Raw genomic sequence first — 144179 nt, forward strand, 5'->3', positions numbered from 1 at the left:
TAAGGGGGCGGGGACCGAAGGGGTGGATAAGGGGCAAGGGGTCCCGGGGGGGCAGTCAGGGGACAGGGAGCTGGTGGAGTCCTGGGGGGCGGTTGGGGTGGGGGGGGGTCTCGGGAGGGGGGGGTCAGGGGACAAGGAGCGGGGGGGGTTGGATGGGTCGGGGGTTCTGAGGGGGGTAGTCGGGGGGGGCTGGAAGTGGGAGGGGGGCAGATAGGGGACAGGCTGTTTGGGGAGACACAGTCTTCCCTACCCGGCCCTCCATACAAATTCAGAACTCCCCGATGTGGCCCTCAGGCCAAAAAGTTTGCCCGCCCCCGTTGTAGACATTGCCTCAGTATCAGCACTATGCCATTATATTTTCCCATACTTATTAGAGGAAACAGCTTGAATACAGAGGTTAATTGCCAATAGGTATTTAGTTATCTAAAGCGACTAGCAAGTTTTGAGGCCCACAATTGTGACTCTAATGTGCCGAACACTTTGTTTTGGTGCAATGGGTAAAATTACTAAAAGTGACTAGAGGGTAGATTTAGGCACCTAAAGACTTTTTAAAAGATCTGGCCCTTAGGAGCCTAAATTTCATTGCCTTTCAGTGAGACTTTGGCTGGGCCTGGGTGGCGTGTATAAAAGGCCAGGGGAGGTTAAGCCTCCCTAAAAACAGCTGGCTATGCATGGGGTGAAATGCCACGGATACGGCATGGGTCACCCCTCCGGAGGCGCGCTGGCCTGCCGCCGCCTTTGGAGTGTTGGATGTGAGGTTCCATAGAAGTGGAGGGGGTCATCGGCACGCAGACTGTGGTCCCTTCCATGCGCCGCACCACCCCCACTCTACCTCATCCCCCGAGGCCCCACCCACAGTCTGCCTCTTCTCCCCACCCCCACTCAGCCTCGTCTCCCAAGGCCAAACTGCCACCGAAGACCCGGAGCGGAAGAAGCTCCGGGTCTTCGCTCCGGGTGTGTTCGGCGGCACTGAAGGACCTACCGCCGAAGACCCGCCGAAAACTCTCATGGGGGCCCCTGAAAACTCTGGTGGGGGCCCCTGCGGGGCCTGGGCAAATTGCCCCACTTGTCCCCCCTCCCGGCAGCCCTGCACACAACTGGGTGATTGGACAACAAAATGGCAGATGCCAGTCAATGTTGATGTGTGCACAGTAACGCGCATTGGAAAAAATAATCCCAATAATGCATACAAAATGATGGGTTCTAAATTAGCTGTCAAGGAAGAGCCCTTGGCGGCATTGTGGCTAGCTCGCCGAAAACATCTGCTCAGTTTGCAGTGGCAGCCAAAAAAAACTAACAGCATGTTAAGAACCATTAGGAAAGGCAAAGATAATGAGACAGAAAATATAATAATCTCACTACATTCATGGTACGCTCACATCTTGAGTACTATGTGCAGTTCTGGTCACCCCCTGTGAGTTTGATAGACCGGAAGGCAGCTCTTCTCAAGGCTGTAGGCATAGCTGAGCACTGACAAATTCATAGCTGGAGACTGGACTGGACCAACTCACCTGTATGTTAGTGTTGTTCAAAATAGGGATTAGACTTGTAAGGATGTGTTTCGGACGTATAAAATACTTGCAAGCTGTTGCATGCATTAATCTTACGTGTAATGGCTGTATCCTATGCTATAAGGTAATATTACTCCTGAGGGCATTCTGCGCCAAAAAATTAAAAATTATGCGCACAATATTTTAAAATTCTGCAAGTTTTATTTGTCAATAAATAAATACAGAGGCTCCAACATGGCAGCGGGGAGCACAGGGGAGCACAGGCCACTGGCTGCACAAAGTTGGGAGATCACCCTGCAGCCCCCGCACTCTGAGGGGGACAGACTCAGCGGTGAGGCTGCACTCAACCCTGACACAGCACAAGGCCTGGGCCTGCCCCAGAAACACCCTGCGGTCCTGCCCCTCTGCGCCAGGTGCACCAGATGTGGGGCAGGCAGGCTCAACCAGGCAGGATCCAAGTGTGGAGGGATCCAGGGGCGCAGTGAGAGGATTCTGTGGGACAATTTGGGTGCAGGCAGCTCAGTGGGGGGTCTAGCTCTGGATACACAGAGGCTCATCGGTCATGTTTGCTTTTCAGACTGGACTGTCTCAGTCTGGACTCCCCTCTTGCCTTCCCTTCAGGTGGCTTTAGCAGTCTTTCTTCTTGGGCAGACAGGCCAGGGAGAGGAGGAGCCTTGTTTGCCTTCCTCCCCACCCTTATATAAGATTTACATAAGGCGGGAAACCTGTTTCCCAAACTTGACCCCCCCCCCCCTTCCCTTTCAGTGGAGAGTTACAAGAAGTCCCAGATAATATTTAGTATCAGGTGACAAGACCACCTGACCTAGTAGTGTCACAGTTACGTCCCCGGATGCCTCTCAGGAGGGAGAGAGATTAACGTCTTCATGGTCTTGTTGTTCCTTCCTGATGGCCCATCAAATCTGATGGCCTATTGTCTGGTGGGTGTCTTCCCAATACACACCCAGTTGTAACTGTTACATAGTCCATATTCCTAACTTTAGATACTAAGTTAGCCAGTCTGAATCCAAATATGCTCTTCCCCTTCCTCGATAGGTGGATCCCATCTCTGCTTAGCAGTCCTTCTTCCCAGAACAGCATGCTATGGTCAAGGAAGTTGAAGCCCTCCTGGTGACACCATCCTCTCAGCCAGACATTCACCTCCAGGATGCATCTCTCTCTGCCTGCCCGAGAATACCCTTTGCCCATTCCCAGGGTGACAAACAGCAGGAGCATTCCAGATGATTGCAACTGTCATGACAGGGTATAAGGGGAGAGGTGAATGTCTCAGGTCACTTAGCTGATAACCAACACCTTGAACTGCACTCAGATATCAGTGCAGAGTACGGAGCACAGGCTTGTCTACTCATGCTCTCCCAACCAATTCAAAATGCAGTCAGTTGCACTGCATTCTGCACTATCTGAAACCTCCACGTGGTCCCCAGAAATCTCCATGTGTAGATGAACAATGGAAGCCTCCTGGCGAGATCTGCAAGTTTACTATTCACTACCTCTTATTCATGGACAATTTAAGGTGCAAGTAATCATGCAGAAACTATGTTGCCTGGCAGGATTGTGGATCTCCTAGAGCCAGCCTGCATGAGGCTGGTGTGTTGAAATTGCTGCCAGATGGTGAGATATCAAGAGTGGGAAAGAGTTAAAAGCAATAGCAAACTAAAAGTATCTAAATGATTCGGCACTATTGTAATAGTTTGCAAAGTTGCCTGACATTGAAGAAATTAATGATCAGGAATGAAGCTGGAAATGCAAAGGAAAAGAACGAAACACAGGCCTGGTGGAGCATTATTTTAATGCCAGGTTTGAGATTCAGATGCCAGAATGGGTTAGTTAATCTAAAATTAAAACAAAACAAAAATCAGGACCATATTGGACTGTGTCTTGCATCATCCATGTGTTACAGGATCCAAAATGGGAGACTCTGAAATGTATGACCCCTCTCTAGTGATATGGGAGTGATTTTTGCAGCAACTTGATAGAGTGTGGCAAGGTGATGAAAGAGAAAACAAATCTGTATAAATGCCAACAAATCGAATGCTCCACCCTTCCATAGTGCTTTGCATCTTCAGAACACTGCACAGATATTAGCGTAGAAGCTGGTTTCCTGCATATGTTTTGCTGCAGGGACATTGGTTTGTGTTGTGCTCCTTAATTTTGCTATGGCAATGCTATTTTTTTATCTTATTGCCCTTGTAGTCTCTAAGCAAAGAACGGATTAGTTAAAAGGGAAATGAGAGTCTATTATTGCAGCCTGGGAACCAACTGAGAGGGGAAACTGAGAAAGTATCAAATATAGAGAGATTCCAATTGTTTGAGCTGCTTGAAGAGCACTAATTCGGGTGGGCTAATCGGGTATTTATTAAATTGGGAGCTGCCTTTTGAGTTCCTAAGCTCCATAGGAAAGAAACTCCCAAGATCTTCAGGAGCTTGAACTCCCCCCTAGCTCATTTAAAGCTTGTGTATTGGGGAGATAGGAGTATGTCAGACAGTAAGATTTCAGGATCCTGTGGTACTCCCTAGTCCTATAGACTGTAAATCCAAAACCACCCCACCTCATCCCATCGCTTGGTGCATATTATAATTTATGTAGACTGTGTAGCACCGAGAGGCCCCAGGGCCCCAATGGATAAACACAGTACAAGGTTAACTATATTAGTAATAGTTACTATTTATATAGCTAGACACTTTACCGGACAAATATAAAGACACAGGGCCAGATTCTCAGCTGGTGTAATGAAGCTAGGCTGGTTTATACCAGCTGAGAACCTGGCTCACAGTCTCTGCCCTGAAGAGCCTACAGTTGTATTTGCATGACAGAGTGAAATAATCCATACTCGGGGTGTGGGAGGAATGACAACGATCGCAGCAATACGATCAGGCGGTTACTCAGTGTACATCTCCCGGTAGCTGAACACCACTCTGGCTGCTCCTTTATGTACAAAAATCTTGTGGGAGATGAGAGCAGCCATATTTTCCCTTTCGGTTCCCCTTGCTACCGGTATAATATTACCCATTATGTGTTTTCTATCTGTCACAGAAACCTGCTTAAACCTCCGTGGCAGCCCCCTGTGGGGAAGCCTCGCTTATTTGCTGGTCTTCATTACCGTGGCTGTGTGCAATACAGAGATTTCACATTCAGCACATGTAAAAAACACTGGGATAGGCCAAGGCCAGAGGTCTGTTTGCAGACCACACTGCAGGAGTGTGCAGCTGTTAGCATCTGTACTGGCAGCCACCCAGAACCCCATGGAGTTCAGTGGAACTGTGCCCAGGAACTGCCTCCAGCAGATGCTGGTGCAGGATCAAGGCCATAGGCCCTTTGCTTGACTAACCTCTGTGCATTTCACACTAATACTGCAAGTCCCTGTAGCTCCTCCAAGGCAAAGTATCCCAAAGCAGTTGACATACTATCACTTTGTCCTAGCTATTAGCCAGGATGGGCAGGGATGGTGTCCCTAGCCTCTGTTTGCCAGGAGCTGGGAATGGGCGACAGGGGATGGATCACTTGGCGATTACCTGTTCTATTCATTCCCTATGAAGCACCTGGCATTGGCCACTGTCGGAAGACAGGATACTGGTCTAGATGGACCTTTGGTCTGACCCACTATGGCTGTTCTCTAGGGGAAATTCTCTTTGCCTTCCCCCACTCCTCTATCAAAAAAGCCACGTGTGTTTGTACAAAGGAGTTTTTCTCCCTCTCATTTGCTCTTCGTCACAAGGGTAAATGCCACTAGCCCACTTGCACTCCTGTTCAAATTTCATCAAGCAGGATATTTTGAAGCCAAGTGGGCACATGGACCAATATGTGTCCCAAAATTTAATAGAAAAGCAAAACATTGGGGGCGCAAAATTATCTGAAATGGAATGGGGATATTTTTCAAGCAAGTTTTTATTGGGGGCGGGGAGGTAGAAGAGGAGAATCCTTATTTTTGCAAAGCTCCTGTAGAGAGACTTCCATAGCAGCATACCCCTCCCCCCTCTTCTCCTGTCTGTACAATAGCGCCTAGATGCTCGGGTGATAAGCGCATCAGGAGTGTGTAGTGTAGACAAGACCCACTGCTACTAATGTCTCTTTTCATGAGCATCCACACGCTGATCATGAGAAAACAGTTTGTCTTGATTTCAGCTCACTTTCCATCAGAAGTATTAACAACGAGCCAGGGAATGGGCTACCAATTGTATTACTACACTACATGTTTCTTGGATATGCTCTACTTCAAATGTATATTGAAGGAAGAATGCAGCTGCTTTAAAAATAGCAATCTTCACCATCTTTTGTTCTGGTGCAGCAAACACCCTCTTAGGTTTTATCTTCAATGCCAAAAATGGTGTTTTTAGAGCAGTGTAACTAAGGTACTTTAGCTAATCTGCTGTAAAACCCTAGTGGAGATAAGGCCCTGTAGTTTTACTTGGAGTGGCTAGGCCAGATCAGCACTGTACTCCCACCCATTGGTTGACTTTGCTTAGCTACCTCACAGTAAAACTACAGGGCCTTATCTCCACTAGGATTTTATAGCAAGCTAGCAATTCCCACCTGTGCATCCCCATCCCGTCCCTGTTCCCCCCTCCCCCCTTTTTAGTAGTAAAGCCAAAAGGCACAGACACAAATAGAGAAAGCAGGAGCTGACTTTCTAGCCTGATTTTTTGTACCAGCCTTTGGCGAATCACACAAACTCAGGCTCTGATTTGGATACAATTAAGGAGCAACTCAACTGAAGCTAATGGAATTTAACTTGAGTGGGAGTGAGATGAGAATCCGGCCCTTGGTCTTTAGGATTCCAGTCTATCCATGGTGCATTTAAATAGATTCCTAAAACATTTGCAAACGAATCCCACTGTTTGACAAGGGGCTGTCTCGGGACTGGCTTGCTCATCTGTAGAACCATGATTCTGTGGCAAAGAAAAATTCAATTTTTGCAGGAAACTGCCTAATGCAATAGGCAGCTGTACTATGCAGCTGTAAATGTGAAGCCTGTTTACTGTAGGCTTTTCAAATATTAAAAATTCAGAAGCTACTGTATTCCTCACAGAAATAACCTTGGGGGACACACTATTTTAAAGCAGTCTTCACGAAATGAGGATTAAATCAGTCAGAATCTTTTATTGTTTCTAACAAAGGAGAATGCATTTAATATTTGTACTGAATTCATGCTTATTAACGATTAATATTAAATACATCAATTATGTTGAGCTTTTCAGGACCTGAAGAAGAGCTCTGTGTAACTCAAAAGCTTGACCAACAGAAGTTGGTCCAATAAAAGATATTACCTCCTCCCCCTTGCCTCACTAATTTTTTTAGACAGTATATTTTGTCTTCCTATTAGAAAATTTACTGTGATTTGCTAATGATCTTATATCATTATTTTCTTCTTGATTACAGACTTGCATTTAGCAATATGGAAGCCCTTTTTTTCTCAGAGAAAGCTGAAAGCCCTTTATAAAATTATGCTCTGCACACAGCTCTTGTCATCCAGCACTGAAATGAAGCCACCTTTGCAGTGAAAGGCATTCATTGTTTAATTGTGAGCAGCAACGCTACACAACAGTTTGGCACAGAATGAGAATACCTTTGGATATGTATTTCTCAGGCACCTGTAGCTAAACATTCTACTCCAGTCAGGGGTGAAAGTAAGTTAAAGGACTTACCAGTACGCCGGAGTCCTGAGCAGGGGCGTGGCCTCAACTGGCAGAGGCGGGGCCTTTAAATCAAGATTTAAAGGTCCCAGGGCTCCGGCTGGGAGCCCTGGGGCCTTTAAATCACCCCCAGAGCAACCAGCTGCAGAGGCGGCTGGGAGCCCCGGGTCTCAGGGGCGATTTAAAGGGCCCGGGGCTCCAGCTGCTGCAGCGGAGCTCTGGGCCCTTTAAATCGCCGACGGAGCCCTGCCGCTTCTAGCCCAGGGCTCCGGCAGCGGGGCTCGGGAGGCGATTTAAAAGGCCCGGGGCTCCGGCCACTGCAATCGCCAGCCTGGGAAAGCCGGTCTGGACTGGTACACTGTACCGGGCCGTACTAGCTTACTTTCACCTCTGACTCCAGTCGAAATTTAGTTGGGCATAATGTGATTACCTAAACTAGAATCTGGTGATACCAGAATTAACACACATCCTCTTACAAAACGTACCTTTGAATCTTGTGACAGTAAATGGTCAGGCCTTCAATTTTATACCGTATTTGAAAAACAGCACCTGCAACAGTGTAATACCACAGCATAACTCTGAGGAAGTGTCACTTACTGAATTGCTAACACCACTTTCTGCAGAAGCCAGGTTCTCAACTGTTCTAGCTTCCCCTCAGTAGCCTCACCAAATTCACATACCAAACCACCAGTGTTAAAAATATATCCCTCTAAACAATGATAGGGTTGGGGGAGGAGGGGGAATGAGGAGGTAGAGAGCTTCATGTATTAATACACAATTTAATACATTTGTGAGGCACTGATGCATGAACAGGTGTAGTGATCGATAGATCTGCATCTTATCTCACAGTGGCTTCATAGGAACAGTGAGCAGGCAGAACAACAACATGAGCATCATGACATAGGACTTATAGCCCCACCTAATTTCCATTTTATTCATCAGTGCATCAGACACATTAACTCCACTTTCAGTTCTTTGCCTCTTTTGCTGCAGACTTGCTGGCTCCTGACACCCATTAATGCTCCATTTACACTAATGGGACGTCAGACCACACCTGTTTCATTCTGGGCAGATCTAGTACAGGCCATACCTAGAATTCTTGGTAGCACGTTACCAACACTGAATCTATTCAGTTCCAATCTCTCCTCTCTCCCAGCTCCACACCTTCTGGGAAATGATTTTAACACCAGGCACAAAAAAGGGGATTTGGTATTTTATATCACATTTCCCCCATGTGCAAGAAGAGATTCCTGAGCGACCCTTCCCTTTGTGAGTAACTTGAGGCATTTTGACAAAGCACATACCCATATTCAAGGTGATCTCCAGCGCTGTTACCTCACAGTACATCCGGCAGCCCTTTTTTGCAATTAAACTTGCCTACCCCTGGTTTAGAATGTCATCCAGCACAATGACAATGAAGCACATTTTTGGGGACCAGTCTAGTATAGGCACTGCTTTCCCTCATTCCCCAGTGTGTGTCAGGAGAGCAGCTCATACCTTTGAAAACCTCCTTAGCGACCATGGCCAAGATTTTCAAAAGTGACGAATGGCCAATTTTTTAGTGCCCAACTTGAGACCTGAAGGGTGCTTGATTTTCAGAGGGCTGGGGCTCAGCACTTTAAAACACTACCTGGAGACACCTGAAAGGGGCCTGATGTTCTGAAAGAACTAATGTCTGCACTACCCCATCGCAAGATATTTTTCTCATTTGTTTTTTTTACAGCGCAAAAATATGAAGAATCCTCGCAAGATCACGTAATGCCAATTTGCTCAGAAAATAGTATTGACCTAATTTGTCCTGAATGTAACAATAATGATAAAAAAACATGCAAAACCCATTCCTTTCTTTAATCTAATGTTTCATCAACAACTGTCAGCACTGCAGAGTTAAGGTTGAATGAGAGAACGGTCTCATATTACATATTGTATCATTTGCCAAATAATTTAGTAGCTCTCAAGGTTTTCTACAGGTCACGGTATCCAACACCCTGGAATTTCTTACGCAACCACACCTAGGTGTCGTGCAGTAATACCGTATAATAGAGTCTGCATCTGAGCTGATGAATTGTCACACAAATTATTTATAATGGGATGAGTACACTAGGTAGCACAAGACTGGGAAGCTCTGGGATTTTGAAATCCTCATAATACATTGTACTATAGTAGCTGGTGCATATAAATCAGGAAACTAGTGACAGGGGACACAGAAGGCCTGCAGAGGTGATGGGTGGAGGGGGCTGAAAAAGCATCAGGATGATGCAAGAAGGGGAGAAAATGATGCTGGGGAAGGAGAGGGAAGGTACTTCAGGGAGAGCTAGAGGGGAATAGAGAGCATGCTCAGGCAGCCAGTAAAATCTGGGAATGGGACAAAATCCCAGTTTGAATGTAGCTGGGCAGAATCCCATCAAACTGCAGCAATCTTGCAAAACTTGCAGAGCTGGTGGGAAAGGCTGACATTTTGGAATTAGTTCTGAACCAAGACGGAAAGTTGAAAGATTGAAAAATTCCACTGAATGAAAAATTCTGAAAAGTTTTGAAATGAAAAATGTTTTATTTCAAAAAGTCACCTCAAATTTTCATTTTTCCAACTGAAAAAAATGTTCTGGAGATGGACATTTTCCACGGGAAAGATTGTGAGGCAGAAATTTTTTGACTCGCTCTATGAAGGTCTCTCTCTCTCTTTGATGATCTCTAAGGTCTGATTGGCCTTACAGAGAAGAAGAAATCTGGGAACAGAAAGGGAAGGAAATGTGCAATGGCAGAACAAAGAAAAAGACAATAAGAGGAAAGAATGGATGGGACACACACACACCAGTCTGATATTTGTCAGATCCTAATAAAATAATTTTGGTTACCTGATCCTTACAAAATTATTTTGTGATATTTGACTAAACACATAACCAACATATTTTAAAAATCACACAAAAGAGAGGGAATTCAAAAATAGTCCTCTTCACTAGCATAATTCTGCTTAGTTACACAGTATAGATTTTTAGTGTGTGCAATTTGCCTGAGCTATGGCTGCTGTGAGAACTGTAACTTTGTATCTCTCAATGTTCAGTTATAATTACAAGGAAAAATGTCATTAATGCAACAGTGGTTTACAATTCAAATGCTGCAGCATTCTAGTGCATGAGAACTTGACCATGAAATAGACTAGAAACAGACTATAAAACAAGTATGAAACTGTTTAGTTATTTGTTTTTTCACTTGACTTGGACAGTTATTGCAGAGTGAAAATTACTGATAATAAACCTAATCTAAGATGTGATTTGTAACATCGGTGAGAATTCTTTTTGTTTGTTAAATGATTTTAAAAAGAAAAATTTTAATTAAAAAACCCAAGTTCTTTCCTCTCTTACAATCTTCACTTATTAAAACTGGAAGAATTGCAAACCTCATTTTGTTTACTTGTTACCGTTCATGTGGTTTACTTTTAGCATTTCTTCCAGCGTGAACAAGGAAAAGCAGACAGATCGGTTTTAGTTAGTTTTCCTTTCAGCGTGACAGGGGAATGTTTGTTTTTCTAAGAAGTTCAAATTGAATTCCCTTAAAAAAAAAAAAAAAAAAAAAATCATGGAAACATTTCTCAGTCTCAGGTTTGGTAAAAGGTCACGTTATGCCAAATTTCATCCCGCAGTATCTCTGATTGGGTATTGAAAGCGGCTCTCTTTCCCAATTTATTTTTACAGTGAAGGTGCATACTAACACCTAATTGCTGCTATCTTGGATCCTGCTTCCACAAACTTTGTCTATTCAACTAAACACTTATGGACATGTTTAACTTTAGGCACACACTAAAGTCCCCATTGTACTTCAGCATGTGCTTTATAAACATGGGTCTAGGAAAGCTTTGCATATTATGTCATTGATGCCAGACATTGTTTCAGTGGCACATACCTCGCTGAAATGTACTTCTGGCTTCACAAATCCTCTGTATACTGGAAAGGAACTTGACATAGTATTTTTGGTCCAATAAAAAAGGCTGCATTACTTAGCTGCAGGATTGTTGGGGGACTGGATGGCACAGCACACTGGTAATAGGACATAGAGCCTCACACCATTATGTTAATAAACAATACTAGTAACACTAAGCACTGATACAGTGCTTTTTAGGTACAGAGAGAAGCAGGAACTCACACAGCGAGTCAATGGCAGAAGCCAGAGATAAAACCCAAGTTTCCTGACTTCTAGTACCTGATGCTTTATCTACCAGCCAACTCTAAGTCCAGCCTAGGCCAGTGGTGACTTGGAGCTATCAGCTCTTCAGTGGACTGTGTGAAATCACCGTGTCATAGTCCCAGTCTAGTTTACTTTGGGGAAGGGTTCCCAAGGACCATCAACGTAGTGGGCACTAAAATACACTTGTTTGCTGGCTAATCTCAGCAGAGACGCCAAGGATGGAAGGACAGTGGGGACTAGGTCACCTCCCCTCCCCTAGATGAGGAGATGTAAGGAAAGGCAGGAAAGCTTTCAGTATTCTTGTCCTGACTATATTCATCACATGCACAACTATGGAACAGTAACTTGTACCACTGGTTAAAATAAGACAGTTATTGACAAGAAAAGTAGTCTTTTATTTCAATGAATATTTCTTGGCATTAGGCAGATATTAAATAACACTGAATTGCACAAGACTATTAACATATTGACAGCAAAAGAATGGCGAGCATAGCAAAGTTTAGAACAGCAGCGTGAGTCACATCACCTCATGTCACTCAAAAGCCAGTTAATGCTGCAACCACCACTAAGTGGGACTCCACCGAGAAATACAAAATGAGGATTATTCCTTTTATTCTTTTGTTAATACAGTAAACGCTGGAACGGTCAACAGTAAAAATGAACAAATATTTGCATTCAGTAATTAAACAGAGTGAAATAGCCACAAATTGCTAGTCATGCATTTTCTTTAACAGCAATTTGCTAATGCATAAATATCTCAAAAACAATCTTCAAGATTTGAATAAATCACGGACAAGAAGAAATTAAGCTTGAATTCTACTTTATGCATAAATACCTGACCTACATATTAAAATTTTACTTCACCATATATATATTAAAAGAAAGTAGACAATTAGATAAGTGCAAGCAATTTTCCTCAAAAGCACAGACAATTTGGAACCATGCCCAGAAAAGCTTTTCTCTTCTTCTTTCTACTCCATTCAGTTCACATTTTGCTTCAAAAATGATGACCTACCATCTGCTATGTTGGATAAAAATTCTATCTAGTATCTTCTTAGGGCTACTAGAATGTCATCATTCTTACTGACTAAAAGATGGGATCTCTCACCAGAAATTTGAACTCTTTGTATCTGCATGTAAACATACCTTTCAATTACATTAACCGTGTAGAGTGAGTGGTAACATTGGAGGGGAGGAAGAGGGAGAAAAACAGAACTGCAAAAGGAACATTGCACTCATGTTAGTGAGAGGAGTGAGGCAGTCCTCACTCGGATACACGCACGTGCGCGCACACACACACACACACACACAATCTGGCAATGGAATCTTATCCACTAGCAAGTTGAGGAATGATTGAGAAGGCATCCATTTGCGAGCAAAGCTTGAACAACAAGCCAGCAGTTTCTTTGCAAACTGTCCAGAGTTTAATTAGAACTGACTTGCACTGCTTGGATCACATTGTAACAATCGCACAATAGAGGGATCACTCTTGGCACCTTTAATAAACTCTTCCAGGGACAGTTTACCTTGAAAGGAGAAAACAAAAACAAGTCACTTGCATTGCAAGATCAAACAGAGCTTAAAAATAAAACCTTCACAGAAAGCTTAAAAATACACATATCCTACGGCAAGTGGATTCAGGGTGAAACTGGCTGCAGTGCAGGGGAACCAGGCACTCCCTTCCTCCTCAAACCGGGATGCGCTGTTTTTTCAAGTAAACAAATCTAATATTTTACTTTACATTTGACATTAAACAGGGACATTATCAAGTTAAAACAATCGTACTAATAATGCCACCTTAGATCAACAATTTAAGCAGAGAACTGGCTTAATACAAAACTGGAGTACAAACATTCATTCAAGATACACACAAACTAGTCTAGAAATAATGCTTCAATCAAGGGTGAGATTTTAAACCACACAGAACCCAGGATATTTGCACCATATGCACTGATAGGCGATCATGTAACAGTGTCCCTAACACTGGGCAACGTGATGTAGTTTATTCTACATTTGTTAATTATTGCTATGGTCAGTTGTGCTGTGGTACAAGAAACAGGCCTTGAGTGATGCTGAAGCGATGCCCTGTTTGCTGAGCTGGGCAAAACCTTTGCAATCAGACCCCTACGAATTAGTTTTTCAGGCTTTGTTACAAACCTGAAACTTGGGCCAACTTCAACAATTTGGGCTGCTTTATGGGGTTAGGGTTGAAAACCATGAAAAAAATCTGTGGCTATGACTGGCTTCTAAAACCTGAAACTCACAAAGGTGTGAATGCCCATTAATCAAAACGACCAGAGTTTGCACCGCTTGTAATTATTTGTTAGCCATCATTGCTGAAAAGTCTAGAACTGTTCTCGTATAACAGTTTCACTCTGGGACCACACCTACAAGCCCTGGGCTGGTGGAACTTCCACTGAGCTCAGTACAAGTGCTGCCTACAGAGGCTTTCAGGATCGCCTTCATTAACTGTAATTTGAACAACAGTATTGAAATAGAATTATATTTTTCTGATCAATATTTTGCATCTGATGCATGTGCAATGGTATTCTCTTGTATAGTATGTCACACACCCACAGATGAAGAGAAATAAGCAACAAAACATTTATGAGAAATGAAATGGATCTTTCTAGGATGATTTCACTGGGCCCGATGATTCCCCCCTTGAGTCAATGTAACCTCGGGTGACTGAAGCATGCTGAATTCCTGAAATGCCTTCTGGCTTTTATAATCTCGAGGTTTATTACAAGCTGGCAAAGTTTAGAACAGTCCTGAATTCAATGAACCTACTTACATATCTAAAGTTGTAGGTCTGGGATAGTTATTAGTAGATGCTAATGACCTAAATACTCTGTAAAAGAAGTTTCTTATACGTGTAATTTGTTTAATCAGCAGGTTTTATACTTTTTAATAAAAATATTTGCTACTGGGATTGTCTATTACACAAAATATTTTGGCAGTTATGTCCATTTACATTACATCTGTATGAAATATTTCATACATTATATACCACAATATTCCACCGCAATTCTTACCCATTTAAATTGCCCCCCATTATAGAAATAACCACCACATATTTTTATTTTGCCAGGAGAAAATAAACTCTTTGGAGAACAGCGTGGCACATATTGCATAATCTTATGTGATCACTTATACCGAAGTCCCAATCATACTGCACATGTATTAGGAAGTAGAATTTTAGCTTAGATCCTCAGCTGAGATTTTAAACCCACGTACAATGAACATACTCAAACAGAAACATTCCACTGTGAGAACCACCTCATCACGTTTCAGTTCCACCCCTTAGGTTATATTCTCTAACATTTAGCACTGCTTTTAGCTCATATTGCTTTTTTTTGTTTTTAATTGCTCCTTTCATGTGTTTAGTTACATACTCCAGAGTACGGTATTATTTACAATTTTTCTTCCTACACTCCTCATTCCCAGAGTATCAGAGCATCTCAATGAATTACAGATGCATCTGTTCTCACTGTTCTTACACTCTATTTTTACTGTGTTTTTTTTTTTTTTTTTAAAAGACTAACATATATTTTATTGTTCCAAATGGAAGCTTCCTACCACAGATTCAGATTTTGCATTTGACTTTTGCTCATTATCCCTTTTGCTACAAGTGTAAGGCCATGGGAGGGAGCAGATGTGTAACAACATTTGTTTTTATTAAAAATATTAGAGAAAATGTATATAGAGATGGTCTCAGCCATCCAAGGACTGGATTCAATGGTCAAGCGCCAGTATTAGCTCACCTGACCAAGGTATGTCATGTGCCAGGAGAGCAGAGATATGCAAGGGCCCAAAGCAAGACAAGGCACTTATATACTGGGCAAGCTGTTTTATGTTAAAACACTGGCATTTCTGAGAAGAATTTTTGCTAGTCAAAGTTTTCACAAAACTTCACACAAGTTGATTTTGTTTGTGTGCAACACTCCAGGACAAAGTACAGTACAAAGCAAAATCTGGCAGCATTGCCCCACGGCACAGCAGACAATGAGAAGCCATTCAAGTCCTATCAATGAAGCACACACACACAAGGTGCTATTCTCCTCTCTCTCTCGTCTGGAAATGCAGGAGGGACAGCTAGAGGGGTTGAAATGTAAGCACTGCTCCATTACACCTCTCAGTATGTACATTGTATTACTTAGCAATACATTACTTACAGGAGTGACACTTTGCTAGTTATGGAATTGCTTTAATGAAACTCTCTCTATATTCCAGGTTTTGCCACATTGCCCTATCACGTATCTCTGCATGCCACATGTCACAGAAGGACTACTTTACATGTTTTAGTTTTGTATCCCTCCACACGTAGAGCCAAAGAGTGAAATCCTGGCCCCATTGAAGTCAATGGAAAAACTCCTGTGGATCTCAGCAAAGCCAGGATTTTACCCCAGGGCTCTATCTACTGTCAGTTCAACAGAACATGACTCAGAGGGAGCCATAAAAATCTCTAAGGGTATGTCTACACTACCCGCTGGATCGGCGGGCAGTGATCGATCCAGTGGGGATCGATTTATCACGTCTAGTCTAGACACGATAAATCAACCCCCGAGCCCTCTCCTGTGAAGACACCACGGTAAGTCGATCTAAGTACGTCGACTTCAGCTACGTGAATAACGTAGGTGAAGTTGCGTAACTTAGATCGATTCCCCCCTAGTGTAGACCAGGGCTAAGACAGAACAGCTTTTTACACCAAAGAGTCATAACTTTAAAAGTCGGATATCTCAGGCCTTTTCAGGGCTAGAAGCAACTGCTGGGTCCCACAGAGAAACTGAACACCTCTCCTTTTCCAATAGGCAAAAGCTTCTGTGTCTACTCCGTTGCACCCTGAAATATCAGATTTTAAACTCTTGAAGGGCATGTCTGCACAGCAAAAGCTGCAAGTGAGTGAGCCTACACGAGCTAACGTGAGTCCAGCTAGCACGAGTAACAAAAGCAATGAAGACAGTGCAGCATGGGCTTCAGCCTGGGTAGCACAAGCCTGGTGGCACAGACCCTGTACGTACTTTGCTTGCCAGCTTGCTCCGAAGCCAGCACTGTGCTGTCTTCACTGCTATTGTTAGCCATCCTAGCTGGATTCAAGCTAGCTTGGGTAGGCTAGCCTGTGTACTACCTTTGCTATGCAGATATACCCTAAGAGCTGTCGCAGACCCAAGACTGAAGGCTGCCCATCTTGGGCCTCTAACCAAGGTAGTTTACAGGGAAAATTTCACAACTGATGGGACAAGGTGGAAACATTTCCTTGGCAGGGTGATGGGGGAAAACAATTGATTCTACTTCCCAGTTTCAGTCTGGGGAGATGAGTTAGTGGGCAGCGGGGGTGGCTAAAGGTGTCTGGTAAATTAATTTATCACATGGTTACACAAACTGCAATATTGGTATTGCCTCCAAACGTGGTATATATTGCAATGAAGCGATCTCTTGATGTAACAAAAACAAACCTGCAGCCGGAAGCAGCTTTTGGGGCGGGGGAGTGAGAATCAGCAGCGCCAGGACCACAGAGGCAAAGGTTGCAAGTTTGATAACTCTCTGCGTTAGACACATCATCCCAACAGCATCCCCCACAGCTCCCTACTCTCACTGCCCACTGTTGTATTCATGGGCCATCAAAGCTTTTCTATGCAAACCATAGATCTAAGTTCTGGGTTTGGATAATGCGGCATTAGAAAGTGCAGTTCAGGGCCAGATTTTCAGAGGCACAATTTTGCAAGCACAAACCCCTGCCTTTCAAAAAAATCTGGACCTACATGATCACTTCTACAGCTGAATGGAGCTAGAAAAATCTAAAGATGCATAAAGCAGGAATATAAGACTGCAGGGCTGAGAAAAGAATGGAGGTACAAAGCTGAGGCCAAATCTTGCTCTCCTCATGCATGCGAGTAGCCTCACAGGAGGGAATTGTAAGGAGAGCCAGACTTTGTCCCTAGTTTGTACCTTCCCAGTTGAAGGCACTGAAGCACGAGCTGAAGGCACTGAAACTACAGAAGTTTCAGAGGAGCCTTTTCACACAAAAAGATAATGACACGGTGGAACAGATTGCCAGAGACAGCAGCAGGAGATGAAACTGAATAGGAAAAAAAGAGTGGGGGGAAGAGAGAGACAGTAAAGTGGCTAGCAGCTTTGCCTCCCCTCTAAGTAGGCAGATGCATCTATTCAGGCTGCCACTCTCCCAACAATTACAGTGGGCCATAGTCCGAGATGCCTGGGTCACTGAATACAATTTTAAGCATAGCTCTGACTTGGTTCTACTGGCAAGGACTACTTAGATGGATGACATAAGATCGCTCTATGCAACTAGGATGTTTGCAGAAGCAGTTACTCAGGTACTGCCCTGTAAAACAGTGCATGAGATTGATTTGGGCACAGGCCCTCATAGGAGCAGGGTGATTTTTGCAAAGGGAAAAATGAGGGCACTCCGGTCACGGAGCTGGCACAGGGAACAAGCTGGACAGGCATAGGAGAAGTGAGCAGGCCGCATTTGGAGACGCAGCAAGGGAGAAGAGGGTCCTCAATCTTCTCTTCGCCTCTCCTCAGGCAAGAACCCCCTCCCCCACACTACCTGCCATCCTCTCCTCTTGCAGTATACAAGCTGGGGGGGGAAGCACACTACTGGCCCCCAGCAGCCCCTTATTCTTCTCTACCAGTCCCCTCCTCATTCACTGTATTTGCCACCCTGTATTTGTGTTCTCTCTCTGGCTTCATACTCCTCCTCCCGTTTCTATTCTTTGTTCTATTTCCCTCTGCTCATTTTCTCCCTTGCTCATTCTACAATCTAGTTCCTCCCTGCCTCTGTTACCATTTTGCCATCACTCTGCCCCACTCACACTCTGCCTTTTCTTTTGCCCTCCAGAGCGAGGCTCCCATTTGCCTTTCCTGTGCCATACCACAATTTGTTACCCATCAACAGTGCAAAGGCAAGGTGGAGAAGCAGGGCTGCCCTCAGTGTTCTACAGACCGATGGCCATGCAGCTGAGCTGCCTGGAGTCCAACAGGGTAGGGTGCCTGATTCCACGGGTGGAGGGCAGATAAGGTTTGAGAAAAGATTTCACACACAGGTGTGTATGGAGGAAGAGATCAGAGGGCAGGGCAGTGTAGCAACATCCAGCAGACCAAGCCTGGGGACAGATCTTACTTCTGATGCACATGCACTTAGCTTGCTGCCAATTTCACTAGCTTGGTTTGTCAGCAGATAGACTGTCTGAAAGGGTGAGTGTTGCAAATAAAGGGCCACACCTTTTTACAAAAAAGGTCAGTACAAGTCTGGAAAATAGGGACCTTGTTGGTTTCTACAAACACAAAGGCTCATTCTCCTTTATTTTATTTGGTTACAGACAACAGACACTCAGATGTTCCTGTGACTGACACCACTGTGAGATGACAGACAGAACTGAAGCCTCCCTGAAAGCAATTTTTTCTTTTAATTAAAAGTTAAGTGTTATCAGTATGGTATCAGACAATGCATGTTTATTTTTAAGACCTAATTAAGGACTTCTGGTGGAAATCATACCATCATTGTTTGTGTCCATCTGTCTGAAGATTTTGTCTGTTCGTTTCTCCGGAGTGGACTCATCTTCTGGCATTTTCATTACAGATGACACCATTTTGTAGATTGCCTAAATATATAAAAAATAATAATGAAAAAAAGCTATAAAGCATCAGGACTGAGGAAAGGAACTTAAGCCTTCAGCAATAAACAAAGGCAGATGACCTTGGCAGACAGCTGAAAACCCCTATAAACCAAAACAAATAAAAGGAATTACAAACTTGATCTGCTTTTTCCAGCATTTATTTCTGATTTAGAAAATCAACACAACTGCTATGTTAGTCAATCTAGTAGCCAAGTCAGTATTTAAGTTAACACACTAAAATACAAGAGCTAAAATACACAGGAAAAAAGTTCCCACATGTAATTTTCCTTCCTTCCATTTGAGTCTGGGGAGTGGTCTCATTACTTCAGGATGGCTTTTAATGCACCTGCATAGGCACTTACTGCTCTTCAATAATTATTTGTGTACAGTGGGCTGGGAGGTAGCTACATTTCCATGCTATGGAAAGGCGATGGACTGACTAAATTGAATACCTATTATCCATTGAACTCATGAGGTACAGCATGGGCAAGACAAACTCCCCTGCCAATTTAATTTCTCCCCAGCGTGTTCTAGAGGAACCATTTCTTGGGGGAGAAAAGTTGTTCACTCTCCAGCTAAATTCTGTTCCTGGCAACACTTGCTGAAGCACTCAGAGAGGTTAACTATGATGGTGGCTTGGACACCTGTCCAGTAGGACCCGGCCTGAGAGCACCAAGAGGCCTTTCACTTTAAAAGCACGGGAGGGCTCAAACCACAGAATTTGAACTTCAGAGTATATTACATTCATATCTGGAATTATGGTTCAATCCATTATAATCCTTGGGGCTGTTTGCAAAATTTGAGTCCAGATCTGGAATCGATTTTGAACACCTCAAATGGAGGGGGTGGGAGGAGGTTTGGAGGAAGTAGGAGGCAGACAAGGTGACTGGGGTTTTGGTTCAGGCCCATTTCTCCTCAGAGCCTCTACACATTTGTAATTTGTGGGTAGAATTATTTTCTGCAGTGCCATTTGGAATGACAGTGCGAAGAACTGCATCAGGAACATGCTCCAGCACCTATGCACTGGCTGCAACTCCTTTGAAGTACCAGCAGCTAGCAGAACGGCTGTTAGGGTGCACCTCTATCTAGACCTGAAGTCTCTAGCTCAGCAGGCAAGTGGTTCCAGCAATATTAATTCAAACGGTAATTTTTTCAAAAGGTAAGTTTTACAAAACAAGACCATTCCTCACCTGCACAATTTCAAGCATTTCGCCATGACTGATATATCCATTGCCATCAAGATCATACATGCTAAATGCCCATTTCAGCTTCTGTTCGAGCTTTCCCCGAGAAGTGACGCTCAGCGCAATGATAAATTCCCTAAAGTCAATCGTCCCATCGCCGTTGGTATCAAAAGTGCGGAACACGTGCTCTGCAAACTTCGATGCATCACCATAGGGGAAAAAATTTGCATATATCTTTTTGAATTCCTCAACAGTCAAATGACCCGTGGGGCAATCTTTTAGGAAGCCTTTGTACCACTCCTGAAGCTCATGGTCTGTGAATTCTGTATTCTCCCGGAGATCCTGGAGTACCTCAGGTCGCAGCTTACTGTTCTGCTTCCCCATTCTGTTCTTGGTTAGGATCTAACAGCTGTAAAACAAAAGAGCAAGCACGTCACCTTCTGTGCCACGACTGAACTCCAATTGATATGTACGCTCATGGACTGTAAACAAGTAATGCAGTGGAAAGATGGGTATTGATATGTGGACATCCAAGAAGTACAAACATATCAACTGATGAAGCCACCCCACAGAGAGTACTTCTGCACTGCAGAGAGCACTGGGCTGTTAAATATAAGCATCTGCATACAGCTTTAAACAAGAAAGTGCTTATCTATTTCATTAACCTTCTCTGTCAAAGAAATATCTGATTTCACTCTCTCCTCCCCTTTTTCCAAGCTCTCCCAGTTGCTGATGCTGCCCGTGGGGGGGGCAGGGGGGGGAGGGGGGGGCAAGGGAGGGTTGGGGGATGGAGAAGAGAAAAAATGGGTGGTTTGGGGTGACCCTGTGCATACCTCCTTGCTCAGTCATGTTCCTCTCCCCACAGCTCTACCCCAGCTTACCCTGCTACATAGCTTGGGACCCTTGAGTCCAGCTTGCAATGTGCTTTTCCAGCCTTTGACCACACAGCCCTGCACAGGCTGACATGCTGCTATTACTGGGTTGGGCCAGGGTCCAGCACGGGAAGCAATGGGGAGAAAACTCTTGAAAAATGTCCATATTTAAAGATTGAAAATCTTCCCGTTAGAAATCAAAGACACAAAGGGCAGTTACAGTGAGCGTTCAGTGCCTAAGTCAATAGGAGTTGAAAGCGCCTGTCTCCTCCTAGTGCCTTTGAAAATCCCCTCCTAAAGCAGTACTTTCCCCCTTTACTGCTACCATCAATCAGTATCAAAGGCTCCTGCCCTGGATCTGCAGCAGAGACATTCAGCAGAGCTGGAGCCAAGTCAAGGCCCTTCAGAATGCTTTGCATTGCTTGAGCCCAGTGTTCAAACAGCATAAGCAGGATGGAACAACAGAGGGAGGTGGGAAGGGACAAAGGACAGAAGTGCTGCAGGGAGATCTGGACTGAAAGCAGGCCCCACATTTAACGGGATCAACCCAGAAGACCTTTTCCTCCCTTCTCCCAACAGAGTTGCGGCAGCACGAGCAGCCGGGTCACCTAAGGAGAAGGAAAGGCATAAGTGATTCAGCTCTTTTAAACACATTTTAATTCACAATGTTCCTAGGAACCTATACAATGAGATTTTAAAAACAAAATACTTTCTGGGTTTGCAATCTGGCTGAAGCGATTGCAATGGCCTGACATATGCATATGATGGGAGAATGACAAGGGTCTGGCTCCCTGTTGAGTCAATCAGATTGCAGCTATTATACATGCTTATTCAATGATAGTGCTCAAAATGTAACATTCCCAACCTGGGCAAAAAGGCATCTCAATAATCTCATGGTTATATCAGGTGTTCAAGAAGGGTCAGAGTGCAACAGACATCCTCAGCCCATTAGACAGGAGGGAGCCTTAGTGCTATGATGGCTTTGGTCACTTGTTTATTTCAGTACTTTGTAGACATTTGGAGCAAGCTGAAGGTGTTCACCCATATCAGATAAGAGCCCGTGATGACATTAATGATCTGGAGAATGGGATGGATTGCACCCTCAGCAAGTTCACAGATGACACTAAGCTGGGGGGAGAGGTAGATATGCTGGAGGGCAGGGATAGGGTACAGAGTGACCTAGACCAGAGGTTCTCAAATTGTGGTCCGCAAATCCGCGAGCTCCATTCAGGTGGGTCCGTGGATAGTTCCCTCTAAGGTGCGCACGTGGGCAGCCGCACACAAGAGAATGAAGGGCCACCCACCTAATTAGTGGAGCCGCGCAAGCGTGGCTCCACTAATTACATGGGTGGACCCTGGAGAAGATGCACATGTAAGGTGAGGTGGTGGCCTTGGGGAGAATAAGGGGTAGGTGGGAGGGGGCAGTGGGGTGAGATGGGGTGGGGGGAATTTGGGACATGCAGGGCTGCGGTAGCCAGAGACAGAGGCGATTTTCCCCAGCTCCAGGGCTGCGGCTGCCGGGGAGAGACCCCCCTCCTTCCCAGTCCCAGCTCAGGGGCTGCCACAGCGGGGGAGAGAGGGCACATCCATCACATTAGAAAGGTAAGACTACTGATATTAAAATATGAGTTGTGTGCTTTTATTTGTAGAATAAAAAAAGATTATTATTATTATTAAGTTTTTTTATATAGCGCTTTTATCAGAAGTGCTTTACAATAGTTAGCTAATAGTACAAACAACATTTGGAAAGATCATTAAGTGGTCCGCTGAGCTCCTCAGTAATTTTCAAGTGGTCCGTGAAAAAAAAAGTTTGAGAACCACTGACCTAGATAAATTGGAGGATTGGGCTAGAAGAAATCTGATGAGGTTCAACAAGGAAATTGCAGAGTCCTGCACTTAGGACGGAAGAATCCCATGCACTGCTACAGGCTGGGGACTGACTGGCTAAGCGGCAGTTCCGCAGAAAAGGATCTGAGGATTACAGTGGATGAGAAGCTGGATATGAATCAGCAGTGTGCCCTTGTTGCCAAGAAGGCTAACGGCATATTGGCTGCATTAGTAGGAGCATTGCCGGCAGACCGAGGGAAGTAATTATTCCCCTCTATTCGGCACTGGTGAGGCCACATCTGGAGTATTGCGTGGTTTTGGGCCCCTCACTACAGGAAGGATGTGGACAAATTGGAGAGAGTCCAGCAGAGGGCAACGAAAATGATTAGGAGGTTGGGGCACATGACTTATGAGGAGAGGTTGAGGGAACTGGGCTTATTTAGTCTGCAGAAAAGAAGAGTGAGGGGGGATTTGATAGCAGCCTTCAACTACCTGAAGGGGGGTTCCAAAGAGGATGGAGCCAGGGGCGGCGAGTTGTATGGGCCCGTGGGCTCCAGCAAAATCAGGGCCTGGGGGGCCAGGCTCCACCAATGTTCGGAGCCGGGTCTTTCCCTTGGCCCCTCCTGCCGCCCCCGTGTGCTCCCCCGGCCCTTCCTGCCGCCCCCGTGTGCCTCCCCCGGAGTGTCCCTCGGCCCCGCCTGCCACCCCCGAACGCCTCCCCTGGAGCATCCCTGCCTGCCCTGGGCAGTAGGCAGCTGCTCCCTGCAGCTCCACACTGCGCTCCCTCAGCTGGCTACAAGAGAGCAGCACCGGGGGCAGGCTAAGGCGGGTGCTGTGCCTGCAGAGGGAGGAGGCGCATGCCAGTGTCCCCCCCCCAACAGGCGACTCCAAGGTGGGGGGCTTATCCTGGCTAGACCTCCTGAGCAGCAGCCAGGGCCGGCTCCAGGCACCAGCCCACCAAGCTGGTGCTTGGGGCGGCACCTGGAGGGGGGCGGCACGGTGCTCCGGCCCGAGAGCGGGGCCGCGACTGGGCTCGCCGCCCTCCCCCCGGCGGTGTCTCTGGCCGCCGGGGAGAGCGGAGCCCCGGCACGGCTCGCCGCCCTCCCCCCGGCGCTGCCTCTGGCCGCCGCGGACAGCGGAGCCCCGGCGCAGCCTCTGGCCGCCGCGGAGAGCGGAGCCCCGGCCGGGCTCGCTGCCCTCCCCTGGGGGGCGGGGGTGGCGGGAGGCTTTTTTGCCTGGGGCGGCAAAAAAGCCAGAGCCGGCCCTGGCAGCATGCCGGGGAGGGCCCCACTCCCCTGGAGCTCACTGCTGCCGGTGGGGAGAGGGCTGGGGGGAGTTGTCCTCTCTGGCCCCCCACCCCAGCCCCGGGGCAGCCTGCCTGCTGCACCCCAAACTCTTCATTCCCAGCCCAGTCCAACGCCCACACCCAGCACCCAAACCCCCTCCCACACCCAGCACCCCAAGCCCCGCCATACCCCAACCCCATGTCCCAGCCCAGAGCCTGCACCCAACCTCCCTCCCAGAGCCTTCACCCCTTCCACACCCGAACTCTCTCCCAGAGCCTGCATCCCAAGCCCCCTCCTGCACCCAAACTCCCGCCCAGAGCCTGCACCCTACACCTCCTCCTGCACCCCAACCCCCTGCCTGAGCCCAGAGCCTGCACCCAAAGTCTGTCCCAGAGCCCGCACTCCTCCTGCACCCAAGCTTCTTCCCAGAGCCTGCACCCCACACCCCCTCCTGCACCCAAACTCCATCCCAGAGCCTTGGGCAGGGAGGGGTGGGACTTGGACCCGTTCTGGGCACCAGCAAAAATTATACAAACCTGCCACCCCTGCATGGAGCTAGGCTGTTCTCAGTGGTGGCAGATGACAGAACAAGGAGCAATGGTCAAGTTGCAGTGGGGGAGGTCTAGGTTGGATATTAGGAAAAACTATTTCACTAGGAGGGTGGTGAAGCACTGGAATGGGCTACCTAGGGAGGTGGTGGAATATCTATCCTTAGGTTTTTACGGCCCGGCTTGACAAAGCCCTGACTGGGATGAGTTAGTTGGGGTTGGTCCTGCTTTGAGCAGGGGGTTGGACTAGATGACCTCCTGAGGTCTCTTCCAACCCTAATCTTCTATGATCCTCTGTTTCTTTGAAAGGTGCTCAATACACTCTTATAAAAACAGTCGGTAACAAACGTTTTCCCCTCTTACCATCCTCAGCCTCTCGGTTACCCAGCAATATCAACCACTAACTGAGAAGACAGAGGAGCTCAAGGTTAGCAAACACACACTTAGCTACATACCACGGAGACCGTCAACCTGCTGACTAAGGGCTAGTCTACACTAGAAGCGCTGTAGCGCATCTGGTGAAGATGCTCTATGCCGACGGTCTATACCAGCGGTTCTCAAACTTTTGTAGTGATGACCCCTTTCATACAGCAAGCCTCTGAGTGCAACCCCCCCCCCTTATAAATTAAAAACATTTTAAAAATATTTAACACTATTATAAATGCTGGAGGTGAAGCGGGGTTTGGGGTGGAGGCTGACAGCTCGTGACCCCCCCCCAGGTCATAACCTCGTGACCCTCTGAGGGGTCCCGACCCCCAGTTTGAGAACCTCTGGTCTATACTGTGAGAGGCTGTAGCTATGTCAGCAGGAGAAGCTCTCCTGCCAACATAGCGCTGTTGGGGTTATTAGGCATATATATATATGAACCAAAGTTCTTCCATGTTTAAACTCTGTCCTTCCATGTTTAACTCTAATCGGCCTCAAAAGCCAAGGACAGGAATTGGAATGTGTAAATAGCCAGTTACCAATTACGACCTTGCTCATAACCAGGTCCCAAGCAATAATGATGAGGTTTGCATGTTTCTAGCTGGAGAAGGGGTAGTAAACTAAGGGTAAACAGAACCAAATGACTGTTTAGAGGAATGTTACTAACAAGCTAGATTTATAGCCCTAGAATGATTTAACGGCTTAAATGTATGAACATGCCTTCAGTAGAGCGGGGAGGGGGAGTAGAGGGGGGGTGGTAGAGGGGGAGAGAAGGGGGGGCTTAGTTGTAAGGTATAAGAAGAGAGAAGCTGTTTTTTACTGATATGCTCGATTTGAGACTTGCCTGTCTCCTTGCACCACTTTGAGATCTCAAATAAACTTTGATTGTTTCTCCACCCCAGTATGTTTATTGGCACGAAGCATGCCGGGCAACAAACCCCGCTGTTGCTGTCCTCGGGCCTCTGTGCCTGCAACAGCGCAGTCCACACCGGCGCAGAGGTCGGTGTAACTTACATCGCTCAGGGGTGTGGCTTATTCAGCCCCCTGAGTGACATATGTTATACCGACATAATCTGTACTTTAGACAAACCTTAATACTGCCAGCTCTTTATTATGACAAAGGAGGTTCTTCGTTTGCAGCAACATCAGCTTTTGCAAATCGAAGTTCTGTGCAATGTTATGCCTCTCATTTGTATAGACATTGGTAAGAGTTCAAGAACATGCATTAACATGCAAAAACCTACCAGAATCTCTCACATTGCTACATTAAAAAGGTTTGTACACTCGTGAATCAATTTACTCTTAGCTTAAATTAAGGACCTAATTCTACGTTGCTTTGTATAGTCATTTACACCACTAAGTGAGTGCAAAGTGCATGTAGTGACTACGAGCAGACCAGGTCATGCATTGTGTGTGTGCAGTACTGTGCCCTACCTACATTGAGAAACAAGACAAGCAGAACACCAAGACGTGACACGACAAATGCAGTGAGATAAGACATCTGATAACGAGTAAGCACTTTGCAGGCAGCAAAAGCTCAGTTCATGCACCAAAACCTAAAAAATGTGAAGGGTCACCAAAAATAACTGCAATACTTCAGAGGATTATCAATAACTGAATTCAACTGCATTTTATTTGTATTCCATTTACCTTCCACACAGCCTAAGCAATACAAAATCCACATCCTGCTCTGCGGCTTACTGCTTCGAAACAAAAACCAACCAGCTGCTCATTAATAAAACACACCAGGTTCAACGGAAAACTCTGCTGTTATCATTAGCTGCTTCTGTTTTGTCGGAAACCACAAACATTCCAGCTCACTAGCATTATTTCTAGTCACTCAGTCACAAAGTTTGCTCTGTTCCTTTGACACATCCCCAACTTGCTTCCAAAATGCTGAAACTAAACTGGCAGACACTAAAGCAGCAGCCATTTAGAGACACAGGGCAGCTCTCTAGCTAACTGCAAGTTTGCAGCTACCAGTACTTCCTCTCCATCTGTATTTCAAACCCACTCTGCTCCACATATTCATACTCAAATGAGTCTGTATGCACAGGGCAGGGAACACAACCATACTTTCTACTCTGCTGCATTTTAAGGGGTGGTCAGGCTTCTGCAGAGAAGGGCGGATTAGAGTGAAGAAAATCAGTCCAGTTTAGGAAGCAAATTATTTTAATGTAATGCTTCTGGCCCTGTATGAACCTTTCCCCCCTTCCCTTTTCCCTTCTAGAGGCCTCATCACCTGCTAAGAGTTACTATCTCCTGGTCAAAAGCTACTGAAGTCTGTGGGAGCCTTTCCATTGAGTTCAACAAGCTCTGAATCAGATCATAGGGCAACAGCAGCAGCATCTGGGAGAGCAGCAGAGGCTGTTTAAGGGCAGAAACCAGGAATAACCTCAGATACATGGGGGAAATGCAGGCATGATCACCACTTCTTCACTCCCCACCCCAAAAACTGGTGGCTCAAGGAGGTGGTTGGGTAGGCAGATCTCAGTATTTTTCCCTTCCTCCTGCATCCCCATCAACTCTGAGAGTGACAGGCAGCTGGCCATGGGAGGGGAGGGAAAGAAAGGGAGATCTTGTAGCCTGGGAAGCCAGGGGACCATCCCCCCACTGAATCGAATGTTGGCTACAAGGGCTGGGGAAGGGGAGACTGGAGAGCTGTGTGGGAGCTCAGATAGCAGGCCATTGCATAACAAGCAATGGGAACCTTCATTTCTCTAGAGCCCCCCCAAACTTCTTGACAACTGTTAAAACATGGCATTTCCACCATCCTCCAAAGGCTGTCCAATCTTACTCTCTTCCCAGGGTTTCTTTCATTATTAACTTAAACAGTGACTGAAAACCTCAGCCTGAGCTTGGCTATTTTCCTAATGTTTTTCTCCCTGTAGATTCTCTGTTGCCTGCCCCTCATTCTCATCCATGCTACAGAGATTCAAAACCTCTCTATACACCACGGTTGGAACTTACATGACACACCTGCTCTGGCTGCCAAGGTGAGTCAGCAACACAACTCTCCACCTTTATGCAGGTGTCAAACACCTGACACCCTGTGTTTCAACAACCCTGTGTTCAGAGGCAAGTGATGTTCACTGAATTAGTTCGGCCCTACAGCATGGCATCTACTGGGTAACATGGAAGGGACCGAAACTGTGAGAAACCTGTGGAGAGTGGTATCGGCAGGAAGAGGAAAGGTAGCATTCTCCCACCATTGACACGGTAGTTGTTTCTAACCCTTCTGTGGTGAACTCTGTGCAGTGTGGACAGGGATGTGTGGCTAGCTTTAGGAGAGAGTTGACTGGGATCAGCCACTGCTCTGTGAAGAATCCTCCACCTGAAACTGACTGATCTTTGGACACAAATTTCTTCACACATTTCTGTGAATATGAACAAAATCACTCTCTGTGGTTTTTATACCCCGGGGTAGGCAACCTGCGGCACGCATGCCGACGGCGACACGCAAGCTGATTTTCAGTGGCACTCACACTGCCCGGGTCCTGGCCATCAGCCTGGGGGGCTCTGCATTTTAATTTAATTTTAAATGAAGCTTCTTAAATATTTTAAAAACCTTATTTACTTTACATACAACAATAGTTTAGTTCTATATTACAGACTTATAGAAAGTGACCTTCTAAAAACATTAAAATGTATTACTGGCACGTGAAACCTTAAATTAGAGTGAATAAATGAAAACTCGGCACACCACTTCTGAAAGGTTGCCGACCCCGTTATACCCCAATGATCAGTGCGGCAAGGAGGCTGTGGAATCAGGATCCAGGCATGCAAATAACCAGAGATTTATGACTGGTCTGTGGTAATTAGAAACTCCAAAGTTATCCTCACAAGGTGACCACAAACACACTATTAGTAGGGGATCAATTTAAGAGCTCTTTGGGGCAGGGACTGTAATTTACTACATGTTTGTGTTTTGCCTAGTGCAAGGGGTCTTGACCTGGTGGATGCCTCTAGTTGCTACTGCAATATAAATGCTAAACTAATAATAAAGGCTGTGTTGATTCCATGTACTGGAATATCACTACTTCCTTATGTGAGGAGAAGAGAGATTTATTGCAATTAGAATGAAATTCATTTGATATTAACTTCAAAAGCTCTATACTCCAATAGGCCTTTGCATTCAACAAATTATAGGTTACCTTAGGTGACTTCAAACCCATCTTTTAGTTCAGATTTTTTTTAGAAAAGTAACATGCAATGCATTAAATGCAATTATTCTTCAGTGTCTGAGCTTTTCAAATGGATTCTTAATGTGCCAAACCCAAATATAAACCTGCAGTTGTGTAACCAATTTGTTAAGAGTAATTAAGTAAGTGACATTAATGTTAATTTATTAAAGCACATCCAAAGAAATAGCTCTTAGATAAGACTTGTGTTTCAGGTAGCTCCTGCAAAATGAAATGCCCAAATATCTCATTAATCATGACAAGAAACCCTGCTGCTGGCATCCAACTGACATTTCATTCAATTGCTCTAAAACTCTTTCATCAAATCAGATTCCCGAGGCTCACTAGCTGTTTTAGCCTTAGAAACACTTGGGAGGATAGTCAGTAATGGAAATCACAGGTAGTGGGCTCTCAAAGAGGAAAGTTTAAGTCAGTCTTATGATTAGTCTCTCTTTTGCCACATGATTTATACATTTCAGATAATATACTGGATAATATCAGAGGGGTAGCCGTGTTAGTCTGGATCTGTAAAGAGCGACAAAGAGTCCTGCGGCACCTTATAGACTAACAGATGTATTGGAGCATAAGTTTTTGTGGATGAATACTCACTTCATCAGATGCATGAAGTGGAAATTTCCAGAGGCAGGTATAAACATGGAGGCAAGAATCAGTCTAGAGATAACGAGGTTAGTTCAATCAGGAAGGATGAGGCCCTCTTCTAGCAGTTGAGGTGTGAACACCAAGGGAGGAGAAAATGCTTTTGTAGTTGGCTAGCCATTCACAGTCTTTGTTTAATCCTGAGCTGATGGTGTCAAATTTGCAAATGAACTGAAGCTCAGCAGTTTCTCTTTGAAGTCTGGTCCTGAAGTTGTTTTGCTGCAGGATGGCTACCTTTAAATCTGCTATTGTGTGTCCAGGGAGATTGAAGTGTTCTCCTACAGGTTTTTGTATATTGCCATTCCTAATATCTGATATATACAAATTTCCACTACATGCATCTGACGAAGCGAGTATTCACTCACGAAAGCTTATGCTCCAATACATCTGTTAGTCTATGGTGCCACAGGACTCATACTGGAGAATATACACAAGCATTGGCTAAAATACGCTGCTGATGAAAATACTTCCAGGTTTGAGAAAGGTGACGGTGGTATGAGGAAGAAGATTAAAGACTCCTGGAGCCCTTCACCCACCTATGAGCACTGGTTTCATCTTGCTATGCTTCACAGGACATTGTACTGCTGTTCTGGTTGACTCACCCAGAATTTGGGGACCTTACTTAAAAGGCATTTAGCTCTTAGCATTTGCATGTACAATGTGTTAAAAGAGGTAGATTTAGACTGACGATAGATCCTTTGCTGGCAGATCAGTTAAGAAACCACCAGTCTGTCCCTCAAAATAAATTTCTTCATCACCTCCAAACTAACCACTGAGAAAGTGGCCAACCTTCCGTCCTGGCAAGGTGTAGGAGAAAAGCTGTTGGTTTAGTAACAAATGTACTATTGAAAAGAGATAGCAAGACAAAGCCACCAAGAACAGCAATACTCTAAAGAAATTAAAGGAGGCTTTAAAAATTTCATCAAGGGATTTGTAATGTTGTAGAGCAAATGAAAAATAGGAAAGCTCAGCTTTTGATAGAGATTTAAATCAGAGGTACAGGAAAGTAAACAGGCAGCTCCATAATGGATTTTGCATCTACTATAAAGGGAACTTCCTGGGGGAGTGAATAGGCTTGGAGATTCAACGACCTTCCCCTAATTTCTCACTCTAGAAGTAGTCACTCCATATCAGGGATGAGACATAATATAACGGTGCTGTAAGGGAAGACAGCATGCATCATAGCCAGTCCTATGCCTATTTTGCTTGATAAACAGAGGTCTTAGTTTTCAGGGTGATCACCTGCAATTTTCATAAGCATGGAATTCCTGACAGTAACAAAAGAAGAGAAAAGTAAAAAGGAATGCATTATAGATGCATAGACAAGAACTTGAAGATGTAACAGACCCTTAGGCTTTGGAATGTACAATTTACCAGAAAGACAAAATGTTATAGCAGATGATTCACTGTGTAGGGCCCAGGAAGGGAAAAAACAATGAAAAAGGATTTTTGTTCAAGTCTCGTGCCCGGAGTTTTGGTAAATGTTAGCTGTATATTTAATCATACTCCCTCTACCCCCTAAAACAACGCCCCTGCTGTAATGAGGTCTAGAAGTATAGCCAAGTTAGAAATTAAAATGCAGAGAATAAATGGATTAAGTTGTTCTAAATTTCCTTCTCATATAGAATCACCAGAATGTAGTCAATGATCCTACAACAAAATCCTAAGGAAGAGTGAATCTGGATTTTTAACCACCGAAGATGAAGACTCACTAGAAAGTAAGTGCAGGATACAATAGCGAACAACCATATCCACACATTTCAAATGGCTTGAAGTATCTAGCCAGTAGCCAGAAATACCAGTTACTGCTAAATTAGAAGACTGGGTGTTGGCATCACTAGAAAAATTTCAGGTACTAATGACAAAGTTCCATTCACTTTTAGATTTTCAACTCTAAATTGAGCATTGCTTATTGCAGGTAAAATCTCTCTCCGCATGCACAAGCCAAGAGACTGACTACTTTCATTTCAGCCCTTTGGAAGACAAACTCTTTGAACTGAATTCCTGGTAAGATGTGTTAGTGAATCAGTTAAAAAAGCCTGGGGAAGACAAACTCCTTAGAATCATAGAATATCAGGGTTGGAAGGGACCTCAGGAGGTCATCTAGTCCAACCCCCTGCTCAAAGCAGGACCAATTCCCAACTAAATCATCCCAGCCAGGGCTTTGTCAAGCCGGGCCTTAAAAACCTCCAAGGAAGGAGATTCCACCACCTCCCTAGATAAAGCATTCCAGTGCTTCACCACCCTCCTAGTGAAATAGTGTTTCCTAATATCCAACCTAGACCTCCCCCACTGCAACTTGAGACCATTACTCCTTGTTCTGTCAACTGCCACCACTGAGAACAGCCGAGCTCCATCCTCTTTGGAACCCCCCCTCAGGTAGTTGAAAGCAGCTATCAAATCCCCCCTCATTCTTCTCTTCTGGAGACTAAACAATCCCAGTTCCCTCAGCCTCTCCTCATAAGTCATGTGCTCCAGACCCCTAATCATTTTTGTTGCCCTCCGCTGGACTCTTTCCAATATTTCCACATCCTTCTTGTAGTGTGGGGCCCAAAACTGGACACAGTACTCCAGATGAGGCCTCACCAATGTCGCATAAAGGGGAACGATCACGTCCCTCGATCTGCTGGCAATGCCCCTACTTATACAGCCCAAAATGCCATTAGCCTTCTTGGCAACAAGAGCACACTGTTGACTCATATCCAGCTTCTCGTCCACTGTGACCCCTAGGTCCTTTTCTGCAGAACTGCTACCTAGCCATTCGGTCCCTAGTCTGTAGCAGTGCACAGGATTCTTCCGTCCTAAGTGCAGGACTCTGCACTTGTCCTTGTTGAACCTCATCAGGTTTCTTTTGGCCCAATCCTCCAATTTGTCTAGGTCCCTCTGTATCTGATCCCTACCCTCCAGCGTATCTACCACGCTTCCCAGTTTAGTGTCATCTGCAAACTTGCTGAGAGTGCAGTCCACACCATCCTCCAGATCATTAATAAAGATATTAAACAAAACCGGCCCCAGGACCGACCCTTGGGGCACTCCGCTTGAAACCGGCTGCCAACTAGACATGGAGCCATTGATCACTACCCGTTGAGCCAGACGATCTAGCCAGCTTTCTATCCACCTTACAGTCCATTCATCCAGCCCATACTTCTTTAACTTGGCGGCAAGAATACTGTGGGAGACCGTATCAAAAGCTTTGCTAAAGTCAAGGAATAACACATCCACTGCTTTCCCCTCATCCACAGAGCCAGTTATCTCCTCATAGAAGGCAATTAGGTTAGTCAGGCACGACTTGCCCTTGGTGAATCCATGCTGACTGTTCCTGATCACTTTCCTCTCCTCTAAGTGTTTCATAATTGATTCCTTGAGGACCTGCTCTATGATTTTTCCAGGGACTGAGGTGAGGCTGACTGGCCTGTAGTTCCCCGGATCCTCCTTCTTCCCTTTTTTAAAGATGGGCACTACATTAGCCTTTTTCCAGTCATCCAGGACCTCCCCCGATCGCCATGAGTTTTCAAAGATGATGGCCAATGGCTCCGCAATCACATCCGCCAACTCCTTTAGCACCCTCAGATGCAGCGCATCTGGCCCCATGGATTTGTGCTCATCCAGTTTTTCTAAATAGTCCCGAACCACTTCTTTCTCCACGGAGGGCTGGTCACCTCCTCCCCATACTGTGCTGCCCAGTCCAGCAGTCTGGGAGCTGACCTTGTTTGTGAAGACAGAAGAAAAAAAAGCATTGAGTACATTAGCTTTTTCCACATCCTCTGTCACTAGGTTGCCTCCCTCATTCAGTAAGGGGCCCACACTTTCCTTGACTTTCTTCTTGTTGCTAACATACCTGAAGAAACCCTTCTTGTTACTCTTAACATCTCTTGCTAGCTGCTCCAAGTGCGATTTGGCCTTCCTGATTTCACTCTTGCATGCCTGAGCGATATTTTTATACTCCTCCCTGGTCATTTGTCCAATCTTCCACTTCTTGTAAGCTTCTTTTTTGTGTTTAAGGTCAGCAAAGATTTCACTGTTAAGCCAAGCTGGACGCCTGCCATATTTACTATTCTTTCTACACGTCGGGATGGTTTGTTCCTGCAACCACAATAAGGATTCTTTAAAATACAGCCAACTCTCCTGGACCCCTTTGCCCTTCATGTTATTCTCCCAGGGGATCCTGCCCATCTGTTTCCTGAGGGAGTCAAAGTCTGCTTTTCTGAAGTCCAGGGTCCGTATTCTGCTGCTCTCCTTTCTTCCTTGTGTCAGGATCCTGAACTCGACCATCTCATGGTCACTGCCTCCCAGGTTCCCATCCACTTTTGCTTCCCCTACTAATTCTTCCCTGTTTGTGAGCAGCAGGTCAAGAAAAGCTCTGCCCCTAGTTGGTTCCTCCAGCACTTGCACCAGGAAATTGTCCCCTACACTTTCCAAAAACTTCCTGGATTGTCTGTGCACCGCTGTATTGCTCTCCCAGCAGATATCAGGGTGATTAAAGTCTCCCATGAGAACCAGGGCCTGCGATCTAGCAACTTCTGTTAGTTGCTGGAAGAACGCCTCGTCCACCTCATCCCCCTGGTCTGGTGGTCTATAGCAGACTCCGACCTCGACATCACCCTTGTTGCTCGCACTTCTCAACTTTATCCAGAGACTCTCAGGTTTTTCTGCAGTTTCATACCGGAGCTCTGAGCAGTCATACTCCTCTCTTACATACAATGCAACTCCCCCACCTTTTCTGCCCTGCCTGTCCTTCCTGAACAGTTTATATCCATCCATGACAGTACTCCAGTCATGTGAGTTATCCCACCAAGTCTCTGTTATTCCAATCGCATCATAGTTCCCTGACTTTGCCAGGACTTCCAGTTCTCCCTGCTTGTTTCCCAGGCTTCTTGCATTTGTGTATAGGCACTTAAGATAACTCATCGATCGTCCCTCTTTCTCAGTATGAGACAGGAGTCCTCCCCTCTTGCGCTCTCCTGCTCTTGCTTCCTCCCAGGATCCCATTTCCCCACTTACCTCAGGGCTTTGGTCTCCTTCCCCCGGTGAACCTAGTTTAAAGCCCTCCTCACTAGGTTAGCCAGCCTGCTTGCGAAGATGCTCTTCCCTCTCTTCGTTAGGTAGAGCCTAGCACTGCTCCTTCTTGGAATACCATCCCATGGTCGAAGAATCCAAAGCCTTCTCTCCGACACCACCTGCGTAGCCATTCGTTGACTTCCACGATTCGACGGTCTCTACCCAGGCCTTTTCCTTGCACAGGGAGGATGGACGAGAACACCACTTGCGCCTCAAACTCCTTTATCCTTCTTCCCAGAGCCACGTAGTCTGCAGTGATCCGCTCAAGGTCATTCTTGGCAGTATCATTGGTTCCCACATGGAGAAGCAGGAAGGGGTAGCGATCCGAGGGCTTGATGAGTCTCGGCAGTCTCTCCGTCACATCGTGTATCCTAGCTCCTTGCAAGCAGCAGACCTCTCGGTTTTCCCGGTCGGGGCGGCAGATAGATGACTCAGTCCCCCTGAGGAGGGAGTCCCCGACCACCACCACCCTCCTCCTCCTCTTGGGAGTGGTGGTTGTGGAACCCTCATCCCTAGGACAGTGCATCTTTTGCCTTCCAATCGGTGGAGTCTCCTTCTGCTCCCTTCCTTCAGATATGTCATCAGATATGTCACTTCCTTGTGGTATTTCCTTGCCTCCTTGAGTGTTGATTTAGTGTTCATAAAAAGAGGAAAATGTATGAAATACCTCCGTGTATGTGTGTGTCTACAGTATTCTTCATCAGGGAAGGACTGCACACAGAGAGATGTAATAAATAATCGTTGTATATGAGAGCATTAGTTTTGCAGGGGGGAAAAAATCTAGCATCATTCCAATCTCACTGAGCTACAAAGAGAGTAAAATCATGTATAAAAACCATTAAGGTCTCGAAATAGGTTGCATTGTGCCTTTGGGACCCCAGCAACACTCAGCAAATGGACAACATGAGCCTGGAATATTGTTATATGAGATTTTGGAAGGCAAGAGATGCTCCTATGTCAATAGATATCTTTTTAGAAACAGTTAAAATGTCAGTCCAAGCATCTGATGCACTTCTCTTGAAACTGCAATGGTACTTTAGGTGGGCACAGGCCCGCCGACAGCAATTCCAGGCCCCAGGGCAGAACAGTTAATGCCCCCTCCCCCTAGAAAGGAATGGCTGAGATTTATGGCACTATAACACATTAGAACCCATGTCAGTTGTGCCGTTGTTTGATCTACTTAACTTTTTTTTCCAGTTACAGCACCAGTATTAAACAAATTGTGAGCCTATATATAAGATGTAGAATGTGATATTTTGAATTATATATTTAAATTAAATAAACACATTATGGAATGAAATTAATTAATATATAAAACATTTAAAGAATCACGAAGTAAGAAAACACCTAAAGTATTAAGTAGGCTAATTAAACACCTAATCATGATTCATGTGTAATCTAAAGACAAGGAAAAAACTGATATACAAGATGTAACTGAATATGACCAAAGTTAAAATATACAATACTTGCGCTGCTGGTGCTGTGGGACATCAACACCCAGAGCAATGAGGAGACAGCAGGCCTCGTGTGCAACATCTACCGGGAGATCTCCGAGGCGGCGGTGGCTAGGGGCAAAGGCCGAGGGAAAACCTGTGCCTCATTCCCTGGCTGAGCGGTGGTGGTGGCCCCTCAGCCTGCGCTCGTGATAGCGGCTCGCCAGCCAGTGCTAGCTGCAGCGAATGGAGGGGCTAGTCCCGGCTGCCTCTCAGCAAATTTAGGGCGACTCAATTGGGTGGCTGAACTTGCTGGCTTGTGTCTGGTGAGGAGCTGCAGCCCTGGGGGAGGAAAGCGCAGAGGGAGCTTGTTCCTTTTTAAAGTCTCCCTGACCTCAGCCCCACAGCCAGAGAGCCAGCACGGCAGGCACGGCGGCCTCCGAGCAGCCAGAGGAGGCAGCAAGCGCCGCGGTTCCCAGGCTGCTGTTGCTTATGCTCTGCCAGACCAGCAGGGTCCAGCAGCGCTTCGGCAAACTGTTACTGTCACAATGAGTGACGGCGCTCTGTACAGAGCAGCAGCAGCAGGAAACCGGATTTCTATCTTAATTTTTATTAAAAACATATGTATCTATCCCATCCGCCCAGGCCCTTTTAAATCACCGGGCCCCTGAGCAAGTGACCCCTTTGTCCCCCCGTCGGCAGGTCTGGTCGGGGAAGAGACAAGAGGACTTGACCTGCTGTGGTCTTGTGGACAACACAGAAAGGCTGTGTTTGGGAATAATCTCAGGATTGCTGATCCTAAGGCTAGCAGAAGATGGGAGCAGCAGCAAGTTTATGCTCACTGCCTTCACAGCATGCTTTGTTGACCCCCAGGTCGGAGAGATTTGCAATACCTCTGTGCATTTGAGAAGAGAATGAATATAGGTAATTAGAGAAAAAGACAGAATCTCGGGCAAAATTTTACCCTCTCCATGAGAGGCTGCCACTGCATTACAATCCAGGCATGAGCAGGGACCAGCACAACTCCTTCCTACCATGTTCCTGCTGGGAAGTCTTGCTATGAGAGCACAAGACATGTCACCTCCAAGTGAAAAAAGCCTGGCTATTTATTTCAGGCCAACAAGAGGCACCAAATAAATGAAAAGTTTTCTTTTCTGTAGTTTGTTCTTTTATTTAATCCCTTATGTAAGGACTGTCCTTGGGTGAGTAACTGCTAAGAAAAAAATGGCTTTCAGCTGCTAAGTATCTGCACCGGGGTGAAACTAACTTAAAGGACTTACCGGTACTCCGGAGTCTTAGGAGAGGGCAGGGCCTTAACCGGAAGAGGCAGGGCCTTTAAATCCCCGGGCACCTTAAATCAGGATTTAAAGGGCTCGGGGCTGGGGCTGTGGTAGCAGCAGCCGGGAGCCCCGGGCCCTTTAAATCACCGCCAGAGCCCCGCCGCTGCTACCCCAGGGCTCCAGCAGCGGGGCTCGGGTGGCGATTTAAAGGGTCCCGGAGGGTAGCGGCAGCGGGAGCCCCGAGCCCTTTAAATCGCCACCCAAGCCGCGCTGCTGGAGCCCCGGGGTAGCAGCGGCAGCCGGGGGCTCTGGTGATGATTTAAAGGGCCCGGGGCGGTAGCGGCTACCGGAGCCCCGGACCCTTTAAATCGTCCCCGGAGCCCTGCTGCCAGAGCTCTGGGGATGCGGCGGCAGGTCTCCGACGTCTATTTTAAGGGCTGGGGCGGTAGCGGCTGCCGCAGCCCCGGACCCTTTAAATAGCCGCTGGACCCCTGCCGCCGCTACCCCAGGGCTCCGGGGACGATTTAAAGGGCCCAGGGCGGTAGCTGCGGCAAGCGCCCTGGGCCCTTTAAATCGCCGCCCGAGCCCTGCCACCGCTTCCCCAGGGCTCCGGCAGCAGGGCTCTGGTGGCAGTTTAAAGGGCCCGGGGCTCCAGCCGCTGCTGGGAGCCCCAGGCCCTTTAAATTGCCACCAGGGGAAGCCGATCTGCCCTGGTACGGTGCACCGGCTCTTGCCGGTACACCGTACCGTGGCGTACCGGCTTACTTTCACCTCTGATCTGCACTGTCACGTTTTTGTAAGACATCCACAGGAAAACACACATCTGTTTTGTACTTTTTATACCAGAATTAATAGAAAGTTTCTTCCCCCTAAAACAAACAAACAAAGCTTTGTGCAATAAATCACTGGCCTACTACACATATATCACAGCTGTCAGCGGGAACAGAGCCTTGGATCTTTAGCACCAACAATTACCACTTATGCTCAAGGACTAACTTATCTGTCAACAGATGACAGTCTCTGTATGAACCAGCAGGTAGAGAGAGACAGGATCAAACTTTATCCAGCATATTCCATTTGTACATCATATGAATTAACAAATATACACTAGTCTAAGGAGACTAAGCCTTGTCCCATTCTAGGCTTCGTTAGCAGCTTGCCAGGACCCAAGAACTGCACTTCATTTGCTTGAAATGGAGCAGAATGCCCTCAATACAAAATGCAGCTCAGATTTTGGCCTCCTATGATTTAATCAGGGCAGCCTTCCACTCTTCAGAGAAGAAGCAATGCAGACTGGGACCTATCGTCTCCACAGGCTGCACCTGTGTAAAGGTAAGGTTGACTGAAGGCAGCCTGGTAGAATTCAATAGGCTGCATTTTGATCTTTAGACCAACAGCATTGCTGCATGATTGTAACATGCCGAACAGCTTCAGTGAGCCAAAGCCATTAACATCAAGCATGCAAACTGGGATTACAATGACAAGTATGTGAACCACACCCCACTTGCTTTGCCCAAAGAGAGTCAGTAAGTGGGCCTACTTGTGAGAGTAAGGCAAATGAAATGTGGAAGTATACGGGTATCTGACAATAACTCTCAGGTAAAGAGCCGTTTTTGTTGTCTGTTTACTGCCAGTATCCTAAGCAACAGCCTGAAATAGGTAGGCTACAGGACATATACAAACATGTTGCTATAGAAATCTGGTCCTTCTTGGTAAGATCATGTAAACCTTGCTGCAAAAGCAGCTATTTAACAGGACACTGTCAATTTACCTTTGACCCCAAATTTAAATCTGGTAGTAACTACGTTTCATAAAATTTCAGCCCAGAGCCTCAGCCCTGTCGCCCATGGTCTGACAGCCCTGGGACCCAGCCCTGCCACCCGGGTCTGACAGCTGAAGGCTCCAGGCTGTACTGTACCTGTAGTTGGGATCCAGGGACCAGGTTCATTATTAGCCAAAGGTTCGTAATAATGAAGGCCGTTATAGCACGGATGTACTGTAGTAAACAATACAACAGAATTAATGACAAATCAATTGGATTGTTAATTTTTTCACTTTTAATAATCTGTACTGTTATTAATATAAAAGTGAAGAAATGCTGACCTATAACATAATTTTTAAGTTGGCAGTGTCCTTTTGAAAAGGTTATTTTTTAAAAAGTGAAAGAAGTTAGTGGAACCCCCCCCTCTACCCTCTCACCACACACAATGTTTAGGGCAGAATTTTCAAAAGAGTTTAGTCCCCTTTTAGGCACCAAAATAAGTAGCAACATTTTTTTTAAACAAACCTCAGCATGTTGGATGCACGTCAGGTGCTGAACTGTTCTGAAAAACTGGCCATAAGCATCACAACGGGTGCTGAGCGCTTATAAGGGCAAGATGAGCACTATGAATACATATCTCCAAGCTCTCTTGAAAATCTGCATTTATGGACAAAGGCCTGGACCCTGCATATTACTGCATGCGGAGAGCACCCTTGCGTCTGCACAGAGCCCCTTTGATTTGGTTGAGACAACTGCAGTTGGAACTTAAGAAATTCACCTATGAGCCTTCCCATTACTGGGGTGGGGCATCCTGGTCCTATTGAAGGCAGTGGGAGCTTTGCCATTGATTTCAATGGGGGCAGGAGTTCACTTCTGATTTACTGAGCAAATCTAGCAATGGATGGCACCCACCAGCACTGCATTCATCTGAGAACCACCTCACTTTCAAATAATCTTGCTACAGGACAGAGAGAAAGCACTGACAGAATATCATCATTACTATAATATTTTCATACACATTGTGGTGATACGCTGTACAACCACCTCCTACTTCAGTGTGAAACCAAATTCCATCACCATCCTAGACAGAAGTTCATGACTGAGCGTACGGTGACAAATTAATCACTGTACCAAAAAACAGTACTCCAAAAAACAAACACAAAATCCCACCCATCCTTGGCTTGCTGCTAAGTGAGTCTCTCGGTTTTCCCCATGCCCCCTCATCCCCTCTGTCATTTGGATTACGGAACCAGAAGTTACACACACAAGTCTATATAATGCTGTGCAATTCAGAGAGAAGGTACTATAAGTGCAAGAGGCAAAACACTCCCAATGCAATGAAAAATAAGACCAATATTCCAAGGAAGGCAAGAAGATGCGTTCATTTGGGTGGGAGCAGATTAGGCAGGGAGTGTAAGATTTTATTAAAGAAAACAAACAACCCCCCCCAAAACCTAAGGGGTCAACCCCTTTTTTTAAAATGGAGTTGAGAGAAAGACAGCTAACTTTTATTCTGTCCTTCTTTAGCAGATGTCGGAAACTAACAAGGCTTAAAAATCAAGTTAGTTTATATGGTATTTCATGACAAGGGAAACCTCTCAACATTATGTTTTTAAATGTAAGGTCATTTTACAAGGTGGTTGGGCTGAACAAGAAAAAATCATGTGGGATAAGGAGTTCTTTAAATGCCTTTCACATTATATAAATTTAAGATGTTAATATAATTTAAGCATTAAAATAAATTTTCATGGCAAGTGAGCATACAGGATGGCAAATGGTACCCAATATAGACTGGAAAATAAACAGGAGAGAGCATTTAATCCTCCCAATTTCATTCCCCTTTGGAAATTATCAAACAGCCCAAAATCAGAGCAGAACAGAAATAACCACACAATAAAAAAAAAAATTGAATGTGTATTTTAACTTGACTTTTTAAAATATGTAATATGAGTTATTAAATTTAGAGCATAACCATCTTTATATCCTGTCCATGCCAGATGTCCTTTAGCTGTCAGCCCAAAGCCTCTTTAAGGCTTAGCATTTTTGTGTACAGGGTCAATGAAAGAACTCTGCTCACAGTGTAAACAGCATCTAGGAGATGCCAGCAAAACAACAATTACATTGTGCATCAGTAAGAAATTGTCTATGCTGTATTACACACTGAGTACTCTAGAGAGAAAACAGTCTTTTTTCCCTTTTGGTTTATCAGACTTGTTATATGTTTATAACTTTCAATTGTGTGTTCTACTCTGACAAACGACTATGTAAGAATGATAATTTCTTACTTATCAGATCTACTCCCAATGCATTGTGGAGTCGTATCTGCTGATTTCAGTGACAAATATGGTTTGGGGTTTTCTTTTTTTTTGCCTTTTATACTTCTGTCAGCTCTACAGATGATCACAGTTAAAGGAGAAAAAAAGAGCTGCATTCAACTCTTCAACTCCTTTATGTACATCAACAGAATAAGTTACTAAATCCTAGGAACAGGACCAATCAACTGCACCTGTGCAAACCAACTGATGGCAGTAAAATTGGCGTAAGAGTAAGGGAGAGACAATGGGATTACACAGATAATGACCAGATTAGATCAGGCCCTAAAATTTGGTCTGAAGAACCTTTATTGCTGGTGATGCTGCACAAGAGGAAAGAAATGCAGTCTGACTGTCAAATCCAGGCTGAGTTGGGTGGGCTGTGACATCTTTTTGTTACTAAAACTGATTGATATTTTTTAAATTCACAAAACGATTTGAAGTTACTTCTGTATCATATGGTTTGAAATGGACCCAAGCTTTTGTTTAAAAAAAAAAAATCAAATTGTGATATTTGAATACAGAAACATATAGTAAAAAGATCAAAAACATTACAATTTTTGTTTACCAACATAGCCAAGTTTTCAAATTTCAATAACAATGTAGTTTTTTTTATTAAAAACTGCAGTAAACATTGATAAGAAATGCTGAAAAAAGCTTCAACAACAACAAAAAAAAAACACCCAAGTTTTTCTACTAAAGTTTTCATTCCCAAGGTTGGGGTTTTTTGTGTGTGTGTTTTTTTTTTTTTTTTTTTTTTTTTTTTTTAAGATAAAAACAAAAAAACCTTTTCATTTGAAAAATTCTCAGTTTTATTTTAAACTTTTTGACTGGGCACATCCAAGACAAAAACAGTAAACCGGAAGCCCCATAAATGCAGTGTTACTTTTCACATATCACCTCAGTTTCAATAGCACAAAACCACTATGCATTTCACACTTCCACCCACCCCCCAAAATATCCTTTAAATTAGAGCCTTAAAATTTTCTGGCTAACCCTAAAATAACTAAACAAATGGTTTCAAACCTTTCCCTCCTATTTGGGCAAAACCCCCAAAACAAAACGAAAACCACAACCTAACACAATTGCTCTAGTACTGAAATCTACATGTAAAAGCTTGTGGCAAGCTCTAGACAGCACAAATAGTAGTTGCAGCAAGCACAGCAGCTGACTAGAAAAAAGCCAGGGTGAAATCCTGGCCCCACTGAAGCCATTGGGAATTTTGCTATTCATTTCAATGTGGCCAAGATTTCACTCCTGGGCATTCCTAGCTGTGCCCATCTGAGCCATTGAGACTGAAGGTTAGTCGGCACCATTATAGAGGGAGACAGGCAGTAGGGAGACCAAAAGGTAGCAAACATGAGGCCAGATCCTCTGCTAGTGTAAACTTAGATAACTCCACACCAGCTGAGGTTCTGGGCCGAAGGTCTTGATACAGATGAGTGTGCCAGCCACAAATGAATGTTTCAACCTGCATATAATTGATATAAGCCCCCTTTATCATGGAGATGATACCATCAAAAGTTTAGTGGTTATTATCGACCACCTGCTGGCACGGAAGATCTTTATCTAGCACAGGGCTCGAAAGATTTACCAGACGCCTCAGACACGTGTCAATGTAAGAAACCATAGTACCATGTTTCAGTCACAACATACTTACCATACAATGTGACAGGTTTCAGAGTGGTAGCCATGTTAGTCTGTATCAGCAAAAATAATGAGGAGTCCTCGTGGCACCTTAGAGACTAACATTTATATGGGCATATGCTTTCGTGGGCTAGAACCCACTTCATTAGATGCACTGTATTTTCCACTCCATGCATCCGATGAAGTGGGTCCTAGCCCACGAAAGCTTATGCCCAAATAAATTTGTTAGTCTCTAAGGTGCCACAAAGACTCCTCATTGTTTTTAGCATACAATGTAAGTGTAGAGCTCCCACTTAGATGGCATTAGAGCTACCATGAACCTCTCTGTCCTCCAAACAAAACATGAAACCCATCTGACTGATCCACAACAAAACAAAAAGTGGTTGCGGGAGGTGGCGGGATGTGGGGATTCATATACAAGTGCTGTGCCTGGGCCCTGATCAGAGAGCTTCAGTTTTCATATCACCACCACCAGACTGCTAAAAGGGAGGCAGGCTATATTTGGTTTCTTTGTTTTTTTTAACAGTGCATTCTAACAGGCCATGCATAAGCTTGGTGATCTGAATAATAAGCCCATTTCATAGCAAAATCTATATTAAACAATGGAAAAATTCCTTCAGGAAGCAAACAAAACAGGGTTGTTTTAGAATTCAGTTCAGCAGAATGGGACAAACGAGGGCACTATGCCATACTGAACTGTCAGTACTTGCACTTGCTGAAATGCTTTGTATTCAATTCCTAAAGAAATCAGAGTATAGCACATAGGCCCTGATCCTGCAAAGACCTGTGCCCACACTTAGCTTTATATGCAACAAGTAGGTCCCATTAGCTTCCTGGCACTGAGCCCTTGACCACAGTGCGTGAGAGCCACAGGACCCAAGAATCTGAATAGACCAACAACTTGATGTGCTCGTATGGTTTTACCACAAATATATGCAGAAGGATAACAGGACAGCATCTATATCTGTAGAGGAGAAAGGGAGCAATTCCTACTAGAGGTGATAACTACAGGATGTCTATTCCAACGTCACAGTGACATTTTCCAGTGGTAGAACAGCTAAAAAAACCCACCCCTTTTCTTTGCTAGCGTTTGTATGAGATACTCTGAGCCCTTAATCTGAAAGGAAAGTCATCTCTGAAGGAATCACAAAACAGCAGTTAAGACAACACTAATTTCATTGAAGTATACTGATGAACTCAGCTCCATGATCCAGGCTGTATAAACAGCAGTATAATACAGAATATACTTTCCCAAGCTCCGTGGCCTGGTATGTCTGGAATGAACTCTCTAGGTGTGGTGATGGGTGGGAAGGTTGAGTCAAGTTCAACTACATTAATTTTGCATTAAAAAATCTGAGTTATCAGTGAAGTCCAGGCTCTGGTGTATTTTCCTTTTTGAAGGAGGAAATAAAAAAAACACGTTTGATCTTTCTTTTAGAAAGAGCTTTGATTTGGAACAAGTACTCAGACTTGCGTCAAATGTAAAGTGCTAACTGTACCTGCTACCACACCAACAAAGAGAGCAAACACAGCATACTTTCTATATCCTGTGTCAGTCCTATTCTAAATGCAAAACAAATGCAGAGTTCAACTGGAAACATAAAATCTGATCTCTGAAGCTCCACCATTAACAAATGTTAAGCAAAAACTATGCTCCAGCCATTCGTGATGCCAAAATGCGATGTCACTTGCAGTAGACTGTGTTAATCCCTATGGCTTTGTCTTCACTAGAAAAAAAGGTGTACTTTTAAACATGTTAAAATCCTAGTATAGACAAGGCAAACTAGTTTTAACATGTGTTATCTGATCAATGTGTTAAAACTACAACTTGTCTACACTAGGATGTTAACATAGGCTAACTAACACGTGCTAAAAATGCACCTTTTTCCCAGTAGGGAGATGCCTTTTAATGCAAGTCCTTTCCTGAATGTTTAGTTAATGAGTGCATTCCTGATCAGTGCTGACATTTAAATTATCACTATAAATTGGAATCAACAATCCAAGGTGGATAAAAAACAATTTTTTTGAAAAAAATAAATAGATAAAATAAAATAAAAGATCAGATTTGATTTAAATCAGATTTTTTTATGATATTTAAATTATACAGTTTTCTTTTTAAAAGTAACCTGTTTAAAATGAAATCTGAACTTAATACAAAATATGCTAAGGCCTAAACTAATAATCTCTTAAAACATTTTAATATAATTAATTATCCACGAGCCTCTATCCAAAAACTGAGTTAAAGACCGCTTTTCTATATAAAGAAAGAATCATGGGTGGGTGGGTGTTTGCGGGGGGGGGGGGAGGGAGAGAGGGAATCTACCTTTTGAGGTCATATAAAAAATGGCACAATAGGTCATATATTGTGTTAAGAGCTTATTTTGTTTAATAATAATAAATTTTATATGCTGTTTTGTGTGTTTAATTAAATTCCAGTTACATCCTAATGCAGCTTGACACAAGTCATAAGCAAAAAGTTAATTACCAATAAATAAGCAATAAGCTACAACACTGTAAACAATATATCATTCACCATTTTCTAATATACTAAAATGTAAATTAATTATTAAGAATCTGAAAATATTAACTATATAATTGTTTAAATGTATATGTATATAGTTACGGTGTACCCTTCTAGGTAGCAAAAAATAGTGCCAAATCTAGTGTAAACGTCTATTTAGTTGTAAATCAACATGTTTTAATGGTTACATCAACCAATGAGAATGCACCTTTCTTTAGAAAATAACTGAAGTCTAAATGGAAAAGTTGATTAAAACCAATTATTTAAATTGAGGCTTTCCACTTGGTAATTTAAATCATGATTTAAATTGCCTTGATTTAAAATCAATCCACTCTGCAACCCACTGAAATGGGTGGGGGCAGTTCACACTTCTCTCAGATCTATTGTTTCTGGTGGTGTTTACAGACATTACCACACTGCTTTATATTTAACAAATTCCCTTTACAACCATAAAGGCTATAGAAATTAAAAAAAAAAATTGCTTAACTTCTGGAATAAGAGATAGTACTTTCCTGTGGTGGCTGCCTTACATAATAAGTATGTCTACACCACTATAGAAGGTGTGATTGTAGCACGGGTAGGCATACCCGCATACTGTGTGGTGGCACGGTCTTCAGCATGGACTTGCTGTCCTAGTATAAGCCTGCAGAGGACCCTGGGTAGGTACTCAGCTTGCTAGCCTGTGCCAGGGTCCTCCCACACAGAGTAATCATGTCTAGACTTTGAGCGAATACCCCTAAAGAAAACCAACCAGAAATGATTGAGAGTGAAACTATCAGCGTCCATTAAAGACGTGTAGCACCTCCACACATACGTTACACTGTGGTGTCTACGGATTCTAGGCCTTGTCTCTATTGGGAATTTGCCTCAGTGCCAGCAACTGGTGGTGGGCCACCAATGTAGCTGCACCATTGAAAACCACAAGTCTAGACAAGGAAAGCTACAATTTCCATCGGTGTAGCTTACTGCTGCTGGAAAGGAAGGTAAATTTCACTAATGCAAATTGCAGCTCTACTGATGCAGTTACATCTACTGGAATCCAGACCCAATTCCCAATGAAGGCAAGGGCTGGGCAAATTTACTAAGAGGACAGCTACTGATCCAGTGAATTTCTTGATGTTCTTGGCCCAGATCTGTAAAGGTATTTAGGCATTGTGACACTGAGTGCATAAACTAATTTAAGAGCCTAAATCACATTTTCAAAAGAAGTTAGGCACAAACTCCTAAGGGATTTAGATTCCTAAATCCCTTTTGAAAATGAGATTTAGGCTCTTAAATCAGGTAGGTCTGTGATGCTGACCACAGAAACGCCTCAATACCTTTACAAATTTGTGTCCTTATGTTTATGAATTAGGAATTACAGTAATCTGCATCTAGACTGATATGATTTCTACCAGTTAGTGTCTGTTCAATTATCAGAAATGATACCTTTTGTCAGTATGCGCTTTTTGTTTTTTTATTGCATAACTTAGTAACACAGGAGGCTATTTTAGATTCTTTTTAGCCTAGCTACACTGTTAAAATATTATTGCTCTTAAGACATTTTTTTTTAAACTGGAAAAGAAGACGACGACATATTGTATTTAAGAAGCATTTTATGTTGGACTTACACTTTTATCTATCGTCATCTGAAGTTACACTGTTCCCCTAGATTTTAAAAATAAAACCTTGAAAGACATTTCCATGGGTTTTGTAGACTGCCCTTGAAAATGTGTGACAGTAGGGTTTTATCCCCTAACCCAAGAGCACAACAGATCAGGGGGAGGGATAGCTCAGTGGTTTGAGCATTAGCCTGCTAAACCCAGGGTTGTGAGTTCAATCCTTAAGGGGGCCGTTTAGGGATCTGGGGCAAAAATCTGTCTGGGGATTGATCCTGCCTTGAGCAGGTTGGACTAGATGACCTCCTGAGGTCCCTTCCAACCCTGATATTCTAGGATTCTATCATTTAAACCATATTGTCGTTTATTATGTATATTATAGAAGCAGCTAGAGGCCCCGGTCAAGGCTCAACGTCCCACTGTGCTAGGTGCTGTACAATGTCAACAGATAGCTCCTGCCCCAAAGAGTTTGCATGCAGACCCTTGTGTCTAAATTATGAAAAGGCACAACAGGCGGATGAGCCAAAGGCAGTGGAGGTAGGGGCAGGTGGTAACAGTAAAGCAGGCAAATTATTGTAGATTAAGCAGGGGCCTTGTGCACCAAAAGCCTTGCTGCATTCTTAGGAGACGTCAACACTGCAGTTGCAGTTGGCAGGGTGTTTCCCAATTCAGGTCGACACGTGCTAGTTCTGCTCAAACTAGTGCACTAAAAATAGCAGTGTAGGAGCAACAGCTTGGGCTGGCCAACCAAGTACGTGCCCAAGGGATTGGGTGGAATTGTACTCTGGCAACTAGCTCCACCACCTGTGTCACTGCAGTTAAGCTAGCATGCTAAAAATAGCAGTGTAACAGAGCTAACAGGGATCTGTCCACCTGTGCTGGGAAGCAGGCCCCCTGCTACTGTGCAGACACACCCTTAAGGGGACAAATGGGGGCAGATTATTTCCATATTTAGGTTGATGGGACAAATGGGGGCAGATTATTTCCATATTTAGGTTGATGGGTCTGTAAAAACTGCCTATCTTGGACACATTCCAATATGTCCCCATGATTTCTACTTTAAAAATATAATGGAACAAAAGTAAATATTTAGCTCACATCTGATCAGTGTAATATACAAAAATTACTAGTAAACTACTGTTCAAAAGTTTTCAAGGTGTTTAGTCATTTCTTCACCCACCACGCAAGTCCTTGGGTTATCAAAGGACTTCTATCTCTGCTATTCGTTTTTTTTATGTTTTACTTTTTAAACCTGCTTTTAGTCTGAATGATGACAGACACAAAAGTATGACTAAGTCAGTAAAGCTTCTGGAAGGAAAGGCTTTCTGATCAATAGCGTCTTTTATATCTCGAACCAGTAAAACTCTGCAATCAATTTGATCACAGGCTGAGAATTTACAGCAGCTCTGATTCCAAGTGCTGCTAGGTTAAGTTTTATCGGATGATGCTTATACTGACTTCTAAAGTCTTTCTCAAATGGGAATCAAGTTACCCACTGGTTTAGTGAGATTTTATTTTCCTGGTCCCTGAGAGGATGTCTACATTGCAATCTAAGCCCACGGTTTGAAGTCAGACTCAAGCCTAACCCCCCGCTCGGACCACACTAACCCATGGTCCTAAGACCCCATGGGAGTGGAGGGTCTGAGCTGGAGTCAAGCCAGGAACCAGTGTTCAAGCCCTATTGCTCTGCAGTGTAGATGCAGACTAGACTTGTGTTCTGCCAAAAGCATTCCACAATCCCATGAGCTGACTTCATTGTCCACTAAACTTGAGTGTCCAGAGGACAAAATCAGTTTCTCCACACTGCACTACGAACAAAGTGGCCACATTTTGGGAGAGTGCTAGGAAGTCTGGGATATGGGTGGTTGGACTTGGGCTCATATAATACAGTGTAGAAGCTGGAGCCCCGGGTTCAACAATTCCTAACATGGGGTTAGCCCTGCTAACTCGAATTCTACTCACCCTGGGTTTACACAGCAGTGTAGACATGTCCTGATTTATGCTCACTTCCCCATACCTTGACATTTTCAAAGGTCCTGTCTATGTTGGGAGAATGCATCGCATTAACGCTCTTTGTAACATGTTTCAATAAGCACAATCTTAAACATGATTTTTCCCTTAGTGCGGACCAGGACAGTTGTGCTTTGAAAATGCATTTGCATGTTGTGATTAACCCGCAGGGGCAAAGCCATGTTTAACACCATACCATTAACACATTTTCTAAGGTGACGCATTCTCTCAGCACAGACAGGGCCAGTGGGGCAGTGTTTTTCTTTGGGCATGCAATAGGGTGGGTGCTTCTCTTACCTTGAGCCTTGTTTATTTCATTTTGTTTGTAGTAAATTAAGAATCAAGGGATAGGGAACATATTACCGCAACCCAGCGGGTTATAAGACCTGGAATAAGCATAAATATTTGGAACTTTACTGGCTTCAAGGTGGAGTGCTAAGACTGAAAGCTCCTACAGATTGGTGGAAAGGAACCTTCATGCCCTCAATTCCAAGGAGTTAGATGCAGCATAGATCTTGAGAAAAAGGGCTGGAACAGGCCAGAGAGGCTGCGCAGACCAGCAGCCAATCAGCAAAAACCTGTGGAGAGCCAATCAGGGCAAAGAAAGAGGCAGCCAATCAGGGCCTGGCTGGGTCCTATATAAAGGCTGCCTAGCAAAGGAGAGGGAAATCTTTTCCTGACTAGCAAGGAAGAAGGACTGGCTCCTGAGGTAAGGAGGTAGCACCTTGGACAGAGCAGTGCTGGGCAGGCTCAGGGGAGCAGAGGAGAGCTCTGGCCCAGTTACCTGCCAGGCTGCGGCCCTGCTAAAAAGGGTCAAGAAGGTGCATGGGGCCAAAGGGGAAGTGGCCCAGGGAAGATAGGCAGACAAGAGGGGAGAGAAGAAGGGCAGAGAGAGGCTGCCGCTAGAGGGTCCCTGGGTCGGGACCCAGAGTAGCGGGTGGGCCTGGGTCCCGCCCCCCGCCCCTTTGCACTGCACCTGGCCATGGAGGAGTGTAGCCGAGACAGACTGTAACTTGCCCCTGAGATGAGGGGCTAGACTTTGGGGTTGTGGTTGGCCACTGAGGCAGGAGCAAGCCGAAGGACTGCCGTTAAACCCCTCCCCCCCAGAAGGGGGTGAGAATGGAGTAGTGGGTGCTGCCGGAGGGCAGTGTCCTGAAGCAGACACAGCCGAGCGGGGAGCAAGGCGGTTCCCAAATCAGCAGAGCAGACAACGGGCGAGACACCATGCGCAGAGGGCGCTCCACAGCTGACAAGAGCTAATTCCCAGAGCAACCAGCAGGAGGCGCCAGCGGTGGTGAGTCTAGACCCCGTTACAGTTATCATTTCAGCACAAGGGTTTAATGAAATCACTCCTTGGCCTTACAGATGGATGCACGGCTTCTGAACTATTCCCTCCAGTGAAAATAGGTTACCATTAGCACAGACTATTTCACAATTAAAAGATTCAAAATTGAAACAAAGAATCAGAAAATGTGATTCATGTTCTCAATGGAAACTCAACTCCTGCATTTTCTTTCTTCACTGGCAAGGCTCCAAAGGGAGAAGGGACAGAGAATCAGACACTTATTGAAATGGGTCATTCCAAGATCTTCCACGACATCTGACTTTTCATTTAGGAAACATTCTATTTTAAAAAGGAACGGATACATGCTTAAGGATGAACCATTTAAACAATACCAAAGTAGACTCCAGATATGATTTTGGAGTAGCTCCAAATTGGGGTGGGGTTGCAGAGAAACAGACAAAAGCGCCACTGGAATTTGGACAAAGATCTATTGGGAGGAAGCACTTCCTACTTCCTCATCTCTTCTGTGGAACACAGAGCTTTAAATAAACCTCCTCGAGTGCTGGTGAAAACCAAGTTGTTTTGATTGAAAATTAGACTTTTTGCAGGGGTTCTCAAACTGGGGGTCAGGACCCCTCAGGGGGTCACGAGGTTATTACATGGGGGGTCGCGAGCTGTCAGCCTCCACCCCAAACCCCGCTTTGCCTCCAGCATTTATAATGGTGTTAAATATATTAAAGTGTTTTTAATTTATAGGGGGGGGGGTCTCACTCAGAGGCTTGCTATGTGAAAGGGGTCACCAGTATAAAAGTTTGAGAACCACTGCTTTTTTGCCATGCTTCGTCTGATTTCTCTGCTCTGTTAGAGACTTACCCAATAAATATATATATTTTTAAGTGTAATTACCTCACCAATAAAAACAGGAAAGTTTCATACGATTCCAATACAGCTACTGTGTTTTACAGAACACAACTCACTAGATAGATGAAGAGTCACAGTCAGCTCTCTGGATTCCCCTTAAGGAGACGTGCACTCCTGCATAATCATTCCCTATGCTTAACTAACAATCAAAGAAGATATATAAGTAAGATCTACGATGTATATTTACTTACCTGTATACACCATGACCTAACAAAAGAACCAAAATTTTCACTTCATATGTAAGGCTTTTCCCACCACATCAACTTTGAAGCCCACTGTGCTTTGATGCAGCCATCCATGGGCTAAGTATTATTACAAATGAAGATTTATATTAATGGGAAAACAATACAAGACCATCCAGTTCTACTTGCTACACAGAATCACTGCCATTTTTCTAGTCAACTTACATTTGAAGAAGCTTCTCTTGTCCAACAATTTATTCTGCAATTTCATTATACATTTTTTACTGACCCTATTCTCAGAGCAGGCACATGGAAATGAAGGCTTTTGTAGTTTATTTGCCAATCCATTCTGTGGGTGGGGGAGGGGGGGATGGGGGGGGGGGGGAGAAAGAGTACATACTGCCACATAACACATGCTCAAGGTGTCTAAATTTGCATCCCTGAGAACTTCAGTAGGATGGAAGATGTAATAAGGGAAAATGATGGAGGGAAGGAAAGAAATCACAGGTTTGGAAAAATCATGCCAGACAGAGTAAGTAGCCATGTGAAAAAAGAGTAACAACAATAATAATAAAAAAAGACACTGGGGGAAAAGCACTGAATAGACACACACACATTTACCATGATCACTGCCTTGAAATTCAAAACATACAAAGCTTTTTTTTTTTTTTTTTTAAAAAGGCAGCTTCCTGGAGGAAAAAAATTAGTTCATGAATGGCTCAGCACAAAGCAATTATCCACTGGTTTGGAGCAGACATCTGTTGTGTTGACCTATTGAGATAATCATACAACTGTGCAAGCTCCAAAAATGGAAAAGACAATTTGCACCCCCCCTCCCCCAGTCTTACTGGTCCCAGAGTAATAAATGGCCATCACAACAGCCTGCTTGGTTCTAGCAACATTCAGTGAATGACTAAATGCTAAAAATAAAGGCAATACTGCTATTTTCATAAGATTTCCAAATTACTACTATTTATCATTTATATTACTGTAGTATTTAGAGGTTTTAACTGAGATCAAGGTTCCATTGCACTTGGTGGTATACAAAGACATAGTGAGAGATATTCCCTGCCATGAAGAGTTTATAACCTAAATAGACCTCAGAGGAAGGGAGAAACAGGCACTGAGAGATGGAGTGATTTTCCCAAGGTCACACAGGTGTACAGTGGCAGAGCAATGACTAGAATGCAGGTCTCCTGATTCCTAGTCCAGGGTCTCAGGCACTAGACCATGCAGGCTCCCAGTTAATGTTTGTACAGGCATTGAAAAGGTTACCCCATTTACTATGTGAGCTAGAATAGAACAGGACAGAACAAGGGAGCACCCATAAAACATCACCGAGATTTTACTGGGTGGTGTCTCTCAGCACTACCGTACTTACCATTAGCCTTTTAAACAGCAATGAGTCTGAATGTCTAAAAGACAAAGTGTTGTAGCTGTGTTGGTCCAGGATATCAGAGACACAAGGTGGGTGAGATAATATCTTTTGTTAGAGAAAGACAAGCTTTTGAGCTTAGACAGAGCTCTAGACTTGAATAGCTCTGTGTAGTTTGAAAGCTTGTCTCTCACACCAACAGAAGTTGGTCTAACGAAAGATATTGATTACCTCACCCACCTTGTTTCTCTAACAGACTTAAAGCACGGCAACTCCTAGCTCTATGGCAACTACAGCTAGTATTGGGGGAAAAAACCCTAGTTCTCATCATACAATGGCTTTGAATGTCACGTGTGAGTAACCACACTCTCCTTGGTGTGCACCTGTCAGCCAATGTATGTGCATCCTGAGTGGCCCTCATGCCCTATCGGGTTAAAGCCCTGTCCTGGCCGTCTCAACTTTATTGGCAAAAGTGGGCATTTGTCCCGTTTGCTGTTGCCAAACTGATCAGCTGGCAAGAGCAAACAAGACAAATCAAATGCCCACTTTTGTCAAAAAAGTGGGGTGCAGAAGAATGTGTGGGGGGGGATGAGCAGTGATGCCAGCCCCACATGGGGGGGAGGGGCAGGGATTGGGTGTGGGGAGGGGCGGGCACTGCTCAAGCGAGCAGTGATGCCAGCCCCAGCCTTGGGGGGGGGGGGGGAGGAGGGGAGCTCGGGCCACCCCACGGGGGTGTGTGTGTGTGTGTGTGTGTGAGTGTGTGAGAGAGAGAGAGAGAGAGAGAGAGAGCGCGCGCTCGGGCTAGCCCCACACGGTGTCCTGTTTTCCCTTTGGGAAATATGGTCACCCTAATGATACTGCAGTGGCTAAAAAGTGAGGCCCAAACATTACCCTCGATCTACAGTGGCTCTCCACTGGATAACAACGAGGGACTTGCAGAAAAATGGTGGGCAAAATACAGTCCGTGGATAGCAACTAAAATTATGGTTAGTTCTGTTGCATTCAGCACCATTCTGAGTGAAGGGATTCAGGGAACTTTTAAGCACCACTGCTATTTCTGCCCTTTGTCCATTTGCACATGCAGTTCCCTGACTTGTACATACAGTTGCTGTACTCAAACTGCCCTGTTTCAGAATGTGGTCCTAACTAATAGGGTAACATTTCTTCAGCTGTACAAACTATAATTGGCAAGCAAACAAACAACAAAGGCTCTACTGATGTGAACTTTTTATACTGCCAACATTAGAAAAGTATGGTAGCCTCTGAAAGACTTAACTGCAAAAGGGTGAGGCACAGAGGTCAACATGCATGATATTTAAAAATAAAAAGTGACGCTAATAAACTAGTAAGTGGTGTCAATTCTGAGAAATTACAGATCAGATAACTATTTTAGGTCATTTTTGGCTCACACTTGCGGGCTCAGGATTGTTTCAATTTCCCGTAAGACTTTGTCCAACTTAGTCATGTGTGATTACACTGACTTCAGGGATGAATTTGTCTCAAATATTAATATTGATTCAATCCAGACAAAAAATTTTGCTTCATCCTAGAATCATCACATTTAGAACTTTAAGGGGACAAACTTGGTGGCAAAATTTAGATTTTGAAAACGCAAGCATTTATGAGATTTCAGACTAGTCAAGTGTTTCCATGATTGCCTATTAAATTCAAATAAAAAGAGGGTTTAAAGCACACAGGTATTCCCCTGCCCTGCTTGGAATCCAAACATTGCACATTCAGAACCTGAAAGTGAAACAGATTGTAACCAAGAATTAAACTGACTTCACTGATTTTCATGATTCAAGCTCAGACACATGCCAGAAGTACAGTCTAGGTGATAGGGCGCTGGACTGGGAGTCGAGAACCTGCGTTCTATTTCCAGCACTGTCCTCAGCCTGCTGGGCAAGTCATTTCATCTTTCTGAGCCTGTTTCCTCCCCATCTTGTCTATGCAGACTGTAAGCTCTTCGGAGTAGGGATTGTCTCACTATGTTTGTGTACGGTGCCCAGCACAATGGGGCCCTGATTCCAACTGGGACATCTAGGCACTGCTGAATATAATAAATAAAAAACAACAATGAAGAGCAGGGAAAACAACAGTGGATTTTTAAAATTCTTCTGGTTATAATAATCCAAGTTGTTATTTTTTGTAACATATAGACACATGCTTGCTTATAACATATGGTCTCTATATTTTGGAAGCAGTAACGTGAAAGCCACCATACTCTCTAGGAATTTTAAGGTTGTCAGGAGCCCCTGCACAATACCCATCTTTGGGTCTGATGCAACCAGACCCATCTCCATTCTTGTGGTCAGAACCCTTTCCATAGCACATCCACTTTAGCATGCCTATAAATGCCTTCATCAGACTGCACAGTCTTTGCAAAGTATGCCCGAGACCCTGCAATCTCTCTGGAGGTTCTAAACTTTAGAACACTTAATTTAAAAAAAAATTAATTACCTAGTCTTTCCAAAAATACTCAGAGGCATTAGTTCTTACTGGGAAAGGCAGAACCAACCAAGGCTCCAATCCTACCTTGAGAACCGGGTGAAGGTATGTGTCTGAGCAGTTCTCTATGCCAGTGGTTTTCAACCAGAGTTCCGGGGCCCCCAGGGGGTCTGCCAAGCAGGGCTGGCATTAGACTTGCTGGGGCCCAGGGCAGAAATCCAAAGCCTCATCTCATGGGGCTGAAGCCTGGGGCCCTGAGCCCTGCTCCCCCAGGCTGAAGCTGAAGCCTGAGCAACTTAACTTCATGGGGCCCCCTGTGGCGTGGGGCCCCAGGCAGTTGTCCTGCTTGCTTCCCCCTAACGCTGATCCTGGCTTTTATATACAGAAAAATATTGTTGTGGCACAAGTGGGCAGTGGAGTTTTTATAGCATGTTGGGGGGTGAGGAGGGCTCAGAAAGAAAGGTTGAGAACCCCTGCTCTATGCGAGAGGAGGGCCTACATACAAAGCTTCTAAGCTGACCCATTGGAGATAACACCTTTCAAAAATATGCTAGAACAATTATGCTACTGTAATCCACACACCTTCTGGGTGTGGTGTGTTCCATCTAGTGGCACCGAGACCACTTACAGAGAGAGATAAAATGAGTCTGCTTTACAGCCTTAGCTATCAGCCAGTTGGCTTTTAGCTCACGCTGTAGAGGCTCATGCACTAAGCTCCAGAGGCTCCAGGTTTGATCCTGCCCGCCGATGACTGGGGTCTGTCGGTGTTACACTAACATGAAAAATCTTTTGTATTTCAAATTCCTATCTCACAAATGCATTTGCCCAATAATCCTCAAACTTCTTTTTCTCCAACCCAGACAGTCCTCTGACAGAGGAGCACATGTCTGACCCCTTCATTGTTGTTGGACAAGTTGGCGGTAATGTGGTTGAGTTATATAAACAAAACACTCAGGCCTAAAGTGGAAAGCTAACCACAACCTGACCTATGGAGAGACCATAGTCACGCTAATATACAAGTCCTACTGAAGGACCAGTTATAACATAGTTATAGCAAGTGGAGCTTCTTGTGTATGTACATTTATATTATATGTATTTAAAAGCCTCTGTTGTGCTGTTTTTCTAAAGAGGAGAAGATCAGAGACTTGGCAGTACTGAAGGAACAGCCGCAGCAAAAAGGAAGGGCCATCTGGAGTCAACTAAGAAAATGGTAACCTCCTAAGCAATCAAGAAAAGGATTACTAAAAATATCATTGGAAAAAAAAAAAGATAGTACATGGCTCCCTAAGAACGCAACAGTGCCACAGATCACCTCTTCTGGATGCAGAATTCAGCAACCAGCACACACACACCTTGTACTTATTCGGAATGGGCGAGCTGGTGATGAGAAAAAACACACACATAGTTGGGTTTTTCTTGCGGGGGAGGGGACGGGGCTTATTGACATTCCCCTCTCTGAGCATCAACCTGCCCTGTCCCCTATAGTGTAATTGCAACAGCTCTGCTGGACCTCACAACTGCATCTCTGGTGCACTCACCTGGCTGCTCTGTTCAAAACCTAGTGTGTTCTACAGCTTCTCTGGGTCAGAGGGGCCCTCACCACAATTGACTAAAGCTGCTCAGAAGAGAGACAAACCTGCCCGGACCTTATGATGGGTATATCAATATGAGATAGAGCTATATGGGGGGGGGGGGGGGGGGGAAGAGAGAGAGAGAGATAAAAGGTCCAGATGGAGAAAGTTGCAAAGCACTGGAAAGATTCAGACTTGGATCATTTTAATTCAGTCAGATTTTGCTGTAACAATTCTACATGGAATTACCACAACAGGGCTCAGCAAGATGCAGCTCCACCCAGAAAGAACTAGAAGCAAACAAACCTGTTGATCTACACACACAGCTATCCAATTGGATTTTACAAAGATGAGCATTTAAAGAAGCAGTTACTGATCTATATTTTACAAAAGCTCCCAAACAGGTATTTGGCTCCAGTGTGTTTCCTGTAAGTTTTGTGTACACGTACGCACACAACTTTATTTATCTACTTTTCCCACAGAAAATTAATTTATTGCTTGACAGAAACAGTTCTCCTTAGCTACTGGAAAGAATTAAGATTGCAAATTTCCTACAGGCTTGTATTACTAAGCCACAGGGGCTTCCACAAGTAGCAGACTTTTTTCATTGTAGGCAAATATTGCAGCCCTTAACAGAATTATGCAGCAGAAGTCGTTATTTATAAAAAAAATACTATATGTCCAACTTCTTGATATTACCCTCTAGTAATTATTTACTGCATCTTGAGGCTTCTGCTTTTTGTCAGTTGAAAACAAATGAAACACACATACACCATCACCATATTTTAAATCAGTAACTTTCAACAAGCATGATTACACACAGCTGCATAATATACAGCCGGTATCATCCTCTCTCATTTCTTTGCTTAAGATGCCACATCTACCTGAAAATAAAAAAACCTTACCAAGCTGTAATTTCCTTCCTAGAATCTGAATGGAAAACTGATCAGTGGGTCAGAATAGCGGTCTGGGAGCAGTGCTCCTGATTCAAGTGTGCGCCTTGGAACAACTCATTCAACCTTTCAGTTTCCGGTCCGTATTATTGTTATTTGTATTACAGTTGTACAAAGAAGGCAAAACAGAGATCAGGGACCCATTGTGCTAAGCGCTGTACAAACAGACAGTAAGAGAATCCATGCCCTATGGAATTTATAATCTAAACAGAAAGGTATTATCCCCACTTTACAGATGGGAATTGACACATGGAGAGATTAGGGGACTTTCCCAAGGTCACATAGGAAGCCTATGGCAGATCCAGGAATTGAACACAGGTCTCCCGAGTCCTAATCCAGTGCTTTAAGCACAAAACCATACTTCCTTTCTCTCTGTCAAATGGTTGTATCATCTATTTCACCGTGGTCACAAGGCTTAATTAATATTTGTAAATCACTAAGACCCACTGATGAAAAATTCTACATAAATATATATTACTATTCTAAAGTCCTTAACAGCACAGAATGCGACCTTCAACCCTGCAGGATGGTCAAGCAGATGATTCCTCTGCAGGTCAATGCTCTGTAAGTGAGTTGGCAGAGATGTGTCATGCGTGTATGTGAGAAGAAAGGAGAGGGTAGGTAAATGGTGTAGCCTAGCAAACAAAGGAAACACAGGTTTCCTCTGAATTCTAATTTAGCTGAAAGGTTATATAAAAAAAGAAAATGTCAACAATTTATCCCCACAAGAAGTTACTGATGCGTTGTGTTTTTAAGAGCCAAATCCTGCCATCACATATGCAGACAGTTAATGGGAATTTTTCCTGCTTGTATCTAGTAGTGTTTAGCATTTACTTGGTGCTGAATGTTTTTTGAAGAGTTATGCAAACACAAATTAGCCTTGTGAGGTAAACAAATGCAGGACCAGACCCTAACAGACACGACTGATTTAATTATCTATGTGATGTAACAACATACAAGAAAAAAACTGTATAGTGCTTGCTTTTACAGAAATCTCCCTGAAACAGTACTCAATTGGAAGACCATACACACAGCTAAACCAGGCCCCAATATTTGAAACGGCATTTCCTCAAAAGCTCTTTTTAAAATCTAATACTAAATTTAAAGTTGACACTATCAATTTAAGATCCACGTTATAAATAAATGTGTTACTAGCACCCTCTTAAAGCACTAAAAGTAAAAATTTTCAAACTCAGATTTTCACTAGTTATGCTCTGCTTACTCTTTGCATTTCTCTCAACTTTGTAAATAAATAAATACAAAAATTAAAAAAAACAGTCCGTTTCACTTCCAGGTTGACCAAAGCAATATCTGGGATTTCAAATGCTACTGTGGTATTTTTTAATTTATTAGTGATGATTTTCAATGTAATTTAATAAGATGTGGAAACATTTTCATTGTGTTTATATTTTATAAAACTTTTACAAAAATATAAATGTTGGGCCAAATGTAAATGGACTGTATCCCTTAGAATCGCAAACACATGCACACAACATAAAGCTTTCCAACCGTAATTTGATGAAACAAAAAATGCCAAAGTCCCGTTAAGAAGAGCAAGGCCTCTGATGCAATGTTATGCTTAAGTCAGTTACGTAACTAAGAAACTGTAGGGTAAAAGGGCAGGAAAAGCTCTACAGTCAGTTTCTGAGCAGCAGCTAATGTGTGAGCTTTGGAAAGCTCATAAAGAGCTTTTGCTGGAATCAGTCATCTGCAAGAATAAGCTTGAAAGTGAAGCCCTATTCACAGGGTCCTGCTGCTGGTACCTGGTGTGTAATTATCATGCACAGTGATGAGATCAGGTTGTTGCTAAATGCCGAGTCACAACCTAGGTCTCTGGAATTTTCTCCCCCTCACATAACAGAGCTCATCTGTACTATCTGTCAGGGCAAAGCTCAAAATGGTTTACTTTCAAATTGTGCGCGTGTGTGTGTGTGTGTGTGTGTGTGTGTGTGTGTGTGTGAGAATTGGAAAATGGGTTTTTCTTGTTTTCTCTGTGATTTATTTTGCCCATTGATTTTTTAGGTTTGTTCTGAAAGTGCCCAGTGACTTTTGGACACGGATATCAAACATTACAACATATTAATAGTTCGTATTTCAAATGTAAATTTGACATTTCTGCATACAAATTTCCTTCTATGTTCTTACTGTGACGATTGCTGAAATGCACACTGGCAATCTCATTCATGAAAGTAATACTGAAAAAGATTCATCATGCAGCAACTAAAATTAATTTTTAACAGAGCTGTTCAATAATTGTTTAACATATTTTAATTAGACCAATAGCCAACAGAACTAGGAGCTATTACTTTAGTGAATCTAAAAACACTTGCCAGAAAAGTTAAAGGTAACTGCTAGATTAACTAAAATCTGAACAAGAACTTTAATAAATAAAACTGCTTCAATCAATTCTATAACTTGTACAAGCACAACATGGGTCTGTGGTCTTGGCTTCATACATTGTATTCCATGTGTGAAGCAATTACAGTCTTAAAGTGCAACATTTACATTAGGTTCATTGTTCTTCACAACTATGCTAAGCTATTTTCAGTATTCCTGCATCCAATGTTTTCATAAGAGAGAAACAAGGGGATAAATAACCTACTTTTTTTAAAAAGCAATGAAATCCTTTCATCCTTTATTATATGCAATACCATGAAAGGAAAACGGTCTGCATCCATATTGCCACCTTAGACTATGATCTTGGCATCACTGGATTCACAAATGAAGCAGGACTGCATCTGGCCAGCATGTGGATGGGAGATGTCCCCCACAATCAGGGAAAGCACATAGTGCTAAAGGAAGTGATGATGGGGTTTATTACATGGCAATCTTTCCTGTGAGTCAGTACCAAACCAAATGCCCCAACACAGTGTTGGCAAGCACTGTGCTTGTGCTGTTGAAAGTGCTGGGTGACATACAGGTCCCAGTGAAGTTAATGAGGCCAGGATTTCACCCACTGTCTTTTGGATGAATCAGACCTCAGCCCACTTGTGGCCACTAAGGGCCTTCTGTTGGGAAGTGGATTTCAGGCACACATTGGCAGGACTTAAGTTTGCAAGCTCTTACAACACTAATTTCTTTAATGTGGCCACTTACCCAAAGATGCAAGTGTCACGCTGTCTGGAGTGGTTCATGACTGTGAGTGCCAACCTCAAGGCAGATTGTCAAAAGCAGGGCAGACACCCCAAACTGATTGTATGTTTTATAATTAGATTTCACCAACCCAGTAACAAATGTGAACTCCTGAAGCACTATAAAAACCTTACCATGCAGTCACAGACTGTCCCCTTGGGCATAGCCAGGCCAGCTGGACTTAGTGATGGTAGTTATACACCAAAGATCACAAAAGATTCAGGTTGTGTCCAGTCCTAAGAGACCAGTCACTTACCCCAGGTCACTTTTTGTAACTCTGATCTCACACCAAAGACAACGCTTATAGCCAATCCTATAGTAAACTAAGGATTTATTAACTAGGGGGAAAAAATGAGAGGGTTATTTACAAGGTCAAAGCAAGCAAAAACTTATATACACAAATGAGTCACAGTTTATGGTTTTAAAAGATGACAGAGTTATAGTAATCTGTCAGCTCTGAATGTCTTTTAGGGCTAACCCAGGTTGACACTGGGGATCTCTGCTTCTGTTTTGTAGCTCTGGCCTTCTCAGAGTCCAAACAGCAAAAGAGATGAAAAAATTTCTCATCCATTATCTTTATTTCCTTCTTCCTTCTTCAGAATTCAAGCTGATGGGGGGCACCCTTCTGCATGTAGTTCCTCACAGTCCTCTCTGGTCCTGACTAACCTAAATAATTTTGCACCATCCGAAAATTTGCTACCTCACTACTCACCCCCTTTTCTAGATCATTAATATATTAAACACAGGACCGAGTACGGAACCTGCACGGCCCCATTAGCTTTTTGCCATGATGAAAGTTAATAATTTAATCCTACTCTGCTTTCTGTATGTTTGCCAGTTTTTGATCCATGACAATATTTTGCCTCTCATCCCAGAGCTACTTAACTTCTTTAGTAGCCTATTGTATAGGACCCTATTTAAGGCCTTTGGAAAGTCTGAATAAATCACAGAGACATGGTGTGTGAGGCAACATCTTTTATTGGACTTAATTCTATTGGTGAAAGATACAAGCTTTTGACCTTACACAGAGGTCTGGGAAAGGTACCTCTGTGTCGCAGCTAAATGCAAGGTGGAACAGATTGTTTAGCATAAGGATTTAACATGTTGTAAGAGACCATTCAAGGTGAAGAGGCCAGTTAACACCTCTGCAGTCATAGGACAAAGGAGGGTTAGTGGGTTACAGATTGCTTGAATAAGCCATAAATCCAGTGTCTTTATTAAGTCCATGATTTTTAGTGTCTAACAAAGTTATGAATTTAAGTTCCCAGGCTCATCTTTTGAAGGTGTTGTACAGGTTTTCTATGAGGAGGACCACCGAAAGGTCAGATATGGAGTGATCATTCTGTGAAGAGTGGTTGCCCATGGGTGATACGGTGTTTTTGTCTCATCATTTTGATGTGTGAGTTCATTTAAGAGCACGGTGATTGTCTGGTTTCCCCCACATAGTTATTGGAGGCATTTAGTGCACTGGTACATCACCAACATATGGTACACCACATGTTGTGATAGGAATGTGTAGAACCCAGGGATCTTGAAAGGTTTGTTGTGGGGAGTATTGATCATCATAGCAATGGAGATATGTCTGCAGGTTTTGCATCTGTTATGCCATGATCTGGTGTTGCTTTGAGTGGGTGTGTCCTGGTCTGTGGGAAGCTTGCTTCTGAGGAGCATGAAAGCTAGAAAAGGGGGTTCAGGAAAGATTTCTTTCAGGATATGGTTCCCATTGAGTATGGGTTGCACTTGTTTAATGATACCCCATACAGTTTCCAGTGTGGGGTGGGATGTGACAAGAACAGGCTGTGGTGAAGCAGTTCTCGGGGTATTTGGGTGGCCCATTGCAGGATGTGATCTACGTCTCAGGTGGAGTGTCCTTGTTTGTTAAAGGTGGTTTTAAACATGTTAAGGGTGTGTATCCTGGACTTTCTCCTTGGAGGATATTCTGTGGAATGAGTACCTGGCTGTAGATTACAGATTTCTTGTTGTGTTTGGGGTAGTTACTATATCTGTTAAGGTAAATGTGGTGATCAGTGGGTTTCTTCTATATAGTTGTCTATAGGGTTCCTTTGCTGAAGCTGATCGTGGTTTCCAGGAAGTTGTTGCTAATGTGCGAGTGCTCTACAGAGAGTCTGATGGACAGGTGGTTTTGAAGGAAATTTATGAGGGAGATTAGGTCTCCTGTCCAGAGGATGAAAATATCAATGTATCTCAGGTATATCATTAGTTTTGTGGTGCATTTGTCCAGAAATTCTTCCTCGAGGTGGCCCACAAAGAGGCTGGCATATTGGGGAGCCATCCTAGTACCCATGGCTGTTCCCATGGTCTGGACTAAGTGTTGTTGAATGTAAAGTTGGCATGGGTGAGGATTAAAAGGATGAGTTTGCCGATGTGTTTGGGGTGGGTCTCTGAATGTTGTCTTATCTTGTAAATATTTGAGGCAGGCAGCGATGCCATCATTGTGAGGGGATGTTGGTGTAAAGGGAGTGACATTCATGGTGGCAAAGATGGTGTTTTGAAGGAGATTGTTAATGTTGTGGAGTTTCTGGAGGAAGTCAGTTGTGTCCTGAAGGAAGCTGGCCCCTTGTGTGGTGAGTGAGTTTGAGGATGGTTTCAGTGAGTTCCCATGGTCCTTCAGTAAGAGTGCTGTCACCAGATATGATGGGTCTGCCTGGGTTCCCTTGTTTAATTTGAATAAATTAGGTCAACCGGTTTTACTTCATCAACCATTCTATTGACATGTTCAAAGAATTCCAAGAGATTAGCGAGACATGATTTGCTGGTTAGACTTTATCATATCATATTCTTCCAGATATTTTGTTATTTTATTTTAATTATAATTTTAATCCATTTACAAGGTACATCTGAGAGACTTACTGGTCTGTAAGCACCTGGATCACCCTTATGGCCTTTTTGCTCTCTCCAATCCTTTGGAATAGTGGCTGTTTTTAATAATATATTACTCTTTTTTTTTTAAGCTGCTGAACAGCTTCATATTTAATCTCCTTCAGAACTCTTGGTTATATATAATCTGGGCCTGGTGATGTATTACATTTTAAATCATCAATTTGCCCTAGCACCTCTTCTTTTTGCATTGGGGTAGCTGCTCCACTGCAAATCCCTAATGTAGATACAATGCATGTGTGTAAACCATGACTTTGGTGCAGAAAGGTTTGCACTAGTACAGTTAATCCAATGTAGCTACACCAGTGCAAAACAAAACAACAAAAAATGGAGAAACTGACATTCGCGAAGGGACTCTCAAACACAGGGATTACACAAGAAGAAATCAGAATAACCCTTTTGTGTATTAACCAAAACCAAATATAACTCATCCCACTGATTGTATCCAAACTCTGACTAATCAGAGTAAAGCAAAACAGAAAGAAAATGTTATTTTAACAAGACATGCGGGGGGGGGGGGGGGGAGAGGGGGGAGAAAGTGAGGTATTTGGAGCAAGTTAACAGTTCAGAAAAGAGAGACCATGAATGGCCAAATTAAGCCATTTACTTATCTGATTGGTACTTTCCTGTATCAGATTAGGCTTTTATATAATGAAACCAAACTAGTGGAAAACCAGATGTGGAGGCAACTGTAGCTACCAAAGAAGGAGAGAACACAGACACGAAGGACTGATGTGATATAATGATCCAAGGCAGGAACAGAGCTTAGTTAGGCTCAAATTAATTTTTAAAAAGTGGTTAACAAAACATGGGATACAAAAAAGACCATTACAACATATAGTGAGCACACCACTCACTGGTGGATCAGAGAAACATGAAATGCAACCTCTAATTAATGAGGATTAGGAAAAAATTCTGTTAGCCGGTTATCCCATAACTGCCTATTGCAGAGTTTCTGGCACCTTCCTCTGACGAATGTGCCACTGGCCACTATAGACATGTCAATGCTGCCATTAAAAAGCTGTGGCTGGCCTGTGCCAGCTGACTTGGGCTCTCTGGGCTTGAACTAAGGGGCTGTTTAACTGCAGTGTAGACATTTGGGCTTGGGCTGGAGCCAGGATCTAGGACCCTGAGAGGTGGAAGGGTCTTCAAGCTCAGGCTGCAGCCCAAGCCCGAACATCTACACTGCAACTAACAAGCCCCTTGGCCTGAGCCCTGTGAACCCAAGTCAAGTGGCACAGGCCAGCTGTGGGTGTCTAATTGCAGTGTAGACACAGCTTATCAGAGACAGGATACTGGACTCAGGTGGAGAAATTGCAGCCTGATGTACAAGAACATATTAAATCTATATAGGGTTTCATTGCATTTGACAGCCTGTTTTTGTAATTATTACAACCATTTTATTTGTACATATTCACAATTATGTAACCAACTATATCTGGGAGGATTTTTAGCTAGCTAGCTAGATCGATAGATCTCTCTTGCATAAACATGTGCACACAGGTAAAAAACCCTTGCATTTCATCTGGGTTTAGTAGGGCACAACACACTCAGGAGAGTCCAGGATAAGACTATTAACAAGGGAAACACTTTCCTGTAAACAGAGTATACTTTAACAAAAATTATCTACTGTGTGCATTGCAGCTTTGTTATAGACCTCATAGAATTTAAGGCCAGAAGGGACCATTGTGATCATCTAGTTAGTCTGACCTCCTACTCATTGCAGGCCACAGAACCTCACCTGCCCTCTCCTGTAATAGACCACTAACCTCTGGCTGGGTTCCTGCAGTCCTCAAATCACGGTTTAAAGACTTCTAGTTACAGAGAATCCACCATTTAGTCTAGTTTAAACCAGCAAGTGACCCGTGCCTCATACTGCAGAGGAAGGTGACCCCCTGCCCCCCACTCAAGGTCTCTGCTAATCTGACCTGGGGAAAATGCCTTCCTAACCTCAAATTTGGCGATCAGTTGAACCCTGAGTATGTCAGCAAGACCCATCAGTCAGACTCCTCGGAAAGATTTCGGTGTAGTAACTCAGAGCCCTCCCCATCTAGTGTCCCCTCTCTGGCTGTTGTGAATATTTGTTACTAGCAGTCACAGATGGGCCACATACCATTTTAGGCAATCATATAAGTTTTCAGTTTAAGCTGTTCTACGTTCAATGTTATATCTAAGAAATGCCTTACTAAATAAGACTGTACCATTATTGTACAAAAGGAGAGAAAGGTGCTCTTTTGGTGATACATTTTACAAGATATGGGGCATTAGTACTTGTGCCCCATCCGAACTGGGTAATTACTTTCTGCTGGACTTTAGTTTCCCCTGTAGTTTCAATCAGATACAGTATGCTTCACTTCCTGTCTGACACTGTTACAGTAAAACCTCAGAGTTACGAACACCAGAGTTACAAACTGACCAGTCAACCACACACAGAAGTATGCAATCAGGCAGCAGGAGAGACCAAAACAAACAAACAAAAAAGCAAATGCAGTACAGAACTGTGTCAAATGTAAACTACCAAAAAATAATAAAGGGAAAGATTTGACAAGGTAAGGAATCTTTCTGTGCTTGTTTCGTTTAAATTAAGATGGTTAAAAGTAGCATTTTTTTCTGCACAGTAAAGTTTCAAAGCTGTATTAAGTCAATGTTCAGTTATAAGCTTTTGAAAGAACAGCCATAACGTTTTGTTCAGAGTTATGAACATTTCAGAGTTACAAACAACCTCCATTCCTGAGCTGTTCACAACTCTGAGGTTCTACTGTAGGTTGTATGTCTGAATATTGGTAGGGTCTGACTTGCAAACACACACAAGTAACTTTACTTACCTAAGTCCCATTGCCCACAAGATTAAAGTTACTAATGTGAATAAATATTTGCAGGACTAGGCCATTTAACACTAGCTCTGTTTCTCTATAGGAGCAGCTGAATTATAGTGCTGATGAAGTAATTATATACATGTATGTCACAGTGACATCCATGTGATATACATCAGTTATGTAGCTTTGATTGCCTCACCTTTACTCTACCTACTAATCCATAATTTCTTATAACATTCCAACCCTCTGAATACCTTCCAGAGGACTGTGGCTTGCTTGATTTTTAGGCTGTAAAACCATCAACCACACAAATGATTCCTACTTTCCTCCACAAATTTACACATCCGAGTTCCAGGAGGAGCAATATTTTTTGCCTGGACTAATGATATAAAATTCACTCATGCGTGAATGATCAGGTCCAAAAATCCCTGTGTACTGACTCATTCTAGTATATACACACTACGTGGGATATCTATATACATATGCATAACAGTATATATGCAATGCAAATATATATGATCAATGGTGCCACAGAATAAAGGCTTTATTGGCATGAGTGACACCACTGTGTGTGTTCTGTCTCATGTGTGTTCTGTCTCATGTGTATATATAATAGTTATGCACACACAATAGTGTAATATTTCATGTGTTGTATATTATGCAAAATATGTTTGTAAAGCAGTTTCAGATCTTCGGGATGATAGGTGCTACATGAAGGCAAGTATTAAAGGTTGACACAATCTCTCAACCCTATAGTTAAAGTTTTGGTAGGGCTTGCAGGGTAAAAGCCCAAACAAACTCCTGCACCCTTTATTTCTAGATCTTCTTTGTTAATCTACAGTCCCTGTCTTTACCTCCTGGTTAGAGGCAGCTGAAGTAACTGTGCTAGTGAGACTGGGAAGTAAAGTAGTGTCTTCGCTGAGACCTGTCACAGTGATGGAGCTATCCCCATTCGTCCAGCTTTGGGAGGCCAGATCACAGCTGCTGATTTGCTGCCAAGGCAGGGGTGGGGCAGGGCGGGGGTGGAGTGGGGGTGGGGGGGAAGCTACCTCCCAATCCACTCCCAGGAAAAAGCAATATGCCCTCACCATTTCCCATCTGGCACCCTCACCCAAAAGTGAGGGGGCGGGGGAATGGCTAGATGAGTCTGCCTCTTCACTGGACACCCCCATTTCCAGCCTCACAGAGCAGTGGGAGGAGGGGCAGCCTACCTCCTCATCTCTCATGGTGGTGCTTACAAAGGAGCAAGTAGAACCAGGACATCTAGGCAGCACCATCACATTCTAGGGACCAGCCTGCTTTGGAGGGGAGAATGGTAGTGGTTTAGAGGCAGATACAACCAACCATTCCCCATATTCCTGCTGGCGTTCCCCAAGCCAGGTGGGCAGAGAGAAAAAGTCACTTCTCTCCCTGGGCATGGAGTTAGAGAGATGGTCACATTAGGGGAGCAGCTGGAAGCATGCTGCAGCAAGCTCCAGTCAAACCCTACCATCAGCTGGAGCTGGATGGGAGGCAGGAGGAAAGTTGCCCTAGTTACGACAGTCTCACCACGGCTCTAGCTGAGAGGCTGCCTGCTGTGTGTCTGCTCCAGGAAGTGGAGGCAAGGGCTGAAGAGTAGCAAAAAGAGTTTTGTTTTTACTTTTCAAAGATCTAAAAATAAGCTACACACAAACCCACTCATTCACTCACCCCCCCCCGCCCCCCAACTTATACTGGTTTTTATACTTAAAGCCCTTCCAACATCTTAAGAATTGGGAGGGGTGGGGGGGTGAAGACCTACACCAAGCACTGGTAAAAAGCCGCTCAAGATCCCTGCACTGATGAAAAATGAGCCTATCAAGCAAAGGTATGAGATGCATAGATCATTACTTGACGTAGTGTTGTGAAAACATGTCACTTGGCTTCCCTCCAGAAAAAGTAGGCTACCCTGAAAATAATAAAAAAAGCAGCTACAGCTTCTTACAGCTGAGCCATTTGCATCTGTTGTAGCATGAACTCCATAAAACAGAGCTCTCCTTAAAGAGAAGGCATGAAAAGGAAATGTACTAGTGTACATATTTAGCAAAAATAGTGGATGCTTTAAGGCCTCAGTTCAGGTTTCCCCCGTGTCCCCCACTGAAAAAAAGATTCACAACCTATGTTAAATATAATTAAGTTTTACATTCAGTTAGAGCACTGCAAGATTGTTTTATTACACAGCTTGAATGGTGGCACTGGGTTGGACTGATGATGTATCCTCTCCCCCACGGAGGTTAGTTATATCACACTCAAACATACCGTAAGGGAACAAGAAGAGGGAGTCTTGTTTATATGGAGGCAGAGCTTGGAGGCCCCAGTCAGGATCTGATTGTCTATTGTGCAAGGTGCTGTACATACACAGAGTAACAGACTGTCCTGGGCCCAGTTTACAGTCTAACTAGAGACAAGACAAAATAAAAGAAGAGAAGGGAAGAGATTAATAATAATTAGATTGTATGACTATCTACAGAACAACCTGAAGGTACTTTTTTTGTTTATGTTTTTTTTAAACACAAAGATCAGCTGTCCCCACTGATGCATGACCAAACATCTGCAGAGTTGTTGCAGGTATCAGGTATGGGTCTTGCGGAGGGATTTGGAAGAGAAAGGGTAGATGTCTTAAGGGTTAATTCAAGGAGGATGTTCCATGTAAAAGGGGCAGCATGAAAGAAAGCACAGATGACTGTGGAGCAAGCTCACAAAAAGGTAGAGCAAACAGGCTGGCATCAATTGCAGGACAGATGGCAGGGAGCATGGAACATAGGAATTGCCATACTAGATCAGATCTCAGGTCCAACTAGTCTCTGACACTGGCCAGAACCAGATGCTTTGGAAGATGGCATAAGAACCCCATGGTAGGCAGATGTGGGATAATCTGCCCTTTACATTATTAAGTCTGATTCTGATCTCTAACAGAGATAGGTTTAATATGCCTTCGAAAATTTCAACCATCATTAATTCTAACTCTGGATATTTTTGTTATCCGTATAAATGACCAATTTTTTTTTTTAGCTTTGCTAAATTTTTGGTGGCAATGAATGCATGTGGCAGTGAGTTCCAGATTTATGTGGGTGTCAAGTAAGAGACAAGACAGGACAAGTAGGAAGGGGCAGAGCTGTCTGAGGCTCTGAAGGGGAGGGCAAGAAGCTTGAACTTGATATGATGGAACAATGAAGACTTCCAAAGAGAGGAGGCTGTGGGGTCAGAGCAACAGGAAAAAGAAAATGATCCTAGCAGCAACATTTTCAAGGGATCAGGACAAGGTGATGTGCATCACAGAGGAGGTGGCTGCAGTAGTCAAGATGAAAGTGAAGTGCTCAAGATACATTTTTAGATGTGTGGGCAGAAAGAAAAGGTCAGATTTTGGAAACTGTACCAATCTGTTGCTCCTAGACAGACTCAGGAGTCAGCTGCATGACTTGCCCGATGCGAGTGTGTGTGTTGCCTTCATGGGAATATCTGGTATGACTTTTAAAAGTTAAAACAAAGGGAAGTCCTAAGACAGCTCAGTGCTAAGTGCCCAAGACTTCCTAAGTTTGTTGGTTTAGAATTTTGGCTTTTCTTTACTCCTAATGCAGGAAGATTTTTGCACTAAAATATGAAATGTTCAAGTGGCAAAGAAGTTTATCTGATATGCAAATTCTGCCACCAAATGGACACAATAACTACATGTTCAGGACATGTATGGTACAGACTTAAATATTCCCTTTTCAGCCACTTGTTGCAGTGAGCCCAAGTAAAATAAATCCTTTCTGCAGTAATCCAAACTGTACTAAATTCTGTTTAAACTGAAAACCAGTGTCAGAAGAGGCCATTTATGCAGACATTATTAGAACAGGCACGAATATTTCAGACAACCTAGAAACTGTAAGTCTAATTAATCAGGACACCATCTTTATGGCAGATTGTTGCAAATGCTGTAAAGTTCTGTAACAGACAGCCTTATAATATCCCACCCCTCCCCCGCCTCCTTTAATGGCTACGCTCTTTCAAGTTAGTTAAAGGTATGCATGAATACCTAAAATAATAAATACTGTATACTACTTTGGCAGTGTGGGCAAGTTAGCATTTCTGTGAGAATCATAATAAAAACACCACACCAAGACAATCCTGACTTATTAAAATTTGCAACCCTAAAATGGCATCCACATTGATTTTTTGGCATCTAGCTACTGGTTTTTGCTTTTAAAAGAATAAATTTAGCTGTGTCATTATGGAATTGTGCAAGATAAGACTGCTGATGTACATCTTTTAGACACACAGAAACCCTGTCTCCAGCAGTATGGAGATGGACGTCAATATGAGAACCTGTAGAAACAGAGATAGCTGGAAGCTGAAGTAGCTGGTTATCCAAGATAAAAGTCCTACTCTAGGAAAACCCTCAGGGCCTGTCTACACTAGCATAAAAGGTGCATTTTTAAAACAGGCTAGCTAACACACTTTAAAATCCTAATGTAAATAGGGTAAGCTGTATTTTAAAAATATACTAGCTGGTTGCATTGTAGCCTAAGAAGGAGCCAAGGGCTCACCTTGACCAGCTATTACATGTTAAAATACAACTTGACCCATCTACACTATGATTAAAAATACCTTTTATCCTAGTGTGGACAGGTGCTCATATCCCAATGTAGGCAGACACCACAGTTGTTTTTCCACATTTTCATTAGATTTTTCTTGTATCTATGGAGCTGTGTAGCTTATAAACGCTATTTGTGAAGCTAAGGGGTTTGGTCATAATACAAATGAATCCTAGTAACCATTTTTACTGAGTGTACTACAAAAATGAGTATTAGCTGCAATAAAACACTGGGTTGCACAGCATTAGGTCCTCTGCTATGCTGGAGACATTCCACAAAATAGTACTACAATACAGTTTCAATTCTGACCAGTAGCCTTGTCTGTATTTTATCAGCTATTCTCCAATGCCCATTCAACATTAGAGATGAACATCACAGACACAACTGGCACTCAATGGTAGTCTCAGCAGTGAAGCCAAATACTACATGCAGGTAGAAACTGACCTTTTCATCTTTGCAGGTTCCTACCTGGAACAAAACAAGAATCCTTTCACGGTGTTCCTTCTTGGACAGAAGACCTGAATTAAAGGCCTGTCAATCCAATGGCCTTTATGCATATTACACTCACTTACTGTGGGATAAGTATAAAATTAAAGAATTAACATTCTCTTAAGGAAATATGTATGTGTTATAAAGAAAGACCCTGACTAGCAAGTAGAAAGAAGGCCCTGAAAATAAGAAGTTCTAAGGCAGAAGGAATGAAGTAGGGAGGATGTCTGCTTTAAAGAATAACTAATGAGATGGGGAAGGTTCTAAAAAAAAAAAAAAGGCCTGTGCCCGACAGGGGTGATTGCAGATGGTTTTAAATTAAATAAAGAGAATCTGTCTTAAAATGAGCCCACACAGCCCTTTCCCAACCCACACACCAATGTTGAAGCCTATGTGAACTCAGGTGTAATGTGAAAACTGTTGGACAGCAAGAAGGAGGGGGAGAAAGGCCTTGGGAAGACAGGAGGTTGTAAATCTTATCTGGATTAAGACTGGAAATAAGGGTGAACTGTGTCAGATTGGTTTTTAGCTGAAGTCAGTCACTGGCAAGGACATCACTTGTTAGAGGGTATAAAAAGTAAATTCTAAAAGGGTTCGTTGCTAATACCTGCCTGACCATACTGAAGCTGACCAATATGAGTCTAAGGGCTGGTCCACACTGGGGCGGGGGATCTATCTAGGAAACGCAACTTCAGCTACGAGAATAGCGTAGCTGAAGTCGACGTTTCCTAGATCGAACTAAGTTTACTTACTGCGGGTCCACGCGGCGCAGGCAAGCTCCCCCGTCGACAGCGCTTCCTCCTCTCGGCGAGCAGGAGTTCCGCAGTCGACGGGGGAGCGCTTCTGGGATCGATTTATCGCGTCCAGATGAGATGCGATAAATCGATCCCAGAAGATCGATCTCTACCCGCCAAATCGGGCGGGTAGTGTGGACCTACCCTAAGCACCCCTGGGTTTAGCCCGTTTGATCAAATTCTTACAAGTGTTTTGTTACTGTTTCGATGTAGTAAATTCATTATTAGTTAGGCCTTTTAGGCATGTTTAGAGCAATTTTATAAATATCATTTGGCCTTTAGGGAATTTATGGTTAACTTAGTGTTTGGTGGTTTCCCATATCAATATTAATAATTCCAGCACTTGCACATCAAACAAAGCTATTCACAAAGGCATACACAACTTCTTTTTAAGGAGTATGGGAAGTACTATCTCAATCATTTCTTTGGTCAGGAAACTATTTTCCTCTTGAGCATGGCAAGTGTCTGAATCCCTAGAAGTGTCTGAATCCCTGTTGATACAATCTTCAGGTTTAATTTGCTACTTTGCCTACTACTGTAGTCTGGGAGATCTGCTGCCTGTAACAGAGTAATCTGCTTCTCTCCTTATGAAACAAGAATCTTCAGCAGTGATCCAGCTTCCAGCTCTGCTTGCTATTTGGTCTGAGCACGATTCCTCATCACCACCTGGAATTCGTATCTCCATTAGCTGGAAGGGATGCCAGCATACAATGCGCTACCCACTCAAACCAACTTGCTTCTCTCAGGGAAGGCTTCACAGGCACCTGCAGACCCAGTGAACTAGGGTGACCAGATGTCCTGATTTTATAGGGACAGTCCCGATTTTTGGGTCTTTTTCTTATATAGGCTCCTATTACCCCCCACCCCCTGTCCCGACTGTTCACACTTGCTGTCTGGTCACCCTACAGTGAACACAGAAGAGCTCTCAAAAGAAGCACATGTAATGACAATGGATCCCTCGTTCCAGTGCCTCCAGAAGGCTATGTAGGACTTGAAGCTATCCCAGAGTCTTTTAACAGAAGCATCTCTCCTTCCACTAACTTCGCCAACCTGAAGCATATTTTGCAGAAATATGAAGGCAATTTGTAACAGGCTGGGAGCTAAAAATGGAAGTGATTAGTTCCCACCCCGGTTTAAGTCACGTGGGAGGGAGAGGTGGGAAACATCTTCCAGCTTCATTTATTTCAGAGGTCAAAATATAACAAAATGGTACTTGTGGCACCTTAGAGACTAACAATTTTATTTGAGCATAAGCATCCGAAGAAGTGGGATGTAGCCCACGAAAGCTTATGCTCAAATAAATTTGTTAGTCTCTAAGGTGCCACAAGTACTCCTGTTCTTTTTGCGGATACAGACTAACACGGCTGCTACTCGTCAGCTAATCAAGACTCTGTAAATTGACAGATGGTTCCTGATGAAAATCAGAAGGAACCAAATCATAAAATAAATTCTTATAAATTAAGTAGCTGAATGTAATTCAGTAACAGTACAGAATATTAGTACATTTTATTGACACAGTTGTTTCCAATTTGCAGCAGCATCCAACAAGGGACTGGCCCTGCCGCAAAGGCACCAGCTTGGATTCCCTCCTGGGGCGGAGGGGCTCTAGGCAAACTAGTTTAAGAATCTTTAAAATCTTGGCTTTCAATCATATTTTAGCAGTATCAAGAGAATGAGAATTTCTGCTCCAATACTGTTTTGCTGCTTTAAAACAAACATTGAAGCAATTCTTCAACATTCCATTAGTCCGCTAACAAAATGCCGAAGTATGATCTAAAAATAGGAGTATGAATTTGCACTCACAAGGAGATCTGTGTTCAAATGCCAGACTACTTGAGGCAAGCCATAGAAATGCATCCTGCATATGCCCAAAATGGACTCCCCAGGAAGACTGCCAGCTTGCCTTCTGACTAGATAAGAGCCACTTCCTGTGGAACGCTCCTGTTAATCACACGTGCATGGGGATGGTGCTTATGAGAAAGCATGGAACGCACTTGGAGATTTACTGCCCAGCTACAATAGACAGACACAGTTTGTGTTTACCCAAGCGATTTACTTCCTCAGACTAAGTCTTCATCAGCCAGGGTACACCAGAAGGGATGCACAAGTACGTTCTCCTAGAGGGACGATAAGTACATCACTTTTTCTTTGAAATCTTCTACCTCAGGCTCAACATAAGGTACCCTCCGTGCAAAATTCTAAAATAAACCACAGCATGTTTGTCCCCACTAGCCCATGTTCCAACACACACACACATATATATATATATATATATATATATATATATATATATATATATATATATATATATATATATATATATATATATATATATAAAAACACGTCTCCATTTGTGAGCTACAAATGTAACTAATTTGCACCCAGGAAGACAAGGTAAAAGGTGATCACAGAACAAACTGCAAGAGTCAAGGAAATGCCAGACTGAAATGCACATCACTGAATATAATGTCTCTTCAAGCTCTTAAACCCTACGGCCAACAAATACATTTTTCCACCAACTTCCAGAGCAGAAGACCAAAGACAAGACGTGTCTTGGCTCTAACCAAAGCACCTACTGAAAGAGGGGTAAAACTGTGATTCTATTAAAAAGAAGGCAATTGGAGCATCTTATTCCACGTTTATTAAAAAATGATACTCGTACTCTTTCCCCATCTTCAGGGTGCAATAATCAGACAGAGATAATATCTAAGACTATGATTTAGTCCTGGTTATTTTTAGTAAAAGTCATGGACAGGTCACGGGCAATAAACAAAATTTCACAGCCTGTGACCCCTCCATGACGTACTATAAATACCCCTGACTAAATCGGGGGGAGGGGGGTAGCGCCGCTGTTGGAGGGGGTACCCTGTAGGGCTGTTACTGGGGGGCAAGGCCAGCAGCACCAGCGGCGGGGGCTGCTGAGCAGTGGCTGCCCCGGGTGTGCTTCTGGGGAAGGACGGGGGGGGAGGGAGGAGAAGGCGGGAAAAGTGGGGCCAGCGGCCCCAGCTGCCTGGGGCTGCTGAGCCGTGACTGCTCCAGCCGTCCTGGGACTGCTGCCAGCAGCCACTCAGCAGTGGCTGCTCCGGTTGCCCCAGGACCGTTACGGGGGGGGGGGAGGGGGGGAGGGAGAAAGAGGAGAAAGGGAACCACGGAGCTGCTGCTCGCGGGGGGTACCCCGGGGGGCCACTGCTCAGGGGCCACTGTTGAGGGGGAGCTGGGGCCAGCGGCTCCAGCTGCCAGGGGCCGACAAGCAGCAGCTGCTCCGGCTGCCCCCGGGACCGCTGCTCAGGCGGTCCCTAGAATCAGCTGCTTGAGCGGCCCTGGCATCAGCCACACGAGCCGCTGCAGAAGTCACGGAAAGTCATGGAATCTGTGACTGCCGCGACTTTTGTGACAGACACAGAGCCCTAGTAATATCATGTGGAATGCTGCCCTTATACTTGTAACAATTTTATACAATCCGTTTTTCTAGATCCCCCGCCCTTGGCCTCATTCAAACCACTCCTAACCACTCAGTTTTTTATCATTGTTTACAAAGTAAGGATGTCAAGTATCAGAGGGGTAGCCGTGTTAGTCTGAATCTGTAAAAAGCAACAGAGGGTCCTGTGGCACCTTTAAGACTAACTTAACTTAACTGTTAGTCTTAAAGGTGCCACAGGACCCTCTGTTGCTTTTTAAAGTAAGGATGATTACACTTGAAAGCAAACATTTGAAGCACCACATATAGGAGGCATTTCCCAGCTTAATCATAATGAATGCACTCTGACACCCAAAGTTTATGGTTCCATGAGGGAGGGCTAGGAAAAGGATGAAGACTAGTATTGCATCTACTCCCATTAAAGAAATATTTGGATGTTTTGAATTATGGTTACAAATCAATCTACCTACCTTAGGTACTAAGCCAGCCCTGTATTGACACAGTATCAGAGCGCTTCATGATCTTTAATATATTTCTCCTCACAATGTCCCGGTGAAGTAAGAAGTGTTATTATCTCCATTTTACAGATGAGGAATTGAGGCACAGAAAAACCAAGTGATTTGCCCAAGGTCAGAGGAAGCCTGTGGCTAGCAGGGAATTGAAATTAGGTCGCCAAGTTGTAGGCTAGCGCCTTAACCATTGTGACATCTTCCTTTCTTCTAGACCTACCACATACAGATCTCCCACTGAGGCTAGTGGAATTCCACCTTTGCAGAGGGCTTAAAGGATCAATCCCATAGTTCAGAACTGGAATACTGAATGTGCTTCCCCCACCGACAGCTTGCGCAGTCTCCACCTGATTGGTTGCTTCCGCCAGAGTCCTCTTGGGTTTTCTCTCCTTAATTACACCCCATACTTCATACTGCTGTCACACTGCAAGGAGGAGCCAACATTCACTGCTACTGCTGGGCGGGAAATGAAAAACATTGAGAGGGTGGGGATTGGGCAAGAGCAGTTTCAGTTTTCCTGCCCAAATGAGGAACCTGGAAGAGCCCAGTGAGACAGCAGTGACGTGCTCCATCTCTCTTCCTTTCTTACCTGAGTCCTCTTAGTGGCTGAAGGACATGCTGTGTACCCAGATATTTATTAATTATGTCTGACTATGGTATCCAGCAACCCAACCAAGGTTCAGAGACCCAGGTGCAAACAATCCAATCCATGTCCTAGAGAGAACTTATGAGAGAGGATAAGGTAACAATAAAACAGAGTCAAGCAGGAAGTCATCAGACTCAGCCCAACACTTGCCTAGAATTTTTCTATTTTTGGTTTTAAAAATGTGACTTGCCAAGTTACAGGCTATCGAAGAGTCCTGGTATCTGAATTGCTGAACAGGTAAAGGGAGTGCAAATCTTCCAAGCTCTTTGATTGATATATATAATCAATGTGTGTGTGTGTATGTACGTGTGTACACAATGCTCTTAATGCAGCTATAAAGAGAATCCTTTGAACTCAAGTTTTTTACACTGTATTAAAGACATTTCTGACCTAATAGGATTTGCTGGTAGCCCAAACCAGCTACAGTAGTTAGCAGATGGACTTTTGTTTATGGAAGAGGGGAATTGTTGCAACAACTGCACATCATGTTATGCATCTTTAATGTATTACTTCTGAATGGTTCAGTTTATAATATTTTTTAATTTTCTACAAGAGGAGGGATGACCAACAAGGGGGCAAAATTTGTAGAAGACAAAATTATTTGGTTAACCAAGACTAGCAAAGACTGTGAGGAACTCCAGAGGGAACTAACAGCTAAATTATTTACATTGCAGCAACTGGAACCACATATTTTCTAATTAAATGCCATTTTCCCCTTTTAAAATATATTTTTCTATATAGTAAAAAAGGGAAAACATTGTGTCTTCCTCAAAATGTGGGTTTACATGGCATTTATAACAGCTAAAAATAGATAATATCTTAGAAACATGGCATTTTTTCTCTTTCAACTTCATCTTTACATTTGGACCTTCTGAAAGAATACAAAATCAATTCTAAAGGGTGCTGTGGTAAGTTACCAAATAAATGAATAAGGTAACAGTATAGAATTCAGATATATAAAAATCTCATCACTTAGATAGTAACTAAATAGTACATCCTTGATATTTAACCCAACGTTATATTATTAAGACCTGACACTGGTCTTTTCAGAAGCACTATTGACTTGAATGCTGTTGCCAAAATAATCTCCTGCCCATTGCTTCCTAGTATGTCCACTTGGTTTTTGCATCACTTTACTGGCCCCTCATTCTGCTGCATGTGAAATTCAAACTTCTAGTCCTAGCTTTCAAGACTCTACATCATATATCCCTCGCTTCTCTCTCTATTCTCCTATCCTCTTTATTCTCCTTCCCTTGGCCCTGTCCACTGCACCAACACAACTAGCATCAACACCTCATTACTTTCCCTCATGAATGTCACCACGCCTTCTTTCATGCTGCACCTTATGCTTGGAACACCTTTCAAAAGCGAATTGCCCAGCCCTTGCCTGACAACACACATTCCTAAAAACTCACTCACTGGTGACATCACCTGCAAAATGTGTTTATACTTATGAAAAACCCTGAACAATGGGACCATCAAGACTTACCTTTATAATCAAACTTCTATAACATCCTGATTCACCCATTTCTGCCTGATGTAGATTATAACTCATCTATCACGTGAAACACATAAGCATTTACGGGATTGTGGCCTATGGCTGCACAGAGCGTTACATGCCTGAGTAGTCATGGTAAAGTAGTAACGTGACAATTCACGATGAATGGGGACTGTTTAGAAACATGCACTTCACTGTATGTGCCCATATTTGTAGGATCAGGGCCTCAGACTGAAAGCTTGTCAGGATAGAGATCTATCTTATATCTATTTCCTGTGAAGTGCTTGGGATCTGTGGGCACTGTAAAATAATAAAGATGATAACACAGCAGGGCACAGACTATCCAACAAATTCTTGGACTGCATTGCAGACAACTTTTTATTTCAGAAGGTTGAAAAAGCTACTGGGGGGAAGCTGTTCTAGACTTGATTTTAACAAATAGGGAGGAATTCGTTGAGAATTTGAAAGTAGAAGGCAGCTTGGGTGAAAGCGATCATGAAATCAGAGTTTGCAATTCTAAGGAAGGGTAGAAGGGAGAACAGCAAAATAGAGACAATGGATTTCAGGAAGGCAGATTTTGGTAAGCTCAGAGAGCTGATAGGTAAGGTCCCATGGGAATCAAGACTGAGGGGAAAAACAACTGAGGAGAGTTGGCAGTTTTTCAAAGGGACACTATTAAGGGCCCAAAAGCAAGCTATTCCGCTGGTTAGGAAAGATAGAAAATGTGGCAAAAGACCACCTTGGCTTAACCACGAGATCTTGCATGATCTAAAAAATAAAAAGGAGTCATATAAAAAATGGAAACTAGGACAGATTACAAAGGATGAATATAGGCAAACAACACAGGAATGCAGGGGCAAGATTAGAAAGGCAAAGGCACAAAATGAGCTCAAACTAGCTACGGGAATAAAGGGAAACAAGAAGACTTTTTATCAATATATTAGAAGCAGGAGGAAGACCAAAGACAGGGTAGGCCCACTGCTTAGTGAAGAGGGAGAAACAGTAACAGGAAACTTGGAAATGGCAGAGATGCTTAATGACTTCTTTGTTTCGGTCTTCACCGAGAAGTTTGAAGGAATGCCTAACATAGTGAATGCTAATGGGAAGGGGGTAGGTTTAGCAGATAAAATAAAAAAAGAACAAGTTAAAAATCACATAGAAAAGTTAGATGCCTGCAAGTCACCAGGGCCTGATGAAATGCATCGTAGAATACTCAAGGAGCTAATAGAGGAGGTATCTGAGCCTCTAGCTATTATCTTTGGAAAATCATGGGAGACGGGAGAGATTCCAGAAGACTGGAAAAGGGCAAATATAGTGCCCATCTATAAAAAGGGAAATAAAAACCAACCCAGGAAACTACAGAGCAGTTAGTTTAACTTCTGTGCCAGGGAAGATAATGGAGCAAGTAATTAAGGAAATCATCTGCAAACACTTGGAAGGTGGTAAGGTGACAGGGAACAGCCAGCATGGATTTGTAAAGAACAAATCATGTCAAACCAATCTGATAGCTTTCTTCGATAGGATAACGAGTCTTGTGGATATTTAAGAGTAGGTTAGATAAATGTCTATCAGGGATGGTCTAGACAGTATTTGGTCCTGCCATGTGGGCAGGGGACTGGACTCTATGACCTCTCGAGGTCCCTTCCAGTCCTAGAATCTATGAATCTATGACAAAATAGCGAAGCTGGCCTCATGAGTGTCTAGTCACTCTGACAGTATAGCAGCTATAGCATAACGTGTTATGGAAAACACTAGTGAAGAAAAGGATCCTGCTTTACTGCCTAACACACTGATGTGTTGCCTCCACTGCTTTAGTGTTTACTACATCCCAAGAACAGTTAATATAGTATCCAGGAACACCAGGCAGCAGCTGATTACAAAGGGGCAAGTAGTTTAAAATGTCATTAAATAAATTATTAGAACACAATCTGTGAAGTCAGTCAATTCACTGGAGGCCAAAATGTTGCTAAGGAAAATTACGATGCTCCCCTTGTAAATACCCTTATCTACCTGCAGCAGAGATGAACCAATAGCTTAACATTTTTGTTCAGCACACATACTGAGCCAGATTAAAATGGTCATCATTAAATAGTTAAAAGTAAACAGCAAAATTTAATAAGCTTCGACAAACCAAGTGAGCTGGTGGTAGGTTGCTTTGCCAACAATTTCATGTGCTCAGCCCTTTCCTAGATGGACTACTTTAGATGGCATGAAAGAAGTCTACCCTTTAAGAACTGTCCAATCAACTTGAATAATAGGCGGATGGTTGCTTCTGTAAACACATCTCCACCCCCTCCCCCACGCTTGTTCTGCACAAGAGGATAATATAGGGCAGAAAAGATTAACTGCAGGAGAAAAGGTGAAGTGAATGCTTGGGTGTTAGAGTGAGCAGCCACCAACCAGAAAGAGTCTAGAGGAAATTAAGCATTTCAGTGAATTTATAATAGGGAAGAGAATGACTTACATCTCAGAGGCCTGCAAATTAACTTGGATGCGGGCTGGGAAGACAGCGCTAGTCTTCTTTCAGAAATGTAAATATCCAGCATACATTTACAATCCAGTCGCAGGCTAAAACTGTAAGAAAACTCAGTGGAAATCTGATTTACCACCTACCCTCTTAATGGAAAGTAAAATACCCGGCTGTAGAAGCAGCAAACCCAACTTCATCTCCCAGCCCTAGGAGATGCTGTAAGATATTTTCATGCCATGAAAGCCCCTTTATAGACATATTTTGTTGCAAATCCACAGCTTACACTCCAGTGGGTGCTCACTTGGTATCCTTTCCCCACCTCACGCACTCCTTCCGCACCACACTTCCCTTCCTTTCTGTGAGTCTGTCTCCTCTATATTACTTCCAACTTATCTATCCATCTTAGGTACTTATCCCCATTTTACAGATGGGAAACTCAAGCAGAGAGAGACACTAAGACCCAGATTCTCAAAGACTTCAGTGGAAGTTAGGAGCCTAAATACCTTTCAGGTTCTGGGCCTAAGTGACTTACCTACAATCACACAGGACGCCTATGGCAGAACAAGGTATTAACGTGGGTCTTGAGTCTCAGGCTAATGCACTAGCCACTGGATCATTTTTCTGAGCCTCCTCCCCCTTCCTTCATATGGGGGTACACGAATATTGATTAATCTTTACATGAAACAGATTCTCAGACCTTGAATACTTTCTTCCATGCCTCTGTCCACTAATCCACAAGGCCAATACTCTGTTAGAATTCCTTCCAAAGACCCATCTCTGCCATAATGCTTGTGTCGAAACTAGCTGATGTACAGAGGAAAGTGTGCAGAGTAATTAGCCATAATTAATATGTTCAGGGGGGGACGGACGGGGACGACTCCAAAACCCATTGTGTCAACATAATATTACCAAAATGTAGCCAATGACTATCTCAACCACTTTATATGTAGGCTGCACCTCTTCCATGTTTCCTGCCTGTTTCAGACCATGAGCTCCTTGCGACAGGGACTATGCCTCCTTTTCTGTTTGGAAAACACTTAGCCTGGTTTAGTACAGAAAGGAACACCACCGCCAACATAGTGGTACTGTGGACTTCTTTTTTTAAACATTTTATTCTTCTCTTAATAGGAAATGTTTCAAGCTAAATTGAAACCTTAAGTGTCTTTTAAAGTTTTCCACCCATTGTTGTTTTGCTCCAAGTGAATGAAGCTTCTTTGTATAGGATTTTCTGTTATGCTCCTCACCATTGCATCAGAGCACCTCACATACATTCATGGATGTGTCCTCAACACCTACCCTTCTTCTCCATGGAAGGTAGGGAGGAATTATCACCACCATTTTACAGACAGAAAAAAACAGAAGCACCAATACATGAAGTGATTTGCCCCAGGTGACACGGCATCTTGCAGAGATAGAAACTGAACCAAGATCTCCCAATTCACAGTCCAGTGCCTTAACCACAAGGCCATCCTTCCCCTGTTCTTTCATTAAATGTTATACGTTGTTAGATATCTATAATAAACATCTTAAAGATGAGAATAGCACAGTGCCCCCATCTGATCCAGAGGTGATAGGGCAGCATGGATAGCACTCTCAGTGTGCCAACAACTCCAATAAAGGGGAAAGTGCCAAAACACTGTGCTGGTGGTGGTCTGTTCACTTTTAGCCTTAAAAAATAAAATAAAATAAGATAACCCTCACCTCATCAATCTTGGCCAGAGCATGCACCCAAAGCAGATTTAAGATTCAAATCTTAATTGCAGTTGCAAAAAAACTATTCCAGCAACATCCACAGCCAAAATTTCACAGTACAGTTAGCTGTATGTGACCAGTAAACAAAGCAAAGTAAATAAGACTGTATGCTTACATTCAGCTTTGTGAAACTTCAGTTAACTGGTAAGGATGCAAACCTAGTCAAATATAGTAAACTTACATATTACATTACAAGAAAGTAAATGTCACATTATTATTTTATAGTTATCTATCATTTTTATATAGCACTTTACATGTGGTAGCATTTTATATTTGCAATCCAGGTGTTCTGGACACAGACAAAATCGCAGGATGGCATTTAGTTTATAACTTATGCTGATTCCTATAAAAAGTCATCAGCTTTGATATTAGAGGAACAGTGATGACTGACAACCATCATGTCTTCAGAAAGACGAACTACAACAACAAGATAATGGAGGAGTTTCAGAGGGCCCCAAAGAAAACTGCCATCTGTAATATTTCAAGAGAATTTTATTGTTCAACCTTCAGTAAGAAACTGGGACTAGCTGTAATTCCAAGCAGGACTGCACTGGTCCCATTCCTCCTTTAATACATTGATCCTCGACACCTAAACCCGTGACACAAAAACTGCCACTGGTTCAGCTAAAATAAATGTTAAGCAGGTGGAAGCTGCAGTGCAGATGAGGCTCTTGTAGCCTGACCTGCTCTTTACCATTTCAATTAAAAGCATTTCAGAAGGTGCAACTACAGTGGTTGTAAAAATGTGGCTAGCCACTAGTGCCTTGTCTGCATGACAACAACTTTTTGACTGAAAATGTATTGGGACCAGGAGAAAGTTTTACTGTAATGACCCCCTGTGTAGCACAAACAGTGCTAGAGTTTACTTCTGAACCTAGGCCTCCTGCATGACAGCAGCTTGCAATATTTATTCAACCAACTCAATGCAATTTAAAATAAATCTTTTAGCCAAGTTAGCAGCTGGGTTTAAGATTTTTTCTTTGGACTTGAAATATAAACAAATAAATAAATGATAGGAAAAGTCTGACCTTTAAGCCTTCTCTTCCTCCACACGTTACTAAGAGCATGATGTTGCCTTAGGGGGGAAACAAAATATCATAGGCAAGGTTTGAGTTAGACTTATACCAATTTCTTTTTAATGAGCTCTACCAGTTGGGATAGCGTGGGCATGATCGGATTTGTGGATATGTCAAGCTTCTATTCAGCTATGTATGTAGTAATTAGCTCCATGTCTGCAGTTTATTGTTAGCTGAAGTCCGTGTCTGCATCACAGAAGAATTCCCAACACACAAGGCAGCAAAACAAAATGATCACTGTGCGACTTACAAGAAAAACAAAACAAAAAAAAAAGAAGTGAGATATTACTGGAATAACTGTAACCAAAAGTAAACTGATTTTTAAAAACACCTATTAAGCCCCAATCCTGCAAACGTGAATAACCTTATACATGCGAGTAGTCCCATTGATGGGAATGGTCCTACTCATTTGCTAAGCCAGGGGTGGCCAACCTGAGCCTGAGAAGGAGCCAAAATTTACCAACGTACATTGTCAAAGAGCCACAGTAATACGTCAGCAGCCCCCTCATCAGCTCCCCACCCTCGCTCCCAGCGCCTCCCACCCACCAGCAGCCCCACCAATCAGCACCTCCTCCTCCCTCCCCATCAGCTGTTTTGTGGTGTGCAGGAGGCTCTAGGGGGGAGTGGGAGGAGCGAGGGCATGGCAGGCTCAGGGGAGGGGGCGGGAAGGGATGGAGTGGGAACAGGGCCTGTGGCAGAGCCAGGGGTTGAGCAGTGAGCACCCCCCGGCACATTGGAAAGTTGCTGCCTGTAGCTCCAGCCCCAGAGTCGGTGCCTATACAAGGACCCGCATATGAACTTCTGAAAAGCCGAATGTAGCTCCGGAGCCACAGGTTGGCCACCTCTGTGCTAAGCATTTACAGGTTCAGGACCATAGTCTAATGTAGCATCGCTACTCAAAGCAGTGAACAGCATAGGCTTAACCTCTAACTTGCAAAGCAATATTTTGAAGACATCTATGCACAGAGAGACAGGTAGACAACTACTAGGAACTATGATACATCAGCCTATAAAAGTTTCCATTCCATCAACACAGACAAGAGTGTTTTTCTGAGTCAACCGCATAGATATCATTTTGTACATGATATTGCACCCATTTCTGCAAAATGCTGAATATACAAGCTTACAAAAAATAAAAATTAAGTTCAGGGCCTTCTAAAAAATTAGGACCTTCAATTCTGCCTCAAGTTTTGCGCACACAAGTATTTGCATTTTATAGTTTAGTCATCTACCTTGTTATGTCTGAATATCAGACAGCTTGTTGATGAAGTCTGGAAAAATTCTCCTTCAAGAGCAGGAAGGCAAAACTGGAAGCTATTTCTGAAAAATCAGGGCCAAAATAGGTATATTCTTTTTATACGTTATTCCAAAGAGCAGAAGAATCATTGATCAATAATTCCCCAAGTTATGTATGGTCTCTTCTTCCATCCTACCATCACTTAGCAATGAGAGCTTGATGGCCCCAACTCAACAAAAGCATTTAAGCATCCCTATTCATCAGAGCATAAACAAAGTCAACAGGACTTAAACATGCAGCTAAAACTAAACAAAACCTTGAATGCTTTTCTGAATCAGGACAGACTGTAGAACAGAAGCCTAAAACTAATTCTAAAGCAGAGTTAAAAAAAATAAGCTGGTAACTTAAGGGAATGTACATGTAGGTAGGTAACCAGGCACCTCCACTTTCATTATAGGTCAATACTTTACTGTGCTACACAAAATCATAGCAGTGAAGAACAGAATTAGGTTGGCAGAAGAAGCGACTACAACAATTCCAAGTATCTTTTTTGTAAATGTCTCATCTTTGAGCAGATGATGTAAGCAGTATTATAACGGGCAGTGGGCTCAAAGAACCATAACACTGGCATTGTTCATGTGGCTATATTTTTACTAGCTTTTTCAGAAGGTTAATCAAAACACAAATGCCCACCTACTGACAGAAATAATTGTTTTGGGATGAGTCATTATTGCAAAATTCTGCAAAGAGCATTGACAAAGTCAGTCAAACCAAACTTAACTCTTCCCGATTCAGTTACATTTAGTCTACTCCATCATACCTCCACTACAGAAAGAACTTCAATGAGAAAAATCTCACATGGATTAAGGTTTATTGATCACCAAGGCAACAATTCTGAGACTGTAAATCAGAGATCTCTCTCCAAGCGAAAAGGAAGAGACAGTATTTACAGAAGCAGCCTCATCCTCTAATGAGAAAGCTTCAGGGCAAAAAAGGGAAAGCATGACAGTATAGGGAATCCACCTTATAGATTATACATAACTGTTCATCCTTTCTGTTGTAGCATTTTCTTATACAACTCTCTTACTGTTCCCCCTCTCTCTTATTTGGATGAATCAGGAAACACTACTACACTCTAAAAATCAATGATCGCTGTTAAGTTCACTGATGGTGTTTTATATTGTAATGATATGTAAAACCATTTTAGCTTTGCCTCTGACCACTTCTCCTGGTAGCGCCTGTATTTTTACAAATAAACTGCAATAACACAGATGTCGCTGAGGCACTTTTCTTTCCTCTACTGGGACATTAAAAGCGAGTGAACAGTTTCCCAGAAAGGTTCAAAATGAACCTGTGATTCACTGATCACAGGAAAGAAAAGTCCCACTAAAGGGTAAACACAAAAGCCAGGTTCACTTCAGGTCAAACACTAAGCCTAACAGAAACCATTTTTACAGAAAAAAGTGTAAGTCCCCACAGCCTTCCTGATGGACCAATCTTGCTAGAAGTAGTTTACTGAGAAGTTTCCATTGTTAGCTCAGCAGCTCAGACAATTTACAGAATAAATTTATAGAATCATAGAAATGTTGGGCTGGAAGGGAACTCAAGAAGTCATCAGCCCCCTGCCCTGAGGCAGAACCAAATAAACCTACACCATCCCTGACAGGTTTGTCCAACCTGTTCTTAAAAACGTCCAGCGAGGGGGATTCCACAACCTCCTGTGGAGCCCTATTCCAGATCTTAACTACCCTTATAGTTAGAATGTTTTCCTAATCTCTCTCTCACTTGTGGCAGATTGAGTCCATTACTTCTTGTCCTACCATAAGTGGACATGGAGAACAAATACCATCTGCTTTGTAACAGCACTTAACATATTTAAAGACTTATCGGGTCCCACTCAGTCTTCTTTTTTCAAGACTAATCATACCCAGTTTTTAAACTTTTCCTCATTGAACAGGTTTTCTAACTTTTTTTTTTAATATAATTTTTGTTGTTCTCTGGACTTTCTCCAAGTTGTTCACATCTTTCCTAAAGTATGACACTCCTCTTAATACACCGCAGAATACTAGCCTTTTTTGTAACCACATCACATTGTTGACTCATTCAATTTGCAATCCACTATAACCACCTTGCTATTTCCCCACTGTGTAGCTGTGCATTTTATTTTTCCTTCCTAAGTTTTCTGCACTTATCTTTATTGAATTTAATCTTGTTGAATTAAGACCAATTCTCCATTTTGTCAAGGCCATTTTGAGTTCTAATCATATCCTCCAAAGTGCTTGCAGTCCTCCTAGCTTGGAGTCATCTGCAAATTTTATAAGTGTACTCTCCACTCCATTATCCAAGTCATTAATGAAAATATTGACTAGTACCAGACCGAAGACTGACCCCTGAAAATCATACTAGATATGACCTTCCAGTTTGAAAGCAAACCTTGATAACTATTCTGAGTATGGTCTTTCAACCAGGTGTGCCCCTATCTTATAAATTCATCTAGACTGCATTTCCCTCGTTTACTAATAAGAATGTCATGTGAGATTGTGTCAAAAGCCTTACTAAAATAAAGATGCATCATTTCTACTGTTTTCCTCCATTAGGCCAGTAACCCCGTCAAAAAAGGAGATTAGGTTGCTGCGATATGATTTGCTCTTGACAAATCCATCCTGGCTATTCCTTATAACCCTATTATGCTCTAGGTGCTTACAAATTGATTGCTTAATAATTTATTCCAATCTACTTCCAGGTATCAAGGTTAGTCTGACTGGTCTATAATTCTCCAGGTCCTCTTTGTTCCCCTGTTTAAAGATGGGTACTATGTTTTCCCTTCTCCATTACTCTGGGACCTCACCCATTCTCCTTGATAATTGCTAAAGGTTTTGAGATTCCTTCAGCTAATTCCTTAAATACCCTTGGATTAATTTCAAAAGGCCCTACCAACTGGAATACATCTAACTGATATAAATTTTCTTTAACCCTGTCTTTCCCTATTTTGGCTTGTGTTCTTTTCCCCTTGTTGTTAATATTAATTGTGTTGAGTATCTGGTCACCATTAACCTTTTCTTCAAGTGAAGACTGAAGAAAAATAGGCATCACACACCCTAGCCTTCTTGATGTCATCAGTTATTAGCGCTCTTTCCCTGCCAAGTAGAGGACCTATGCTTTCCTTAGTCTTTGTTTTGCTCCTAATGTATTTATAGAACCTCTTCTTATTCCCTTTTATGTCCCTTGCTAGGTATAACTCATTATGTATCTTAGCAGGTCTTATTTTATCCCTACAGGCTTGTGCTTTTGTATTCCTTCTTAGCATTTGGTCCATTTTCCAGTTTCTGCAGGATTCTCTTTTGATTTTTAGGTCATTAAAGAGCACCTGATAAGAGGCCAATAGGGCTCTACTATTCTTCCTTCACATTGGGGTAGTTTGCAATTGTGCTTTTTAACACTATCTCCTTGAGAAAGTGCCAGCTCTGCTGAACTCTTTTTTCCCCTTAGATTTTCTTCTCAGGGACCTTCCCTACCATTTCTCAGAGTCTGTTAAAATCTGCTTTTTTTAAGTCCATGGTCCTTATTCTTCTGTTCTCACTCCTTCCTGTTGCTGAAGGACTTGGGTCACTTTTCCTCAGGGGAAGCTAACAGTTTGCTGCAGATACAAGAAGCCCTGCAAAGCTAATCCTCATTTCACCCTCTTCAATCTGCCTCTAATATGCCAAGAATGTAGAAAACATGAACTCTTTGGATAAACAGGCAAACTTGAACATGCATTTCAAGCACCTCCAGCTTTAAGTACTGGATTGCCTTCTTCAAAGGGAAAATATTGATGGTGTTAGCACTAATTGACAACTGCTACACCTGCCTACAGGGGTGGGAACAAGAGGCTTTTAAAATAGTATCTCAGGGGGCTGGCTGGTCTCCTCAGAGCAGTGGTTCTCAACCTATTTACCACTGTGGGCTGCATATGTAGCTCTCAATGTGTTATGTGGGCAACCTCCACACAATATATACGCTACGATGTTACATGGGCCAGAACTGTGTGATTGGGCTGCAAGCGGCCCCCGGGATTGAGAACAACTGCCCTAGAACATGTGAGTGAGACTCTTTACCTTCTACCAGGATCCCATGCATTTTCTTGCCTCCAGATTTTTACATTAGGTAATCTAAATCTTCTACCTGGCATCGCAACAATAGATCCTGTGGACCTACCAGAAGAATTGGCAGGTGGAAAGGTGGTGCTGGAGAAACTGAGTGGAGAGGGAGGAGCGATCATTGGGACAAGGCAGAAAGGAGCAGTATTCTGAATGGTTCTCCAAACTGATCTTGCACTGGTACTGCTGTGTAAACAAGTTAGTGTAGCATAGTAAGCAATAATGTTGAGGGAGGATCTTAGCTGAATAAATTACCAAATATATTTGTTTGAGAAGGGCAATGCTGTTTGAGTGGGGTGATAAGAACAGTTAAAAGAAGTCACTAGCATTGAGAAGGGAGACCGATATTCTCAAAGCACCAAGTTTTTATTTACAGAAGATAAACAGAAAAAAAATGTAAGTCCTGAAGATGGCCTGTCTTGGTGAGGCTTTGATAAAAGCCTCTTCATTTTGACTCTGGGTCAGTTGTATTTCATTTCAGCAGCTCCACGGACCAAAAGAGCATTACAAATAATTAACAAAAACTGATTTTAGGATTAAGCCTAGCCACTTGAAGGAATCAATAAAGGCTGATTGTGTGCGTTAGAAACAAATTCTCTTTTCCATATGTGACCAAAAAAATCCCTCACTGCCTCCTCTTTACTCAGCTTTCAGCTATTTAGCACCTAGAAAAACAGACCCTCTGGAAACCAAAGGTGCTCCTTCAAGATCTCAAAAGACATGCTCTTTGAAATACTGCATTTTAGGCAGAATGTGCAAAGCACCAGTGAAGCTAACTGAGGATTCCATGAAGTGCTGTGGTAAAATAGTAAGTTCTACAGCATATTTACAGTGAGATTGCGAAGTACACGAAACCAAAAGTTTAAAACCTCCTGCAAAATTCTAAAATTAAAGTAAAACTATTCTCAGTGTAACAAAAGTCAACCATCTGTTCAAACATTCAGGTTATATTTAACTTGACCCTTCTTCCTATTCTCATCTCCAGGCCCAAATACACTCCACAATAATGTGAAAATATTACTTAAGCCACATCATTGTTACAGTGACCACTCTCTGGAGGCTTTTTTCAATAGAGGACTATCTGTAAGAGGCCTGTTCTTGGTAGAAACAGGGTAAGGAAGTGAATGGTGAGCCAAAGGTATCTGAAAGAACTGTAGTGTAATACATGACTACCCTCATAATCCAAAGATCTCAGGGAACAACTAAAGCCTTCAGATAACCAGGGCTTCAGATGAATATGGGGCACTAATGCATCAGGCTTTGACATTTGCATGAGGGCTTCATGGTACAACCTTCATGTGCTTTCAGTGGTGATTATATAAATTTCCTAGGGATTTAAAAATAAAAATAAAAATCTGGAGCTATCTGGCTAGAGAAATGATGGTCTGTGATTAAGGCATCGTACCAGGATATAGGGTTGGGAGATGTAACTCCTAGTTTGGGCAGATGTTCACACTCTAGCTCCACTTGAGCTAGTGCTCTAAAAATAGCAGTGTGGCTGCAGGGGCATGGGCAGCAGCTTAGGCTAGCTGCCCTAGTATAACCCCATCCAAGATCCTACAAACATATATAGGGATCTAACCTGAGCTGCCAGTACCACACTGCTATTTTTAGAGCACTAGCTCAAGTGGAGCTAGAGTGTGAACATCTGCCCAAGCTAGGAGTTACATCTCCTAACTGCAGCAGGGATGTACCTTTAGCTTTTCGGTGTCTCAGGTCCCCATCTGTAAAATGGGAATAACTGCACTCCCTGTCTCATAGGAGTGTTGTGACAATAACTGCATTAACAATTGTGAGGCGCTCAGATTCTCTAGTGATATATACATAAAAACCCAAGATAGACATGACTACTTCCATGATGAATTTCAGCACTCTACATGCAAAGTATTTCAAACTGTAGAGCTCTAATATAATTTCCTCCCCCTCAAAAAATAAGAGTATTTTGTCCCTTCCCCCATTCTCCTCGTAATCAAGAATGCCTAAAGCAAACAAATACCATAAAAAGCAAGCACACGCCCAAAACACCCCTTTCAGCAAGAGCCTGAAAAAGTCAGCAAAAGAGGTGAAAGCTGTGACCAGCTGACAAAAGGATTGTTAGAATGAAAAGACTTCTGCAACCTTAAATACAATTGTCACTGCTATTCCCACTAGAGTACCTGACACAAGGCAACTCTCAGGCTTTGTCTTCACTACCCGCCGATCCGGCGGGTAGCAATCGGTCTATCGGGGATCGACTTACCGCGTCTAGTGAAGACGCGGTAAAATCGATCCCTGATCGCTCTGCCGTCGACTCCGGAAATCCACCTCGGCAGGAGGCGGCAGCGCGGCAGCGGTCGACTTTCCCGCGTCCTCACCGCTAGGTAAGCCGACCTAAAATACGCAACTTCAGCTACGGTATTCACGTAGCTGAAGTTGCGTATCTTAGGTCGGACCCCCGCTGCAGTGTAGACCTAGCCAGTAGGCCTAACAGTTAGTCTTAAAGGTGCCACAGGACCCTCTGTTGCTTTTCTCAGTGCATTGTCAATTCTGATGGGACACGTTACAAATCTTTTCACAGAGCATCACTCAGCACAGCTGATGCCACTACTTGGTGGGAATATGTAAATAGAGTAGGTACCCTGCAGCTTGATACCAAGAAATCCCTCGGATTGCCCGAAAGGATTACCTATTTGGCTGACTGTCTTGAAATGCCCTTTTAACTAATTGGCGGAGGCATTTCCCAAGGATTGGCTGTGCCCCTGGGAAAGGTCTTTGGCACTAGAGAAGAAGAAACATACACATCTGACCACCCAGGAGGTCTGGGAGGATGGCTCCAGGTGGGATAAGAGGCAGGTCAGATGTTGCATTGTGGACTCTGTGTTCCCAGGCTGCAGGATGGAAGTGAAATTATGACATTCAAGGGGAAAGACATTAAGCAGTTTTTGACAAACTTCAGGATCATCTTCTTTAGGGCAGAGTGGTAGAAAACCCTTAGCCCACTGCACTGAAGCACCCTATTAATATATTGGATAGTAGGGATGGAAGAAGAAAAGAAGTTATTATGTTCCAGATTAGAAATACACTTTGGTACAGGCATGAATATTTGGTATTGGTATCATTTCAAGAAAGTGGGATTATGACCAGTGAACTAATTTGGAAACGTTGCTGTTCATTCTTGTCTCACTAAAAACACTGCCTTAAAACCTAGAGAGATTGGTAGTTTGACCTTTAGAAGGTATGTAAAAAGCACTGCAACAGAATCACAGAGCATTTTCCAATTTGTAAAAAGCTAAGAGGCCCCTGTATAATTTGAAAAATAATAGCCTATGGAAATTATTTTATTGTAAAAACTGTTTAGGTAGCTGCCACTAGTTTAAAGGCCCATTTCTGTTTAATGACTGCAGTTTCTCATTCTCCCAATACCATGTATCATAACTGTCATCACTAAGCCTGATTTTATGGAAGCCTCCAGCAGCATCATTATACTCAAGGGCCTGCTAGCATTTTCGTCATTAACCCACTTCTCTCAGATTTCAGCTTGTCTTTAGGGTAAATCTTAGGCTTTATTCAGACATTTAATTGCTGCACCTGTCTATCTTCTGCATAAGCAAAGCATGCATAATAATCCCTGTACTGCACCTGGTCATTCAAGAGCCTGTCCATATCAAGCCAGGCCGTTAACAGGGACTGGGAACATGTACACTACAGTTCATGTTTTAATCATGGTGGGGACAAGTGTTGTGTCTTGTTCCAACAAAGTGGGAACTCTGCATAGGGTCCTTATTCTAATCCTCTTGCCTTTATATAAATCCATGGAACACCCACATCTTGAATACTGTGTACAGATGTGGTCTCCTCATCTCAAAAAAGATACACTGGCATTAGAAAAGGTTCAGAGAAGGGCAACTAAAATGATTAGGGGTTTGGAATGGGTCCCATATGAGGAGAGATTAAAGAGGCTGGGACTTTTCAGCTTGGAAAAGAAGAGGCTAAGGGGGGATATGATAGAGGTATATAAAATCATGAGTGGTGTGGAGAAAGTGAATAAGGAAAAGTTATTTACTTGTTCCCATAATATAAACTAGGGGCCACCAAATGAAATTGATGGGCAGCAGGTTTAAAACAAATACAAGGAAGTTCTTCTTCACACAGCGCACAGTCAACCTGTGGAACTCCTTGCCTGAGGAGGTTGTGAAGGCTAGGACTATAACAGGGTTTAAAAGAGAACTAGATAAATTCATGGAGGTTAAGTCCATTAATGGCTATTAGCCAGGATGGGTAAGGAATGGTGTCCCTAGCCTCTGTTTGTCAGAGGGTGGCGATGGACGGCAGGAGAGAGATCACTTGATCATTACCTGTTAGGTTCACTCCCTCTGGGACACCTGGCATTGGTCACTGTCGGTAGACAGGATACTGGGCTGGATGGACCTTTGGTCTGACCCAGTATGGCCATTCTTATGTTCTTAACTTTCCAGTGCTACTGCTTCATCCTATATAACGCAAGGCATAAGAAAGGGGACTGGGATATCCATATTAGAGGATTTTGTTTTTCCTTTGTAAGGTTTCCCCGTTTTGCCCATAAGTAGGAGGGGGCAGACTGGTTTTAAATATTCCACAAAACAAAACGATTTTCAAGACCCAATTAAGGCCTTGTTTATATTAGAAAGCTGCACCACTTTAACAGAGGTGAAAGTAAGCCGGTCCACCAGTAAGAGCCAGTACACAGCTCACTACCAGCAGGGCCGCTGATGTGGGGGGCAAGAGGGGCAGCTGCCCCGGGGCCCGGCAATGTAAAAGGGCCTGGGGCTCCCGGCAGCAGCTGGAGCTCCTGACCCTTTAAATCGCCGCCATAGTCCTGGGGCTCCTGGCCGCCGCTACCCTGGTGCTCTGGCAGCGATTTAAAGGGCTCGGGGCTCCCGGCCACTGCTGCCGCTAGCGTGCCAGCGGCCAGAGCCCCAGGCCATTTAACTCACCGCTGGAGCCCCAGGCGACGCGGGCCAGGCAGCGCTGAAGGGCTGGCTGGGGAAGTCTTCACCCAGCCCTGCCCCTTCTGCCCAAGGCCCCGCCCCTTCTGGGGACCCAGAGCCGGCCCCCCCACCTTGCCCAGGACCCCGGCCACCCTGCGCACTGGTAAATCCATTAAGTTACTTTCACTCCTGCACTTTAATTATACTGGTATAGCTGAAACACTACGGCTAGGTCTACACTACCCGCCTGAATCGGCGGGTAGAAATCGACCTCTCGGGGATCGAATTATCGCGTCCCGTTGGGATGCGACAATCGATCCCCGAATCGACGCTCTTACTCCACCAGCGAAGGTGGGAGTAAGCGCCGTCAACGGGAAGCCACAGAGGTCGATTTTGCCACCGTCCCTACAGCGGGGTAAGTCGGCTGCGATACGTCGAATTCAGCTACGCTATTCGCGTAGCTGAATTTGCCTATCTTAAATCGACCCCCCCCCTGTAGTGAAGACGTAGCCTACAACTCTGCCGCAGCGTGCAGTTATACAGGTATAAAGGTACTTATACCAGTATAGCTATTCCTTCACAGAAAGGGAAACAACTGTACTGGTGTAAAGCACCTTTATACCAGTATAATTAATCAACACTACGGCTTGTGCTGATTGATTATTTTATTTACTTATTTTATTGAAATAGTTCTATCAATCATACCCATAGCCCCAATAGTTCTAGTGGTACAACTTTCAAATACAGACCAGGCCTTAAGCTGCTAAGTGACAAGAACATATTTACCTATCACATCATTTACAAAACTCAAGTAACTATGAGCAAGAAAGGAAAGGACTAGAAAGGACTCTAAGTTTTCCACTGGAACAAACTGCACACTTTCTTATCCAGTGTAAAGAAATGTGTGTTTTGTCAAAGCACAGCAACCTTGAATGACCACTGACTAGCTGGAGCAAGTCTTCAGGAGCTCACATGAGCCTCTTGTTAAAAGACAGCGGACCTTTGGACACAGCTATGAATGTAAACAAGAATCTTAGTTTTCAGGGGAGGGGAAGGGTAGTACAGAAAATGCAAGCCAATGGCTAAAGTCGAAGAGATAAAGCAACTGGAGTCCAGTTCTTCGATACGATGCTGGAAAAACCTATAACTCATCAACAAAAATGGTTAACTTTGTAATTAAGCCTCTATTTTCTTCAAATACAATCAGTGCATGAGTTTTCAAGGCGATTTAACATTATAGAAAGTACAGTAAAACCGCAGTTACAAACACCTTGGGAATGGAAGCTGTTCATAACTCTGAACGAAACGTTATGGTTATTCTTTCAAAAGTTTATAACTGAACATTGACTTAATACAGCTTTGAAACTTTACTATGCAGAAAAAAATGCTGCTTTTTCTTTATTTAAAAAAAAAAAAAAAGAGCACAGAAACAGTTTCCTTACCTTGTCAAATGTTTTTTTTTTTTTTTTAAAACATTCCCTTAATTTTTTTTAGTAGTTTATGTTTACCACAGTACTGTACTTTTTTTTTGGGGGGGGGGGTCTCCGCTGCTGCCTTATTGCATACTTCCAGTTCCAAATGAGGTTGTGATTGACCAGTCAGTTCGTAACTCTGATATTAGTAACTCTGAAGTTCTATGTATGAAAGGGGTAGAAACAAGACTTACTTTTCTATAGGGTGACGCAGAATTATTAGATAAGGGTCAAAGTTTCAGATTGGGGTAATTATATTTTTCAATCTGTACTTCAAAAACACTGATAATTTTTCTTCAAACCTTGCAGATATATCTCCTTTTGCCTTCAGTCCAAGTCTGGCAACTTTCAGATCCAACAAGCTTTCCAACTCACAGTTATTCATAGATTTTAAAAGCAAAAAGGGGCAATTTATAATCTTCTAGTTTGACCTCCTGCATAACAAAAGCCATAGATTTCATCCAGTGATTCCTGCACCTAGCTCAACAATTTGTGGTTATTAGGGAGTGGGATTAAAACAGGGCTTTATAAAGGAAGCTGTTTGCAACACTACTATGGAAAGTAACATTACTGCATCTTCATAATCTATTGATTTTATTATCAAGAAACGCTGTATAATGGAACCATTCTATTTCACAGACTGACCTCTGGCTCTGGAGTGCTTCAACCCCTATGACTATAATAATTTAAACTGCCTAAAGTGGAATTTGTGCTATGAAATCAAACTAAATGCAAAGCTTATCCAGATGGCTACTGTCATTTAGAGTTCCTGGTTATTAAAGAAAGAGTTGAAAAGATTCCATTCTGATGTTTCTACTCCCACTTTAGATTATTAAGAACAGAAGACAAAAAGTAGTAATAAGAGGTAAACATTTTGAATGGCATGAGGCTTTGTAAATTCTTGCATTTACAAACAAACAACAAACTGTGGGCCAAATTTGACCGAATCATGTTCGCTTAAAGCCATTAAACCTAGCGAACAAAATTTTCCAACTTGTATATTGAAAGTTAGGTGCCTAAATATACATTTTAGGTGCCTAAATTCAGGCATGCAAGGTTAGAAATTTTGGCCAGCAATTCTGATGAGAGTTGAGTGGAGAAAGGGAATTCTATTTCATGGAGGATTTTAATATTTCAAAATTTGGTTTCATTCCTATTTCAAACACACCCACTTCAAATTTTGGAATTTTCCAAAATGGGAAAGCCCTGGGAGTCCACGACTCCAGGGCAGTCCACCTGGCAGGCTGCCCTGAAGTCACAAACCCTGAAAGCCCTGGGGTCCTCAATTCAGGGGCCGCCCACATGGCAGGCTGCATCCAGAGCTGCGGACCCTGGAAGCCTTAGGGAACCAGGCTGCTGAGGCCCCGCAAGAGCTTGGAAGCCCTGCTCTACAGCACCCCATCAAGCGAGCTTTAGAGGAACCTAGGAAACGGGGAGCCTGGGCTTCCAGGCTCTTGGCTCCCCAGCATGCCACCAAATGACAAGCTGGCAGGAAACTGCAGAGCATTTCCATTTAGATGAATCTGTGTTCACGGATGGAAAATTTTCCACCAGCTCTAGTATTAATGGCTTTCAAGGAAATTGTTCAGTCCAATCTTTCAAACAAATGTGGCCTGATTTTCCAAAGTGTGGTCCCTCTGATGCATCTGGCATTGGCTAATCTCGGAAGACGGGATATTGGACCCGACAGGCCACTGCTGGTACTGCTATTCTTATGTTAAGGTTATATTCCAGCAGCTCCTGTTGACTTTACTGAGCCCATTTTCAAAATAAGCAACTTTTTTTTTTTTATAAACACAAATAAAAGGGGGAGGGAGGATTTAAATTTATTTATTTTTGGTAACTAGCTTTAAATTGCCTAAATCTAAAAAACTCAGCCACAGTTCATACATAACCTCTGTCCAGGTTTCTTTAGTTTCCTTTCCTTTGCATTAATGACAACAATTATTTTCTTTTGAAATCTGAAAGTTCTATATTTTTTCATGTGATAGGTCAGCCACATCAAGAAATTATGAAAGTCAACGGTCAGTTCTGCCCATAGGAATATTGTCAGGCCATCAAAGTCAATCTGACATACTATTTGTAAGACAGCTCTTACTGTATTTCCCCAAGCAGGATTGACCTCAGCTACCGGGCATGGGCATGCATTTCTTTTTCTCGGGATACAAGCTATTATATAGTGATAACAGTGACAAACATGATGGAGGTTATCAAGAAATTTAGAACCTGATCCAAACCCACTGTAGTCAAAGGAAAGACTCCAAGGACTTCACTGTGATTTGATCTGCTCCTTAAACATGCACCTCATTTTATATTTTGACTAATCAGAGTCAAGACTTGTTTGTCTGAATTAGTCAGGCAACTCCATAAACATACAGATGCATAAAACCTCTACTAGATACAGTTCTAGGAGTTAAATATCAGGGGGTAGCCGTGTTAGTCTGTATCCACAAAAACAACAAAGGAGTCCAGTGGCCCCTTAAAGACTAACAGATTTATTTGGGTATAAGCTTTCGTGGGTGTGGTTGCCCAGATAACTGGATAATACGGCCATGTATTAATATAGTCTGAATGTGTCTCATTCCATTATAGTCCTTCCTTCTCTACACATCCACATTTTTAAAAGGAAAAAAACCCCAAACAGAAACTGTTGCAGCTGATCAGTTTTAGCTGATCATCTCTGCAAGGATAATACGATTCCGAGTATGGGACCTGATGCTACCACCTTACCTCATGTGAGCAATCTTTACTCACACAAGTAGCCCCATTAAAATCAATGAGGCTATCTGTGAGCATTTAAGTGTTGCAAGATTGCGTCCTGTGTTTCCATGCACCATCATACATAGTGATGAGGAAATGCTGTACCACAAGCCAAGTATGACTATTTTGTTCCAAAACTGGCCAATACGGTTTTTTGTTTTCCATAACAACCTAAAGTTTAGCTACTCACTACTGAAGGGAAAAGAGTGAGCTCATGACTAATCTTTTCAGTTCTTGGTACTGACAGGATTTATACAGCCATACTGATTTTTATAAAAATAGTAAATCGTATTACCTCTATGCTGCAAGACCAAAGATGCACAATGATACCTTAATACAGATTAAATAAAAATAGCACTACCTGAGTCAATCTGAGGATGATAATGCTTTGTAATCCCACACTATTAAAGGATGAACATTTGTATAGCAGTGAATCAACATGAGATACTTGCAGTAGGATACAATTCTTTTTTGTTTCTTATACTATACCAACATTCATGCAAAATTTGGAAGGAGGAAGGTGTGTGTAGTAGGTTCAGTATGTGGAGAAGAAAAGCACTGCTGTTAGAGAATGCCAAGCTCAGTATCTCCTTTCACTTCTGAAATATTAGTCCATAATTAATTTTTCAGCAATACTATTGATATATTTACATTTTCAAGCAAGGTTGTCTCTGAGTTAGTGCAGTTATCTTTAAAACACTCACTGAATAAACTGTAAATTTTTAGAGCTTTTTCAGCATTGGAAAGATCAAGAAGTTTCCAGGAGTTGATACTGCAAGTCCCTTCGTTAAAGTGAAAAATATGAAGCATACCTGGGGTGTTGCACATCCATCCTAATTAAAAAAATAATTCTTGAATTATTCAAGGAAACATGCAAAAATGTGATAAATATTAAGTACAATACGGAAAAACTTCAATAGTGAAAATATTAGCAAAACTGAATTATACAATGAACATGAAGAAATGAGAAAGACAAAAAAGAGCAAGAAGAATGAAGGGAAGGAAAGAAGCTGGGTACGGGAAGAAGAGCAGAAATATGAGTAAAAATACATTCTTCATTTAGTAATATAAGACAGGAATGGTCCCAATATAAGATTAAATTGGCCTAATTACTTTGTAATTAGCAGATGGCCAGGTCTGTTATAGTTAAGGTTTATCTATACACATTACTCTCTTAGGCAATATTCTTCACTTCAATGGTAGTGTGATCCACTTGTTTATGCTAGGCTTTCAGTACTTAATTTATCCATGTTGGACATCCAGCTCTTGTAGTTCCTACCAAAAGGCGGCGAGAGATAAATGCCAAAATTGAAAGTCAATGGAATTTTCTTTTACAAAAATTTGTGGTATATTCTTTACCTTTTTATCAGCTGAAAGGCAAAAATGTAGCACAAGCTGCATTGCCACATGGAGGAGGACGGCGGCGCCTTAGGGCAGGTCTACACGTACAGCACTGCAGTGACGCAGTTGCACCGCTGTACCTGCACCACTGCAGCGTATCTGGTGAAGATGCTCTATGCTGAAGGGAGAGAGCTCTCCCATAGGCATAATAAAACCATCTCTATGAGCGGCAGAAGCGATGTCAGCGGGAGCAGCTCTCCCACCGACAGCACTGTCCACATGGTGCTTATGTCGGTGTAATTTATGTCGTTCAGGGGATGGTTTATTCTCACCCCCAAGCAACAAATTCTGCAGACATAAGCTGTAGTGCAGACAGCCTTATACACCTAAGCCAGTCGTCTGGCTGACTTGAGCTGGGGTCTGAGCTAAGAGAAATCAAAGGGAAAGAGACACCACAAACTGCAACTACTGAAGAATGGAGTTTGCCAACTGAGTATCACAATGGGAACCCCAAAATAGGGGGGGAAATCTGGCAAGAAGAAGAGATAATTATCTTTGTTCTAGCATTACCACAAAGTAAAGTAAAGGTGAAAAACTGTTCATGACAGGGAATGAGTGGGTAGCATTAAAAGAGCTGCTCTGGGTCCACCACCTTTTAGGGCTTTGGGAGAAAGCAGGCATAAATTAATCTAGCTGTCAGTGAACAAGGGACCATGTTAACTACTGCAGACTCAGAGGTCATGGACTGAATGGGCAAGGAACTATATTACCTTCTCATCTCCAGAAGTTCCCCACAATCCCAAATCAAGGAGGAGGAAAATTAGGAAGAATCAGAGGTTGCACTGCATAGGGTGACCAGGATTTAATCCTCAAGCTAGGGAACTATGTTTGTAGGGAATAAGAGTTCAGAAACACTCAGGAGGGTTTGGGCTGCCAAACAGGCATATTAGGGTTCAGGGCACACTCAGGGCCATGCAACTACTGGGAAGGTTAAATGGCACTCCCCTTCTACAGGTCCCACCTTTTCCCCCACTTTATGCTTTAGCACAGTCCAAATTATTTGCTTTTCTGCTGCCTCCTCCTTTCTGATTCCATCACACTAGGGGAATATATAGCTACAGTGTGGCTGGGAGTTGGGGTACAAAGACAGATGTGAGGGAGGAGAACGAGCAGAGGCAGAGAAAGAATAGGGGCTGTGCGGAGAGGGGGAACAAGTTGTACTGCAGGCCAGGAGGAGATGGGTAAAAAGACGACTTAATATAAGAGGAGCTATCCAGCAGGAGTAGCTGGATGGGCAATGGCCAGTTTTTAATGAAACCGGGTGTTTGAGTGCAAAAAAATTCCACACAACTTCCCAAAACACCCAGACTCAGGAGCACTGACTGCAATTCGAGATAATTCCAATACAACCAGGGTACCTGCCCTACCATTTCCTGGGCTGTAGATAAAGGGTTTTATTTCCATTACTATTGCTGTCAGTCCTGTGATATTTCATGGGTAAGAAGTCAACCTAATACCTCATACACCCTTCCATTTGGTAGAGTTTTCAAGATATAGGGGCATCTTTAACATCCCTTTAAGATAAGGACAGCTCAGTTTTTGATTAAAGTGTTTAGGAAAGTCGGTTTATTGCCCGGATAAATCTCTCTTGCTCTGGATTCTGCAACCGCTTTTAGACTTCTAGTTCTATCATTCTGAATTCAAGAACTGGCTGTAGGTTTCAGTGCTGAACCGGAGATCTTTCTCCATACACTGTGGAACTGGAAAAGACTGGTTAAACCAAGCAGCCCATTTACCTGCCAGAAAAAAATTGCTTTCTGTGATATTTGCAGTGTTTTGTCCTTCAGACCACACAGTATTAGATCTGCCCATTACCACCTCCACAACAGTGTATGCACACCACTGCCTCATGCCCCTGTCCTCTCTCAGCCACTCATTCATGCAGATTATAGCAATTCCTTCCTCTACCACCTCTGAGAATCACTCTCACCAAGTCTCCAGTCTATTCAGAATAACGCTGCAAATATGCTCACCAACAAGAATACACACGACAGCTTTCCCCACACCTCATCCATAGAAATCTCCCAAATTCTGTCTCCTGGATTTCAAAACCCTTCGCGGCTATGCCCCTCAATCTATAATATATCTGATCTCTGATCTCATTCTCCCAATACCTTCACTTGCTGCCACTGATCTGCCTCCTCTCAGTTTTGGCCTCCTCTCAGACCCCAACCCAATCTACTCTGTTCGAGGTTGATCTTCTGCACCAGCTATGCAGCTCACCAATCCTTAACCACCCCCCCCCAAAAAAAACCCCCCAAAACAGCTTGATACTCACCTTATCGACACTATCAACAGCAGCTGTTGGTTTCCTACACTGGTGGTTACCAGTTCCCTATGCATCTCCTAGTCTATTAACCCCCCATCCCCCAACCCCATCATATCTAGCGACCATTGCAATGTCTGTGCATTGTGAGACATTTGCATGAATGACATGCAAACATTATTACACCAAAATAAGCCATCACACCTTACACACACAGGTTGTAAATATAGGCAGGGCACATGACAGAGTCTCATTGAATTCCTGTTTATACCGGATATCGTGCCTCTGTGAAACCTCAAGTCACATGGAAAACCAGACTCTAAAAACAATCATAAATTAAACCAGAAGGGCCCCAATTTTAAAACATTAAGTGTGTCATGTTTCGAGCATCACAAATCCATTTCTGGAGGTGTATCACGCTAACACAATTAAACCTTGTGAAAACCCTGTAAGAACACCTGCAGCATCATGTAATGACAGATTGTTCACCCCATAAATGCCAATTAAATTACAGTTCTAAAACGGTCAGTTTTATTCAGAAAGCTATTCGCCAACACAAAAATTGAAATTGAAAAGAGTTTAAAGTAGGGATTGAAAAACTTCTAGCTGCAAGATTACATATGCATCATTTGGAATGTATTTTATTAACTCAGTACTCATTAACTGGATATTTACTGGTATGTCAAACCAAATTATAAGGTTACAGTTAGCAGTATGCAGATGTATTTTATTTTATTCTGAAAAAAATACACAAAGGTAGAACTTCGTTAGTCAAACTTTGCACAGAGAGCGCATCAGTAAAATTCGAATACAAAGCTGCACAAATGCACGACTATTAACACTGCACAATAGAAGGCTTTAAAGTCGAGAAATACAGAAGGAAAGGTTCCTATACCAATGTTAATTGAGCTGTTCTGCTCACATAGGCCCCAATTCAGCACACATTTTAACCACATGACTAACTTTAAGTGTATAAAGAGTCCCAGTGGGACTACTCATTTGCTTAACGACAGGCATATGGTTAAGTAGATTGGGTGCTATGGCATAGGCCCTGATTGAACAATCTGGGAAGCACATAAGCACATGATTAAGTACTTCCCTGAATTGGGACCATAATTTTTTTCCTATTCAAACATTCATCTTAATATATTACTGTTTAGGCTATACAACATATACATTGCACACTTCAATGTGGTGAGTTACTATTGCTTTAGGACACCACCAACTCAAAATTTGAACTTTTTTCCAAACTGAATAAAGTAATTTCAGGTACTACTTATGTCTCTGAGACCCCCCACAAACTTTCGGGGGCTTACAATATATTTCACCTGCCATGTTTTTCCTATATCCTGTAGCTTGTGAAAATCCTAAATAAAGAACAGGAAAAATTAACATTTTCAAAAGCACCTCAGTGACTTAGGAGCCCAAGGGCTGGTCTATACTGAAAGCTGTAACAGTGTAATTATGTCAGTGAGGGGTGTGACTTTTTGCTGATATAGTTAGTCCAGTAAAAGCCCTAGTATGGACACAGTAATACCGGTATAAAAAGTGCTTTATACTGGTACTACAGTTCCCAAACCAGAATAAGCTATATTGGTATAAGCACTTCTATATTGATATAACTGTGCCCACATAGGGGAGTTGGGAGAAGAGGGGTTTGCTGCTTCAACTACACACATATCCATAAAGGTTATGGTGTTAGCCATAGGAGATGTCTACTTAGACTTAAGCCACAAATTCAAATCCTAGCAGGCTTGACTCAATCCTTTGTCCTATGTAAGAAATTAGGGTGTCATGCACTATGTGTGTGTGTGGGGGGGGATGTCTTTGTAAAATAATTTAATTGATGTCCTGTCTGTTCTGCATGGACAAATTTAATGGCTCTTTTTTAGTAAGAGTAGGGGTTCTTGGCAGAAATTCACCCCCTCCAACATGGAGACACAAAATATTGTGCAGCATGCTGTGCAAAAGAGGTGGCTGCATTTCAGTTGTGCTGCGTGTGGACAGTCGTGAAATACACTGGGATCTTCTGTAATGAAAAAGATATTTATTTTACAGAAGGGGAGGTGGTCCAGAAAATTAACTGAGGTTGAATGCCCCAGGCCTTTTAATCTGAACACACGATCGCTTTAATAGCTTGTATCCTGTGCACTGGGGAAATGAAACTAAAGGATAAACTTCCTGAGCAATTAATGTGTAATGATATAATTGTGTTAATCTTATTGGGAAAAATGTAGCATTGAAAGGGGAAATGCAGTAGCAATAACTACACATTTATCCAGGAACAGTAAGAGAATACTACTGACCAGATCCGCAACTGGTAGCTACACTGAATCACACCAGTTTAAGAGCTGGCTCTTGCATATGCATAATGTGGTCACATTAATATTTCTGTAGGAACCTTACTTACCTTTTCCCATTTGCTGAGTATTTTAATGTTTCGTTTACCTAATTTTAACTACATAGAGACGTATGGCATACATGAGTATGCTATGAAGACACAAGTCGCATTAATCAGAGGCAAAAGTGAGTTATTCCAAACTTTAAAATTCCATTCTATTCAATTTAAATAGGTTAGTTATGTTCTCAAGGAAGTCGTCCTTTGAAATGGAAAGGAGGACTTTGCCCTCATGGGGCAGCATAGACTATTAGCTCTGAATACAATCTAATTTGTACAAATTTCCCCCACTGGAGATAAATTAGCTTAAAAAGATAAAACTTAATTACTGAATTCTCAGGAAATTCATTCTGGTGTGAAGATAAAAGTTTTTAACATTGATGTAAAGACCAGACTTGTCCTTCAGTTCAACAATTAAAGCATCCTGACCATAAGTGTGACCCCAAATTTGGCTCAATGCAGAGGATTAACACTTGCCGCAAGCCAAGTTTTGAGGCTTACATTTTCTGTTCTTTCATATCATTGGGTGCCTTGAATGGGGCAGAAGCTGGGGGGGAGGAGGGGAGGGAGAAACAACAACCCTTACCTCTTATCTTGAATCTCCTCAGAGCAATTCAGATGCATTCACTTGCCTGAAAGAAAAAGCATAAGACATACATAATGTACCTAGAGTTTTCCCCTAAGTTACAGTCTTTGGGACAAATCTTGTTTGTGGCCTTCCTGTGCACATCTCTTGGGTCAACAGGGCTGCACAAATGTAACAGATCAAAATCTGGCCCTTAGTGTGAAAATTCTGAGTATTATTCAGTAGTCACTCCAAATTCATAGAGCGGGGGTGGGGAACCTACAGCCCGTGGGCTGGATTTGGCCCACTGCTTCATTTCAGCCGGCCTGCAACAAGTCTCGGCGCCGTGGGCCAGAAATCCCGAGCCTCGGCCCCCCGCCCCTCACCTCTTGGGACTGGAGCCACGAGTGCCGGCTCACCCTGCTGCAAGGGACAGCTGGGGTTGCCAGACTGTTAAAAATTTGGTCGGCTCAGCGCAGCTCCCAGAAGGGGCTGGCATGTCCCTATGGCCCCTAGGCAGAGGAGCCATCAGGGAAGTTTTGTGCACTGCCCCCCACTGCCAGTGCTGACTCTGCAGCTCCCATTGGCCAGGAAACACGGCCAACGGGATGGGAACTGTGGGGGCGGTGCCTGCGTGCACCAAGCAGAGCCCCCTGGACCCACCGCCTAGGGGCTGGACATGGTGGCCACTTCTGGGAGCAGCGCGGAGCCCTGGGAGGCAGGTAGCCTGTCTTAGCCCCGCTGCACCACCGACCGGGAGCTACCAGAGGTAAGCGTCCCCTGGCCGGAGCCTGCACCCCAAACCCCCTGACCTAGGTCCGAACCCCTCCCACACCCTAACTCCCTCCCAGACCCCACAACCCCAACCCCCTGCCCCAGATCGGAACTCCCTCCTGCACCCAAACACCCTCCCAGAGCCTGCACCCCGCACTCCCACCTCCTACCCCAGCCCTGAGCCCCCTCCCGGAGCCCAAACCCTGCATCCCAACCCCCTGTCCTAGACCTGAGCCTGCTCCCTCACTCCAAACCACTTGGCCCTAGCCTGGAGTCCCCTCTCACCCTGTAGCCTAAGGGAAGCCCCGAGCCACCCCACAGCCCCACCCCCACCCACGGAGCTGTGAGGCCCGCAACTGATTTTTTTTGTGGGTCAGTGGTCTCTGATAGAAAAAAGGTTCCCCACCCAGGCATAGAGCTATGAGACTTTACAGCCTAAATGTACATTCTATTTGTCCTGAAATACAGAAAACTGTTAGGGAATTGATCAGTATGTAGATTTCTCTTATTGTGCATGAACAAAAATCAATTCTACTGGCCTTCAAAGTCCACTTACACAATCCTCCCTGCTTGATACTGTCATATGTTCTTCAGAAAGAACAAGTCAATTTTAGCTTAAAGAAAAATCCCAACATGCAAGCATTGGTCTTGAACCTCCAAATATTATAATTTGTCCAGATCTAGGAATAGGAGAAAGGCAACCGAACTACATGGACACCAGTTTAGTTTTCTGGAGCCATTAATAATGTTATAAAAGATTAGAAATGGCTTCTCTTACAGTCCATTATCTTACTTCAACAGAACAGAGAATACTACTACTTTGGATCTCTGCAGGGCCTGCCAGTCAAGGATCCTAAAGCTCTTTACAAACATTAATACAGAGTTTTTAACCCAGAAAAAGAAGTGTCAAAAGACTCTAGGAAGTCCACTAGGAAGTTTACTATTACTATTGATTTTACATGGAAGGTGCTCAGATACCACGAGGGGTGGCGGAATAAAACCCTTAGATAATTAATTTAGCTTCAACATCCCTCTGGGAGCAAGTATTCCCATTTTTCAGATAAGAAAATTTGAGGGTCAGGTGAGTCTATAAACCAAATCCAGCCCCCACTAAACTCAATGGAATGACTTCAAGTGGGAGTTAAATCAGGCCTTAAATTACTTTCCCAAAGACACAAAGTCAGTGGCAGAGGAGGAAACCAAAACAGCTCATCTGACTTAGTCATGTGCTTTTGCCATAGAACTATCCTTCCTCCCCCACTTACTGTAACAGTGTAAGTTACAGAGTACTGTATTTGATCACTTAATTAGTAACTTCGAATTAAAAGCTATTTCCTCCTCCTGGATTAGAATATACACAATCATTTTTATATATGGTGTGTGTGTGTGTGTGTGTGTGTGTGTGTGTGTGTGTATTTTCCCCCCCATTTTAAAGGGTCTTCAGGAGAAGTACTGGACATTGTTACCTAAAATCATAAGTCCTGGCTCCAATCCTAAAGAGCCTAGTTTAGCTGGGCTGCAGAAGTTAGTCTGTATATTTAGCATGAACCATTAAATCTATTGTCAATGAAAAGGGAGGTATAACTGAACTAGCAGAAGCAGCTTATGGCAGAAATTTAGTTACTAGGCAGAATTAAAGGAAGATAAATCAATTTTTGGAGGCTGGACAAGAAAGGGTTGTTGGACTAGTAATCTACCATTTGCCTCAATACTAGTGTCAAGTTACCAGTCTGGTGGTTCTACAGAATCATTTTTAGGGTTATCCCTAATAAGAGGCTGTACTGACAGACTGAAGGAAAGAAGAAAGTAACATGATGAATGACCCCTTGATGTAGTTCCTACCACACTTTACTATATAGAGCTGGTGGAATGCAACCCAAGTCACACACATTACTCAACCTGAATATATCCAAATGATCCCTTTAAATTCTAAAACGCTTATTAACTAGTAATCCTATCTTTCACACACACACACACACACACACACCCCAGCAAAGACAGAATCCAAGGTCTTCAACATTAAAAGTCCAAGTCCCTACCACTTGAGCTGAAAGAGTAACTCCTTTAACTATAAAGAAATAGCAAGCTCTTATCCTCAGTGAGAGACAACTATCAGAAGGAAACCAGAACACAAGCCGCTAGCCTGCTGCTTGTGAGTTATACAGACAGCCCTAGCCTTGGGAGAGCTGTGTCCTGAATATGGACCTGATTTGAACTTAGTTTCTATATGTACGATCCATAACCCTGAACACCCCATAACAGCCATGTGGGGTTTTCAGCACAGCCAGGGTTAAGCACAATGTATATTTGCACTTTAATTCTGTTGTGTCTATACAGGAGGTTAAGCATCCCTTTGTAAGGTACTAGGATTTGCGAGAGATTGTGCTCACTCACTCCTGTTACCTGCAGCATTTTATTGTGTACTCTGAAGCTGCTCCATCCATGTGGCCATTATTCTTATAGAACATTCCTCTCAAAATGATGAAGGAGCTGGAAATGAACTCAGCTCTTTTTTCCTCATTAACAGCTACTGCTTCACCCTGCACTGCTCCAATGCCCATTCGTTTCCCCTTTGCTGATAATATTCTCAAATCAATAGGAGTAGTAGGCATTAAGAAGACACCTACTCATGTCTTGAAAGTTCAGCTTTAACAGTCAAACAGCATTAGGGCAAATCGGTATTGTTATTAATGCTACCTTTGCAGTCAAGTTTCTCACTACCTCATCTTTCAGAAGTGCTGTGCATGCCAGCAAGCTTTCTTCATTATAGAGCGGAGGCTGTGTCTATGTTCTCATCTAGCAGAGCTTGCTCACTTACTGCTCATCCCATATGTAGCTCTTTTTGAATGCAAACAAGTACTCTAAGCCTTGAGAACTATGCACTCCCGTCTCTATTTTTGTGGTCATGTCAGGAACACCCCAGATATCCAAGGGCTGCAACTCTCCCACCATGCGACAACCTTTTCTTTTTTAACAGGGCGCTTTGCTTGGCCAGTTCTACAGCTCCTTTAGCCTCTCTCTCTCCCCCCTCACTACTCCACTCTTGTGCACACAAGCATTTACACTACACTCACGCTCCTCCCCTAGGCCAGATGACACACTGCATCTGTCCAATACATGCTGGCCAGCCACCTACTCCTTTGGATCCCTCTGCTGGCCCAACTCTCCTCTTTAAAAGAGTGTCCTTAAAATTGCTACATCCACAATCTCTCATGGACCTATTGGGCAATATGGCCACGTGAGCATGCAGGTGTAATTCACAAGGTCAGCATCAAGCAGTCAGGAAAGAGATTCATGCTCCCTGCAATAAATGGTGACATGCTAACCCTACATGTAAAACCTCAGAGGAGCTGAGAAGCCAAAGTCTCACTCAGGGTCTCCCTCCCCCCCCCCCAAGTTCTACCAATTTGGGGGGGGAGGGTCTGGGGGTAGAAGAGGGAGAAGCGATAAGATGTGGCCAGTTTGCCCTACCCTGCTCAAGAGCTTTCACCCCAAGTCCATTTCCATTCAGAAATGTGCCCGAACCCAATGATGATGTCATAAAGAGCAGTTAATACTCCACAGCTCTTCTGCAGCCCCTCCACCACACACACGCATCAGCAGAGCCAGTACTACATGGAGGGGCTGAGCAGCTGGAGCTGTTAATCCTTCCTTCCTCTGCTTTGGACAGTAACATGCCACATTTTCTATCTATTGAGGCCCTGATTACCATAGTATTGGAACATCTGAGGCTTCCTAGTGTATTTATCTGCTCAGCTCCCCTGGGAGGTACTATTATCCCACTTTACAGATGTGGAACTGAGGCACAGAGACACCAAGTGACTTGCCCAAGATCACACAGGAAGTCTGCGGTGAAGCAAGCAACTGAATCCTGGTCTCGTGAGTCCCAGGCTAATGGCCTAACCACTGGGCTACGAAAGATCTATCCAGGAGGGTCTTCGGCAGCAATTCGGCAGAGGGTCCTTCAGTCGCTGACGGTCTTCGGCGACATTTCGGCGGCAGGTACTTCTGTCTTTGGCGGCAAGGTTTATTACCCGCCGCCAAAATGCCACCGAAGACCGTCAGCGACTGAAGGACCCTCTGCCGAATTGCTGCTGAAGGCAGTCCCGATATTTTCAAGTTACCATCTGGTCACCCTATTCCCTATAGATTTTGTTGGTTAATTTGGAAAACCACTTACATCCACTGAATAAAAGGACAGATTCCCAGGCTACTTTGTTTTCTCACGCTTTAGAATAGTCTGTTTTCAGTTAGAACACAGATGTGTCCATCAATGGCCAACTCCTCATCTTCAGTTTTTCTCCTTCTGTCATCTGCATACGAAGCATTCCATCATTAACCTTTGCAACATGAAGTGTGCCTCAGTATTACAGGCACCCGCCACCTGCTTACTAAGCAAAACGGACAGTGTTTGAGAAGTTTAATCTGCAGCGGTGAAGCTGAACGCAGGCAGGCTCATCTCCCTGCAAGTGGAAAGCCAGAGAAAGAAAGTGTGATGCTAAATCACCAGCAAAAGCAAGTTTAAAAAAAAAAAAAAAGAACACGGTTTTGGCACTGTAAGGTCTCACTCCAGTAAGCGAAAAGTGAAACAAGCCAGAGGCAGCAAACTACAAATTAGCAGATCCTGAAAATATGCTACTATATGCTATTCACTGGGTGCTTACACAAGCTCTCAAAACACAGCTTCCCCTTTTAGAGTCTTCTCTACATAAAGTTGGAATCCTACTCCTCTGATTTTTTTTTTAAATTGACAATGCCTAATGATTTAATGTGCAGTTGCACTTATATATTACTGCACAGGCAGAAGCCTCTTCCTTCATCCATTCCATAGACAGATACAGGATCATACTAGTCAGACAATATCTATTAGATCATCTAGTATATCCCCCGCTCTTAAACTGGAATTTTAAAGAAATAATCCAAGATACATTGACATGGTACATTGTACCCGTGTGTGTGTTATGTCGGTTTTGTTTAGGATACAGAAATATTTTTACAGCTTATGTACATCTGACAAGCTTGACTCTAAATGGTGGCTGACAACCCTCAAAATGAATAGTTACTGTTCATCTCCAAACAGCCAGATTCACAGCATCACCGAAAGTTTGTTTATTGGACATTTTTTTCCTCAAGGGCTTAACAGACACTATAAAAACTGCCAGAAGTCTGCCTAGTGCAATGGAGCCTTGATTGACACTACCTTAATGCATTGCCGCAATAAAAACAAAACCAAAAATTAATTATCCTTGCCAAATTCACAAGAAAAGAGTTAGAGAACAAAGTTGGTACAAAGAATAAAAATATTCAAGACTTCTACAGAAGGGCCTAATTTGGGCCAGATTCATTTTAGTACATGCAGATGCAACTCTATTGACTTTAATGGAGTTTTGGCCCCCCATAGTAAGGCTGAAATTGCACTTTTATGTTACATTAGGTACTTGACTTGAGTACTTCTTACTAATGGATGCTTTTTATAAATTGGTCAATAATTTCCCACTGAGGGCAAACGCACTACAATGTCCCCTTTTGCAGAAGCTTGCTGTCTAGGCATCTTCGGTGACCAATTTAGTTCCTAATGTATATTTGAAACTTCCAGCCCATTTTACACAAGCAGGGACCTTGTAAACATCCAGCATGATCTTGGGTTCTATAGAAAACAATAATAGATCACGTTAAGCAGCAGTACAAATTTAAGTAAGTTTTAACAAACTATGGGTAAGACGACTTCCTCAGTACTACATCAGCAAAGAAGTGCTAAGCCAATATTCATAGATAACGCCAGGAGGGACAATTGTGACCATCTAGTGAGTCTGACCTCCTGTATAACACAGGCCACAGGACTTTCCTTAATTCATTCCTGATTGAACTTGAGCATATCTTTTAGATAAACTTCCAATTGTGATTTAAAAATTGCCAGTGATGGAGAAACCACACAACCCTCATTAAGTTGTTCCGATTGTGAATTACCCTTACTGTTAAAAATTTGCTAAGCTAACTTTACTTATCTACTCCAAAAAGAATGTTAATTTCAAGTTATCATGTGATTGATCCCAACATTTAAGCAATAAGATCACAAACTGTACTAGACCCACACAGACTCTGTTTACAAGAGAAAGAAAGAAGCATGGAAAGTCTAATTCTCCACTATGACTAAGCATATTAAATCTAATTTTGCAGGCCTTCAAGTGTCATCATGAAATTAATTTATTTCACATAGCTATTTTTTTCCTTCCTGAATTGAAGAGGGGATTGACAAATGCCACATACTGTTTGGCCTGACTGGGCACAAACTATTGGCTTAGAGTAAAAAGAGATAAAGGCAGTATGGGATGGAATAGTGCCAGTTATATTTACCCCATTTCCTCTTTTAATGCTAAACTCTTTCCAATAAGATTAACACAATTATATCATTATATGTTCATTGTTCAGGAAGTTTATCCTTCCCTTCCTCTTTTTATCCTCTTTCTGTTGCGCTTCCCTGCTTCCCAGGATGCTAACTATTAAAGCTATACACTGTGTGTTTGGCTGCACTATAAAGGCTTTTTTTGAGGAGGTGGGGGGGAGCGCAAGGGGTGGCATTAACTGCAGTACAATTCATCAAGTACATCCACAGGAAAAAACAAGCCCTTTGTTAGGCTAGAGTTAAGGTTGTAAATATGCATCAATAAACATACTGGGAAAAAACGTAATAGAACACACAATATTTTGAAGAGCTTGAACTTTTGAAAGACAGGACCTAAAAATTACCAAAAAAAAAAAAGAAAGGGTAAAATATGGGATTGTAGAGTTAAAGTACCTCGAAAACCTTTAACTCTGCCCTCATGCCCATGCTGCCCTATATATGGAGGGGCCATAAAGAAAGCCCAGTGGATTTCCCAGCCATGGAATGTGCAACATAATTTTTCACGACAGAATCTCATCTTAAAATATAATAATAATTATATAAAATAATATAAAAGTTAACATAATAATAATAATAATAATAATAATAAAGAATTATGTTTCTAATCTTTATGGTTGCAGAGAAGACCTTGAAAATGGGCAAGGAGTACTGATGTACTGGTGTCTGCCTGCTCTTAAACTAGAATTTTAAAGAAAAGTCTGCAGAGAGCCTGAAACAATAGCTCCAAGAGGCAGACACTGCCCCATTCACCTCAGTCACGACTCTGTTGACCCTGCAATTTCATAACCATGGAAAATGAAGTTTTTCCTGCCCCCCCCCCCGATGCCATGAATCTCAGCTTCTTGACTGTGGAATTTTGCTAATTCACTGCAGCTCTCCCCTCTTGGGACCTGCCTGCAGCTGCCTCTTGCTTCCTGCTCACCCCACAAGAAGTAATTCATTGAAGTACCATGCACACACTTTGCATTGTTCCATGGAATCAGGCAGCAGGGATTTGGGGAACCACAGCTGGAGTCCAGTTTGCAGCCAGGGAGCAGGGGCGAGCCAGATGTGCAAACTGGCGAGCTGAGCAGCGTGGAGAACAGCACTACTGGCCGGCCTGGGGAGCCAGGGAGATGAGACACTGAAGCTAGCTACAAGCTCCCCCTTCCTCAGCATACATGGGGGAGAGGTGGAGGAGAGAGGTTTGACTTGGGTGACTAGATAACATCACATGAGCTAAGGCAGATGTGGGCAAACTACGGCCCGAGGGACCATTCTGCCCGGCTCCTGAGCTGCCAGCCGGGGAGGCTAGTCCCTGGCCCCTCCTCCCTCCCCTACTCTCCTCTCTCCCCCGCAGCCTCAGCGCGACGCAACGCCAGCGCGCTGGGTGGCGTAGCTGGCTCCACCTTGGCGGCTGTGAGCTCCTGCCACTCTGAGCGGCATGGTAAGGGGGCGGGGGTTGGATAAGGGGCAAGGGATTCGGGGGGCAGTCAGGAGACAGGGAGCAGTTGGATGGGGGGGGGGTCAGGGGACAGGGAGCAGGGGCGGTTGGATAGGCGTGGGATTCCGGGAGTGTCTGTCAGTGGATGGCGGTGTGGATAGGGGTCGGGGCAGTCAGGGGACAGGAAGCGGGGGGGTTGGATAAGGGGTGGGGCCCGGGGGGGGGTCAGATGGGTCAGGGGTTCTGAGGGGGGCAGTCAGGGGGCGGAGGCCAGGCTGTTTGGGGAGGCACAGCCTTCCCTACCCGGCCCGCCATACAGTTTCACAACCCCAATGTGGCCCTCAGGCCAAAAAGTTTGCCCACCCCGAGCTAAGGCCTACCAAGCCAGGCTACCTAGGGAACAGCCACAAAATTGTTTATATATTTTGCATGCATCGTAAAAATAAAATAATTGTTAAAAATAAAGATACAAGAATTTTACATCATTGAGCATTTTCAGCGGGGAGCCATTCCTTTGTCTGCGAGGGAGTTTGGGAGGGATGGGAATGTGGGATATTTTGTGAAGAACAAACAAACGTTGTGGAATTTAGGAGCGCGTGCAACAGAATGTTGTTCCATTGTGCTGCAGAGCACACAGGGTCCTGTTTACAAGCACATTTAAGATTAAAGCGACTTCCCTCTCAATCTCTGTCTCGGAGGTTGATAAAGGGCATCAGTGACTGATTTGGGGAGTCAAGACAGTCTGAACAGCTGTTGGGGGCAAGAGGGACCAACAGCCCGGGATGAGGAAAGAATATGAGTCTGAGGGAAGAAAGAAGATGTCGGGATTAGGCTGCTGCTCGGCCACCAGCCCTCTGACGAGCAGAAGTGTACTTGCTCCTCTCCTGGAAGCTGCAACCGCTGTCTCCCCATCACCCCACTCCTCCCTGCGCAAGCTTCCTTCTCTGACTTATGGTCTGTGGGCAAGGCAAGGAATTAAGGGAGAGGAAACAGCCGCTGGACCAGCTGGGGAAGGAGCAAGGATGCCTTCACCACTCTTATCTAATAGAGGGCCAAGGTGTGTGCAATAGACTGATCTGACCCCTCTACAGAATTCCCATCAACCTATTTAGGCCCCTTAGCCTGCTGCCTCTCATATAGGGTTGCCACCCGTCCAGACTTTACTCGGAGGGTCCGGTTTTTGGCTTCTGTGTCCAGGAGCCATTTAGGGTTGCCAGATGCCCAGTTTTCAACCAGAAAGTCCAGTCAAAAAGGGGACCTGGCAACCCTAAATGGCACCAAACCCAAAAGTCCAGTTACCTCAGGGCTGGAGCAGGCACCAGGTCATGAACCCACACCAGTCCCTGCTCAGCAGGGGATGCCTCCTACCTGCAAGCAGGTTCCTTGAGATGATCAAGCAAGCGACGGGGTGGAGCCTTGGGGGAATCTGGTTACCAGCAATTAGAAAGGTGGCAACCCTACTCTTATACTGCAACACTACCTCCCCTGAAGCTCAAATACTGAGCCTGCTGTCCTGAACCTTAAGGGTACGACTACACTAGAACCAGGTGTAAATTCCAGCTCGAGGAGACACATCTGTGCTAGTTCAATGTGAGTTAAAAACAGAAGCACAGCCATGGCAGCACCAGCAGTCAGCGGGAATAGTTGTCTTGAGTTAGATCCCATCGGAGACCCCAGGTACGTACTTTGGGCAGCTAGCCCCTCCTACCACTCATGCGGTCACAGCTATGCTTTTATTGTTAGCATGCTAGCTCGATCAGAGCAAGCACAGAGCTGTAATTTACACCAACTGCTTGGTGTAGGTTTACTCTTAGAGGGAGCAGCCATGGGCGCAGAGAGAGGAAGGTGATAGAAGGAGGCTGCCTTAATCCTAGAGATTCTGTATCATGACATCCTAAAGGCTGCTGGAAGCACTGTTTTGCTTGTACCATGGTCATGGTCAAGGTCAATGCAGCCTCTTACTGCCTTTAAATTGGACGCACCGGTGCTTGCTGTCAAATATTTATTGTTTAATATATATAACACCAAGAGGCCCCAATCAATATGGGGTTGGGAGCATTTTGCAGGCTATAGTACAAGCACATAGGAAAACATGGAGCTTATAATCTATGATGTCCTATCCTGCCAACACTTAAGCACATGCTTAATTTTAAGCACAGGAGTATTCCCACTATTTCAATTGGATTATTAAGTGTTTGCAAGATCAGGGTCTAAGTGGACAAACAGAATAGAGAAACCCATGAGTGAAATGCACAGCTATATGCCTTGTAATATTTAAAAAACACCACTGGCTCATATTTTTGGGGCACTCACCTGGTTGGCTCCTAGTAGCTACCGCAATAATGATATTAAATAATCTGGGGCTTTCATACATGCACAGTAATTTCTAGGGTGGAAGAAGAATTCTAAGTTTGCTCAGGAAATGCTATTCATTTTTATAGCCCTTATATGTATGGCAGGTAAGGGCTTCTGTTATTAATAGCCTCTCCCCATCACAAGGCAGGAAGCTAGAACTGCCACTAGCTACCCTTAGCAGACCCGACAACAGATCAGGCACCAAGCAACTAAATACAAGCAAAAACAAAAATGGAAACAAAGCTAAATCTCAGCCAAATCACCCAAACACAGAACAAAATAAATGGACCCCATAACAAGCTTTGAAACTCCCCAGACTCAGGCTCTGGCACGCTACTATGGGTGAGCAAATTCCCATGCTAGGAAATCCTCAACTGACGGTGTCCTGCTGCTAGCCAGAATGGTCAATCTTATGAATGAAAGTTATCTATCACCAATCAGGATGAGAGAGGGTCTCTCCGAGGATCAGCACCCAGACCATTCAGACTTCTAAAGATAACCACTAGCACCATGAATTGTCCCCAGCTGTGCATTAGTGCAAAGATCTGAGTAGTGGGCACTTGTGTGAGGAGCTCACAGCAGCCGGTCTCACTCAGAAAGTGGAAAGGTGCCTTCAGACCTGTTGACCTGGATGTTAAAAGGATAAACCTAAGCAACATGCCATACTGGCCCCGCCTGGAGGGAACAAAGGCACAGATGAAAGTCAACCAGTGAGGAACAGTTACAGCCACTGCTGCTGGAGGGCAGGAAGAGCATGGATACAATAAAACTCCCAGAAGACAAAATCACATTGACAAAAGGTGGATGTATACCCTCAGTGACTGGTGCAGGCACTCCTTCAGCCTGCTCTTTTCGAGCATTCCCTTGACCAACAAGCATCACTTCTACCTTACCAGGCCTCAGTCCCAGCCAATCTGCTTCCATGCAGACCCCCTCTCGCGGCTGCTCAGTGAGAAAGAGAAACTCGGGAATCTGTTTTTAGTGACAGAGGCAGAGCTCTGCAATGAAGTTCACCCTGTGAATAGCAATGAGTTGATTGTGCAATTTGATCTATGAAGGCAGACCCTTAGTCCTATGAATAATCCCACTGAAGTCAACTGGGCTCTGCAGGAGCACAGGGGTTCCGCCTGTACAGATCAGACTACAGAATCAGGGCCTTATTTAAGAAGAAATTGCAGCATTGGGAAAGTAAAGTGTAGGTTATATCCTAATGGAAAGGAGTCTAAATTATGTACTTTTCTTTAATATGGTAAGAACAGTCTGCTCTCATTCTGTGTATTGTCAGAGGAAAAATGTCCCTTAAAAATTATGACTGATCTCTATGAGAGACTGAAATTTACAATACTGTAACAAACCAACATTCTCCAGAATGAGCACTATTTTCTCTCACTCACAATGTATGTTTCAGAGATCAGGTCTGAGTGCAGAAAACAAAATTATGTGAATTAGAAATCTTCTTGCATCATAGTAACGTCAACAGGTAGCTCTAAAGACTTGCTCCTATTCTCTTTCAGGCCCATCAACTCCGAATGAAACAGGATTAGACTCTAAAACAACAATGTTTTACAGAGATTTGAAAAACCACCAGCCTGGGACTTGCTTTATCTTGAAGCTGTTGCTTCTAAAAGGTATTTGACATTGTGGTTAATAGGATTCTTCATGCTTGTGTGTTTGGCGGGGGGGGGGGGGGGGAGGAGAGAAGAAGAGGGAAAGAGAGGTGAAACTCATGCAGTCTATTTAGTTTAACATCCTAGGGGGAAAAAACAAAACAAAAAAACAACCTCCCTAATCTCCTGCAAAAACAACAAAAAATCCACCTACCAAGCACTTCACTGGAAGTCAATTTCCTAAAGGCAATCCAGACTTTTTTTTTTTTTTAAATTTAAAAACAACACCTTACACATAATACTCCTCAACTGCACAAGTGTATCTTAGGCCTTGTCTACACTAAAGGGGAGTCAATTTAAGCTACACAATTTGAGTTACGTGAATAGCATAACTCAAATCGACGTAGCTTAGATCTACTTACCGCAGGGTCCACACTACTCTGTGTCAGCGGGAGACGCTCTCCCGTCTACTCCCCTTCCTCTTCTCGATCTGGTGGAGTACCGGAGTCGAAGTCCGAGTGATCGGCGGTCGATTTAGCGGGTCTTCATTAGACCCACTAAATTGACCTCCTGTGGATCAATCGCTGCAGTGTTAATCCCGGCTGTAGTGTAGACAAGCCCTTAATTGACTTCAGTGGAGTTACTCGCAATTTACACCTATGTAAGTCAAAGGAGAATTAGGTCTGGTCTACACTTAAAAGTTAGGTCAGCATAGTTACACTGCTCAGGGGTGTAAGTGCCAAAGCTATGCCCACCTAATCCTTGGTCTAGACGCAAATAGGTCAATCAAAGAATAGCTATGCCACTATAATCCCTGCAGTATGGACCGAGACCTCTTGGTGTCTGCAGAGAGATTTTAAGGTCCCATCAGTGAAAAGCTGAACCATTTACTCATACTTGCTGTGCTTTACCGGCCAGTGGCACCAGTAAAAACAACATCCCACAAGAATGGGAAGGAAACATCAGCATCCTTAGCATTGGCACATGTTACAATGTTCACTTAAAAGGTTCTGACTGTATTACAGAGATTAATCACAAGGCAGCAATTTAGAAAATATCTGCATTTGAAACACTCATTTTATGTTATGGTATTCCCCGGGGGGGGGGGGGGGGGGAGAAAAACTGGGTTCAATCTGAGTACTTTCTGTGCCACCTATTGCACAAGATCATTAGTTTCTAAGAAAGCCCTTAGAATCCTCCTGAAGCAAAGGAACATACATAAGCTCTGAGTGCAATAAATCCCAACCCAAAAGGAAAAAAACAACCAAGTGGTGTCTAATCACCACTTGCTTTCTACTATCTATTAAACCTAATTCCATGCTTATCTCGCTTCTCCTCCCCCTTCCTCTCCACCTTCTAGAATTCACACCAAAGTTCACTGCTGCTAAGGAATCCGCTCTCTTTCAGTGAAAAGACAACAACAAGGGTTTGCAATATAATTTAATATGCTTTACAGATATTGCTATTTTCCTTAATTAAAATATTAATAAATCACAATTAGACCATTTTTTAAATTCTACAACAGTTAATTATTAAGTGTATGAAAATCAAGTGCTAGTGGTTATAAACCCACACATAAAAACCTACCAAACACTCAAGTTTCATAACTCATGCTCTACTTTTTTAAAAACAGATCATTTTGCCACCACCAGATGACCTTTGTTCTAAGAAATGCAATGCAGTAAGTTTTGGGAAAGATTATTTACTGCTGAACACCCAATCAAAATAAGAGAAAGCAAGTGACGCCCTCCAAACCAGGATCAGACTATCGGCAGTACAACTACAAGCTTTCCTCCCCCTACACAATGGGCACAGAGCCAAGAATAGAGGAATTCCATTCACAATACACTTTACAGAACCGAAAAAAATCTTGAAACTACAGAGCAACAAAGGCGTCCATTCTGTACCGATGTGCTTGTCTGCTCAGTGTTGAGGCAAATTAAAAACATGGAAAGAAAGGCTCACAATACACCCACACAGACTTGGCTTTGGGCCCCCAGAAGGCATTCTTTTTTCCTCCCCGCCACCCACGCCACTGCCAGTTCTATAATGACTTAGCACAAGACACTTGCCAACTTTCAGCCAACAATAAGATACATTTCCTTAACTGAAGCCTGACCTACACCATCAATCTCTGTCAAGAGTAATGTTTGTGTTTTCAATAAATCACAACAGCCTACAACTTAATCACTAGAACTAAACACACACCGAGACATTCACAATGAAGTGTTCCTGGCTTTCTTTTCGGGTAGTAGATTGCATATCCCAACATGCTCGTGTCTGGGAAAGAAAAAAAACAAACACCTTTACAAGATGATCAGTACGCTAGTTAATTTGTTACAATAGAAACAGTGTCCAAAAAACCAAAAATCACAATCTGACTTCTCAACCAACTGCATGACCTTTAGCCCTTAAAGATGGCAAACTTGTCAGGTCATCTCACACTGTCAAGCTCACTTCATCCTTCTAATATTCAACCTCCCTCAAAGTCTCCATATGTCTATACTGCACCATCTAAATGTTTTCTAATAACATTATTGGATACTTAAAAGGGACACCATCTATTTTAAAGTCTTCTTTCTGAAGATGTCCATATTACTATCACTGAAATATTAGAGGCACCTTAGAGACTAACAAATTTATTTGAGCATAAGCTTTCGTGGGCTACAGCCCACTTCATCGGATGCATAGAATGGAACACAGAAAAAAAGATATTTATACATACAAAGAACATGAAAGGGTGGAAGTAGCCATACCAACTGTAAGAGGCCAATCAATTAAGATGAGCTATCACCACATCAGCCACACCATCAGGGGCTCGTTCACCTGCACATCTACCAACGTGATATATGCCATCATGTGCCAGCAATGCCCCTCTGCCATATACATTGGCCAAACTGGACAATCTCTACACAAAAGAATAAATGGACACAAATCTGACATCAGGAATCATAACATTCAAAAACCAGTGGGAGAACACTTCAACCTCTCTAACCACTCAGTGATAGACTTGAAAGTGGCAATTTTGCAACAACAAAAATTTCAAAAACAGACTCCAAAGAGAGACTGCTGAACTTGAATTAATATGCAAATTAGATACAATTAACTTAGGTTTAAACAGAGACTGGGAATGGTTGGGTCATTACACTAATTGAATCTATTTTCCCATGTTAAGTATCCTCACACCTTCTATGGGTCATCTCGATTATCACTTCAAAAGTTTTTTTTCCTCCTGCTGATGATAGCTCATCTTAATTGATTGGCCTATACTTCCACCCTTTCATGTTCTCTGTATAAATATCTTCTGTGTGTTCCATTCTATGCATCCGATGAAGTGGGCTGTAGCCCACAAAAGCTTATGCTCAAATAAATTTGTTAGTCTCTAAGGTGCCACAAGTACTCCTCTTCTTTTTGCGGATACAGACTAACACGGCTGTAACTCTGAAATCTGAAATATTAGAGACAATTATTTTTCCTGGTTTGTTTACTGCATGCCCATTCAGTTACGTGACTACACCAGGGCAGTCAATCTGCTCGGCTGTCTGTACAAGTATGCTACAACAGGGGCAAGAAAACCCTTTTTAAAAATGCTATTGTAAAACCTGCAGAGGGCCTCAAAGGCAAGTGTAGTAGCTGAGGCTACATTTACTTCATGCTTTTGAGTTGACTAGTTTTCAAGTAGACTCTCTCTCAGGTAGTTTGATCATCCAAAAAATACCAGGGTGGGTGGGAGTCTATCAGTTTTCAACTGGAATGCTTCCTGCAGGAAAAGTCTGATTCAGAGCAAAGCACACTTTGGCTAATGTGAACTAGTAATAAGAATTCACTGAACTACTTGATTCCTGCTTAATCATGAAAGGATCAGATACAAAACGGACAAGGAAGAGCTGCGTATATTAGGAAGAGAGGGAGTCACAGAATATCATTTGTGGTTTCTTCCATGTTGGTAATTCAGATGCCTAAAAAAAAAAAAAAAAAAAAAAAAAAAAAAAAACCCCACACAGGTCTTACTAGGCACCTTATGAGTTATAAATAATACTTTTTAATAGCAATTACATATCTCAGCTAGTCACTCCAGAGGAATTACAGCACATCTCAGATTGTTAAACCAATTCAGCCTCAAACTTGTACCTTATAGCACCACTGAAGTACTCAAGTACAAAGGAATGCACTTTTTATTGTATATTTGAACCAACAGATCTCCTGGTTAAAAAAATAACAAAATACTGAACTTCCAGAGACACACAAGATTTCCAGAAGAATCATTTCAGCATTTATTCTTTCAGCTGTAAATTCGGGAGGCAGGCAGATATTTGACTTCAATGTTTTGTTTAAGAGTACACAGATACTTTGCTATTATACTTTGAAGCAGAACATGACAACAGGCAGAAGACCTATTGGCTGGGAGACTCAATGTGTTGGTTTAGAGGATTATCACACCACCACAAGCTTATGAAAGCTTTTGTTCGGCAATAGACTGGCAAAGTGAAGATAAAATAAGCTTATACATTTGTTCAACTTCAGAATGGCAGCATGTTATTGTAGCATTTGGAATTTCAGACATTTAAAAAACATTTTACGCTCATTAAGGTTAAAACTAACAGCTCTGCAAACTGAAATCCTACAGTCACAGACAACCTATTGCACAGACACCTGATGCAGCATGTTACTTCATTAATACAGTCAACATGATCTGGAGATTAATTTCTGTTGGCAAGAGGTAATTTACGTAACATGAGTTAAGCTCTGTTTCTTCTCCATGCAGCCCAACTTCAGTATACATTTTCTGATGTAGACTACGGCCAAGAGGAACTGATCCTAGATCAAAACGTTTTGTTTAATACTAGAAACTGAGGGCTGAATAGAGTTTTAAAAATTGATTTCACTTGCAGTCAAGGGAAGACAGACTTTTAGTTGTTGAACTGACCTAAAGTCAGGTTTTAAGAAACCATCAACATACTCAGAAAAGCAACATCCCCAACATCAGCACATTCTGCACACGTGCACAGACTGTATATCCAATGCATCACTCATCACCATAACATTAAGAAAAATCTACAACCCAGAAAGTTAAAGCTCGAATTACTAGCATTTCTGCCCCACTCAAGTCCAAACAACGGATGCATTATCTTTTTTTGGAATGTTACCATTTCTAGCCAGTGGCTCATGTGGCCCCCCTGGGGGGAAAAAAAAACAGTCATACCCCAACTTTAATATCATTTGGACCACAAAGTAATCTGTATTATTAATTCAGAACAATAGTACCCTGCAGTCTACCACAAGGAAAGAGCTGTTTGATCAGAGGTTTCCTCATGTCTCACTAGATTAGAGCAGGGGTTCTCAAACTTCATTGCATGACGACCCCTTTCTGACAAAAAAAAAAAATTACTACATGACCTGAGGAGGGGGGGGGACCAAAATTTAGCCCACCCAAGCCCCACCAGCTCAGGGCAAGGGGGCAGGACCCAAGCCCCAGGGTGTGGGAGCCAAAGTCCAAGGGCTTCAGACCCGGGGGGGGGGGGTATAACCTGAGCCCTGCCACTCAGGGCTGAAGCCCTCTGGCTTTGACTTCAGCCTCAGGAGTGGGGCTCGGGCTTTGGCCCCAGGTGGTGGGGTTTGGGCTTTGCCTTCAGCCCCGGGCCACAGCAAGTCTAACGCCAGCTCTGGCAACCCCATTAAAAAGGGCTTGCAACCCACTTTGGGATCCCGACCCAAAGTTTGAAAACCCCTGGATTAGAAGATATCTAACATTCAGTTGTTCACATGCACCAAGGAGCCTACTGTAAGAAAAAGAACAGTCAGAAATCACAGCAATATGCTTGTGGTTCTACTCAGCTTCAGATGGTCAAAGCTGTTCCCAAAGGAGAGTGGGCAGGGCACTTCAAAGTCATAGCAGATTAATTGTTCCCATGGCTTTACTTGCCAATGACAGCAGGAAGCACTGAAGCAGTGTTGGCATGAGTATGCAAGACAGCTTTATCATGATAACGGTTTACTGAAACTCTCCATGGTCTTGCTAGAGCTGCATTTTAGGCGATAGGAGGTTTTGAGGCAGAATTACAATGAATGGCTCAGAGCCACTGGAAAATACCCTAAATATTGAGAGGAGAAAGAAGAGAGTGCATTCTCGGTCTCATCCCCCTCTCTCCCTATTACAAGAATTACAGTCACAGGTACATTATACTATGATCTCATGACAAAGTTTATCTGTAAACATTCCTGGATGTGACAAAGTCCCAATTTATAAAAAACAAAACAAACATCTAGTGGTGACTAAACACCACACTGAGCATATAAAGTATTTGAAGACAAAAAGGTTCCATTTCAGACACTGCATTACTTTCACTCAGGAAAGGGTTATTTGTATGGAAATTCATTGTTAAAAACATACGTGTGCCATTTTATATATAATTTCTTGTAAATTTCAACATTTCATAATAACCTCAAATACTCACTCTCTCTTTCTACAGATCACTAAGCAAATGACAACTCTAATGCAAATGTAAATCAACAAAACCCTTTTCAGCAAAGAATCCACTAAAGTGTAAAAAGTTAACTCTGTTCAGATCTAGGGTCTCTCTCACCAGCCAGCCTGGCTTTTGTTTTTCTGAGCCGTCTCTTGAAGACCCCAGTAAAGGATCATAAAGACTTTCTGGAAGGACATTCTCTAGAGTATGGCAAGTAGGAAGTTCCGTTTTTAAATAGTTTGTTTAAACACAGTGTAACGTTTATGCATTTGTAAGTCTGACTGGTAAAAGATTAACCATCATTAACGTGAGCCCTGGGGTCTCTGCATAACTTTAATCATCATATTTTTCTGCTAAATTAGACAATTCACATGCACGCCCACATACCCAAACACATACACACACACCTAGGTGCGTACCTGTAGTCAGGCAGAGAAAAAAGCAGCACTTCTCATTTCACACACCCACAGTCAGAGTAGTGGTTTAACTCTGAAATCCAAAGGGGCTGGAGGAGGAATTAAATAGTAAATCTGCACTGTACAAACGCGCTGGAGAGAAGACGACTTTCGTAGATCATAAGGAAGGGTTTTGGCGAGAAAGAATGATTCATGGTGAGTTCAACAAAATGTATCATGATCTACTAGACTTAACAAAACACCACAACATTGTTAGGAATCTACTGGAAAGACGGGTCCCCAGAACTGCTAAGGTCACAGACCGAAGGAGAGACTAACTCTGCTGCCTGGAACCCTGGAGGAAAGGGGAAAGGGGAAAGGAGAAAGGAGAAAGGACCCCACCCACCCCACCTTGTAGCGGCTTCCCCGGTGGGAGAACACGGCCAAAAGATGCACGCACGCACCCCACTGACAGCTGGCACCGACTGCATCGAGTTGGAGGTTTTAAACCCAAACTTATTGGAAAATCGCCGGCCGTATGAAAGGGGAGCTCAACTGTTGCAAAACCCTGCTTGCAGCCTGGTTACATTTCCCCTATCCCCAAGACTAGGAGATGAGCCGATTAACTCACCCCCCCCCCCCCCGAGAAGGGTAAGGGGGGGGTGGCTCACAGTGGGAGAAGAGAAAACAAGCATCAAGCCGAAGGCGGGTCCCCCCCCAGCAGCACGCCAAGGGGTCACAGCCTCCGCTCACCGTCCTTACCAGGTCCTGGGGCTGGGCTGGTCTCGCCGCGCTCCGGCTGCCGGGGTGGGACGCTCCCTCGCCTGACCCGCGCGAAGTGAAGCGCTCGCTGCTGCTGCTCGGCGGCGGCCGCGGTCCCTGGAGCGGCGGCTCCGCTTCGGGCTGCGAACAGCGAAAGGCGACGAGGAGCGAAAGAGGAAACGAGCCGCCGGCTCCTGGCAGGGGGAGGGAGCGGCAGCCGCCCTGGGACCCGCGGGGAGACTGAACTTTGCAGCCGCAGGAGGAGGGACGCTGGCCTGGCGGAGGCGGGTTGGCCAGAGCGGCGCTCTCCCCTCGGTCACTGACACTGCCCCATGCTGCGCCCCGCGCTGCCGCGGCGCAAACTCCGCGCTGGTCGCTACCCCCGAACCCACACTAGGCGTGACAGGCTATTGGCTCCGGGAGCGGACCAACTGCGGGCAGGGGGGCGGTGACCGGGAGGGGGGGCGCCGTCGGGCCCGCCCCTCTGTGCAGGGGAGCCGCGGGGGGCGCTGGCGGCGCGGGGAGCAGACGGTGCCTCCTAAAGCAGGAACCCGTTGGTCTCTCCCACCCCACCCCGCTGTCCCCGGCAGGACAGGAAGTACAGAAGTCCTGGAAAGTAGCGCGCGCTGCTGCGTGCGGCGGGTTAGTGCACACACAGCTGCCCCCGGACGCCACGAGCCCGGCCCGAGCAGCGCTGAGTCCTCAGCACAAGTACTTACACCCAACACCCTTTTCAGAGTTCTGGCCTACCACCTGGGGAACTGAAACAAAGCCACGTGACCTATACATTCAATCAAAAAGAACCACAAGTCTTAAATTTCCGATCATTCTGAGTAGTCGCAAACAGCCCATGAGCAAGAATTATTCGCAGAAAATTATTTTGTCATTGTCACCAAGTTTGAATAAAGGGCAAACTGGAGAAAGTTAACTGGTCCCAGATCATTTGCAACAGAAAAGGACGCTACGTTTTTGGAATAAGTCCTTGGTTATTAGTTATTTCCTCAGCTCTATCCTCTGTCTTCTCTGTGACATATGAGAATGGGAGCTTTGTTTTCACTGTGCATGTGTTACTAGGACACTTGAATCCTGCATCTGAATGCTAAGATCAATAGGTAAGCATGGGCATTCCCATTGTATGCACATAAGTGCCAGTTTGAGCATCCTATTACAAGATCTTATTGTCCTATTAAAGTATCTGCATTTGGAAAATTGGACCCAATGGGTGTATTTAGCCTACTTGAACATTTTTTAAATGACATACCTGCATTAACTGCATCCTTAATACTCTCATATAATGGTGCGGGGCAATACACAAACCACAGTGCTTTAACTGCTTTTAGAGTAGCAGCCGTGTTAGTCTGTATCCGCAAAAATAACAGGAGTACTTGTGGCACCTTAGAGACTAACAAATTTATTAGAGCATAAGCTTTCGTGGGCTACAACCCACTTCTTCGGATGCATATAGAGTGAAACATATAGCCCACGAAAGCTTATGCTCTAATAAATTTGTTAGTCTCTAAGGTGCCACAAGTACTCCTGTTATTTTAACTGCTTTTGTATCTCACCTTTATTTTGATTTTTCTCTTCTGCTTCTTCTTCATTTTATTTCTGTAGTGGGAAGAAAGAGAAAAGTCGAGACTAAATTAAACTCATCTGTCTCCTTCAAACTATATATTGAATTTGATTAAGCATCAGACAACAGAAGCAGGTTCATACAGTGTTTAAACCAAATGATTCATGCAAATTAAAGTATTTGTATGTGTGTGTGAGTGAGAGAGAGATGCAATGCACAGTTATTTCTACTCCAGAAACATCTACTGTAATTACCTGTACTTCAGTAACAGTATTAAGACTCCTGTTAATGAATGTGATAGCACTACCTGCCCTCCTATCTTTAGGAATGACTAACTCAGGATATTAAAGGGATATGTACCTTTTAAATGACTCACTTCACATTAGAGCCATTTGCCTGCCACTGGTGAGCTTTTAGTAGCACCAGGTTTGGCTGTAATTTAGCAGTGTGTGTTCATACAAACTCTGGTTTTGATTAATGGTCTTAAGCATTAATGCTTAAACAATTGCTTTTAACAATACCAGAAAAGAAAGGATGAAACTGATGGCTAGGATTAGAGTGCTTAGACCATTTCCCCTGTTTGCCTAATAAGCCCCATCACAGCTCTTGCGACTAATAGGGGGTCAGTCAGCAAGGGCCTCTTTGCCTCACTGCCTTGGAGTTTTCAGTCCCAATGACTTCAGTGGAGGTACTTCTGAGAGCCAGGAAAGCAGGATTTGGCCCTTAGTTGGTGCATTAGAAAAAAGCCCTATGAGTCTGATCTTGCTCCCGCCATAGTCAATGAGAATGGAAGCAACCCTTTGAACTTTAGAAAGAAGACTAATCTAAGGTCTGATCTTGTAGTCCTTAGTCAAACGGCACAATTGAGCACTATGGCACCAATCCTGCAAATTATTCTGCATAGGAAGGATGCTAGTGGCAGAGAATCTGCAATCCTGAGAGCATCCCTATGCCAGAAGCTCCCGGGTATCTAGCAGAGAGTTTCTGTTGGCCTGACCAGCTCTGTGTACCCCAACTCCCAGTTGTTATATCTGTCTCTAAAAGGTGTCATGTAATATGTCATTGGAAGACTAATAACTCAGTGATCATTAATATTCTTGCGTGATGTATGTATGGTCAATCCACAAAGCTTTATATGGATATACTGGAATTATGACTAACATGTTTAAACCAGACATGTCAGGGAGAGCTGATAAGCATTTTTTTTACCCCAGACAAGAGAATGTGGTTCCGTTGACCAAAGGCAATGAAAACCACATTTGCATGCCAGGCTAAAAAAGCCATCAGGAGAGCAAGTGGGAGAAAAGTGATCACTTAATCTCAACGGGGGATGGAGACTGCACCCTAGGAAGTCTTCCTGACTCCTGAAGCAGGGTCAATGAACTTTGAGAGAGAGTTTTCAAAGATTTACTGGACTACAAAGAGAGAGGCAGAGAACCCCTAAGTGATCTTTCACCTAAGGAGACAAGGAAAACCAGCGCCTTGGCCTCTATGGGAATCCTAACTAAGAAGTAATCAGCCACAGTTGGAAAATGAAGATTGATAAGGAAACTACCTTGAACAAAGAATGTAACTTGCTGGAGTTAAGTGTTAGTTTTAGAAGTATAATTTTACCTTTGTGTGTAACCATGTCTGTCCTATCTTTTTGACCATATACATTTGTTTTACTTTTTATCTAAACCAAGCCATGCTGTGACTGAACAGAAGTGATTGTTCACTCCAGTCAAGATAACAAGCTGCTAATTCTGTCTCTTTAAAGGAGCAGCACACTTAATTAGGAGAAAGCTGGACACTTCAGGGAGACAGTTTTGTGGAAATTTGGGACTGGGGGATGTTGGGGCAAACAGAAACTGGGCGGTGGAAGCCAGTAGGTGACCTTCATGCATGTCTGTTGGATGGTGGTGTTCAGGCTGTGAGCCACAGCAGTGTAGCATTTAAGGCATCCAGACAACCCATCACTGGTCTAGGTTGAACCACAAAAACTTTGTGGAGGGAGCCACCTGCATGGAATAGCTTGTAGGATCAGAGCCTAAGTTATTTCATGTGAGGTGTGTAGGGCAGTTAGATAAAGTAGCACCTACATAAATCAATGTATCATCTTAAAATGAACAACGTGGCAATTGAAGAAACCTTGTAATTATTTTTTTCATCCTGCTTTAATCTTGCTTTTGCAAATCTCTTGCCAAAAGTCACTTGAGGGGATTTCAAATGAATTACAGTAATAAAGTCAGAAGCATTTGATGGCAATGTTTTGGGAAATCTCAGGCCAGTTTGTCTACACAGGACTGTTTCCTTCCAAAAGCTGGCTGCATGTCTGTAAATTAGCAACAAATCTGTCCTTTTGGTATCAGTTGCTGATGATTGAATCTTTGCCTGTGGCACTTCAGCACCTCGGTGCTCATGCTCTGCAATGCCAGCCAGGGCGCAGAAAGCAAACTCACCTGAGAAATGCCAGCTGCACAAGTTGCTGTAAGCTACAGTACAGACAATTCATGTCACTTCAACAGAAAGAACGAATATCTTGTTTACATTGAAACAAATGCATATTTCTTTTTTCCAATTGTCTGCATTACAGGTCTGCAAAGTCATCTTAGTCCTCCTGCCCAAGCAAGACTGCTCCCTGCAGTATTTTCTAGTGTGCTGTCCAGTCCAGCTTTAAATGACCTAGCAGAAAGGGGTTTCTGCTACTCCCCTTCAGAGTCTCTCTCTCACTCTAGTTTTGAATACATAGAGAGCAAGTAAGTAAAATGTGCATGTGACAGATAAAATGAACTGCACATTTTTTAAAAATGCTGTTTAGTGTGCTCTTCTTTTCCCACCACCCCCATTACTTGCTATGCTTGTGACTGTACTGATAACACAAGATTGATGTTTATTACAAAACTATAACAAGCAGTGGCAATACCCTGTCACTGCATGATTGCTCTTTTTTCTGTCTGGGTGGTGCCTCTCTCCCCCAGCAAGGAAGAGTGAATTCTAAGAGCCATCACAATATTGTGGTGATTGGAAACAAGCCTGAAAATACCAGATGTGAATCTGCACAGCTGGACAGAGAAAAAAATGTGCACTTCAGTTTCTATGATGTTATTAAGGTTGCCCCAGGGGTACCACAGTATCTATGTGTGACTAAGCATATGAACAGTGAAAGTCATAATGCGCATTTACATATAGAAACATGTATTTTGTATCCTTTTTTAGATCAATGAAAGAAAGGACTAAAGCAGCATAAAGGAAACTTGGCTGCACAAAATGATTTTTCTTAGAGAACAGAGTGATCAAGTGCATAAATACAAAAAACTAGGTCTGAATAAAGCTGACAAAGGCAAGGAAATTCTAGATTAAATACGCACTTTTTCACTTTTAATTCCTCTGCCTGCTTATTGCATGGATCTCCAAACTGATTTTATAGAGCACATGTGCTTCAATAAACACAGTAGGCACAAAAGTTCATGTTTTCAGATAAGATTTGGTATGAAGCTTTCTGGGTTTGAATATAGGAAAATCCTGTAAAAACAGATTACACCCTATTTCCCTCTGAAATGTTGTTGTGCATGGGATTAGGTTTAGTAGTTTTACAAGCCACTTATGTCACTTTGTTTGCCAGAATTTGTCATAAAAAAAACAAAAAATACTAGATAGCATTTTAGCTATGCCCATAAAAAGTCCTACTGACATGAACTGGATTTGTCATGCTATTCAAAGTCTGCGTACACTACCCTTAGTTACATACATCTCATTGTCACAACTCCAGTCGAGTGCCACTCACCAGTCTGCTGTGAGGGGATCTAACCACTGGATCCGGTGAGCTTTAAGCCTCTGGCATCTAAACAGAATCCATGCACTGCTCCTCACTGGGGATCCCTAGGCACACACTAGGGGAGCACCTCCTCCTGAGAGCTGAAACCTCCCAGATCAACTGCCTAGTCCCTGGGCTAGTACTGACCCCTTCAACTCCCCATAGCTTAAACACACACTCTCCCAGAACTCCAGCCACCTGGGTGTATTGGGTCCACAAGTTAGCTGTCAGGAGATCAGGTCACAGGCAATCAGACCTAGTGCTCAGAATGGGAGTCAGGCCTAGTGCTCAGAGTCCAAATGCCAAAGGTTGAGACAGGACCAGAACCAGGAAGTAGGGCCGAAGGTCAGAATCCAAGACAAAGTCTGAGTGGAAGAGCCAAGGATCAAGACAGAGTTGGAGTCAGGAATCAGAGCAGAGGGTCAGAACCGGATTACCAGGAGCCAGGGAAGGCAGGAGCAGGCTTGGTTCTGAGGCAGGAGCAAGGCTGGGAACAAACAGGATCTGGGTTGGAGCTGTGGAGGAGCAGAGCAGGGCTTGGTGAGAGACAAGCACAGGGAGGCAGAGAGTCCAGGTGCAGATGTGTTGAGCAGCCAGCAAGCTATGGCTGCTGCTGAGCTTAAGAACCGGCCTGCTCACTTCCTTAGCCAATCTGGGAGGGTGGTCTGTCAAGCAGGCCAGCTGGTTCATTGGGTCTGAGGAGTACTGAGCAGAGGCAGCTGCAGGCCTTACTCCTGACATTAACTCTTCAAGGGCATGACAGATGTGACAGACTGCACAGGATTCTAAGACACTCTTTAATATTACAAGAAATACACAGATATATACAAAAATAATAAATCCTACATGCATTTCCCTACCTCAGTTTCCTCACCACTCCAAAGCATTCTTTGGGCTGGGCTCAAAGTCCTCCAGGCCATTCATGGTCTTTCTGCAACAGCACTTGTCTTGTCTTTTCAATCCTGGAGCCCCGTTTGCTTTTTCTGACCTTTGTTAGTCCTGCAGCTAAACCAGACCCCCTCAAAAGCATACAACCTGAGTACAGTAAAGGTTAACTACAGTCCAGTCTGGGAGGGATGTGCTTAAAGTATCTAGTCTGGGAGGGATGTGCTTAAAGTCTTGACAGTTACGATGGATAGACAGAAGCATTCCGTGGAACAGCAATTTTCATAAGAACAGCTTCATACTATCTTCTCAAATTCACAAGATTCCCCTGAATGTCACACTCCTCTTGCAGATGGATCGGTACAGGTGGACCCTTACCGCTGTGCAGATTGACATGAAGGGTCTGCCCGCATGGATCTAATTGCAGTGTGCAGGCCCTAGTATGTAGCATCTTGGAAATTCTGCCCTGCTGTTTCCAGATCAAGTAGCAGATTTTTCAAAATACACATGTAATGCATAGCCATTCATACCCGTGAATAACTCTTGGGCCTGCAGGATGGAATGGGGAGAAAGCTGAATATCAACATGCAATAGTTGCTTTTCATTTGTGCCACGATCCCTTCTTAAATACAGATGACTTGACAATTTCAATGTATGTTCAACATACCAAGACAGATTTTGTAGAGAAGGGTTGAAAAACCTCGTGATGACCACTGATCAGGAAACAGAATTTTCATCCAGCGGGAAACCAACATTTTGAAATTTCTTTCCGTTTCAAATCACGACAGAAAATTGAAATATTTCATGGGATGAAAAGTTCCAAAAAGTTTCTAAATGACCAGCACTGTTTCAAATTGACATTATGAAACAAAACTTTTCATTCTGATTCTTTCAATCCGAAAATTGAAAATTTCTCCCCTGCAGAATTTTGACAAAAGCCACATTTGCACCTAGAAACAATTTTAGTGCAAAATATTTCAGCCAGCTCTACTTGTGATATATGGTCCATGCAATGATCTCATGCAGAGTCACTGGGCAAAGGTTCGCTTTTTGGAGAGGAGAGATGTCCTTCAGGAATCACTTCCCCTTCCCCAAGGCCATATGTCACTGACTTTCTCTTTACCTAACAGAGGTACAACTTTGAGTGTTATCCACAGGAATAACTCAAAATACACCCTCTTCCCATGGAATGAGCCTCTGCAAGGCTCCCCGAGACGCAGCTAGCCCAGGGAACTAGGGAAACAGACTAGATCAGGAAGACAGTATGATCTAGTGGATAGGGCACTGAACTAGGAGGCAGCAGACTCCCAGTTGAGATTGAACATAAGGCGTACATTTGTAATTATGAGAGTAATTACCCATTGGAACAATTTACCAAGGGTCTTCGTGGCTCCTCCATCAATGACAACTCTTAAATCAAGATTGGCTGTTTTTCTAAAAGATAGGCTCTAGGAGTTATGTTGGGGAAGTTCGATGGCCTGTGTTATGCAGGCGGTCAGACTAGATGATCACAGTGGTCCCTTCTGGCCTTGGAATCTATCAGACCTGGGTTTTATTCCCAGCTCAGCCACTGATCTGGTGAGCAACCTTGGGCAAGTAATTCAGTTGCTCTCCCTGCACCTCTTTCTGCTCCCACCATTTTCTCCTCTCTTGTCTATTTTGACTGTAAGTGCTACTAAATCAAAATAATACATCCCCACATAGACTTTGCAAACCTTCTTATTTTTAAAAAACCATTTTGAGCAATGCAAGGATTTCCAAACAGGCCAAAGTACTTCCAAAACAATAGTGGCAAAAGATACAAAGTTGACTCCTATTGGGTTTGTTGGTTTGTTTTTTAAAAAGTATTACACTCAACCTGTATATCAGGTTTCTGCTCAGGAAAGACTGCCTACACCCATAAAAGAGGACTTGCTGCTCTTGCGAAATCTTGCAGGGTTTTTGTTTTGTTTTTTTAAAGGTCAATGAATTTTACAAGAATAGTGACAGGGAATTTGGAACGCTTTCCACACGATGATCTGGGCCCCAATCCTGCAAGCTGCCTTTGCAGGTGGGCTCCTGTGCCTGTATGAAGCCCCACTGGAGCTCTGTGTAGGTGAAGGAGTTGCTCATATGGAGATTCTTGGAGGATCAGGGTCTACAGCTCAATTCTGCAACTGGATACTCATCTGGATCATTATTGACTACAACTGGGCTCTGCATGGAGCCGGTTATTTATTGTAATGGATTGTGGGACTTGAGCCTAAAGTATGGGCTGCTTTATTATACCTAAACCAACATATAATATTTTTAAGAAGTCAGATTAAATTCTGCCCAAACATGGTAGCCATGGAGAGCTCTTGTCTTGCTCCTGTTGGTAATTAAGGAAATGAAAATCACAGGGGAGGAAATTAAAAATACTAATTAAAAATATTTTAAAGATAAAAAAGTTAGCAATTTTTAAAAGGAGGGTTATTGCAGAAAAGAGTATTTAAGTAAGATGTTAAAAATAACTCAGCACATTGTTGGCATTTAGCAAATACTACAAGCTAATCATTAAATTAGGATTATGATTAAAATGTTTAAATATCATCTGACTTCATTGCAGTGGGAGCAGAGAGTTGGGAGCAGTCCCCTTGTCACAGCAGCAAGGCCTCAGTTCTGCAAACTGCCAAGCTCTCTGGCTCCAGTCCAGCAAAGCACGAAGAATGTGCTTAGCTTCAAGCACATGAATAGTCTCATTTAAGTCTTTACTAGGAAGAAAACTGCATTCTTACCTGGTGTTACCTAACACAAGATACCGATCATGAGGTACAATCCCAGTGAAGACAAGGCAGTTGTAGTTTTAACTTGAGTTCGCAGGTTAGTGTAAACGCTAGGCTCCCCCATAGTCTTTATTTTAATCCACTTGCATGTGTGAAAACTTGGTCTTTACTAGGATTGTACTACATATAAACTAGCACAAGGCAAAACCACACCTTTTTCCTCTAGCCCAATGAGATTAGTGGTGTGCTTAAAATTAAGCTAATACTTAAGTGCTTTGCTGGATTTGGGCCAGTTTCTAGGATCGAGCCCTAAATCAGGCACAGAAGCTACTTTATAGGCTAAGGCCACCTGGTGCTGCCCAGGCTGTCTGTGTAGCTTGCCATTTTTCCTAGCGTGACCAGATTTTCAGAGAGAAAAACTGGGCCTAATAGTAGCAGGAGAGGAAGGCAGTTCAGAGACTGTTTATTAGAGCTAGGCAGGGACCAGATTTTCTGATGTGTGAGAAATTCCAGGATTTCAAAACGGGACAAAAACAAAACATTTCAAGAGTTCCCACGAAATGAAAGTCTGAAAACAAACGAACAAACAAACCGAAATCTTGATCCAGGTTAATCAAAACGTTTCATTTCAGTAAAAAGCAAAACATTTTGTTCCAATTTCAAACTTAATGGTTTTAAAAATATAAATAAACTATATAAAAATCCAATAATTTAGTTTCAAAAGGTTGTTTTGAAACAAAACAAAATTAAAATGTTCTGAAAATCTTGAAACAAGATGCTCTGACGTTATCAAAATACTTCGTTTCAGTTGTTTTCTAAATGAAAGTTAATCAAAACGTGACACTTTCTGAATGTTCTGATTTTCCATCTCAGAATCATTTTGATGAAGAATTTCTGACTTGCTCTACTGACCATGTTGGGGAGCCTGAGGAGGTGCATGCACTAGAGGCATTTGGCACCTGGGAAGGTGAGAAACAGACTGCTCAATGGTTGGCCTTGCGGGGAATGTGGAAGACAGGGATAATAACAAGTGGCAGGCTTCGCAGGTGTAGGTCTTTGGGGCGCACACGTGCTTAGCCAAGCTGTGATCAGCTTCACTGATTCAGCAGGCCAGCTGCAGCTTCTGTTCACCACACTGGACTTGGTGGGTGGGCAGGAAGGTTAGTGATGCAGTGGAGCCAGAATGCCATTCTGGGACTATTAAGCAACAGCAATGTTGTAACTGAGCCAAAAGGGGGCCTGGTCCCAGTATTCTGTCATCCTTGAGTGCTGGGGTGGATGCACTCACCCACGAGGAGCAGCACGTTGCGGGCTTGGCCTCACACCACTCCAGAGTTAAGAGTAGCACGCCCACTGCAGCCAGAAGAGGTACATGGTGACCTCGCACCAGTTCCCTTCCAAGCAGGACAGGGGGCTTGATGGATCCTTCGCACTGATGTAGTGTCAAGGCAAGGTTGTAGGCAGCCACACCTAGTAGTCAGAGCCAGAGTCCACAGTCATGAGACAGGAGTCAATGGTCAGCTGGAACAGGATAGCTGGAGGATTTCAGAAGCATGAGACAAACTGGCGATCAGAACTATGAGTCAGGAACCAGAATCAGGCCAGGTCAGGATACCAAGAAGCCAATTTCTTTCTCTTGAGAGTTAGGAAGGAACTTTGCCTGGGGGCAGGTTATCCCATAACTAGCTATTGCAGGATTTCTTGGACCTTTCTCAAGCATATGGTACTGGCTATGGTTACAAGACAGGATACTGGACTAAAGGGCACTGGAGGCTGATTTCTCAGGCCAATTCTTATGTTTATGAAAGCAGTATCAAACATTAACTGACAGAGGCAAAGCCTTGCAAACAGGACCATTCCTAGTATGCAGGGGTGCAATGTCACCCTCTTTCTTATCAGATGTAGTTCAATTCAGGCAGAGAGAATAGGATTTAAAAAAAAAACAACCCACAATAACATGAGAAAAAGTCATCATACCAGAATCTCAGACAAAATCTGGCACTGCCTGCATTCCCATCAGCATCCCACCAGTGTTCTGGCAAGACACCTAGATCAAGCAGGCACCAGACAGTGGGTGTAGTTTCCGCTGATATGCCCCAGTGTTTGAGGCAAACATTACCAACCGCATATTTATTTTTGTCCCAACAGCACTTCAAATGCCCACAGTCTTAAATGCAAATCCTGCTAGATTCTTAACATTATCAGTGATACCAGGATTTTATATTTTATATCAAATAACATCCAAACAAGTTAGAGAAGTCCCTTATCCAGTGCTTTGTGTGTCTGTATTTTGTCATCTCTGTCTGATTTAGACTGTAAGCTCCTTTGGGCACCATCCATGGTTTCCCTTCTGTTTGTGCATGCTGGCAGAGAATAATAAATAATAGTAAAGGGCACCAGATGAGTTTCTGGATATTTAAAAGTGCTTGTCTCCATTACTTTTGTTATATAAACTGTTGGACATCAATCTTTTTGTATCTTCTTAATTAAGTTTAGGTTTTAATATCTGCTGCAAGTCTCAAATACAAAGGAGAACTTCTTGTTATCCCTGCATAGAAGAGTTCACAAGAACACTATCACTGAATGCAGTTTTGGTTTGGATTCATTTGGGGGATCAGCAGCGCGTTGCTATGGAAGATAAGATTTATTTGAAAATGAAAGAGGAGCCCTAGGTAAATGAGCTGCCATACCAGGTACTCAAACCCTAGGTACAAAGCAGAGGTTCCACATCTTGTCTGATGTCTTTGGGGTTTTATTCCACCCCCTTCTACTTTGTCTGTCATTTCCTCCTATAATTGGGGTACCAGCTTCCCCCCCTTCCCAACACCTAGCCCAATGCCTTTGTCACAGTAGGACAGCACTTCGTTCGAACAGTAGTCGCACGGTATCTCCACTCCGAGCTGCGTCTCCCTGCAGTAGAACTGCACTATGGCTGAAGAGGTCTCCCCAATAATATGAATGATTTCCCTGTATTACCATTAAAACAAAAATCAAGAGGACAGATCATGAATATTCCGAAGAGTAAAGAACTCCGGACATGCCATTTGTTTAGTAAATCACAAAGACTGCATTGGGGCTGGATTCTGATCTCATAGCACTTTTATACTGGTGTAACTCCACTGAGTGACTCCTGATTCATAACTATATATGGCAGATCTCTATCAGGGCCTTAGTGTGCCCCTTAGCAGGACTAAGCCAACTTGGGCTAACAACTCAGCCCCTGGAATCATTCTTAGAGTGGAAAGGTGGAGAGGCAATTATATCTGGCACCTGTACACTTGATAGCCACCCAAATAGATTAGACTAGATTATGTACAGTGTTTCTCTAAGAAATAGGAGTTTCCATGTACAAAATTAAATTTAGATATTAAATTATAATTATATTATATATATAAAACCTACATTATAGAAAGTTAAGATTGGAAAGTCAAGCACTCAGAATCAGAAATACCAGAAATCAAGGTTTCCTATACAACCTTAAATCAGCCCCCTTATGCATATGTGTTATGACGCAGTCTTTAGTTACATGATCACATACTATTTTTGCCCCAGGACCCTTGCTTCATTCAGGCACATAGAATGGATGGTGCTAAACTATCCGGTGTTATGTGTTCTATACAGATCCTGCACCTTCAGTCTAGAGCCCCCAGTCCTACACAGCACTGAATCACATGTTTAACTTTAAGCAAGAGGTGCTCTGTCTGGAACTATGGTGATGAGCAGTTTGAAATCTAAAACTGACAGATAGTCCTACTGACTTCCACAGGAGTACTCACAAACTTAAAGTTAAGTGCTTTACTGAATCAGGGTTCTTGATGATAGATGATAGATAGATAGATAAACAATTTACCAAGGTTGTGCTGGATTCTCTGTCAGTGAACATTTTTAAAATCAAGATTAGATGTTTTTCTAAAAGATATGCTCTAGTTCAAACAGGAATTAATTCAGGGAAGGCCTATAGCCCGTTTTATGCAGGAGATCAGACTAGATTTCCGTAGTAGTCCCTCCTGGTTTTATAATCCATTACTCTATGACTTACTATTTTGCATTCTACATTTTGAGTCTTTGCACACATTACTGCATCCCACATTTGTGCCTTGGCAGGTTGAGAGGTATGCTTAGCAGACAGGCATCTACATTTAAAAGTGAAGTACACAGAACACAGTACTATAAACAATTTCAATATTTATATAGAATATCGTTACATCATTGTGTGGCGCATTGTTACAAGATGGAACTTTGCAGCATTTGTGAAAACAAGCTTGCTTTTAATATCAGTTCACTGTATATTTAAAATAAAATATTTTAAGTGTTGCTGTGGTCAGAATAGTAACTAAAATGACACTGGGATTCCATATTTACTCTCTTATAATTACATCATGATCAAAGTTGCTCAATTTATGTATCAAGACATGATTTTTGTTTTAACTGCCAGCACTTCATACTTCACTTGGGATTTGAATGTCACACATTCTCTCTGCCTCATACAGCCTCACTGCTACTAAAAGTTTGGCAATCTGCGCTTACCCACTAACTCCTTTGACATATGCGGCAGAATAGAATCTAGCTCACTTTCCTTTAACGTATGGACTCTGCAAGAATAACCAAAGTAAAAGATTTGTTCCTCCTGATCCTGAAAGCAGCTCCATGTGATTGGACCCTTGAGCTTTGATAGAGCCCCATTCACTTTAGTGGCATCATGTGGGCATAAAGGTCTACCCAGGTGGGATAACTTTCAGGACCTTCATCATCCTTCACATAGGAACGAATGACACGGCTAGGTTCTCGCTAGGGAGAATCAAGGGACATTATGCCAGGCTGGGGAAGACGCTTAAGGAAGTTGAGGCTCAGATTATCTTCAGTGGGATTCTGCCTGTTCCTAGAGAAGGACAGCAAAGGGCTGACAGAATTGTGAGGATAAATAGCTGGCTAAGGGAGTGGTGCTATAAGGAGGGCTTTGGGATGTATGGCCACTGGGAGGCTTTCGGGGACAGACAGCTGTTCTCACGGGATGGACTTCACCTGAGTAGGGAAGGAAATAGACTTCTGGGAGGGAGGCTGGCTCATCTCATCAAAAGGGCTTTAAACTAGGAAATTGGGGGAGACGGTTGGGAGATGTCCAGTTAATCTCCACGCCAGATTCCAACACTGAAAAGGAGGGTGAAGAGATAAGCACAGATATAGGTAGGGGTAGGGGATTGGACATGAGAAGGAGGGGGCGGTTGGACAGTACGGGGTCCGTACCAAATTGCATAACTAATGGGAGAAAGGATAGACAGCATACAGTAAGATGTTTATACACCAATGCGAGAAGCCTAGGTAACAAAATGGAGGAATTGGAGCTCCTGGTCCAAAAAATGAAACCGGATATCGTAGGAATAACCGAAACGTGGTGGAACGGTAGTCATGACTGGAGTACAGGTATGGAAGGGTATGTGCTGTTTAGGAATGACCGGAAGAAAGGTAAAGGTGGGGGAGTGGCATTGTATGTCAATAATGAGGTTAAATGTAAAGAAATAATAAGTGATGGAATGGATAAGACGGAGTCTGTCTGGGCAATAATTACACTGGGTAAAAGAACTACTAGAGCCTCCCCTGAGATAGTGCTTGGGGTGTTCTATAGACCACCAGGATCTAGCCTGGATGCGGACAGAGAACTATTTAATGTTTTTAGGGAAGTAAAAACTAATAAGAACTGTGTAATCATGGGGGACTTTAACTTCCCAGATATAGACTGGGGAACAAATGCTAGTAACAATAATAGAGCTCAGATGTTCCTAGACGTGCTAGCAGATGAATTCCTTCATCAAGTAGTAACTGAACCGACGAGGGGGGATGCAATTTTAGATTTGGTGCTGGTGAGTAGTGAGGACCTCGTTGAGGAAATGGTTGTAGGGGACAACCTTGGCTCGAGTGACCATGAGCTAATTCGGTTTAAACTAAATGGAAGGATTAACAGAAATAAAACTGTGACTAAGGTTTACGATTTCAAAAAGGCCAACTTTAATAAATTAAGGCAACTACTTAGGGAAGTGCATTGGGCTAACATACTTAGGGATCTAAAGGCAGATGACACCTGGGATTATTTCAAGTTGAAGTTGCACGAGCTGTCCGAGGCCTGTATCCCGAGAAAGGGAAAACGGTTAGTAGGCAGAAGATTTAGACCTAGCTGGATGAGCGGGCGTCTCAAAGGGGCGATTAAGAAAAAACAGAAAGCGTACAAAGAATGGAAGAGGGGAGGGATCAGCAAGGAAACCTACCTTATTGAGGTCAGAGCATGTAGGGATGCAGTGAGAAAGGCCAAAAGCCGTGTAGAGTTGGACCTTGCGAGGGGAATTAGATCCAATAGTAAGAGGTTTTATAGCCATATAAATAGGAAGAAAACAAAGAAAGAGGAAGTGGGACCACTGAAGAATGTAGATGGAGTGGAGATTAAGGATAATCTAGGCATGGCACAATATCTAAATGAATATTTTGCATCAGTCTTTAATAAGGCTAATGAAGGGCTTAGAAATAGAGTGAGCAGGACAGAGGGAAATAAAGGAGGGGGGATTGACATTACAGCATCAGAGGTGGAAGCCAAACTTGACCAGCTAAACGGGACTAAATCGGGCGGACCGGATGATCTTCATCCTAGAATATTGAAGGAACTGGCATGAGAAATTGCAAGCCCCTTAACGATAATTTTTAATGAATCTGTAAACTCGGGGGTGGTACCGTTGGACTGGAAAATAGCTAATGTGGTTCCTATTTTCAAGAAGGGGGAAAAAAGTGACCCGGGTAACTACAGGCCTGTTAGTTTAACTTCTGTAGTATGCAAGGTCTTGGAAAAAATTTTGAAGGAGAAAGTAGTTAAGGACCTTGAGGCGAATGGCAATTGGGACAAATTACAACATGGGTTTACGAAAGGCAGATCGTGCCAAACCAACCTGATCTCCTTCTTTGAGAAAGTAACAGACCGTCTAGATAAAGGAAATGCGGTGGATCTAATATACCTCGATTTTAGTAAAGCGTTTGATACTGTACCGCATGAGGAATTATTGGTTAAATTGGAAAAGATGGGGATCGATATGAAAATCCAGAGGTGGATAAAGAATTGGTTAAAGGGTAGATTGCAGCGGGTAGTACTGAAAGGTGAACTGTCAGGTTGGAGGGAGGTCACCAGTGGGGTTCCTCAAGGTTCGGTTTTGGGTCCGATTTTATTTAATCTATTTATTACTGACCTCGGAACCGAATGTAGGAGTGGGCTGATAAAGTTTGCGGATGACACAAAGTTGGGAGGTATTGCCAATTCGGAGAAGGATCGGGATATTCTGCAGGGAGACTTGGATGACCTTGTAAATTGGAGTAATAATAATAGGATGAGATTTAATAGTGAGAAGTGTAAGGTGATGCATTTAGGGATGACTAACAAGAATTTTAGTTATAAGCTGGGGACGCATAGGTTGGAAGTGACGGAGGAGGAGAAGGACCTCGGAGTCCTGGTTGATCGCAGGATGACTATGAGTCGGCAATGTGACGTGGCTGTGAAAAAAGCTAATGCGATCTTGGGATGCGTTAGGCGAGGTATTTCTAGTAGGGACAAGGAGGTGCTGCTTCTGTTATACAAGGCACTGGTGAGACCTCATTTGGAGTACTGTGTGCAGTTCTGGTCTCCTATGTTTAAAAAGGACGAACTCAAACTGGAACGGGTACAGAGAAGGGCCACTAGGATGATCCGAGAAATGGAAAACCTTTCCTATGAAAGGAGACTCGAGGAGCTCGGTTTGTTTAGCCTAACCAAAAGAAGGCTGAGGGGGGATATGATTGCTCTCTTTAAATATATCAGAGGGATAAATACCAGGGAGGGAGAGGAATTATTTCAGCTCAGTACTAATGTGGACACGAGAACAAATGGATATAAACTGGCCGTGGGGAAGTTTAGGCTTGAAATTAGACGAAGGTTTCTAACCGTCAGAGGGGTGAAATTTTGGAACAGCCTTCCGAGGGAAACGGTGGGGGCGAAAGACCTCCCTGGCTTCAAGATTAGGCTAGATAAATTCATGGAGGGAATGGTTTGATGGGATAACGTGATTTTAGTCAATTAGGCAATAACGTGCCATCGCTGGTAAAATGAGGGTCCGGCTGGAGATTCTTGCCTGTATGCTCGGGGTTCTACTGATCGCCATATTTGGGGTCGGGAAGGAATTTTCCTCCAGGGTAGATTGGCAGAGGCCCTGGAGGATTTTCGCCTTCCTCCGCAGCATAGGGCAGGGGTCGCAAGCTGGAGGATTCTCTGCGACTTGAAGTCTTTAAATCACGATCTGGAGACTTCAACAGCTGAGTTAAGGGAAAGTGGGTGGGTCAGCTTTTGTGGCCTGCATCATGCAGGAGGTCAGACTAGATGACCACAATGGTCCCTTCTGACCTTAAAGTCTATGAGTCTATGAGTCTATGAGGACCTGAGCCTTTGTCAGTAAAATAAGCAGCTCTGACTCATGTGCACATCAGAGGGAGCAAATATATTGTGTGAGAGTGACAGTTTTACACCCATGCTTTTCTGACTACAACTGCACTTTAAAAGAAATACATTCCTTATTGAACAAGCAAAACTGTGCCCTGCTCACTGATGGATCAATTTCGGCCTCGTTCTATGTCTTGGTGCCAGCATCCTTCAAAATTCCACATAAAACCTTAGGAGAAAAGACAGATACACTCACTTTGCACTGTCTGCAGTGAGGTAGTGAAGATGAATATCCCTCTGACTCCTTTCCCAACAAGAGCCCTGCAACCCCCTCCTCACTCCTGCTCCATTTCTCTCCCTCCGCCATCAAAATGAGATCTCTAGCCTCTCCCTAACTTTTCTGCCACATGCTGGAAGCAGGTGTCCTCAAGCCATGTCACAGCCATGGTCCTTCTCTGATTCCCCCCTCCCACCGTCTCACCCTTGATCTGAATTACTGCTGCATGTGTGACTGTTACTAGTTAGAGTCTTGAGGAGTCAGGAACTGGCAGCAGGTGAGAGGTGCAGGACTTCGTGAGGACAGGCCGGGAATTACTTCATCCTGGGGCCTCCATCCAGTCTTCACCATCTAGTGTCCTGAAATAATACCTCCAGCTCTCTCCTTTTAGAAACTGCCACTAAGGGGGCTGGGAGTGTTGCTATGTGGAGAGCCACATGTTCTATTTTAAACAGCATCCTCTCGTTCATTTTGGTAATGGGCATGGTCACATATCACGTCTTACCAATAGGGACATTACACATGTTGGGCAAGAGGGGAAACAAACTCTACCACAACAGGCTGTGGCACAGTACAAAAATAATTTGTGCTTCAGGAAAACTAACAGAGACTTTAGTCAAAGAAACCTGCAGTACCAGCACTATATTTTGTGAGGGCAAAGTGAGATCCAGTTCTG

The 144179-nt window shown here is 43.3% G+C and overlaps 1 protein-coding gene across 1 annotated transcript; it reads right to left on the minus strand.

The window, feature by feature from the left end:
* Positions 1 to 11724: 11724 nt before the first annotated feature.
* On the minus strand, positions 11725 to 110826 carry HPCAL1 (hippocalcin like 1). The gene is made up of 5 exons (XM_065400416.1): positions 110554 to 110826; positions 105621 to 105666; positions 20176 to 20578; positions 18865 to 18970; positions 11725 to 12868 (listed from the first exon to the last, which is right to left on the minus strand). The coding sequence occupies exons 3-5, from the start codon at positions 20551 to 20553 to the stop codon at positions 12771 to 12773; spliced, it is 582 nt and encodes a 193-aa protein (XP_065256488.1). The 5' UTR covers positions 20554 to 20578; positions 105621 to 105666; positions 110554 to 110826; the 3' UTR covers positions 11725 to 12770.
* Positions 110827 to 144179: the final 33353 nt, after the last annotated feature.

This window comes from Emys orbicularis, chromosome 3 (genome assembly GCF_028017835.1).
Source record: "Emys orbicularis isolate rEmyOrb1 chromosome 3, rEmyOrb1.hap1, whole genome shotgun sequence".
Taxonomy (NCBI): domain Eukaryota; kingdom Metazoa; phylum Chordata; order Testudines; family Emydidae; genus Emys; species Emys orbicularis.

Coding starts and splice junctions, on each gene's coding strand:
- HPCAL1 (XM_065400416.1), bottom strand. CDS start 20,553: ATGGGGAAGCAGAACAGTAAGCTGCGACCTGAGGTACTCCAGGATCTC. Junction 18,971..20,175: donor AAATGCTTGAAATTGTGCAG/GTGAGGAATGGT, acceptor TTATATATTTAG/GCAATCTACAAAATGGTGTC. Junction 12,869..18,864: donor GATGGACACAAACAATGATG/GTATGATTTCCA, acceptor TCTCCTTTCAAG/GTAAACTGTCCCTGGAAGAG.